Genomic DNA, 144,179 nt, shown 5'->3' on the forward strand with positions numbered 1-144,179 from the left:
ATATGCACTATACTTTATGTTTACACTGTATTACATTCTCTTAAGCGTATAATAACATTATGCTTAAAAAACAATGTACATACCTTATTTAAAATCCTTTATCAAAAAAATTAAAAATTAAAATTAAAATTAAAAAAATTAGCTAAAAATGCTAACCATCATCTGTACTTTCAGCAAATCATAATCATTGATCACAGATAACCATAAATAAATAATAATGAAAAAGTTTGAAATATGGCAAGAATTATAAAAATGTGACATAGAAACATGAAGTGAACAAACGCTGTTGGAAAAATGGTTCCAGTATACTTGTTCAATCCAGGGTTACCAAAAGCCAAATTATAAAAAAATGCAGTATCTGCCAAGCTAAATAAAGTGAAGTGCAATAAAATGAGGTGCTGGGGTCCAACCTCAGCAATCCAGGTATCCCCGAAGGAGGTGTGGTGTTGGTGAGATGAATGGGAGAGCCACACAGCGAGTTCTGCTCAGTAGTCAGGCATCTCATCTTTATTCTGATTTTAGACCTTCTTATACAGGCAGTTTACTTGGGGTAGGGGGTTACATTCGTGCAAAGGACATTAAAGGACTCAAGCACTCATCAGGTAATTTCTCTTTGTTCAGCACATGTTATTCTAGTTAAGCTATAATGGGTACAGATTGGCTCCAGAGATGGGGGACAGGGTCTTGGTTCTTGAGTAATCATGTCCCTCAGAAAGCCATGAGAGGCAGCACAAATATGTGCCTTTTGGTAACTTATTATGGGGTCTGCAGGAAAACAGGATATAGGCTAATGGAAAATGAGAAGCTATGGGGATGAACTAGATAGTAAAGAACTGTAGGAAAACAAGATATAGGTTAACGGAAAACGAGAAACTTTCTGAAGAAACTAAGTATACAGGAGAGAGGTACAAACGAGAAGGCATTACCTTTGCAGTAGAGAGGCTGTATTTTAATGGCTCAGCTTGTGAAAGCCTTAGACAAACATCAACCTAGGGTGGTACACATCTAAAGTTCTCCATAGTCCCAGGTACAGAATAATTTACCTCCTTGGAGTTGCTCCCACCCAAAAGCCTGAGAGATGTTTGCAGCAGATTAGCAAGGGGCTCTTTGATTGAGAGAGATACAGGGATCAGAGGAAAAGGCAAGAAACTAACAGACTGTGCTCATCTATCCTGCCCTCGGCAGGATTAGGCCTGCATTAGTTCAAACCTTAACCTAGTGGGGCAATGCTATCCACCAGGCCTCATGGCTCCCAACAATGAGATATGCCTATATGCCACTTCATAAATGTAGTCTGCACGTAGTAACTTCCTTCCAAAGAGAACAGGGTAATAGGTGGACTGGGGAAGTATAAATTTAAAATAAGGAAATCTAACAAACAAAACTTCAGCCAGGTCATCAAGGTTAACATTGATTGGGATATCATGCTGATAGTATGTAACCATAAGATGACATGATGAAAACAGCACTTCACCCTAATGGTCTTATTTCCCAAAACCCAAACTCCCAGAGAAAAATGTCAGATAAATCACCATTGAGGGGCATTTTACAAAATTCCTGACCAGTACTCCTCAAAACTGTCAAGGCCATCAACAAGGAAAGTCTGAGAAACTGCCACAGCAAGAGAGGGCAACAGAGACAACTAAATGTACATAATGTGGTACCTGGATGACATCCCAGAACGGAAAAAAGACATGAGGGGAAAATTGAAGAAATCCAAATGAAGTACAGACTTCATTTAACAATATATCAATCTTGGTTCATAATTGTGACAAATATGCCATAATAATGTTAGGTGTTAATAATATCAGGGATATTGAGTGGGGGTACAATGGAATGCTCTGCTTCTTCTTTGTAATTTCCCAGAAATCCAAAACTATTCTAAACTTTGAAATATAATTTAAAAATTATTAACCTGATCTAAAAATTTAAATGTAAATAAGCCCAGAAGATACAAAACAATTTAAAAGAGTAGGACAAAATTGAAGGTCTTACCCTCCCTGATTTCAAAACTTACTTTGAAGCTACATTAGTTAAACCAGTGTCATATTGACATAAAGACTGACATAGAGATCACTGGAACAGAGATGAGTTTTGGTAACATTGCTAATTCATTTTAGAAGGGTCTTTTCAGCAATTAGTGTTAAAAAAGTTGGTCATCCATATACCTGCATGCAAAAACAAAGAAAAAGAACTTTGGTAAATCACACCATACAAGCATACAAAATAAATTAACCTTGAAATGGATCAAGGATCTAAATTTAAGAGGTAAAACTATACAAGTGTTGGAAGAATATGTTAGATGTAATTTTTATGATCTTGGGTTGAAGCCAGAATAGGGTATAGGGAAATTCTGGACTAAAAGATATTTTGTGTTTAATAGCTCTTTGTTAATCCAAAGTAGAGACACTCTACCAGCCACTGGTCATATTCAAAATGTGTTGTGAAGGACCCAGCATGAGTACCAGCAGGTTCGGTTGGGTTCTAATCTTTAATCCTAGCATAATATCACTCTAGCCACCATCTGAAACAATGGCTGATATGTCTATTCCAATGTTCATAATTCTGGAAGGTGTAAGCATTTCAATACCCTTTTAGCCACTTCTTGAGTAAAGAGCAGGAGGGTGAGAGAAGAAATAGAACCATATAGTTGACCAGACTTCAAATGTTGACTGAAAGCAAAAGCAAAGGTTTGGGACAAGGATGTGAGGGTTAGGGGAGATGCAAAAGATACCAAAACACCTCCTTTATCCTGCCAAAGTGTGAATTAAATTCATACAATATATCTTAAGTGCTTTTAGATAACACTTCATTCTTTCATTCATTCACATGCTGGTGCTCTGCATAAACAGGAGGGGCAAAATAAATATGAACAAATACATTTAAAGTTGCAAGAAATGTTCTTAAGTCAGAATTCTGATTCTGTCCCTTGGCATGTCCACATTTGTCCCTGTGCTGCCATCCTTCAGTTTTTGGACCCTCTGATATCTCCCGGACCTTTATTCAGAATCTTTTTTTTTTTTTTTTTTTGACTGTATGGTGAATTTCAAACACTGGTACACTTATGGTAGCCAGATTTCATTTTGGAATTGGTTATCGCAATGTTGGTTGTACATTCTGACCACATCTTTAAGTGGGCTCTTCTGCCCAGTGTTGTCCCTAATAAACCTATGTTATACTTGACTACTCCAGTTCCCCTCGTCTAGGATTGCCTGTCCTCTGACTGGGGATTGGTATAGTGTGGATTAATTGACATGACTGATGGTGTATTTATTTTCTAGGAAACCCCAGTGCTGCAGATTAGAAAGCAGATGCTAATTTTCTCTCCTACTTCTATCATATCTCTCTTTTCATCTTCATTTATCTTCTTCTCAGCATGTAAGTTTAGCAGGCATTATCAATGTTAGCAACAGAAAGGTCTCTTGGATAGGTTGATGGATTTGGTAGCAGAGCAGCTTTAATTTTGTACACTCTGAAGACATCTATTCTTTTCTTTTGTTTTTACTGAGATTTTAAAAGTAATGGTGGTTGGGTTTAAGGAAAAGAGATGCTGTTTTGTTTTGTTTTTTTCTTATTAAGAAGTAGATGGGCGATAAAGAGTTGAAATGAAGCTAATAGATTTATTTTTTTAACTTCATTTTCTGATATATTGAAAATTACTCAAAGTGGAAAGAAAGATTGTGAAGCCTGTCCAATCTTATTCTTCTATGCTTTATTTTGTCCCTGCTTGGTAGCTCAGCCTATGCTTAGTACCTTCATTCTATCAATCTTCAGTATCCAAATAACTAAATAACAAACGATTCTGGCATGTATAAGTTCTGGATATTATATTTCAAATGATTTTTTCATAGGATAAGTTTAGTTTGGAAGGTGTTAAAAATCAGTACTTTGAACATTCTTTTCAAAAAAATGAATAGTTACCGTTGTGAGTAGATGGCAAATTTGCTTTTAGATATCCAAATTCTTTCTGTACAAAGCTCTCTTTAATTTTCTACAAAGAAAATTACTAAGAAAGTATTGATACATGACTTAGTGGAGAGCCCTTGATATCACAGACACTCCTAATGGGAGCCTATATTTAATTTTTATTATTAACATACAATATATTATTTGTTTCAGGAATACAAGTATGTGATTCATCACTCTTACACAACACACAGTGCTCACCACCATACATATCCTCCCTGATGTCCATCACCTAGGCATCCCATACCTCCATCTCCCTCCCCTCCAGCAACACTCTGTTTCCTGAGATTAAAAGTCTCTTATGGTTTGTCTTCCACTCTAGTTTCATTTTGTTTTGTTTCTCTCTCTTCTCCTGTGATCCTCTGCCTTGTTTCTTATTTATCTATTTATTTATTTATTTATTTGACAGACAGAGATCACAAGCAGGCAGAGAGGCAGGCAGAGAGAGAGGAGGAAGTAGGCTCTCTGTTAAGCAGAGAGCCTGATGCGGGGCTCAATCCCAGGACCCTGGGATCATGACCTGAGCCAAAGGCGGAGGCTTTATCCCACTGAGCCACCCAGGCACCCCTGCCTTGTTTCTTAAATTCCCCTTATCAGTGAGATCATATGATAATTGTCTTTCTCTGATTGACTTATTTTGCTTAGCATAATACCCTCCAGTTCCATCCATGTCATTGCAAATGGCAAGATTTCATTTTTTTGATGGCTAAGTAGTATTCCATTGTATACACATAATGCATCTTCTTTATCCGTTCATCTGGGGTCTCCCCATAGTTTGACTGTCTGTGGATATTGTTGCTATAAACAGAAATAAAAGGCATCAGAATCAGCAAAAAAGAAGTCAAACTCTCACTCTGCAGATGATATGATACTTTATGTGAAAAATCTAAAAGAGTCTACCCCAAATATTCTAGAACTCATATAGGAATTCAATAAAGTTGCAGGATATAAAATCAATGCCTGGAAATCAATTGCATTTCTATACACCAACAATGAGACAGAGGAAATAGAAGTTAAGATGTTGCTCCCATTTACAACTGCACCCAAAACCATAAGATACCTAAGAATAAATCTAACCAAAGAGGCAAGGGATCTATATTTAGAAAACTATAGAACACTCATGAAAGAAATTGAGGAAGACAAAAAGATATGGAAAAATATACCATGCTCATGAATTGGAAGAAAAAATATTGCTTAAATGTGTATGCTACCTAGAGCAATCTACACAGTCAATGCAATCCCTATCAAAGTACCATCAACTTTTTTCACAGAACTGGAGCAAATAATCTTAAAATTTGCATGGAACCAAAAAAGAACCTGAATAGCCAAAGCAATGTTGAAAACGAAAACCAAAGCTGGTGGCATCATAAATCTGGGCTTCAAGCTCTATTACAAAGCTATCATCATCAAGACAGTATGGTTCTGGCCCAAAAACAGACACATAGATCAATGGAACAAAATAGAGAACTCATAAATGGACTCTCAACTCTATGGTCAACTAATCTTGGACAAATCAGTAAAGAGTATCCAATGGAAAAAAGACAGTCACTTCAACAATGGTGCTAGGAAAATTGGGCAGCCACATGCAGAAGAAAGAAACTGGATCATTTCCTTACACCATACACAAAAATGGACTCAAAATGGATAAAAGACCTAAAAGTGAGACAGGAATCCATCAAAATCCTTGAGGAGAACACAAGCAGCAACCTCTTTGACCTTTGTCCCTTGAATATGATGGTATTAGGAGGTGGGGCCTTTGGGAGGTTATTAGGTCAATGAGGATGGAGCCCTCATGAATGGGATAAGAGCCCTTATATAAAGGCCTGAAAGAGATCCTCCACCCCCCTTTCACCATGTGAGGACACAGGGAAAAGACACCACCTATGCACCTAGAAGTGAGCCTTCAATGGAATGTGACCATGCCAGCCCTTTGATCTTAGACTTTCCTGCTTCCAGAGCTGTGAGAAATAAATTTCCACTGTTCATAACCCAGCCAGTCTATGATATTTTGCTATGATAGTCTGAATGAACTAAGACACCTTCCTTGGAAAAGATTATGATTGAATAGAGAGAACTAAAACATATAACAGCAAAAACAAGTAGAGTAAGACAAGGGCCATAAACAAAGTAGAAATCATATTAAAGAAATGATCATCATATTCATATGACTCAGGAATAGTTTCATTAAAAATAATACATTTGAGACAAATCTTGGATAGATGTTTCAACAGGATGAGTTGAGAAAGAAAGAAAGGATAGCATGTCAAGGTGCTAGACAAAATAAGCAATACAAAAATAAATAATAAAAATTAATACTGGGTAATTATATTGTTATTAAGTGGAGTAACTGGTTTGGTGGTCAGGTTCTCTTACTTAGGGAAAGATTTGCATCATCTACATTAAAATAGTAATTAAAGCTGTAAAATTGGTTGGATTAATCCATGAGGAGAATGTAGAGAATAAGATTGAGAACTAGACTTTCTATGGTACAGAAAAATAACGACAACAAAAAGAACTACTAGACAATGGGAAATTAAAACAAAATAGACCTAAAGGTAGAAATGATTGCAAGAATTTGATTAGTGAAGACTAAATTATTGGGGCACCTGGGTGGCTCAGTGGGTTAAGCCACTGCCTTCGGCTCAGGTCATGATCTCAGGGTCCTGGGATCGAGTCCTGCATCGGGCTCTCTGCTCAGCAGGGAGCCTGCTTCCCTCCCTCTCTCTCTGCCTGCCTCTCAGTCTACTTGTGATTTCTCTCTGTCAAATAAATAAATAAAAAATCTAAAAAAAAAAAAGACTAAATTATTTAGAGAAATCCAGGAAGATGGTACTGAAAATACATAACTATATTATACTACCTAGATACTGTGAAAGCAATTTTAGCACAGTGGTAAAGGTCAATGGTAGATCTAAAGAGTTTAGAATTGAACTGGGAAAGGCGTGAAGACAGCCTTATAGATTATTTTTTTCTACAAAATTGGCATTAAAAAGAGGAAATAGAGTATCTATTGTTGGTATCTACATCATACCAACAATGATTAGCAATAATTGAAGTCCTTAGGATAGTCACACTGTCCTTATACTGCATTAAACAGAAAATAAAATCTTAACAGATGAAGTAAGAGGATAATTTACCACACCTTTCATTTTCATACATCTTCCCAATGGCTAAACACTGGCAAAGAAATAAATGGCTGTGGCAGGATTTAAAGAGAGAAAAAGGCCTAAGGGTGACCCAGTATGTGGATTAGAAAGTAATCAAATATCATAAAGTGTGGGGAGAAAGTCACCAACATAATCACACTACTAAGATAATTCAGTTGGAAAACAGGAAAAGATGGATTTAAATTCAATCATAAAGACAGTGATGAAATTTTAAGAAATTGGAACCTCTAAATATCTTTATTTGATTTGCTATTTTCATGTTGTTTCTACTTTTCATTTAAAAATTTTTATTTATTTATTTATTTGTTTATTTAATTTGACAGAGAGAGAGAGAGAGAGCACATGAACAGGGGAAGGAGCAGAGCGAGAGGGACAAGCAGACTCCATATTAAGCTCAGAGCCTGACAAGGGGCTCAATCCCAGGGTGCCAAGATCATGACCTGAGCTGAAATTAAGAGTCAGTAGCTCAATTCAATCAGCCACCCAGGCACCCCTTCATTTTTTATGGGAAATATACTAAACTAAAATCAAACTTTTTAGCTGTTGCATTTTAAAGTTTAAGATACTTTGTATCTTCCCACACATGCAATACAAATATAATTATTTTAGCAATGCACCATGTAACTAAATTTCCTTAAAATGGAAATAACAATTTCAGTGGAAGATTTCCCCATTAGATCATGATCTTGGAAATATAATTTCAAAACTTTCAATTTACATGCAAATACTTTTAGAGGTTGGTCTCTTCCAAGCTATTGCCTCTGGTAGACATTGTATTTTTCCATATTGACATATATATAAGTTAAAATAATCTCCCTTTTATATGAACATTCTCAAGTGAATATTAAAATTATTCTTGGGCAGTAAATAGCAAATATGTTATCTGCTTTCAAAATTAAAATAATAAGCAAAATATAAATGATTAATTACTCGAACAGATTATGCTGTGTGAAATAGTGAAATAAGTCAAGCAGAGAGAGTCAATTATCATATGGTTTCACTTATTTGTGGAGCATAACAAACAGCATGGAGGGCATGGGGAGTTAGAGAGGAGAAGGAAGTTGGGGTAAATTGGAAGGGGAGGTGAATCATGAGAGACTATGGACTCTGAAAAACAATCTGAGGGGTTTGAAGTGGTGGGGGGGTGGGAGGTCGGGGTACCAGGTGGTGGGTATTATAGAGGGCATGGATTGCATGGAGCACTGGGTGTCGTGAAAAAATAAGGAATACTGTTATGCTGAAATTAATAAATTAATTTTAAAAATTTTAAAATGAAAGTCAATGTCACCAATTCTGCTGACAGAAGGACCTTTTATGGCCTAGAGAGAGAAGAGGAAGTTTAAACTGGTATTGCAACATCGAAGTACAGGGTAAGTGGCAAATAGAAATGCAGAGGGAAAATAGCCTGTTAAGTTTTGGTGATTTAGAAGAAATCTTGTGATAGCATTTTAAATTCAGATGGCTAAGGACTAAAGTGGGCCACAGGCTAGGCTGTTGTCCCTGATTTGTCTGTAGGGAAAAGCATAGCTTCCCGCTCTGTTAAGAACAGAAATAAGAAAAAGAAAAAAGAAAATTCCTGAATGTGCTCAGAAATCCAATCTAAGGACTGGGGGAATTGTTACACCAAACACTTCTTTCTATTCTGCCAGATAAGAGCAACTTAAATGCTCTCGTTCAAAGAAGTAAAGAATTTAAAGTCTACCAAATAATTCTTTCTACTTCATCATAAAAATAGTCTTCTCTTTCTGGATTTTGTTTTGCATATTTCCTTCTAATACTGAAGCACATGTTACATATTTTGATAGGTCATCAGTAATTTGAACAAATAAAATCATAAACTACATTTTAATGTATTCTAAAGATGCTTAAGGACCCATGGTTTGTAGGAGAGCATCAGTTTTTTGTTTTTTGTTTTTTAATGTTCAGCTAGCCACTGTATAGTACCTCATTAGTTTTTTTGGTTTTTTTTCCAATTTATTTATTTTCAGAAAAACAGTATTCATTATTTTTTCACCACACCCAGTGAGATTATGCTGAGTGAAATAAGTCAAGCAGAGAGAGTCAATTATTATATGGTTTCACTTATTTGTGGAGCATAACCAATAGCATGGAGGACAAGGGGCATTAGAGAGGAGTAGGGAATTTGGGTAAATTGGAAGGGGAGGTGAACCATGAGAGACTATGGACTCTGAAAAACAGTCTGAGGGGTTTGAAGTGGTGGGGGGGGTGGGAGGTTGGGGTACCAGGTGGTGGGTATTATAGAGGGTACCTCATTAGTTTTTGATGTAGTGTTCAGTGGTTCATTAATTACATTATAACACCCAATGCTCATCACAACAGGTGCCCTCCTTAATACCTTCACCCTGTTACCTCCTCCCCCCACCCCGCCGCTCTGAAATCCCCAGATTGTTTCCCAGGGTCCATAGTCTCTCATGGTTTTTCTCCTTCTCTGATTTTTCCCCCTTCAGATTCCCCTCCCTTCCCCTATGGTCCTCTGTGCTATTGCTCATGTTCCACATATGAGTGAAACCGTATGATGATTGTCTTTCTTTGCTTAACTTACTTCATTTGGCATAATCCCTTCCAGTTCCACCTATGTCAATGCAAATGGTGGATATTCATCTTTTCTTATAGCTGAATAATATTCCATTGTATATATGGACCACATCTTTATCCATTTGTCTGTGGAAGGACATCACATCTCCTTCCACAGTTTGGCTATTGTGGACATTGCTGCTATGAATATTGGGGTACATGTTTCCCTTCTTTTCACCTCATCTGTATCTTTGGGGTAAATACCTAGTAGTGCAATAACATCAAGGTTTTTGATGGAAATAAGAATACATGTCTGTACCTTGATACTGTCAGCAAATTCACCTTGTTTCCTGATCAAGAAATGTAGGATTTTAAAAATTTTGTTCTTAGTCTATTGGGCCCACGAGATATAGAGTGATGGCTTAATTGTTTGTATATTTGAAAAAGTTGATATTTTTTGATGTGGGACCTTGTGCATTCTCTCAGAAAATTGTAGCTTAATGAAATAGAATGACCAGTAAATATTAAAATTACGTTCATCTATAGCATGGGAAGAAATGGTGAAAGGTAGTTTTATTTTTATTTTTTTTCCAATTTATTTATTTTCAGAAAAACATTATTCATTATTTTTTCACCACACCCAGTGCTCCATGCAAGCCATGCCCTCTATAATACCCACCACCTGGTACCCCAACCTTTCACCCCCCCGCCACTTCAAACCCCTCAGACTGTTTTTCAGAGTCCATAGTCTCTCATGGTTCACCTCTCCTTCCAATTTACCCAAGTTCCCTACTCCTCTCTAACGCCCCTTGTCCTCCATGCTATTTGTTATGCTCCACAAATAAGTGAAACCATATGATAATTGACTCTCTCTGCTTGACTGATTTCACTCAGCATAATCTCTTCCAGTCCCATCCATGTTGCTACAAAAGTTGGGTATTCATCCTTTCTGATGGAGGCATAATACTCCATAGTGTATATGGACCACATCTTCCTTATCCATTCATCCGTTGAAGGGCATCTTGGTTCTTTCCATAGTTTGGCGACTGTGGCCATTGCTGCTATAAACATTGGGGTACAGATGGCCATTCCAATCAAAATTCTACCAGCATTCTTCAAAGAGCTGGAGCAAATAATCCTAAAATTTGTATGGAATCAGAAGAGACCCCGAATCGCTAAGGAAATGTTGAAAAACAAAAATAAAGCTGGCGGCATCACCTTACCTGATTTCAAGCTTTATTACAAAGCTGTGATCACCAAGACAGCATGGTACTGGCATAAAAACAGACACATAGACCAGTGGAACAGAGTACAGAGCCCAGATATGGACCCTCAACTCTATGGTCAATTAATCTTTGACAAAACAGGAAAAAATATACAGTGGAAAAAAGACAGTCTCTTCAATAAATGGTGCTGGGAAAACTGGACAGCTATATGTAGAAGAATGAAACTCGACCATTCTCTTACACTGTACACAAAGATCAACTCAAAATGGATAAAAGACCTCAATGTGAGACAGGAATCCATCAGAATCTTAGAGGAGAACATAGGCAGTAATCTCTTTGATATCAGCCACAGCAACTTCTTTCAAGATACATCTCCAAAGGCAAAGGAAACAAAAGCGAAAATAAACTTCTGGGACTTCATCAAAATCAAAAGCTTCTGCACAGGAAAGGAAACAGTCAAAAAAACAAAGAGGCAACCCACGGAATGGGAGAAGATATTTGCAAATGACAGTACAGACAAAAGGTTGATATCCAGGATCTATAATGAACTCCTCAAACTCAACCCACACGAAACAGACAAACACATCAAAAAATGGGCATAAGATATGAACAGACACTTCTCCAATCAAGAAATACAAATGGCTATCAGACACATGAAAAAATGCTCATCATCATTAGCCCTCAGGGTGATTCAAATTAAAACCACATTGAAATATCACCTTACACCAGTTAGAATGGCCAAAATTAACAAAATAGTAAACAACATGTGTTGGAGAGGATGTGGAGAAAGGGGAACCCTCTTACACTGTTGGTGGGAATGCAAGTTGGTGCAGCCTCTTTGGAGAACAGTGTGGAGATTCCTCAAGAAATTAAAAATAGAGCTTCCCTATGACCCTGCAATTGCACTCCTGGGTATTTACCCCAAAGACACAGATGTCGTGAAAAGAAGGGCCATCTGTACCCCAATGTTTATAGCAGAAAGGTAGTTTTGAATAATCCTTGAAATAGTAAAATTTATAAGAAAAAGAAAAAGACTTTAGCTATTCAATGGAAAATCTAGACTATTTTCAGGGTGTAGGAATAAGAACTTATAACAAGATTCTGTATTTTCAAACATTGGGCAAAAACTATTATGTTTCAATTTATATTACAGGCAAAGAAAGCTAATAGTATCAGAATTCAAAAGGATAGAAAATTGGAATTTTTTTATAGCATGCTGTGGGTGGCTTCCAATTATTTTTCAATAAAGATTTTGTGTAAATTTTATAAACTCTCTTATACATTTCAGCAGATACTTTGCTTTCCAAATATTGTGAAGACATTTTCTTTTTTGCATTGTCTAAAATAATTTAACTTTTTGGTCTGGCAATTTCAAAGGAAGAGGATCCAGAATGGGTTTATTATATGGAAATAACTTTAGTACAATCAATTTTGCCCCACTTTTTATCCAACCAGCTGGATTAATTGAAAGTCCTTTGTTGGTATTACTAAGAGATCAAAAAAATAGATGTAAATAAACATTTTACACTTCACCAACTACTCCCTTTATTTTTTTCCTTTTGAAAAAAATTAATTTAATTTAATTTTTTTTCAGTTTTCCAAAATTCATTGTTTATGCACCACACCCAGTGCTCCATGCAATATGTGTCCTCCATATAACACTATCTTTAGAAGAACTTTAGAAGTCCGATAACAGAGGGGTGGGTAATAGAGATGAAGAAAGAGGATGCTGAACATTATGAACAATATGGTTCCCCAAGACAAAAGATTTGTCTAAAAAGGATCTGCCTGCTGAGAAAAGAGTCTGCTGTGTCTTCTCTCACTTATAACTCTGTGGGGTTTCTTTTTTTTTTTTTTTTTTTTAAGATTTTATTTATTTATTTGACAGAGAGAGATCAAAAATAGGCAGAGAGGCAGGCGGAGAGAGAGAGAGGAGGAAGCAGGCTCCCTGCTGAGCAGAGAGCCCGATGCGGGACTCAATCCCGGGATGCGAGATCATGACCTGAGCCGAAGGCAGCAGCCTAACCCACTGAGCCACCCAGGTGCCTGTGGGGTTTCTTATAGGAATACTCTCCTATATCTAAATTGTCTTAACATGCTAAATGTTTCTCTTTTGTATTACTTTGACATGGTAATATGTAATATTAGCAAGCTTATAATGGTTCACACTATTAACCCCATTGAAAAAAATAGGGGATAGAATTCCATTCCCTCATGAACTTTATTGACAGGTTACTGAAAGCCATTGTGTAATTCAATAATGCACATACATAAGTGTCAGTCACTGTAACACCTAACACATTTTACATTATTCAGAGAAAAAGCATATTCTTGGATCACATAATTGGAAGAGCAAGCTAAGAATTCTATAGAATAGCAATGTCCCTTAGCTTGTCCACTCAGGGAGGAAATGAGCATACTCAATTGTTCTTTACAGGATCCCAGATATAACCCATGGGTGGAGAAGACATTAAGACTTTGATTAAAGATTTATTTTAAAGGTAAAGGAGCTGATCTTGATTAAAAGTTTTTTCAAAGGAATTGTAGTTACTTACTAAAGCAAAAGTTTTCTTGAACTTCCAAATATTGGAGCTATAGGTATTAGAAAGGAGATCAAGGACCATCAACTGCTTTAGTTTGTTTTTGGCATTTCTCCCATGGTCCTCCATAGCAATACATTGACTTTTATCCTGTATGAGACTACTAATGAAATGCTGAAGTCTTGATATAATGTTTTATTTTGCACTTTCATAGGATTATTTTGTTTGGTCAAACAAAAACTCAGCCTGGCTGGCTTCCCCACATCAAATCTTCCAAAACAACAGGCAGTAGGGTGGTTGCTTTGTTTATTCTTTTTAAGAATTTTTTTCTGGTCACATAATACCCTGATGCTCTTTAGACATTCTAAATTATTGTTTTATCTGCATGATGATATATACAGTTCACAGAAAAGAGAAGTGTGCTTGCTTTATTCAGAGGAATATTAAACTCCATGCAGTTTTCTGTGACATCAACCTCATTCATATTTAGAAATTTCTGAAGAATTATACACAATTCAGTTCATGTTGTATGCTCTAATTATTTCTACCCCTAGAAACTGGACGATGCAAAGAAGCCCTCTATAGATATAACTATCCACTGAAAGAAATTATTCCCTTCAGAAAGTATTACCTAATTTACTGGTATAAATTTATATATCCACAGGTATTTGCTGAGCATTTAACATGTCCTTAACATGGTATTACTCAGGGAAGTATAGAAATATAGGACACTATGTCTTAATTATCTAGAGCAAGATCTCCATTTTAAAAATATTTCTGGTTTGTTACAAAAACTATACTTCTGTAAAATCCAATTAAATGAATTACTAGGAAAATGAAATTGAATTAAAAACAAAATACAGTTGACTAAGAGTCAACTGACATTATATTACATTTAACAAATATAATCAGAACAAGCATTACAGAAAAGATTTAAAAACTGTACATATTGCTCATTGAAAGTTTGCATCACTGTGATCATATAAAGAACCACTACTACACTTGAACTTGTTGTAGTTCAATAATAGAAATTAAGAAGTTATGAGTAAAATAGTGATTTTCGACATGGAATCCCTACTTCACAATTTGAAGAGACATCCTACACATCAAAATGTAAAGCTCTAATGTAACAAATGTTTCTTGCTTAACTTATTTAATATAGGTTCTAGTCCATATTCAAAGGGAATAACATATCTAAACTATTTCAATTTTTTATAACTTATCACAGAGCAATCAGTGTCAAAACGATATGTTGACAGCAGTGAAAGAAGTAATTTTAAAGCAATTTCAGCAAAGCTAAAGATACTCATTCTTAATTTTTATCTAGGATAAAGAAAGTGATGCTGTATTTTCAAAACTCATCTTTAATTCTTCATCAGGAGCCAGTGCCAACAGTTTATTCTTTATTTAACTTTAACTTATGATGAAAAAAATTGATCTTGGATTTAATTAATATCTGATAAGTGAATATTCCTTTGATGGAAAAGGACTTTAAATTTAAATCATTCCACCAAATTTATAAGAGCTTGTTGATAACTTTACACAGGTAAATTATTAAGTATACTATGTACCTACTGAATAGTTGTTATTGAATTCTGGATCACGTAACATTCTATAGGAGCTCTCTTATTTCAGAAATCTTGCTTTTGTTTTTGCCTTTAAAAAGCATCCTTCTTTCCTTCTTTTCATGGAGGTGTTAAAGTAATTAGAAATACCAAAGATACCACATAAATAACAAGTCTGGATGCTTCACTCACAACTTAAGAATGTTGAGACCAAACTGGGTTCTTATATTGCATAAATGATGAGATTTTATTCTGCAATCCAAATTTTTCAACAGAAATTCTCTTCTTAATAGCCATTATACTTCAGCATGAAACAAGTTTTTGATAGCTTTCATATTATCTCCACATAAAAAGAATGATCTCAAATTTGACCCTTCAGTTTTTAGAGTCACAATTTGTACTATATCACTAAACACATCATTTAGTACACTTAACTTAAAAAAAAATCAAAACATTTCAGTGAAGTAAGGAATGTGGAGATCAATAATATTCTGGCACCAGCTCCTGATTCGGGTGATGACTCCAGACTGCTTACTTGCCTTTGCAACTGTACCATTAGAGCAAACTTCTACATAGAATTTGAACTCCAAACTGAATTTTTTTTTCAAACTTAATGTTTTTATATATACTTCACGTCTAGCTGTGTTTTTTTTTAGCACTGAAGCTAAAAATCGTTCATGTGCAAATTTCACAGATACTGAAAGGATTGCCATGCGAGGGGTATCTCTGGATGTGTTACCCTGCAATGAAAAACACTTTGCTAACTTCCTTTATTGTATGACTTGGTCTTCCTCCCTATCATTGGTTTGTTTCTGCCGTTGGTGCCTGGTGTCACTGAAGTGTGGTATTTGCATGAGCTTTTTGCCCACTATTTTCAAGCTAATACCTCTGAAATGGTCTCGTGCTAAGAACCCAGTGATTATATATACAGAGATTTCTAGTGTTAGCTCAGAATGTTACTACAGTCACTTGAAAAACACAAATGTCATATAAAAAATATTAAATGTTTACTTCCATCAATTTTTAAATTCAAGACCTTTCCTTTATAAGGTACTTTTGACTTTGAGCATATCTTTATGAGTGAATTTAAAAGCTATTTAAGTTTCATTGGTTCCCTTGCCCTATTAACCAGTGCATTAGTTAGAACACGCTGTAGTTTTGACACTTCATCATCAGTTATAGTTACTAAACAGAACTTAATATAATATAAACTCTTTTGATCTCCCTTTTTTCAAAATCATTTTCATCACCATGAATTAGTTTGTGACTGCTGCTATATTTTGAAAAGATTTATCCTTTCTTAACAAAAGTTGTCCAGTGAATCTTATTTGCATCATCATAATTAAGTTAGCCTTAAAAGTAAATAATAGTGGCGCCTGGGTGGCTCAGTGGATTAAAGCCTCTGCTTTCCGCTCAGGTCATGATCCCAGGGTCCTGGAATCAAGCCCCGCATAGGGCTATCTGCTCAGCAGGGAGCCTGCTTCCTCCTCTTTCTCTGCCTACTTGTAATCTCTGTCTGTCAAATAAATAAAATAAAATCTTTTAAAAAAAAAAAAGAAAAGAAATGGTTCACTGATGTGTAGCAATTTGAGTACAATGCTATGCATTTGCAGTTCCTGAAGTGGTGAACTTAAATCCTAGACCACCTCTGCGATGAGCAGTGTGTTTGTGTATCAGAGAAGTGAGAGTTAATATGAGGGAGAGCAACTCTCGAAAATGGAGAGCCTGGAAATATTAATAGAGGAATCTGGTCTCATAGCCATGTGTGTGGGAGCCATCACAGCTTTTTGAGCAAGGGAATAACATGAGGATAATCACGTTTTAGCAGCCAGTGCTCTGGCAGAAGTTTGGAAAATCATGGTGGTCTTGTGAAGCCTACTCATTTTACAGATAAGAAAACCATGATGTAAATAATTTATCAATAGAGCCAAAGCTAGCCTCCCAAAGCTAGCACCCCAAAATATAAACATATTTATAAAGAAGGTTTTGAAAAAAAAAAAACCTAAATAAAATATACACAGGAAGGGATGCCTGGGTGGCTCAGTTGGTTAAAATATACACAGGAAAGAGCTTGTATGCCTTGCCATATTTAAAGTTAGGTGACACTGGAATGCCAAGAGCAGTTAAATTTGCAAAAACACTGTGGAAGACTTTAACTTGACCCTACCTAAGAAAAATTCTGATATTTAATTGTCTTGGAAAAGATACTCTTAATTCAATGACATGGACAGTTTTCAGGTCACTCCATTCCCAACAGCTATGTGACACGCATTAGCCATGACCATGGAAGCGTGAAGAAATTAAGCAACTACAGAAGACATTAGAGAACTATAAAAAATTCAAGGACTGAAAGTGGCAATGTAAAGTTGCAATTAGCCTATTTTTATTCTTTTTTGGATGACATTTTACTAATTTACATAAACTTACACATAGCACAATAAAATGTAAAAACGCATTCCCTGCATTTTCACAAAAAATGTGCAAACTTATTATTGTAATAGTAGTCTGAATTAATTTAAAACAGTAATTCTTCCAGGGATATACCAGACATTGTGGGTTGACTTAAAACAATCATTTCCCATTTTTAAATTTGGTGTGCATTACTTTACTGTATATGCAAGATCTTTGGGAAAAGTTGACTCCATCCCCAATGGTAGAGGTGGGAGGGGAAAATGGGACATAATAAGGATGGAGATAAAATGCAGCATACCTTACTCCTTATCTTTTCAGTAATAGCATAATTACTTCCTGCTAGACAGTCTCCAGTACCTGGAAAATATTGAGTACATGTTAAGTGTTAAGTTAATAAATGATAATATCTTTTTTACATTTGGAAAGACTAAATAAGGGAGAATCTTGTTATTTGTAGAGGGTCATGTACATATTTGAGGAAGCTGGAAGTCATAGATGAATCTTGTCATTCCTTGAGTTTTGTTATAGTTTGCCTTTCCATAATATACTGTTGATTTATCAGTGTGTTCTCAAGCTTATAAGCAGTTTTGTCATTGATTTCCATTAAATATGAGAATTAACTACTAATTTTATAATAAGCAATGTGAAAATTTTTTACTTGAATTCTGAGTGGACAAGAAAGTGCTGAAGTCTTGCAAAAGAAGAAGGAAACATATGGAACTGAACATTCATGTAGAGGGAAAAAAACCAAACATGACAAAGATCTGTTGCACAAGCTAAAAGCCCTATTTATTTAAATGCACATGATGAGTACTTTTACCACCTAGGTTTTTGTTAGAACAAATTTACAATATTCCTAATGAATTATGGAAGGTGTTTAACTTGGAAAGTAAGTGAAAGCAAGGTAACATTGAATTGTAAAAATATTGAGGTTGAAAATACTCAGATGTATTAAAATACTTTTAGCATAATGTATTTCTGGAAAGGCTACAATTGCTTTCCTTGTTGCAAACTTCCCACCTGGTTAGGTAGAGTTATTTAAAATCCTTGAGATAAGTCGCTGTGCAGAACCTCTTGGCAAACACAGGAAGTGCTTCTTACTGAGTCTGTCATCCTACTACTACAGCAATTTCACATTTGTTACCATAGCAAAATCTAAAATTACTTTTGTGTTCTACCTAAATCTCAGTACATAAATAATAAATATAATAGACTGTTTTGCCTGAAACTTAGATTTAACTTGAAGTAGTGACTTTCTATTTAAAAGAAAATATGCTATACCAGTACAGAAATCTAACTTTCTTAAATCATCTCTCCCTGGTGCATTGTCTTTCTATTGCTTATGTATTTCCCACTTGTAACTATTGACAATATTTGCAATTCATGACTTAAATTACATCCAAGGACCACAACACTTTTAACTTCATGTTTGCTTCATATGGTACTGAAAATAATTTTCATTAAAAATTTTAAAATTTTCTTATATGATATCATATTCTACATGCAAAAGATATAACCTAGAGACCAAATGGTTTATTAACTAGATCTACAATCAGGTAATAGAAATGGAAGAAATTTACTGGGGTTTCTTCCACTGGACTATAAAACCATGAAAGTAGGTACATTCTATATCTTGGTTACAAATTATTATTTAATTCCCCTCAGCTTGCAAAGGCCTTATCTAATTTAGTACGTACTTTGTAACTTTTGTTCAGTGAGTGAATTAACTGATGATAATTGGAAAGGCAAGTTAAAAAAGAGAAATAAGACTTTGAGAGACTTGAAGATGTTGATTAAAAAATAAGTATAATAGGGGCCACTGGGTGGTGCTGTCTTGGTTTTGGCTCAGGTCAGGATCTCAGGTTCCTGAGATCGAGCCATGTGTTAGGCTTGACGCTCAGTGAGGAGTCTGCTTAGGACAGTCTCTCTCTCTTTCTGCCTGCCACCACCCCACTTTCTCTCTCTCCTTCTCTCAACTAAATAAGTCTTACAAAAAATAAGCATAACTGGTTTGGTCTGACAAATAAGGAGCTTAGAAATTGTCACTCCATCCTAACAAGTAAAAAGCTGAATAAACTGAGAAATAAGCAACTCTCAGATATTTCAAAGAGTTCATGGACAAACCACTGCTCCTAAGATTGGTGAGACAGAAAGGCAGAGAGAATTACAACTTTACAGAGCAGACACTTCCACAAAATCAGTCCTGGGCTTGTGAAACCTGTACTGTAATTGTTGAATCGCTTGAAGGTTTAGTGTGGCTATGACTCTGATGAGAACTCTACGTGAGGGAAAACCCCCAAACAAAAACAAACTCCAAGGGGACCCAGCTATAGGGAGTCTCCATACATTTGCTAGTTTTACCTCCAGGAGCTCTACCAGATTCTCATAGTTGATTGTGGAGAAAGATTTCCTCATGCTTCTAGCAGGAGAAAGGGGAAAAGTACCATTTTGAAAAATACCCCTTTTATCTATACAAGAACAATTCAGAGCTCTGATGCAAAGTATCAATGCACAAAAGAAATTGAGAGAGACTCCATAATCATGGACAAAAAGATTCAATATTCTCAAGATGTCAGTTCTTCACAAATTTGTGTATAGATTCAACACAATCCCAATCAAAATCTCATTAAGTTAACTAATGGATATCAACAAACAGATTCTAAATTTACCTGAAGGGTCTGAAGACCAGGAATATCTTACATAGTATTGAAGGAGAAGAACAAAGTTAGAGCACAGATAATACTCTTCTTTGAGATTACTATAAAACTATAGTAATCAAGATAGTGTGGTTATTGGTAAAAGAATAGACAGATCAATGGAATGGAGTAGAGAGCCCATAAATAGACCCACAGAAGTATGTAAACTGAACTTTGACAAAGGAACAAAAGCAATATACTAATGCAAAGAGGGTCTTTTCAACCAGTAGTGCTGGAACTGGACATTTGTAAAAAAAAAAAAACAAAAAAAAAAAAACTGGGGCGCCTGGGTGGCTCAGTGGGTTAAGCCGCTGCCTTCGGCTCAGGTCATGATCTCAGGGTCCTGGGATCGAGGTCCCGCATCGGGCTCTCTGCTCAGCAGGGAGCCTGCTTCCCTCTCTCTCTCTCACTCTCTCTCTCTCTGCATGCCTCTCGATCTACTTGTGATTTCTCTCTGTCAAATAAATAAATAAAATCTTTAAAAAACAAAACAAAACAAAACAACAACAGAGACCATATGTGCTTCATGATAGTTAACTCAAAATGGATCACAGACCTAAATATAAAATCTGAAAGTATAGAACTCTTACAATATAGTTTAGGAGAAAATCCATAACCTTGGGTCTGGTAATGACTTTTTATTTATTTATTTTTTTTTAAAAAGAATTTATTTATTTATTTGACAGAGAGAAATCACAAGTAGATGGAGAGGCAGGCAGAGAGAGAGAGAGAGAGAGGAGGAAGCAGGCTCCCTGCTGAGCAGAGAGCCCGATGTAGGACTCGATCCCAGGACCCTGAGATCATGACCTGAGCTGAAGGCAGCGGCTTAACCCACTGAGCCACCCAGGTGCCCCTGGTAATGACTTTTTAGATACAGTATTAAAGGCACGGTCCATGAAAGAAACAATTAACAAACTGTACCTGACTAAAATTAAAAACTTCTCTGCAAAAGACAATGTCAAGAGAATGAGAAGACAAGCTACAGACTGGAAGAAAGTATTTACAAAAGACATTTGATAAATAGCCGTTATCCAAAGTACACAAAAACTCTTAAAATTCAAACTTGGAAGATGAACAACCCCATTAAGAATTGGACAAAAGACCTGAACAGTTACCTCAATAAAGAAGACATACTGTTGACAAGGAAACAGATGGATAGATGTTCAACTTCCTCTGACATCAGGAAATTGCAAATTAAAATGAGATGCCACCACTCACCTATGAGAATGGACAAAATCCAAAGCAGATGATCCCAAATGCTGGGAAGAATATAGAACAACAGGATCTCTCATTCATCGATGGTGGAAAAGAAATGGTACAGCCACTTTGGAAGACAGTTTGGTGTATTCTTCCAAAACTAAACATACTCTGACCATACTAACAAGCAACTACAGTCTTCATGTTTACCTGATGAGTTGAAAACATGTCAACATACCAACTTGCACATGGATGTTAATGCAGTTTTATTCATAATTTCCAAAAACTTGTAAGCAACTAAGGCATCTTTTAGTGGGTGAACAGATTTAAACAACAACAACAACAACAACAAAACAACTTAAGTACATCAGTGCTACAAAGAAATAGCTATCAAGCCATGAACAGATGTGGAAGAATCTTAAATACTCATTAATAAGTAAAAGAAGACAATATGAAAGGTCTATGTAAGATTCCACTATGACACTCTGTAAAAGTAAGAACTATGAGCGGTGGAAGTATCTGTGTTTGCCCTGGCTTAGAGGGAAGGAAGTGATGAATAGGCAGAGCACAGAGGACTTTTAAGATGTGTTCCATATGGTACTATAATGGTAGATCCACTTGATTATACATTTATCAAGATGCACATAATATATGACATCATTAGTGAACCCTAGTGTAAACTAAGGACTTTGGAAGCTAATGACATGTTAACCTAGGTTCATTGGTCGTAACAAATGTATCCTATCGTGGTGGATATTGATAGTGAGGGAGGTTGTGCATTTGTGGAGATGAGGAATATATGGGAATGCTCTGTAGTTTCTGCTCAATTTTTCTGTAAACATAAAACTTCTCCTAAAAATACAAGGTTGTTTGTTTGTTTGTTTGTTTGTTTTATTTCATATCTTTATATTTTTTTTCCAATTTATTTATTTTCAGAAAAACAGTATTCATTATTTTATCAGGCCAACTTGGGTTTGAATCGTGGCTTCATCTTTCATAAGTTGTGTGACTTTGGGTTTAATTTTTCAAATCTCATTTTCCTTCTCTCTAAAATAGGGTTCATAATTCCTAAATTATATGCTCTTTTTGAGGTTCATGTGAGGTGTTATTTGAAAGGCACCAACTCCCTGTCTTTTCTTCCTTCTCTTCTCTTCCCCCGACCTACTCCCTGCTCCCTCCCCCATAGTCTTTTGGCTGGGAATGAACTGCAATGAAATCAGAAAAGGAAGAAAAAACTACAAAAAGAGCTAGACATCTACCGTGTCAATTATTCAGACTCAGTTCAACTTAGCAATCTGAGATTAATTCTGATTTGAGACCTCTGGGGCTATCCTGGTACCAAGTCCCAACTGATGCTAACCTATCCTCAGCAGATGCCCTGCCTCGTTAACTAGGCTTCTGATTTGCTTCTAGAATGCCAACATTCCCTAAAATTCTCAGCCCCTAGATTGACTCCGTATGTGTGCATTCTTTTTGCTGTGCTGTCTTAATTCATATATCCCATCCTCAGTATTAGATTCTTGCACTGTTCTTACAAGTTTCTTCCAAGGTCCTTAGTCCAGCTTCTGAACTAGGCAAGAGACTGGAATGATTTTGTCTTATTATTAGCATTCTTGATGCGGATTGTCAAATCCAACAGATGGCAATAAATAGATGACAACATTCAAATTTCCAACGTCTGAGTTCTCCTCAGAAATCCTTTCCTTGTGTTTAGTCACTTCCTCCCCTCTTCCTCTAAAAGGCTGTCATAGGGGCACCTGGGTGGCTCAGTGGGTTAAAGCCTCTGCCTTTGGCTCAGGTCATGATCCCAGGACCATCGGATCGAGCCCCGCATCATCGGGCTCTCTGCTCAGCAGGGAGGATGTTTCCCTTTCTCTCTCTCTCTGCCTGCCTCTTTGCCTACTTATGATCTCTGTCAAATAAATAAAATCTTTAAAAAAAATTTTTTTAAAAAGACTATTATATCTTCTATGGAGGACAGGAGGGCTGTAAAGTATACATAATACTTGATTTTTATTTAACAAGTAATCAGACCACCTGGTAAGGATATTCTCAACTTCCTTTTCTCCCTCTGACCTTATTCAAACCTTAATTCATGTTTATCAGTTTCCCAGGGCTGCCATACCAACTTGGGGACTTAAATCAACAGAAATTTATTTTTTCCCAGTTCTGGAGGCCATAATTCCAAAATCAAGTGTCAGCAGGGTCATACACCCTACAGAAGCTCTAGGGAGAATTCCTTCTTTGTATCTTTTTGCTTCTTGTGACCACAACACTCCAGTCTCGGCATCTGACTTCATTTTGCTTTTTTCTCTCTATATCTGTGTCAAATCTCCCCTGCCTTTCTTTAATAAGGAGTCCTGTGATGGCATTTAGAACCTACCTAGATAATCTAGGATTATCTCCTCATCTCAAGAACCTCAGTGTAATCACATCTGCAAAGACTCTTTTTTCAAATAAAGTAGCACTCATATGTTCCAGCAATTTGACATGGACATTTTTTGGAGGGCTATTTTTAATGCTATCATGTCACGTTTTTCTCTCTTTCCTGTGTCAGCGGAAGAGCCATTCTTTACTTGTTGGTCTTTACTCTTGATCTCATCCTGCCTTAGTTCCGTTCCTCTAACGTCAAAGCCTGAGACAAGCATATTATCATTTGGGAGGTGGTCCAAGAAAACAGGAGTGATAAAATGGAAGTGAGGAAAAAATAAGGAGAAAAGGACAATTGCTGTATTACAGCAGCCGCAATAGAGACTCAATTGTTTTGTGAGGTGACTGGTCATATATTTTACCTATTGATTAAAATTGTGCTGTCTACGGCCATACCACCCTGAACATGCCTGATCTTGTCTGATCATAAAATTGTGCTGTTTGTCGTTTGTTATTGATTTTTAAGACTTCTTTATATATTTTGGATACAAACGCTTTGACAGATTTAAGTATTGAAACTACCTTATTTCATTCTGTGGTCTATCTTTTCACTTACTACCAAATGTCTGGGCCAAAATGCTCTCTCCTCAATATTATTTCTTGTCCATATCACTCAATTTTTCTTAACAAAAGTTTCAATTTTGTCCTATAGTATTCACATTACTTTTGTTCTTTCAATAAAGAAATTTAATTTTCCATTTCCCAAAATATATTCTGTTATGAGCATACCTATTTTAAAGCATTAGGTCCACCTACATTGATTTTCCTGGGGAGTTTCATTGGTAACCTCCTCATGTTCATATAGAATACTACACAAAAATAACTCTACGGCTTCTTCTTCTCTTAGTATCCTGAAAATAAGACTTTTTTTTTTTTTGGCCAGGCTTTTGAATTGTATTTCCAGAAAAAATGGCCTCACAACATCAGACCTGTACCCACACAAACATTCAGTTTCATTTAATTTGGTGCAAATATGGACAAGACAGACTGTGTCCTAAAAGGGTTCACCATGCAGGAAAGAGAGTAAAGCAAATAAACAAATCACAGTGAGCCCCAACTTAGGGCAGATTTTTAAAAAGAAAATAAAGGAAAGTACTAACAAAGTTCCCAGCACACAGTGTTTCCTAGAATAGTGCCTGAGCTGAACTGCTGTTGTAATTGAAATGATTTGTTTATATCTCCACGGTAGGTTTTGGAACAGAGCTTTAGAGAAGACGGTTGGAAAAGTCAGCTTAATGGATAAATGTCTTTTCTTGCCCAGGGTTTAGAAAGGGATACAATCAGATAACATGATAATAGGATCAGAGAGGATGGACAGTGGTGGAGTCTTTGAAGGGTCGATGCTGTTTACGAGTATGTTTTAAAATTTCACTGTCATTGGTTACAAATGAGGTCACATGTGCATCACCATTCCAAATCCCAAAAGCTGTAAGTTACTACCTGTTAATTAGCAAAATTCTGGTCTTTCGTGGGTCTTCTCCCCCCAGTATTTCTGAGGTTCTCTGGGAGAATTTTCTGCATTCTTAATTCCAACCGCCTTGTGGATTGATTGTTGCTAAGGTGTTGGGGAACTCAGACATCGTTCTTGACTCTCATCCCTAGTCCCTAAAGCCTAACCTGCTTGTTCCTTTGACTCAAGTGATTATCGTCATGCTACTGATGGTGGGGTTTGACAATCATCTGAAGTTCAAGAGGGTCCCCAGAAATGTACAACTTTCTGAACTACTTATTCAGGTGATCCCAATCACCTTCTCTCGTGTTGCTGGGTTCACTATCATGAACCCTAATTGTCTTCACTGGATCCTTCCCATGCTATAGTTTGAAAAATTATGTTCCACTGCAGATTCAAATTAATACACATAAACACACACAGGCACATACACAGAATGGAGAAGGTTTGCATGGCTTCTGCAGAAAGGATTCCAGTGTCACATAGACCCAGTTTCCTTTTAAACTAGACTGGTTCCAAGTTCAGCTCACTGATTAATATTTCCCACTTTTATGGAGATATCAAGAACTATATATATGTCTATATATATAGATATATCGAGATGTATAGATATATCTATATATCACCCTTTAGGCACCCAATACATATTTTTAAATGACTGCATAAATGAAAGAATTAGATTTTCTTCAGTGATTTCAATGTCATTTTTTAAAATTTGGCCTTTTTAGGGATGAACGCAGTCTTATAATTTAAAAAAATATATTCATAACATTCAGAGTGAGAAAATGTATTTTAGGATCCTGCAGATTTTCCTATATAAAACTCCTTTGGGGCGCCTGGGTGGCTCAGTGGGTTAAAGCCTCTGCTTTCCGCTCAGCTCATGATCCCAGCATCCTGGGATGGAGCCCCGCATTGGACTGTCTGCTCGGCAGGGAGCCTGCTTCCCTTCTTCTCTCTCTGTCTGCCTCTCTGCCTACTTGTGATCTCTTTCTGTCAAATAAATAAATAAAATCTAAAAAAAAAAAAAAAGAACAAAAAAAGAACAAAAAACTCCTTTAAGGGACACCTGTCTGGGTTAGTCAGGTAAGCATCCAACTCTTGATTTCGGCTCAGATCATGATCTCAGGGTCATGAGATCAAGCCATGCATCAGATTCCACCCTGAGCTAGAGCCTGCTTAAAATTCTCTCTATCTCTTCTCCCTCTGCCCCTCCCCCGCAACTTGCATACTCTCTCTCTAAAAAAAAATAAAAATAAAAACTTCTTTAAAATTTTATAGCTAGTAGATACAAAGAGTTGAGTGAAATTGACTACATTACCTGTTTGCAGAGTTGATGTACGTATTAGACACAAATTTGGCCAACTACTTGGCTCAAAACTGGTCATTTCTATGCTAAAACTCCTGCCCTCTGGATATAACTAAATGAACCAAGGTTCAGTTTCTGACCCAGTCTAGGACAGTCAGAGTTTATTTTTCAGGTTTTTGAAAAATTACAAAAAGACACTCAAAAACAGAAGTGCTTGAAATTGAGTCAATATGGTAGAACTAAGAGCTAAGAGCCCTGCAGCTGCCCTAGTGTTTGTCATTATGATCTTAGAGACTCAGTGCTTGTTTTAATTCTAACATTGACCCCAATATCATTCCAATAATTTTCTGTTTTACTTAGGCCAGCCAGTGCCAATGTCTGTTATTTGCAACCTAAAGAATCTTAACAAATAAATGAATTATATAGCCCTAAATACAAATGACAACATATGGAAGAGGGATGTTTTATTCACCTCAGTAAAATTGGAAGCCAAGTCCTAGAATCCAGTTAAGATGACTGGTCAGGGAGTGATGACTCAATATAATTGGGTACTCAGTTTTATTGGAAATCCCAAGGACTTTGGTGTTAGAAAATCTAAATCTGAACCACAGCAATGCCTTTCTATGTGGAATTTGGTCAAATTAATGTTAAATTATAAAAATATAAAGATATGTAAAAAGAGATAGAAAATATAAAGTTAACATATAATTATCAATAATATTAACACTAGTAAATATTATTTTACATTTCTATAAATTGGAAATGTTAATACAGTACCTGATCATGGTGCTATTGTGAGAACTGGATGACAATGAGATTGAAAATAATGGCATAGAGTCAGCATCTATAAGGTTTGTGCAGATATAGTTGAAGATAAGGTCAGAGAGACAAATTGGAGTTACACCTTGGAAAGCCTTACTGCCATCGTGAAAAATTGGAAGTTGATTTATTTGGAAACTGGAAGGCTACGAAGGCCTTTGAGCAAGAAGTGATATGATTGTTGCTGTACTGTTTGGAGATTAATTTGATACCATGATACAAGATGGACAATTGGGGGATGGTAAATAACAAACTTTAAGGAGATATTCGAGGTATCCAGATGATAGCAATGAGATCTTCAACTAGCCAGATAACAAAGGAAACAGAACAGATGGAGGGTATATGAGATGCATAATGTGCAATACGTTGTTTGTGGGGGTAGGTGAGAAGAAATACATAAATCAGAAACTCTTGAGGTACCAAGCCTAAAGGCTTGGGATAAAAACAAATATATCAGGATACCAGAGATATGCATGACATATAATGAAGCAAAATTTAAAAATGGACAGAGAGTGACAGAAACCATACTTTGCATACCAACTATAATATTTTTATATCTTATAAATCTTAGTTTTGAACCATTATTATCTTGTGTGTTAATTTATCAGAACTGGGTTATGAATCATTCACCATGTATGTATTAAGCTGGTTATACTCCTTTGGAATTGTCTTAAAAGAAGTAGTTTGGCTTTTCCTTAGACCTCCCATGCTTTCCTATGTAGAACACACCCTTAAATTGTGGCAAATTTCTACTTTTTACACCACCTACAATTGGTTGAGCAATTCCTTTGTACCTGAAATACTGCCATTATTTCACGTGAATTATCTGACTTAATTTGTTTAATTTTTACAAGTTCACTGTTTGCTGTCAACACTCTTATTCTTGTTTCAAAAATGAGGTGGCTAAAGTTTCAAGAGGTGGCCATAACTCAACCCATGGCCAAACTTACTGCTTGGGATTGCCTTCTGTTCGTTTTCCTGCCACAAGAGTAAATCAACATCATGGACATGCCTTTTGAGACAAATGAAAAATAGTTTTGAATGGTTATTTTCTCCTGAAACTTATATTAGCTTTCCTTGGAAGGTTTACTACTGTTAAAGATATCCTACTAAATGCTAAAGGTGATTACTTTGAAATAAAAACAATTAAATTACAGGTAGGAGTTCTAAAATGTATTTTTATAGTAATGGTTTTCAAACTTCTTTAATGCCACAACACAATAAGTCTAAGTTACAAAGCTCCCAGTGACAATAGCTCCTTAAAGCAATTGATTCTTATTGGTTGGGGTATGGATGGCACAGGCATATCTGAGAGTGTGTAGCAGTGCAAAAATGACCAGGATTTTTTTTCCCCAAGTATTTTTAAGTGGTGTGGTGAGCATATTTCTTAGCCCTACTTGATCTCTATGAATAATAAATATATTCTTCATGTGCTAATTCTGTCCCCAGCTTCATCCTGAATTTGTAACTATATTGATAAATTTTTAAAAGGCTATTGCTTAAAATTCCTACATTGAAAAAAAAAGAAAGAAAAAGCACAAAACAAACGATTCAAACAGTCCTTTTAATTATATACTTTAAAGTTATGTTCTAGCTGTGAATTCTTTTCTTTTTTTTTTTTATTTATTTGACAGATCACAAGTAAGCAGAGAGGCAGGCAGAGAGAGAGAGGAGGAAGCAGGCTCCCCATTGAGAGGAGAGCCCGATGCGGGGCTAGATCCCAGGACCCTGGGATCATGACCTGAGCTGAAGGCAGAGGCTTTAACCCACTGAGCCACCCAGGCGCCCCTGTGAATTATTTTCTTATCCTAGATATCACTTGTCAACAAAACAAGGCAAACGTGGGAAAAAACAAGAAAGAAAAACATGGGTTTAGAGAGTAAAATAGAGATTTATGAGGATGTATCCCTGACAGATAGATATATATACAGTGAGTACTCTGTAAACACTGGTTCCTTCCTACCCTCATGCTCTACTAGCCTCAGCCTCCTGTTCTAAAAGGTTTTCTCAGTTCAAGTTTCTTCCCATCTACCACTGGTGCTACTTTCACTCCTGTTTATTTATTTATTTAATTTTTTTCTTTCCTCTTCTTTTCTTGCCTACATCTGTTGTAGGAAAGATTTTGAAATAATTTAAACTCAATTCTCAAGATATTTGTGGCAACTATTTTTAGTAACTGTGGAATATTAAGTAAATGATAATCTGAAGAAATGAGAGAGGATCCTGAGGGCAGCGTAGACCTTCCTGAATCCAAAACATTTGCCCATGTAAGCCAGTATTGTCCACTGAATGCATTTTTAGTAAGGAGAGATGGATACAGTTAACAGCAATATTTTATTTTATTTTTATTTGTTTATTTGACAGACAGAGATCACAAGTAGACAGAGAGGCAGGCAGAGAGAGAGAGAGAGGGAAGCAGGCTCCCTGCTGAGCAGAGAGCCCAATGCGGGACTCGATCCCAGGACCCTGAGATCATGACCTGAGCCGAAGGCAGTGGCTTAACCCACTGAGCCACCCAGGCGCCCAACAGCAATATCTTAAAATAAAGGTAGGAAACTAGACACTAGACAATGCAGGAACGGCATTGATTAATTTTGTCCGAAGTAGGATGGAAAGGAGGAACACATATGAATGTGTAGGACTGATGCAAGAAAACATCATTTAAGCAGTGTCTTGAAGGATGAATAGGACTTTTCTAGGTATAGGAACAAAATGTCTCAATTAATTTACTTAAAATTATATTACTTTTTTCCAACTCATCTTAACACCTGAAAACTCTGGTCTAGGAATGTTCTGCAGTCTTTATACAGAAATCTTAATTGTCGTCAGTTTATAAAAGCTGACAGTCCACGACCAGCTAATAATTTGAGTCATGTTGCTCTTCCAATCTTTAATAATTCACATAGAAGGAAAAAATGTGACATTAAATTATCTCGAAGTCATTTCGCTGGAATTACTTTATTTCTCAGAATTTGGTAGACCGATATATATCTCAAAGGGAAATCACAAAATATGACTACTTTGGTAACTTGTTATGGGTTACATATTTCTATTTAATTTTTTATGTTAAAAAATACAACGTACTTGGAGTTAAAAGTGATTCAAATTTTAATCAGATAAATAAATGAAAGTTGACAAATTTTGATATTATATTAGTATATTTGTTGACATGGATGGTGACAATGAATGACATGTATAAAATGATTATAAAATGAATTTTTATACATAGCAGCTACATTTACAAATATTACTCTGTATAGTGTACAAAGTACAATCTCTTCTTCTGGAGGCTTTTATATATATTTAAGTGCAAAAATCTTAGATAGAGCATTCAGTGAATTTTACAATGTGACCAACAGATCAATCAAGGACCACCTGATTCAAGATACAGAACATTAACAGCCCAGAAGCAATCCTCATGGTCCTTTATAGTCATTAACGCCCACAAAGAAAATCATAATTTTATTACCAAGACTTCTGTCACCATAAATTAATTGTGTCTGTTTTAGAAATTTTTTTTTAAGATTTTATTTATTTATTTATTTGACAGACAGAGATCACAAGTAGGCAGAGAGGCAGACAGAGAGAAAAGGAGGCAGGCTCCATGCTGAGCAGAGAGCCTGATGCGGAGCTCGATCCCAGGACCCTGGGATCATGACCTGAGCCGAAGGCAGAGGCTGTAACCCACTGAGCCACACAGGCGCCCCTGTTTTAGAAATTTTCAAGAAGATTTTATTTATTTATTTGAAAGAGAGACAGAGAGAGCTGAGCAGGGGGAGGGACAGAGGGACAAGCACTCTCCCTGCTGAGAACAGAGGTGGCCAGTTGCTGAGCTCTGGCTGGATCCCAGAACACTGAGGATCAGTGACCTCAGCTAAAGGCAGACCCTTAACTGACTGAGCCACCCACGTACTCCTGTTTTATAAACTTATGGAAAGGAAATCATACTGTATATATTCTTTTGTTTCTAGTACATTTCGCTCAACATAATGTATGTTGTTGAATATAATAGGGATATACAGATACATATTATAGATAATGTATTTCAATTACATGAATATTCTTTTTGATGACTATGTGCTTTCTTTTTTTTTCCTTTATTTTAGGATTTTATTTATTTATTTGAGAGAGAGTAGGAGAGATTGATCGTGAGCTGGGTGGGTGGGTGGTAAAGGGAGAAGCAGACTCCTGGCTGAGCAGGGTGCTCCATGCAGGGCTTGATCCTGAGCTGAAGGCAGATGCTTAAGTGACTGAGCCACCCAGGTGCCCGATGACTCTATGCTTTCTACAGTTGTGGATGAATATTTGAGATTTTGATCCCCATTTTTGATAATTAAGAATAATGGTTCTGTATACACTCTTGATGTCATTGTTAAAAGAATAGGCTCTGGAGTCCCATGACTTAACTTCAAATCCTAATTTCTAACGTATGAACTGTGTGATCTTGATCAAGTTATTTAGCTATACCTGCCTCCTTTCTTCATCTGTATAATGGGTAATTATACTCACACTATTGGTTAATCTGTTTATTACGTTTAAGAATAAATAGCCCCTGAAACAGGGCCTGGCATGTAGTAAGAACTCAGTATCTATGTTTATTTTACAGTTACTTCTTCTTCTTCTTTTGCTTGATTGCATTATCAATGTTGCCATTTCTATATAGACCATTTTAATATCTGTAGAGCCTTTTTGTCTGCTCCCTTTCTTTCACCAATTCTGTGTTAATCTTTTAAAAGTGTTTCTGGAATATCTGGATGTGAAATTCTTTCAGAAGTTTTATGGACAATAAGCTGTTTGAACTCCTGAGTGTCCAAAAAAATCCCTCCATAGTCAATGCCATCATATTCAAAGGTGGTTTGATTAGATGCACAATTCTAAGTTCTAATGAACATTTTTCTTCAGAACTTTGTTATCCTTTAGTTAATTACCTGGTGTCGTGTCCCAAGTTCACTCTTTCTCCCATAGCCCCCTGCTCTTTACTTAGCACTATTCCAGAGTTGGTCCAGACTCCGCAGGGAAGCCTCTTTCCAGTGCAGGGAACTGCAAATGTGTCTCAGCTCTTTGGGCTTCTGTTTTCAGCTAGGTCCATCCACCAAGTCCCTCGTCGCATGATAACACACTTTTCCACTTCCTGCACTGCTATGGATTTCAATTTATTTATTTATTTATTTATTTATTTATTTTGTTATTTCTGGACAGTTTTGAGAGAAAGGCAGGATAATATCTTGAACAGGAAATAAGATTTTTTTGGACATAGTCCTTAACATTTTACTGATTTTATCCCTTATTTTTTAATATTGGGAACAATGCGGCTTTTTATGCAGAGACCTATGCTCACACTCTTCATTGCCTCCATAACAGCTGTGCTCCCAAGCAAGTAACAGACCCCTCTTTTAGTTCTGGTATCCTCATCTCCAATGCTAACTAGTTATCATGTGGTGGTAGCAAATGTACAGAGAAAAGCAGTCAATTAATTCGACACCAACCATATGCTTCTCTGTAAGCCTTGTGGGAAATGGGGCCAGGGTTGGAAAATGGCGCTCAGGGACTTGAAGGCTTGGGATTCTAATTCTAGGTAACATGCCCTTGTCTTGTTGAGTAAGCTTGGACATGTGATTCCAAGTTTTTGAACCGCAAATTCATTTTTAAAATAGGTGGGTGGGTATTATAATTACAGTCCCACAAAATCTTTAAAATACCTTGTAGGTTTAGAAGTCTATGTTTCTAAGCTTAAATTGAGATGGCACTATTTAGCCACTGCCGAGGTAAGGTATATGTGTATACATAATGTATCTGAGTATCTGAGTGTGTGTGTGTGTGTGTGTGTGTGCGCGCGCGCGCAGGAGCAGGGGGCACGTTGTGTATGTATGTGGGCGTCCTGAAGGGAAATATATCTTTAGAGAAGACATTATTTTTGGCATTGAAGTTGAATGGTTCTTTTGGAATGAATTTAGCTTTGATCTATTTATTTTGGCAGAACTATCAGGAAGTGTACTCAGTGGAGAGAGGGACTGTTGACTGGGTGTTTGAACAGAAGCTGTTTTGCATATTTATCTGTCATCTCTTCTGGCCCTGCGGGAGCCTGAGGCTTCTGCCTTGTCTAATTCCCCTGCTGGGCCAGTCCAGAGGCTGCCCCTTCCCTCTCCTTCCTCCCTTGATATTCTTTCACATTTTGTGAGATTTTTAAAAACTGATTTCAGAGAGATTGAATGAAGTACAGTTATTGTTTATATTCTCACCCATTTTTGTTTCTTAAAGAATTATCGTTGCTTCTTTGAATAGGTAGGTATAGAGATCTCCCTTATACATCTCACTGGAGCTTACTTAAAAGGGTCTCTCCACCTGCACTTTATTGCAAAGGCAAAGAGCACACATCACATCACCACATTCTTTCAGTTAAGGGATGTGCCTGTACTCCCGTGGCTATCCTTTTGGATATTTTTTCATCTTCCCTCCTCCAGGCCACTTTAGAAATATGTACATTTAATTCATATTCTGAGACCACTAATTCTGTCTCTAGGGCCCTTATTTAATTTCTGAGTGTACTTTACAGTGCCATTCATTCCCCCCGAGATCTACTATAGCATTCTTTTGTGGTTTTTTTTTTTTTTATTTAAATTTTTTTTTTTTAAAGATTTTATTTATTTATTTGACAGAGAGAGATCACAAGCAGGCAGAGAGGCAGGCAGAGAGAGAGGAGGAAGCAGGCTCCCTGCCGAGCAGAGAGCCCGATGCGGGGCTCTATCCCAGGACCCTGAGATCATGACCTGAGCCGAAGGCAGCGGCTTAACCCACTGAGCCACCCAGGCGCCCTGTGTTTTTTTTTTTTTAATTAGAAAAATGACACATTTATTAGACACTAGACACTGGGCATAGTTGAAAAGACTGAATGTGTGTTTGCCCCTGCAGAGCTTAGAGATTAATAAAAACATGTGAATAATTAATTAGACATGCCTAGGTATATGTATTTACAGATTTTGATCAAAGAGAGATACGAACTGGCTGCTGGGAAGGAGACTACCTGGGGAATGACTTTGTTGTGTAGTGAGGGGGCCAGGGAAGGCTTCTCTGGGGGTGATACTTAAAAGGGGACCTGGAAGATGAGTAGAGTAAGGTGAAGATTTGGGACAGAGCATTCTGCAGGGGGAGGTGTAACAAATATTTTCTGGGCTGGGGCATAATCCATATCCCGTTCAATTAGCTCTAATATCTAGAAAAATGCTCTGACAAGTCCAGATGGAACTTTTTTCGTTGCATATGGGGGGAATGTGAGGAAGCCACGAATCATACTGGCTCTACATGGCAACATGAAATTTCTGAAATTATGAAATGAGGTGAGGAGAGTGAAGATGAAGGAATAATAGAAGAGAGAAAGATGGGAAGAGGGTCTGAGAAAAAGCACAGAGAACAGCAGATAGAGAAATTCCTAAAGGAGCGAAGAGTCCATAATTTCACAAATACAGTGATGATTGATGTTGATTGTAAGATTGTCTCTTGTCTTTTTTTTTTTTTTCCTGGACAGTTTCTCATTTTACTTATTTTTATTTATTTATTTATTTATTTATTTATTTTTAAAATTTTTTATTTCTTTTCAGCATAACAGTATTCATTGTTTTTGCACCACACCCAGTGCTCCATGCAATCCGTGCTCTCTCTAATACCCACCACCTGGTTCCCCCAACCTCCCACCCCCCACCCCTTCAAAACCCTCAGGTTGTTTTTCAGAGTCCATAGTCTCTCATGGTTCACCTCCCCTTCCAATTTCCCTCAACTCCCTTCTCCTCTCTATCTCCCCATGTCCTCCATGCTATTTGTTATGCTCCACAAAAAAGTGAAGCCACATGATAATTGACTCTCTCTGCTTGAGTTATTTCACTCAGCATAATCTCTTCCAGTCCAGTCCATGTTGCTACAAAAGTTGGGTATTCGTCCTTTCTGATGGAAACATAATACTCCTGTATATGGACCATGTCTTCCTTATCCATTCGTCTGTTGATGGGCATCTTGGTTCTTTCCACAGTTTGGCAACCGGGCCATTGCTGCTATAAACGTTGGGATACAGATGGCCCATTTTTTCACTATATCTGTATCTTTGGGGTAAATACCCAGTAGTGCAATTGTAGGGTCATTGGGAAGCTCTATTTTTAATTCCTTTTTTTTTTTTTTTTAAGATTTTATTTATTTATTTGTCAGAGAGAGAGGAGCAGTGTGAGCATAGGCAGACAGAGTGACAGGCAGAGGCAGAGGGAGAGGTAGAAGCAGGATCCCTGCCAAGCAAGGAGCCCAATGTGGGACTCGATCCCAGGATGCTGGTATCATGACCTGAGCTGAAGGCAGCTGCTTAACCAACTGAGCCACCCAGGCGTCCCTCTATTTTTAATTTCTTGAGGAATCTCCACACTGTTCTCCAAAGTGGCTGTACCAACTTGCATTCCCACCAACAGTGTAAGAGGGTTCCCCTTTCTCCACATCCTCTCCAACACATGTTGTTTCCTGTCTTGCTAATTTTGGCCATTCTAACTGGTATAAGGTGGTATCTCAATGTGGTTTTAATTTGAATCTCCCTGATGGCTAGTGATGATGAACATTTTTTCATGTGTCTGATAGCCATTTGTATGTCTTGATTGGAGAAGTGTCTGTTCATATCTTATGCCCATTTTTTATATGATTGTCTCTTCTGTGTATATTGAGTTCCAGGAGTTCTTTATAGATCCTGTATATCAACCTTTTGTCCGTACTGTCATTTTCAAATATCGTCTCCCATTCCGTGGGTTGCCTCTTTGTTTTGTTGACTGTTTCCTTTGCTGTGCAGAAGCTTTTGATCTTGATGAAGTCCCAAAAGTTTATTTTCGCTTTTGTTTCCTTTGCCTTTGGAAACATATCTTGAAAAAAGTTGCTGTCCCTGATATCAAAGAGGTTTCTGCCTATGTTCTCCTCTAGGATTCTGATGGATTCCTGTCTCACGATGAGGTCTTTTATCCATTTCGAGTTTATCTTTGTGCACAGTGTATGAGAATGGTTGAGTTTCATTCTTCTACATAAAGCTCTTTAGTTTTCCCAGCACCATTTATTGAAGAGACTGTCTTTTTTCCACTGTATATTTTTTCCTGTTTTGTCAAAGATTATTTGACCACAGAGTTGAGGGTCCATATCTGGGCTCTCTACTCTGTTCCACTGGTCTGTGTGTCTGTTTTTATGCCAGTACCATGCTGTCTTGGTGATCACAGCTTTGTAGTAAAGCTTGAAATCAGGTAATGTGATGCCCCCAGGTTTTTTTTTTGTTGTTTTTTTTTTGTTTTTTGCCCCCAGTCTTATTTTTGTTTTTCAACATTTCCTTAGCGATTTGGGGTCTCTTCTGATTCCATACAAATTTTAGGATTATTTGGTCCAGTTCTTTGAAAAATACTGGTGGAATTTTGATCAGAATGGCATTAAAAGTATAGATTGCTCTAGGCAGTATTGACATTTTAACAATTTTTATTCTTCCAGTCCAAGAGCATGGAATGGTCTTCCATCTTTTTGTGTATTCTTCAATTTCTTTCATGAGTGTTCTGTAGTTCCTCGAGTACAGTTCCTTTACCTCTTTGGTTAGGTTTATTCCCAGGTATCTTATGGTTCTTGGTGCTATAGTAAATGGAATCGATTCTCTAATTTCCCTTTCTGTATTTTCATTGTTAGTGTATAAGAAAGCCACTAATTTCTGTATATTGATTTTGTATCCTGCCATGTTACTGAATTGCTGTATGAGTTCTAGTAGTTTGGGGGTGGAGTCTTTTGGGTTTTCCCTATAAAGAATCATGTCATCTGCGAAGAGAGAGAGTTTGACTTCTTCATTGCCAATATGGATACCTTTTATTTCTCTTTGCTGTCTGATTGCTGTTGCTAGGACTTCTAATACTATGTTAAACAAGAGTGGTGAGAGTGGGCATCCTTGTCGTGTTCCTGATCTCAAGGGGAAGGCTGCAAGCTTTTTCCCACTGAGGATGATATTTGCTCTGGGTCTTTCATAGATAGATTTTATGAAGTTCAGGAATGTTCCCTCTATCCCTATACTTTGAAGTATTTTAATCAGGAACGGATGCTGGATTTTGTCAAATGCTTTTTCTGCATCAATTGAGAGGACCATGTGGTTCTTCTCTCTTCTCTTATTGATTTGTGCTATCACATTGATTGATTTGTGAATGTTGAACCATCCTTGTAACCCAGGGATGAATCCCACCTGGTCATGGTGGATAATCTTTTTATTTTTATTTATTTTTAAAGTTTTTATTTACTTATTTAACAGAGATCACAAGGAGGCAGAGAGGCAGGCAGAGAGAGAGGAAGAAGAAGGCTCCCTGCTGAGCAGAGAACCCGATGCGAGACTCGATCCCAGGACCTTGGGATCATGACCTGAGCTGAAAGCAGTGGCTTTAACCCACTGAGCCACCCAGGTGTCCCATGGATAATCTTTTTAATGTGCTGTTGGATCCTGTTTGCTAGGATCTTGTTGAGAATCTTAGCATCCATATTCATCAGTGATATTGGTCTGAAATTCTCCTTTTTGGTACGATCTTTGCCTGGTTTGGGGATCAGGGTAATGCTAGCTTCATAGAAAGAGTCTAGAAGTTTTTCTTCTGCTTCAATTTTTTGAAACAGCTTCAGGAGAATAGGTCTTATTTCTTCTTTGAAAGTTTGGTAGAATTCCCCAGGGAACCCGTCAGGTCCTGGGCTCTTGTTTTTTGGGAGGTTTTTGATCACTGCTTCAATCTTGTTACTAGGTATTAGTCTATTCAGGTTGCCAATTTCCTCCTGGTTCAATTTTGGGAGTTTATAGTTTTCCAGGAATGCATCCATTTCATCTAGGTTGCTTAGGTTATTGGCATATAACTGTTGATAATAACTTCTGATGATTGTTTCTACTTCCTTGGTGTTAGTTGTGATATCTCCCTTTTCATTCATAATTTTATGAATTTGGGCTTTCTCTCTTTTCTTTTGGATTAGTGTGGCCAGTGGTTTATCGATCTTATTGATTCTTTCAAAAAACCACCTTCTAGTTTCATTGATACATTCTACTGTATCTCTGGTTTCTACCTCATTGATTTCTGCTCTAATCTTATTTCTTTTCTTATGTGTGGAGTTGGTTTGATTTGTTGTTGATTCTCCAGTTCTTTAAAGTGTAGAGAGAGCTGGTGTATTTGGATTTTTCAGTTTTTTGAGGGAGACTTGGATGGCTATGTATTTCCCTCTTAGGACTGCCTTTGCTGTATCCCATAGGTTTTGGACCAAAGTGTCTTCATTCTCATTGGTTTCCATGAATTGTTTAAGTTCTTCTTTGATCTCCTGGTTGATCCAAACATTCTTAAGCAAGGTGGTCTTTAGCTTCCAGGTGTTTGAGTTCCTTCCGAACTTTTCCTTGTGATTGAGCTCCAGTTTCAAAGCATTGTGATCTGAGAATATGTGGGGAATAATCTCAGTCTTTTTGTATCAGTTGGGTCCTGATTTGTGACCCAGTATGTGGTCTATTTTTGAGAAAGTTCCATGTACACTTGAGAAGAATGAGTATTCTGTTGTTTTAGGGTGGAATGTTTTGTATATATCTATGAGGTCCATCTGGTCCAATGTGTCATTCAATGCTCTTGTTTCTTTATTGATTTTCTGCTTCAATGATCTGTCTATTTCTGAGAGAGGCATGTTAAGATCTCCTACTAGTAATGTATTCATATCAATATGACTCTTTATCTTGATTAACACTTTTCTTATGTAATTGGCTGCTCCCATATTGGGGGCATAGATATTTACAATTGTTAGATCATCTTGGTGGATAGTCCCTTTAAGATTTATGTAGTGTCCTTCTGTATTTCTGACTAGTCTTTAGTTTAAAATCTACTTTATCTGTTATGAGAATCACTACCCCAGCCTTCTTTTGAGGCCCCTTGGCATGAAAGATGCTTCTCCATCCCTTCACTTTCAGTCTGGGTGTATCTTTAGGTTCAAAATGGGTCTTTTGTAGACAACATATGGATGGGTCCTGTTGTTTTATCCAATCTGCAACCCTGTGTCATTTTATGGGCACATTTAGGCCATTCACATTGAGAGTGATTATTGATAGATACATTTTTATTGACATAGTGTTACCTTTGAAGTCTTTCTTTCTGTAGATTGTCTCTATATTTCAGTTCAATGCTATTCTTAGGATTTTTCCTCTTTTGTAGAACCCCCCCTTAATATTTCCTGCAGTCTCGGCTTGGTGGTTGCACAGTCTTTTAAGCCTTGCTGGTCTTGGAAACTCTTTATCTCTCCATCCATTTTGAATGTCAGTCTTGTTGGATAAAGTATTCTTGGCTGCATGCTCTTCTCATTTAGTGCCCTGAATATATCTTGCCAGCCCTTTCTGGCTTGCCAGGTCTCTGTGGACAGGTCTGATGTTATCTTGATGGGCTTTCCTCTGTATGTAAGGAGCCTCTTTGTCCTAGCGGCTTTCAAGAGATTGTATCTATAGTTATGATTTTTCAATTTTACTATCAGGTGCCTTGATTTTTTTTGGAATCTATAATCTTGGGGGGAGACCGTTCTGCCTCTAGTACATGAACGCTGGTTCCATTTGTGAGATTGGGAAAATTTTCATGAAGAACTTGTTCCACTATATCTTCTAGACTTCTTTCTTTCTCCTCCCCTTCAGGGATTCGAATAATTCTGACGTTGGAACTTTTCATGGCATAATTTATTTCCCTGATTCTGTTTTCGTGGCTTCTAAGCTGTTTGTTCCAGTGTAAGGACCTATTTTACTGTCCCTGCTCTCTTTCCCCCAGGGGACTTGAAAACAAATCCCAAAAATCAGTTCCATGTGTGGAAGGCAAGGAAAGCAAGGCTGTACCCACCTCAAGTCTAGCCATGACACAAGTACAGCCATCTTGGAAAAGCAAAACCTGGCACCTTGCACTGTAAGAGTGGGTTAGCATAAGAATGGCCATCCTGAAGGCTGGGAAGCCATTTTACTGAGTGTCCCTAACCAGCCCACAGGGCGCATATAACTTGAGATAAGAGAAAGTAGCTAAAACCTAAGAAACAACTTAATCATATACCACCAGAGCAGGGCGGTTAGGCGTTGGTGCCACAGGGACCAAATGTTAAAGAAAAACAAAAAGTTAACTTGCAGAGACCACAATTCTGCGAGACAGGAGTCTCCCTTGGTTTGCAAATGTCCTGGTGATTTACAACAAAAAGGGCTATCTCTTCAATGGCCCAATTTCCAGAGACAAAAGGTTCAGTTCCTCAAGGCCTAAAGTCACCCTCCCCACTGTAAAACTGGAGGAGGATGAGGTAGAAGGAACTGTAAATAAAGTTAAATTTCTTATAAACCTAAATCTCACTTAACCGCCAGGATGGCACCAGGGTGATGCCGGGGTGGCAAAAGGTTAAACAAAGTTAAACTGTCAAAATGGGGTGCAAGATATGTATGTAGCTATGGAAAAGTGCCTTGAAAATGCTATATAAACCCTTGGCTTTGAGTGCTCAGGGTCCTTGTTGAAACCCGCTGTGCCGAGTGGATAGTTGGACCCCAGCTAGCTGGAAATAGACCTCGCTGTGTGACTTGCATTATCGAGAGTGTTTTCTGTCTAATTGAGGGGTATCGACTTCGTACCCTAACACCAGGCTTCCTCCTCATCCTTTCTCTCTATCTGTTTGTTCTTCAGATCACTAATTCTGTCTTCTGTCTCAGTTACCCTAGCTTTTAGAGAATTTAGGTTAGATTGGAACTCATTGAGAGCATTGTGAACCTCATCCCTGGTGGCTTTCAGTTCTGCCCTAATCAATTCCGTTTGGTCATCTATGGCTTTCTCCAACCTAGCTATTGCCTGGATAATTGTTAGTCTGAATTCCCTTTCCAAAATATTGTCTGTGTTGATAGACATTAGCTCTGTTGCAGAAGTCCCATCCTCTGTATTTTTCTTCTGTTGCGCATTCCTCCTCCTAGTCATTTTGGTGAGAGATGACTGAATGGATGTAGCATGTATCAACCATGGTGCAGTCAAGGTGCACCTTGGAATGCTTCTGAGCAATCAGGATTCCCCACCCAAATGAGAAAAAAAATAAAAGAAAAAGAAAAAAAAGAGAGAGAGAGAGGAAAAAAAGGGAAGATAAAAGAGAAGGTTCAGCCCAAATGGGCCCCAAGGAAAGATTTATGAAGTATACAAACAAAAACAGACTGATAAAAGTATAAGACAAGAGAAAAAAATATATATATATGCAAATAAAGGAAGAATCTCATCAAAAAGAACCCCAAGTATAAGATTTATATACTATCAGGACAAACACAAAAACACAGAAACACTGGTGGAAGAAAAAGATGGGAGAGTGATTATAAATTCTCAGTGTGAGCAAGGAAGGTTGTTTTGATTCTTCCTGGATGTATCTTGATATTTTTGTTAAAGGACTCAACTTTCCTAAAATAAAGGGAGATTAAAAATTGGCTTACCTATAGGGGTGGCATTGATTGGGGAAAGGGGATTACCTTGAAATTTAACTCTATATGAATATTAGAAAATAAAAATAAAAAAGGAATAAACTAGACTAAACTAAACTAAAATTTAAAAAAAAATTAAAAAATAGAAATGCAAAAGAAAAACAGGTGTATGTATCAAAAAGTTCAGGTTAGGAGGTTATTATGGAATTTGATGTACTGGACATCTCACTGTGATGGTCAATAGGTTAAAAAATTATCTGTATTTAAAAAAAATGAAGCAGAATAGTGGGAGTGAGTTAAAAATAAAAGTTGTAATGGGGCGCCTGGGTGGCTCAGTGGATTAAGCCGCTGCCTTCGGCTCAGGTCATGATCTCAGGGTCCTGGGATCGAGTCCTACATCGGGCTCTCTGCTCAGCGGGTAGCCTGCTTCCCTCTCTCTCTCTCCACCTGCCTCTCTGCCTACTTGTGGTCTCTCTGTCAAATAAATAAATAAAATCTTTAAAAAAAAAAATAAAAATAAAAGTTGTATTTATGAAGTAGTCGTGGTTGTTCTCTTGTAGTCTTTTTTTATTTATTTATTTTTCTTTCCTTGTTGGTTTTCTGGGGGAGGGGCCTGCCACGTGGGTTTTCAGTCAGTTATGTTCTCTGAGTTAAGTGCTCCTGGCCCCCCTCAAGGAGGAGGGCTCTGAGGAAACTGTTTTTTTCAGGCTTTTGTTCTCTGGAGGTTTTTATGTTTGTTCACTTTTTTCTCTCACCTTGACCGCTTTTGATGGTTTTTGGAGGTTTAGAGGAAAGCAAATTGCACCCCGACCCCCTTTCTGAGAGAAGCCTCAGTCTGCTCCCCTGTGGGTGCTGCAGAGTCCATATAAATTCCCCTCGGCTGTTGGTGGAGCAGGTTCTGAGTCGCGGTCCTGGGGGATGCGGGATCTTCTGCTTGTACCCAAAACCATGGCAGTGGCAGTGGTCTGGGCAGTTCCAGACCGCCAGAGAGGTTTCAACCAGCAGTCACACACTGAGATTTTCCCCCTGGCCCGGGCTGTGAGTGTCTGGTCTTTCTGGGTCTAAGAGTGCCGGGCTTGCAGGCACCTCTCTCAGGGAGGGGGTGTGGGTCGTGCCTCTCGGGCTCTGAGAGCAGGGCGCGGGTCCCAGAGCACCAGGCTGGGCCTTCCCGCACCTCTCTCAGGGGAGGGTGAGGAGCGTGCGTGTCTCAGGCTCTGTTAGCACAGCTCAGCGTTATGCCGTTTGGTGAGGCTCCCAGCCCCTCGCAAGAGCCGGACCCCACGCGTTCTTGGGCACCCTGGCGGCTCAGGGACCAAGACCTGGTTTCTCCGCTGCCCTCTCTCTGGCTCAGCACCAGGGGAGGCTGTCCTGGGTCCTGGGTCCTGGGACTTAAGCCCCTGTCCTTATCTGCCCGTGATCCTTTTTGCTCTTTTTGAGTACTTTCGACCAGACTCCAAGTTAATGCTGGTCCCCAGAAGCAGGGCACTCTCATATTGGGGTATTACTTTCCAACTGGTCGCCTCTAGTGGCTCCCTCCCCCTTTTGTTTATCTTTCAATATCAGCCCGACGTTCCCTCTCCACTTTACCTGCCCACTGGCATCTTGTGCCCCTGTAGAGATCCAGACATATATAATTCTGATGTCAGGCTGATTTCATGGGTGATCCGAGTTCTTTGGTAGGTAATCAGCTCACTTTAGGGTACAGGTTGAAACAGCGCCTCCTCCTACTTCCCCACCATCTTGTCTCCCCCCTGTCTCTTGTCTTTTGATGTGATTATTCTCTTATGAATTTCAACGTTCTATGAAAATTGTCAAACACATTAGCCTTAGGTTTAGTGGTACTTTGGGAAGAATGAGCTTGTCCGTATTGACAAGAATAGGGAGCTGGGGTGATCCTAGGGGCTGGGTCATTGTGGAGGCTGAGGCTGCAGCTAGAATCAGGAGCAAGTGGAAACCCCACTGCCAGGTTTTCCCTATAGTTAACTGATGGGATCAGAGGATATATATTTGGATACTCGAGAAGAGGTTGCTCCTGGAGAATCTGGGACTATGTAGTCCAGGAATTCTCAGGTGGAAGTGATTTTTTCCTCCAGGGCACTTTTGGCAATATCTGGAGACATTTTTGGTTATTGCCAACTTGGGAGGTGAGTGCTACTGGCATTTACTGGCTATAGGCCAGGGATGCAGCTAAACCTCCTACAATGCACAGGAAAGCCCACTCTTCTCTCTCCACCCAATGAGGAATTATCTGTCCTGGAACTTCAGTAGTGATGAGATTGAGAAACTCTGATGTAGGCTGAAGGTATTTTGGTCTTACCTATCTCGTAGTTGTTAAAAAAGCTAGTTAAAAAATTTAGTGCCAAGTAATTCATGTGATATGTATGTGAGGTCCCTCTGTGATGCAATTTACTTCCCATAGTAACTAAACAAAATCAAGCAGAAACTCTTTTTTTTTTTTTTCCATTCAAAAGCCTTCCTTGCAGTGAGAGTCAGGGCTATAACAGATATACAGTGTGAATGAACCTAGTGGGTCTAGAACTAGAGATTGAAAATGATTTGTACAATAGGAAATGACTTGGCTGTGGACTAGATAGTTATTTTACTGACTCTCCAGTTCAACTAAAAGAAACTTCAAGTCGACCTGCCAATGCGTTCAGGCACAATGACAAGATAATTTAAATAATCACTTTTGTTTACTATTACCTCAGATGTTTTGAAAAGTATTGAATACAAAAACCATTCTCCTCCTTGGAAGCAGGTTCCTCAGAAATGGCAGCAAACTTGTTATGACAATGCTGCCAATACTCAACATTTTTAGATTTCCTTTTTAGGAAGTATCTAGAAATTTTTTTAAGATGCTCACCTTTTCAGAAGTACATTTAAATACATATGCTTTTTGAAAACTACAAAAGGGGCACTTGGGTGTCTCAGTGGGTTAAAGCCTCTGCCTTCGGCTCAGGTCATGATCTCAGGGTCATGGGATCATGATAGCCCCACATCAGGCTCTCTGCTCAGCAGGGAGCCTGCTTTCCCTGCTCTCTCTGCCTGCCTCTCTGTCAACTTGTGATCTCTCACTCTCTGTCAAATAAATAAACAAAATCTTAAAAAAAAAAGAAAATTACAAAAAAATAGTAACAATAAAAAATAATGTTGATTGAGCACCTACTATGTGTAGTAAGTGTTGCACTTAGGACTTCATGAACACTATCATATTTAGTTTTCATAAATCTTCAGTTTGCTAAGATTTAATATTGCTTTAGCTGAGAAAACAGGCTTAGAGGAGCTAAAATAATTTGCCAGAGACCACAGGATCTGCCTGACTCTCAGAGCAGTCTTTTGAATAGCAGGAATAATAATAGTTTGATCTTAAAATATAAGTGTAGAATAATGAAATTAATTTCTTATGATACCCCTGGAGATCCCCTCCCCTCTCAAAAAACAAAGAAATTCCAAAAGTAACTGAAGTGTATACCTATTAAAAGATTATTTTGGAGAATAATCTCCAATTAGGTTCTATTTTGTGTGATGTTTGGTTAATAATTTAAACTATTTTATAGTCACCCACTTTGTTCTAATCATAGAAGGAAAAGGAAAACTGAATTATGACTCTTCCACTCATTTGAAATTTAATCACAAACCACTTTCATTTTTTCATTTTCCAGATTTATTCCATTTGTCCTGTCTAGATTACATGGTCGTGAGGCAAGTGACTGGGTTTTTAATCCTTTTACACCACAGAATCTTGCACAATATTTTGTATAGAAGAGAATCAGTTAGGACTTGTTAGGGTAGATGAATGAAGTTAAAATATTCAGTATTTTCGAACATTAAAAAAATACATACAAAAGCACACATTCCAGGAAGGAATCCATACATATATCTTTGGTGTACTCTAATCTCATACTATAAATAAATTTTCCAATAGTTACCGAGAAGTTATTTTCAAAGACTGGTGACATTATAAATACCAATTATTAAAGTGAATAGCTTCTAAAAACTGTGATTGTATTACAAAGTGGAGTTACAGAATGTTTTTGACTGATATTGCTATAATCAATATTGATATATTGATTATATATAATATAATATATTGATATTATATTAAGTGATATTAATATCACTTGATATTAAGTGGTAATGTCTTGCTTCTTGCTGGATAAACAAATGGTAGAAAAGAAGGTTCTTCTCTCTTTTTTGTTTTCACCCTGCCTTAGGGAGAGATAGTTATATGTAAAGGGAAGGAAAGAATACCAGTTAAAACAAACAAACAAAAAACAATTCTACCTTTCCAACCAAAAAAACCTGTCTCCCTCCAGTGATAGCTTTCTTGTTAAATTCATGAATGAGGAGACATTTAATATACACATTGCCTAAAGAGTCAAGGTATTTTTTTTTTTTTTAATTCTTGGAACTATCTGAAGGCCATTTCTTTGAGTAATTATCAAGATGTGCATGACCTCTGTTTTTTAGGTGGTTTTCTAGGTGTTTAGGTATGAAGGTAAATAATTGCTGGGAGCTCACCACCGGATATTTATTTTTAGTGAATATATTCATTATTAATCACCTTAGCTTCCTAATGGGCAGAAGCATGATTAAGAATGTTACAGAGTCCGTTTAGGAATTGAGTTGTGCCTAACAAATTGAACATATGACCCAACCCACTTTATTTATCATGGACTCCAGTTTTGTCATGTTTTAGTGATATTACTAAAATTCTGGACTCTGTTTAAGCAAAGGCAACATAAACAATTATTAGAGCATATTAGCAAATATACTGTTGACTTTTTCTATAACCCTGACCACAGGGGCCATTAATTCTGACTGCTTGTATTTAGTGTAATTTAGAGGAATATCAGTTAATCCTGGAGTGAAATATTCATTCTTCTTATTGTTACTGACCTTTCATAACTGGAAACGAGGTTATCTGTGTTTTGTAAAGACTGTTTAATATGTTTATATAATATAAATTATAATTGCAAATTGTTTATATATAATTTCACAAAATATAATTAGATAAAAATATGTACATTAAGTAAATAAAAGTAGCCAGTCATATTGCAAATATGGAACCAACTGTATTTTTTAGGGTTTAGTGCATATTTACAACTTAAAGTGCAATCATGGAACATCAGTAAAACCAGGCAGAGTAACTGGTTAATAAGCCTTAAAATGTGTGTAGTTTCTTAAACACTGTTGAATATATGATTATAGTGCAGTCCTGAGGAGTCAGACAAAGCCAGGATGAGACTCAAAACCCAATAGAAACTAATTTAAAATATACATAAAATCTACGGGGTTGCCAGGCCAGAATAAAGAAGAATGTGGAATTCCATCTACATAGTTCAAATGGTAAAACTCAGAAACATTGCAAAACCTATTCAAGGGAATGTTTTTGTAGTGTCTTCAGAGATAGATGAGAAGACAATACAGTGTCTTAAGAGAGCCAATGAACTGCAAAATCAGAAAATAATTAGTTAAAACTAACTGAAGACTGAAAGATTCAGGTCAGATGGACCAATTAGATTAATGCATAACTTGAATATAGGGAAGGAAGAATGTCAAGACCAAACACCCTTACAAATATGGAGTCTGTTTAGTTAGCATATAGGTTTGAGAATTTTCCAGTTTCTCCTGAGAGAAAAAAAGAAAACAAAGGGAATGGGAGAAGGGGGAAGCGGAGGGGAGGAAATCCACTTCCTGAGTTTCTGACAAACCTTTCTTTAGTCAATATACAACCTCATTTTTCAGACAAGTAAATCTCAGTTTGCTTGGGGAAGTAGAACAGTTTCTTTATTGGGAATATACCTTTTGTTAAAGATAAATGGTTTACTTCGTATGATAAGCAAATCAAATATACAGTATTGGGAATTTTATATTATTTTAAGAAAAAAATTCTGTGTTTTTTTGGTATGTTAAAGTCCTTGTACTGATTATTTCTTTATTTTTATTATATTATAGTATCCCATCTGTAATTTCAATTTAAAATATTTAAAGAATTAATTTTAGGTTGAAGTTTTAATTTGAAAGTAAGAATATCATTCTACTCTTTGGAAACTATGAGAATGATTTAAAAACTTTTAATGTTTACTATATTTAGAAGTCTAACATACTCTGTATAAAAGAATTACTTAAGAATTTGTGAGATTCTTGCTTGTTAGAAGAGCTTTTGCCACTCTTTTCTTATTTTATGCTCTCAAGGACACAAGAGCTTAGATTGTACCCACACATCCTGAGGTGTGAGGAAATAAATTTGGTAATCCCTGCACACCAATATCCTTTACATCTCCATTTAGAATGCTCAGAGTGAGATAGTTAAACTTCATATAAAAGTTGACTATTTAAAATGATAAATGCAGGCATCCCTGGGTGGCCCAGTTGGTTAAGCATCTGACTCTTGATCTCAGCTCATGTCTTGATCTCAGGGTCATGACTTCAGGTCCTGCGTTGGGTTCCTCACTGGGCATGGAACCTACATTAAAACAACAACAAAAAAAAAAAGAAAGAAAGAAAGAAAGAAAAGAAAAGAAAAAAGAAAAAGAAAAAGAAAAATGAAAAGAAAAGTAAAACAATTTAAAAAATGATAAATGTGATTAAATGTTTTGGGGAAGCTAAATATAATTATAAATTGGGCAAAATATTAATCAAAAGCTACCTTTGAAGTGGTTGTTAGATATTTGCTGGATTTATACCTAGGGAATAAGATTGTGAATTGATTTGAAAGGTTTAATGAGTGACTTGGTCTAACAGGGACCAAAAATACTTTCCCACCTGATACAACTGAAAAAGCAGGCAACTATGAAACAACCATTCTCAAGAAATCGGGCACAAGGCAAGGAAGGACAGTGACCACTGAGAGTTGGGAAACAAGTAAGGTGAGCCCTTTGATTACACCGGATTACTTCCAGGAGGAAATTTTGAGGTTGCAGCACAGGAAAACATCCCTGTCATCTCTCCAGGTTAAGGAGACACAGGTGAGAGCCAGGGAGGTCAAAGCAGTGACATTTTGCAGGGCTGATTACCAGAGAGAAGACTGCTGCTGCCCAGAGAAACAGTCAGTGGTCCATGGAGGGACTCCCTGGAGTTTTCAGTGGAGATCTGATCAGCACACATGGATGAGGAAGCTATTCTAGGCAGATGAACAACCATCTAAAAGGATTAGAGGGAGTACTACTCGGAGCTCAAGTAAGGTCCAGAACAGTGCTGTTCCCAAAAACCAGAGTGGAAAACCTCACAATTCACAGGGCAGGAGTAGATTACTAAGAAGGTTCTTGCATCGTTAGTGGGAGGAAATTAACCCTAGACTATACCCTGGTCCTGCCAAACAAACCTTAAAGCAGACCTAAAGGGATTGGATCATTTCCAAGTAACCTAGTGGCTTCCTATAACAAAGGTCAAAAATGGGTCTTGGAGTACAAAGATACTCAGCATCCAAAGGACAGAATTCAGTTTCTGTATCTAATTCGAAATCACCACACATGCAAACACACAGGAAAATACTAACCTTAATGGGACAAAAACTCAAAACTGATCCAGAATAAATAAATAAATAAATAAATTTATCCATAGATAAATGATTAGATGACATTCACAAGAATTAAAACTGATTCCTGATAAAAAACCTCAGAAATTAAAATTGAAGAGAATCTTATCTTGATAAAGGACATGTTTGAGAAATCTATAGTTAATAACCTAATTTAAAAATGTACAGCAGACTTGAACTGATACTTCATCAAAAATGAGATATGGGTAGGCCAAGAACTGCATGAAAGGATCCACATCATTAGTTAGAGGGAAATGCAAGTGGAAACCACAGTGAGAAACTCCTACATGCTTACTGGAATTAGAATTAGTTTAACATTTAAAATATTGACCTACCACGTGCCAGGAGGGATGTGAAGCAGCTGGATCTCATATGTGACTTGTGGTAATATGAAATAGTACAATCACTATAGAAAACAATTTGGCAATTTCACAAAATTTAAACCTTTACATAACCCTGCTGTTACACCTTTAGGAACATACACAAAAGAAATGAAAGCATATGTACATGCAAAGTCTTGTACACAAATGTTTATTTCATCTTTATTTGTTTAGCCAAAATCTGGAAAGAGTCCATCATTAAACGAATGCATAACCAGTTTTGGTATATTCATACAATGTAACACTACTTGGAAATGAAAAGAATGAACTCTTAATACAAAAATAACCTGAACAAATCTCAAAATTATTCTGAATGAAAGACATCAGATACCTCTCCATCTTGAAAATAAAAGAACAATAATATATTGAATCTATATGATTCCATTCATATAATATTTGAGAAATATTGCTAATATTTCATGACTAAAAGGCAAACCAGTGATCGCCTATGAATAGGAGGAAAGGTGCAGAGATGGAGAGAAGGAGTGTTATCTTGGAATGAGGACATTTTGAGGGATAGTGGATATGTTCACCATCTTGACGTGGTGATAGTTTCATGGGTGTGTACAGATGCCAAAACTTCTCTAATAACTGATTTGAATACATACAATCTATTATATGCCAATTATACTTCCAAAAAGCTATTTTTAAAATCTTAAGGGAAATTTGGATTTCTGAATTCATTATCTTAATAAATTAACTGTTAATTTTTAAAATCAAAGAATTAATTGTAAGTCTTCTCTATTAAAAAAAAATCTCTTAAGCGCATCCAGGAGATTGTCACTGTCAGACATACACCAGATTTATAAAAGCTCTTGGAAGTGGGTTTCAGAAATTTCTACAATTTTAATAGTCCCACTTATGTGTAAAATGTTTGAGAATCATACCCTAAGACAGTCAGAAGGCTTACAAATTTTAAATTTTGCAAAAATCAATTGAGGGTCTTAAAATTCCCTTAATAATCTTATAATTTAAGCTTAAAAGTTTTTCAAAGGAAGCATAACACTTGAACTGTTTGGCCAGGAAGATGACAGAATGTACCAAGAATAAATAAGCAAAGAAACTGGCTTGGTATTTTATATATATATTTTTTTATCCTGGAAAAATATTAGAAATACCTACATAAGAAACCCACATTATTAGAACTCTGTGTGGTAAATACCATTCTATTACTTCTGGAGTTTCATTAATACAATAGGGTGTAGTGGGCAGAGAAATGGTTAGTGGCAGAGAAGATACGTCGGCTGATGCCTCAGTATTTTTTACTGACTAACTAAATGCTCTTGAGAAGAATAGGTGACTGAGGTGTTTGAAGAGAGAAGTCTAAGGAGATATTAGTGAGGGATATAAAGAAATGCAAAGAGGAGAGCAATGAGAACAGAATATCACAGTGCCAAAGAAAGGAGTGCTGAATATATGTGGAGGCCCAACACACAGTTATCATAGAATTTATTATTGTACATAGCTGCTTTTTTTCTTCCAAGAAGAATTGAATCATAATTACCACAGTAACTTAAAAAATTCTCACTTTGGGAGTTAATAAAATAATCCTCATCTTTATATACATTTTAATTACTTATTTTTAAAAATGAATCTAGGATAGCAAGAACATACTATTTAATGGGACTCTGATGGGTAGTAATGGTCACTCTGTTCACTCTTTCCCATTGCTGAGGCCTGAATGGAATCTACATCAATTTCTTAAACCACAGAGCTGTCTCTCAAAGTTGTAATTTTAATTCAGAGTTGTAGCTGGCGGGAGGTGGATTGCTTACAGTTTCTCTCTGTTCAATTAGTGTTATTAAATATGGAGTAGGGAACTTGCAATCGGGTTAATTCAAAGAAGGATGTTTCTTCCTTATGAAATGGGAATAAAGCTTGTTGTAAGAATTCATTAATATAATGCATGCAAAGCACTTCACCATAGCTTGGAACAGTGAGCGTCCAATAAATATTAGCTATTAGAGATAGTAAAGAGGGAACATGGCACGGTTGAAAGTCACTAAATTATGAAGCAGAAGATGAAGTTACTAATGCCCTAAGTATAGAAATTTGGGGAAAGCTCTTACCCTACTCAAGGTTCCTTCACTTAATCTACAAAATGGATTTAATACAATCTCTGACTGGGAGCCAGATCAGTTGGATATGTTGAGGTCCTCTCGAGGTCTTAAATTTTATTCTACTGAAAGAGGACTCCGAAAAACAAAATGAAAAGTCCTAAGGGATTACATAGAGACATATTTGGAAAAGCTATGTGAAAAAGAAATTCACAAGGTATATCTTAGATGTGTTGATCCCAATTGTGTTGTTACACGCTGCTTGTCCCCCAAATAGTTCCTTCTGAAACATTCTGTAATAAGGTAGAGTCACAATAAAGGCAGATAGAATGAGTGGCACATACGTGGTGCATGGAACTAAAAGAAGGCAAGTAATGAGTTGAAGAGAACTGCTAAACAGATTGAGTACTGAGGTTGCTGATCCATTTCTGATTCCAATTAACCTTAATTTGTTTAGAGGCTCAGCAGCACCAAATGAATCTAACTGGCCAATTAGCAGACCAGAAACATGAGTTCAGCTCACCAAAAGCTGTTTATCAGCTGGACATGATGAGGGCAAAATTCTGCTAATTCTGTGATAAGTGTCAGGGCATGGCTCTGTCTTGTAGAGCTCCTTAACTTGGGAGATACAGAACGTACACATTCTGAGATACTAAATGTAGAGATTGCCAGAGGAGTGACCTGCCCTTCATTTGGGGATTTTATTAGCAAGTACAATCGCAGCAACTTACAAGCAAATATTAATAAGACTATTGCCTGAACCCATGAGGTTTCAACTATGATTAATTCTTTGCCACGTACAGTTCTTAGCAAGGACTCAGTGTTCAACAAATGCTAATAGAGATGATTCTTTCATTTTTAAACTTTACCAATAATTTCCTTGGTGCATACTCATTGGTCTTGCCAAAAGTCCATTCTACCTATTATGGTAAAAATATGATATGTCCTAATTTAAGAACAGAACTTTTAAACACAGATCTTCTACCTAACTTGTTGAAGATATCATCATTTCCTTCCTGGGCAGCCATCATCTGATCTCTTGTTTAAAAGTGAAATCTTTTGGTCACTCTGAGAACAAGCTGAAATAAAATCTATTTCATGGCATGGCTGGTTACAAAACTTCAATTTGCCCTGTCCAAAATTATTAAATATTCAAATTATATTTGCAACACACTGTTGATCCAATGGAAATTATGTAGAAAGTGGACTTGGGTACTTATTAACACAGGAGAGGACCTGGTGAGGTCTTAAAATGAGAGTGGGAAGCAGAAACTCATTCTAGCTCTGATAATAACTTGATATGTAGCCTCTGGCAACTCATTTAATTTCAGGGAGCCTCCAGTTTTGTCACGATGATAATAATGCATGCCTACTTCCCAAATGTGTTGTGGGGATTAATTATTTAATGTTTACCAAGCGCTTTGAAGATGCAGACAAGACTAGATGTGAAGTTTATTACTTGGAATAGGATGTATCAGGAAACAGCGTTCTTTCTCACCAAGTCATTCTGGTGTGCTGTGAGGGGAGCTTGAAGCAAGAACAGGTGAAAGTGTACGAGAAATGAAGGTGAAACAGCCATTTCTCAATGAATCAGAATTTTGTTTCTGCCCTCTGTTTTAGAAGAAATGTGTTTGACACCTAAGCATGAAAAGAATGCACTTAAAAGCAATGTCTGGAAAATATCTCCAGGGCCAAAGCAATGTCAGTTTGATTTTCTACCATACCTACATCAGCTGCACTATGAGAGTTCATATTCTTAATAATGGCTTTCAGACAACAGGAACTTCCTGATATGAAGAAAGGTTTATGTTTAATCTATTTTTTGAAAGTAATAATCTGGGCAAATTTAAATTGCCGGTTTGAATATAGTTTTAAATTAAGAGATAGAAATAATTAAAGCTTACAATTTCTAATAAGGGGGAAAAAAACAAAAAGATTTTCTAGTTAATGGTAAACAGAAAATCATATTGATAAATTATACTTTTTAATGCTCATCTATTTCCTAAGATAGAAATGTGAAAGGAATTTACTCTAATTAGTAGATTTGAGTGTTATGAAAGCTGTCTATTCTATCAGAAGGATTCTGCAGGAGGCGAAAGTAAAGGTTAGTAACTGTTCATTTGTTTAATTCAGAACTAAAGTGGTACTCTCTTTTAAATACTGTGAGTCAGGGGGTATAGCTCAGGGGTAGAGCATTTGACTGCAAATACTGTGAGTCACTACCCACAGATTGAGTGACCAAAGACCTTCAAAAGTTTGCATTTCCTATACAGATGAATTCTGCACTGCTACCAGAAAAATATCATAAAACTTTGGAAAAATAGTTACTAATTTTAAATTATGCAAGTGAAGAAAACAAAGCCCTGCAGTTGACATGGTTAGACCAAGTTTTCATTTCTAATTGAGAGCTGAACAAATATCCTGTTATGTATCATTTTTCTCCTCCACTCTGAACCCAATTAATTATGTTCTAATGGCTAAAAAAACCAAAAATATAACACAAAGAATTTACCTATACGTGTGTGCCCAGATGATGGTCTTAGTCCAAGGGGAACATAATGAGGTTTTGCCAAACCATTATTCATAGAAAACTGAACTTATTTTTTGCTTCTCCAGAAGCTTCCTGTACCTGAATCCCAAGAACTAAATGTAAAGACACCTTGTAATGTTTATAGAGCTGGGTGGTGCATCTAGGATATTTGTTTCCCAGCTAAGGGCTGAGTCAACCTCAGATGTTATGGCAAATATGGTTTGTCATTTATCTGCCCTTTCCTTCTATCACTTCTCTCTGTTGATCCAATTTTTAGTCCTCACTTTCTACTGACTTGGTTGATCTGTACATTTATCTTTGTTTTCTTCATTCTCTGGCAACATTGTTGAAGATAAATTCTGAACCAATTCAGATAAAGTCCTTTTTTAGTTCTCTCCTTCTTCCTCTGCCTCTCATAGTGATATGAAGTAAAGGATAAAGAACAGGAGGAGACAACAAGATGAAAAGATGAAAATCAAACCAGGGGATGATGTTTTGGAATGATATAAGGTTTCCATATTCTTTCTCTTTGAATTAAGGATCTATTAGTGTAATAAAAATAGCTTATCACTATCCTTTAAGAAATTACACTCACTCTCCTAGACCATTATATAACTTTTAACCTTCTAATACCCACTGGAGTAGTTACTATTTTCCCCAAAATTACTTACTCAAGATCAAAAGCAAGTATGAATTTTTTTTTTTAATTTCTTTTCAGTGTAACAGTATTCATTGTTTTTGCACCACATCCAGTGCTCCATGCAATCCATGCCCTCTATAATACCCACCACCTGGTTCCCCCAACCTCCGACCCCCAGCCCCTTCAAAACCCTAAGATTGTTTTTCAGAGTTCATAGTCTCTCATAGTTCACCTCCCCTTCCAATTTCCCTCAACTCCCTTCTCCTCTCCATCTCCCTATGTCCTCCATGCTATTTGTTATGCTCCACAAATAAGTGAAACCATATGATAATTGACTCTCTCTGCTTGAGTTATTTCACTCAGCATAATCTATTCCAGTCCCATTCATGTTGCTACAAACGTTGGGTATTCATCCTTTCTGATGGAGGCATAATACTCCATAGTGTATATGGACCACGTATTCCTTATCCATTCATCCACTGAAGGGCATCTTGGTTCTTTCCACAGTTTGGTGACTGTGGCCATTGCTGCTATAAACATTGGGGTACAGATGGCCCTTCTTTTCACTACATCTATATCTTTGGGGTAAATACCCAGTAATGCAATTGCAGGGTCATAGGAAAGCTCTATTTTTGATTTCTTGAGGAAACTCCACACTGTTTTCCAAAGTGGCTGCACCAGCTTGCATTCCCACCAACAGTGGAAGAGGGTTCCCCTTTCTCCACATCCTCTCCAACACATGTTGTTTCCTGTCTTGCTAATTTTGCCCATTCTAACTGGTGTAAGGTGGTATCGCAATGTGGTTTTAATTTGAATCTCCCTGATGGCTAGTGATTATGAATATTTTTTCATGTCTCTGATAACAATTTGTATGTCTTCATTGGAGAAGTGTCTGTTCATATCTTCTGCCCATTTTTTGATATGATTGTCTCTTTTGTGTGTGTTGGTTTGAGGAGTTCTTTATAGATCCTGGATATCAACCTTTTGTCCATACTGTCATTTTCAAATATTTTCTCCCATTCTGTGGGTTGCCTCTTTGTTTTGTTGACAGTTTCCTTTGCTGTGCAGAAACTTTTGATCTTGGTGAAGTCCCAAAAGTTCATTTTCGCTTTTGTTTCCTTTGTCTTTGGAGACATATCTTTAAAGAAGGTGCTGCGGCTGATATCAAAGAGGTTACTGCCTATTTTCTCCTCTAGGATTCTGATGGATTCCTGTCTCACATTGAGGTCTTTTATCCATTTTGAGTTTATCTTTGTATATGGTGTAAGAGAATGTTCAAACTCAAATGCCTGGAAGCTAAAGACCACCTTGCTTAAGAATGCTTGAATCAACCAGGAGATCAAAAAAGAACTTAAACAATTCATGGAAACCAATGAGAATGAAGACACTTCAGTCCAAAACCTATGGGATACAGCAAAGGCAGTCCTAAGGGGGAAATACATAGCCATCCAAGCATCCCTCAAAAAATTGAAAAATCCAGAATACACCAGCTCTCTCTACACCTTAAAGAACTGGAGAATCAACAACAAATCAAACCAACTCCACACATAAGAAGGGAAATAATCAAAATTAGATCAGAGATCAATGAGGTAGAAACCAGAGATACAGTAGAACGTATCAATAAAACTAGAAGCTGTTTTTTTGAAAGAATCAATAAGATCAATAAACCATTGGCCACACTAATCCAAAAGAAAAGAGAGAAAGCCCAAATTCATAAAATTATGAATGAAAAGGGAGAGATCATAACTAACACCAAGGAAGTAGGAACAATCATCAGAAGTTATTATCAATAGTTATATGCCAATAAGCTAAGCGACCTAGATGAAATGGATGCATTCCTGGAAAACTATAAACTCCCAAAATTGAACCACGAAGAAATTGACAACCTGAATAGACCGATACTTAGTAACGAGATTGAAGCAGTGATCAAAAACCTCCCAAAAAACAAGAACCCAGGACCTGACGAATTCCCTAGGGAATTCTATCAAACTTTCAAAGAAGAAATAACACGTATTGTCCTGAAGCTGTTTCAAAAAATTGAAGCAGAAGAAAAACTTCCAGAATTTTCTATGAAGCCATCATTACCCTGACCCCCAAACCAGGCAAAGACCACACCAAAAAGGAGAATTTCAGACCAATATCATTGATGAATATGGATGCTAAGATTCTCAACGAGATCCTAGCAAATAGGATCCAACAGCACATTAAAAAGATTATCCACCATGACCAGGTGGGATTCATCCCTGGGCTACAAGGATGGTTCAAACATTCACAAATCAATCAATGTGATAGAACAAACTAATAAGAGAAGAGAGAAGAAGCACATGGTCCTCTCAATTGATGCAGAAAAAGCATTTGACAAAATCCAGCATCCGTTCCTGATTAAAACGCTTCAAAGTATAGGGATAGAGGGAACATTTCTGAACTTCATAAAATCTATCTATGAAATACCCAGAGCAAATATCATCCTCAGTGGGAAAAAGCTTGCAGACTTCCCCTTGAGATCAGGAACACGACAAGGATGCCCACTCTCACCACTCTTGTTTAATATAGTATTAGAAGTCCTAGCAACAGCAATCAGACAACAAAGAGAAATAAAAGATATCCAAATTGGCAATAAAGAAGTCAAACACTCTCTCTTCGCAGATGACATGATTCTTTCTATGGAAAACCCAAAAGACTCTACCCACAAATTACTAGAACTCATACAGCAATTCAGCAATGTGGCAGGATACAAAGTCAATGTACAAAAATAAGTGGATTTCTTATACACTAACAATGAAAATACAGAAAGGGAAATTAGAGAATCGATTCCATTTACTATAGCACCAAGAACCATAAGATACCTGGGAATAAACACAATCAAAGAGGTAAAGGATCTGTATTCAAGGAACTACAGAACACTCATGAAAGAAATTGAAGAATACATAAAAAGATGGAAGACCATTCCATGCTCTTGGATTGGAAGGATAAACATTGTTAAAATGTCTATACTGCCTAGAGCAATCTATACTTTTAATGCCATTCCGATCAAAATTCCACTGGTGTTCTTCAAAAAGCTGGAGCAAATAATCCTAAAATTTGTATGGAATCAGAAGAGACCCCAAATCGCTAAGGAAATGTTGAAAAACAAAAATAAAACTGGGGGCATCATGCTACCTGATTTCAAGCTTTACTACAAAGCTGTGATCACCAAGACAGCATGGTACTGGCATAAAAACAGACACATAGACCAGTAGAACAGAGTAGAGAGCCCAGATATGGACCCTCAACTCTATAGTCAAATAATCTTTGACAAAGCAGGAAAAAATATACAGTGGAAAGAAGACAGTCTCTTCAATAAATGGTGCTGGGAAAACTGGACAGCTATATGTAGAAGAAAGTATGAGAATTTTAATCTTAAATATGACTTACTTGCTATAAATAATTTGGCATAGAATTCACTGAGATTAACTCATTAAAGTTGAATAGTTGAAAGGAATGTTAGCAATTCTGAAAAAGGATATGTGTGAAGGGTAGTATGAGCAATGATAACTAATCACAACATACACTCATTGACTATGTACCCCTAAAATAAATAAAAGCTAAGAAATATTCCAAGTTTATGGATAGAGAGAACAAATATATTGTTAAAATATCTGTATTACTCAAAGCAATCTACAGATTTAATGCAGTCTCTATCAAAATGCCAATAGCATTTTTCACAGAGAACAAATAGTTCTAAAATTTGAATGGAACCACAAAAGACCTCAAATAGCCAAGCAGTCTTGAAAAAGAAAAACAAAACTGGAGATATAATAATCCCAGATTTCAAGATATACTACAAAGTTGTAGTAATTAAGACATTATGGATACAGCACAAAAACAGATAAAAAAAATCAATGGAACAGAATAAAAAACCCAGAAATAAACCCACAATTACATGGTCAGTTGATCTTTGGCAAAAGAGGCAAAAATATGCAACGGGAAAAAGACAATTTTTTTAACAAATGGTGTTGGAAAAACTGCACAGCGACTTGCAAATGAATGAAAAGGGACCACTGTCTTAGGCCATACACAAAAATAAACTCAAAATGGATTAAAGACCTAAATGTGAGACCTAAAACCATAAAAATCTTAAGAGGGAGCACAGACAATAATTTCTCTGATGTTGGTCATGGCAACATTTTTCTAGATATATCCCCTGAGGCAACAGAAACAAAAACTTTGGGACTACATAAAAAAAAAAAAAAAAAAAAAAAAGCTTCTGCACAGTGAAGGAAACAATCAACAAAACTAAAGAGCAACTTACAGAATGGGAGGAGATATTTGCAAATGACACACATGAAAAAGAATTAGTATCCAAAAATATATAAAGAACTTTAGTTCAACACCCCAAACCCAAATAATCCAATTAAAAATGAGCAGAAGACACGAACAGACATTTCTCTAAAGACTTACAGATGGCCAATAGATACATGAAAAGATGTTCATCACCGCTCTTCATTAGGGAACTGCAAATCAAAACTACAATGAGATATCAACTCACACCTGTCAGAATGACTAAAATGACTAAAATCAAAAACACGAGAAACAACAAAGTGCTGGTAAGAATGTGGGAAAAAAGGAACCCTTGTGGACTGTTGCTGGAAATGCAAACTGGTGCAGACACTGTGAAAAATAGCATGGAGTTTTTTCAAAAAGTTAAAAATAGAACTACCTTATGATCCAGCAATGACACTACTGGGTATTTATCCAAAGAATACAAAAACACTAATTCAAAGTGATACATGTACCCCCATGTTGATAGCAGCATTATTTACAATGATCCAAGGTAAAGAAGCAGCCCAAGTGTCCATTAATTGATGAATGAATAAAGAAGACATTGCAGGGGCACCTGCGTGACTCAGTGGGTTAAATCCTCTGCCTTCGGCTCAGGTCAGGATCCCAGGGTCCTGGGATGGAGCCCCACATGGCCCTCTGCTCAGCGGGGAGCCTGCTTCCCTTCCTCTCTCTCTGCCTGCTTGTGATCTCTGTCTGTCAAATAAATAAATAATAATCTTTTTTTAAAATATTTTATTTATTTGAGAGACAGAGATCACAAGTAGGTGGAGAGGCAGACAGAGAGAGAGGAGGAGGCAGGCTTTGCATGGAGCAGAGAACCTGATGTGGGGCTCAATCCCAGGACACTAGGATCATGACATGAGCTGAAGGCAGAGGCTTTAACCCACTGAGCCACGCAGGTGCCCCATAAATAAATAAAATCTCAAAAAAAGAGAAGACATTGCATATATAGATAGTCAATGGAAAATTACTCTGCCATAAGAAAGAATGAAATCTTGCCATCACAACAACACAGATGGAACCAGAGGGTATAATGCTAATCAAAATAAGTCAGAGAAAGACAAATACTATATGATTTCACTCATGTGTGGAATTTAGAAAAAAACAACAAATAAACAAATTTTTAAAAAGAGAGACAAACAAAAACAATAGACTCTAAAATGTAGAGCACAAACTGATAATTACTAGAGGGAAGGTGGTGGGGCGATGGATGATATAGGTGAAGGAGATTAAGAGGACACTTACTATGATGAGCACTGAGTAATGTACAGAATTATGGAATCACTATATTGCACACTTGAAACTAATAAAACATTGTATATTAACTATAGTGGAAAAAAGAGAACATTTCATAATACTTATGATATTTCCTTAAAGTTTAAGGTATGCAAAATAATATATGTTGTTCATGGGGACATGTATAGTAAAAGACTACATGAATGGAAATGAAAAACATCACATGCTGGGGAGGAATTTCCTCAGGGGAGAAAAGTTGAAATGTCATGCCTTAAACTGGGTGATTGGAAAATAGGTATTGATTATAATATAGTCTATCCCTTTTTATGCCCAAGTATTTCATGATAATATTAAAAGATGAACCTTAAAATGACATGTATGGTGCAAAGGCAAAATGCATCTCTGGCCACATTTTGTATTCCAATCAATCTCACAATCTCACAATCACATCATTTCACCCAATCCATGGACTTGGAATGCAAACTGCACTGCCCACTATCCTATCTGTCTGGAAACTCAGGAAAAAAAAAAAAAATAAGGAAAAGTTATTTTTTGAAAATCCACAGGACTTTGTTTCCATTTTACTCTCATGACCTCCAAAGCATCTTTTCAGGTACCCTTAAGTATAGACATTAACACAGAAAGGTGCCTGTGTGGCTCAGTGGGTTAAGCCTCTGCTTTCGGCTCAGATCATGATCTCAGGGTCCAGGAATATAGGTCCTGCTTCAAAGCAGAATCAGCTTGTCCCTCTCCCTCTGCTCCTCCCCATGTGCTCTCTCTCTCTCTCTCTCTCAAATAAATGAAATCTTTGAGATTATAATTAAAACACCAAATTATAATTAATATATATCCTAACTATACTTTGCACTTTGACTAAACTGGACACTCAACATTCACTTGCTCAGCTCCTATTTGGACTCTCTTTTCCACCTCCTGGTTCTACATTGCTCTCTTTTGTGATGGTGTGAGTTTGCATGCAGGTGTGGCTTTAAATGATTCCATGATTATATTCCATGCTTCTACTCTAATTCACATGCTCAGCCTCTTTGTCTGAATCTACTCAAAGTTCAGTCTTGGAAGAAATTTCAGCTTTTTGTCTGTGTCTTTTCTATTTCTTTTTAGCTAACACACAGTCTTTATGAAATTGGTTCTTGTAGATGTGCATTTTCATATTTACTTTCCACTAAGAGAGAGGAGTTTTCTGAAAATTACGTGATGAGAGGAAGGGTCATATAGCCCCTTTTGGCTTTTGTCCAAAAGAGAAAATCTCTCTGTGTGAGGATCACTTCTGAAAGTATCTCCCTCCTTTCATGTTTGCTGCCAGTAGTTTCCTGCATATATTCCCCTGGATGTTGCAATCTCAGATTTGGACATTTTCTGTTTCATATGCAATTATGTATTCTTAAAAAAGAATACAAAGAAAGAATAGAGCAGAAAAATGAAAACATTTAAGAGAACAGTTCTTTGAGTCATTTATCAGCTCAATCACTTTTTTAAAAAATTACTTACTTTTTTTAATATGTGCTCAATCACTTTTCAGTGAGAAATACTTTTAGATAAAGACACAGCTGTGCCATCTATGGGCTATTTCCACCCTGATTCACAGCAATGACAGTAATATTTCCAATAAGTAATGTGTACTCTTTTAAGTTAACTAAATATTTCAACATATGTTGTAGCATTTCCTTTTCACAATAATCCTTTGGCTTTAGTATTTCCCACAATTAATGGCAAGATATGAAGAAGCAAGTCTCAAAAACCAAAACTGCTTCATTTTTTCTTTTCTTACCCCCCAAACTCCCCATGTTGCATCTCCACTTCCTCATATCAGGGAGATCATATGATAGTTCTCTTTCTCCGATTGACTTATTTCACGAAGCATAATACCCTCTAGTTCCATCCACATCGTCACAAATGGCAAGCTTCCATTTCTTTTGATGGCTGCATAGTATTCCATTATATATATATATATATATATATATATGACATATTCTTTATCCATTCTGTTGATGGACATCTAGGTTCTTTCCATAGTTTGGCTATTGTGAACATTGCTGCTATAAACATTCGGGTGCATGTGCCCCTTCAGAGCACCACGTTTGTATCTTTAGGGTATATACCCAGTAGTGCAATCACTGGGTCATAGGGTAGCTCTATTTTCAGTTTTTTGAGGAACCTCCACACTGTGTTCCTGAGTGGTTGCACCAGTTGCATTCCCACCAACAGTGTAGGAGGGTGCCCCTTTCTCCACATCCTCGCCAGCATCTGTCATTTCCTGATTCACTAATTTTAGCCATTCTGACTGGTGTGAGGTAGTATCTCATTGTGGTTTTGTGTATTTCCCTGATGCCGAGTGATGTGGAGCATTTTTTCATGTGTCTGTTGGCCATCTGGATGTCTTCTTTGCAGAAATGTCTGTTCATGTCTTCTGCCCATTTCTTGATTGGATTATTTGTTCTTTGGGTGTTGAGTTTGCTAAGTTCTTATAGATTTTGGACACTAGCCCTTTATCTGATATGTCATTTGCAAATATCTTCTCCCATTCTGTCAGTTGTCTTTTGATTTTGTTAACTGTTTCCTTTGCTGTGCAAAAGCTTTTGATCTTGATGAAATCCCAGTAGTTCATTTTTTCCCTTGCTTCTGTTGCCTTTGGCGATGTTCCTAGGAAGAAGTAGCTGTAGCTGAGATCAAAGAGGTTGCTGCCTGTGTTCTCCTCAAGGATTTTGATGGATTCCTTTCTCACATTGAGGTCCTTCATCCATTTTGAGTTTATTTTCAAGTGCGGTGTAAGGAAATGGTCCAGTTTCATTTTTCTGCATGTGGCTGTCCAATTTTCCCAGCACCATTTGTTGAAGAGACTGTCTTTTTTTCATTGGACATTCCTTCCTGCTTTGTCGAAGATTAGTTGACCGTAGAGTTGAGGGTCTGTTTCTGGGCTCTCTATTCTGTTCCATTGATCTATGTGTCTGTTTTTGTGCCAGTACCATATTGTCTTGATGATGACAGCTTTGTAATAGAGCTTGAAGTCTGGAATTGTGATGCCACCAACTTTGGCTTTCTTTTTCAATATTCCTTTGACTATTCGAGGTCTTTTCTGGTTCCATATAAATTTTAGAATTATTTGTTCTAGGAGGGAGACAAACCACAAAAGACTCAATCTCATAAAACAGACTGAGGGTTGCTGGGCGGAGGGGGGTTGGGAGAGGGTGGTAGGGATATGGACATTGGGGAGGGTATGTGCTATGGTGAGTGCTGTGAAATGTGTAAACCTGGTGATTCACAGACCTGTACCCCTGGGGTAAAAATACATTATATGTTTATTTTAAAAAATTAAAAATTAATTAAAAAAATCTTGGCAAAAAAAAAAGATAAAAGAGGTTAAATAACTTGTCCAAAGTCACCCAAGTAATGTTAGTAGCATAACTTAATGAAGGTAGAAAATGTCTTTCAATCCCTATTTTTTACCTAGAAAATAAACTCCAGAAAGACAAAGGTAAAAACAAAAAAAATCAAAACTGTTGATATAATAATAATGATAATGTTACAACAGCAGCAATGATTATGATAATAATAATTTACTGAAGTGCTTACTATGTGACAGTCCTACAACTCAGTTAATCCTAAAAATGATAACAACAGTTTATTATTGTTAATATTTTATGGCAGGGTAGATGAAGGTCTGTAAGTCAAAGATGACACAGCTGTTAATTCCCAGAGCTGGATTGAAACACAGGTCTTTCTGAAATGGTATAGAAATCTCTCAAACGTAAGTTCCAGAACTGCAAATTGTCATGCGTGCTGACGTACTGGGCTGTATTCTGTTTATACTACAGACATTACATGACTTCCTGACTCCACTGTGAGTCACCCTTTGTGTGTATTCATCTCTTCTTCCAAGTAAGACTTCAGGCCTCTGAAGGCAGAAACTGTGCCATTCTCCTTGTCTCTTTACAGTTTCTAAGTTGCTATCATCACTCGTTTTAATAGGTAGATCTAGGCACTTTGAGGAGATCCAGTGGAAGCAGTGAAGATTATTATCCTGTGGTAAAAATAAACTATTCTATACTTAGCCAAAATCAAGTTGTATGGATAAAGATATGATAGTATTAACTGAAGTCACTGTCATTATAAATATGCAATTCATTCTGTGATGGTTCATTTAATGTGTCAACTTGATTGGGCCATGGAGTACCCAGATGTTTGGTCAAACACTATTCTGGATGTCTCTGTGAGGGTGCTTGTGTATGGCATTAACATTTGGATCTGTAGACTGAGTAGAGCAGTCTACAGATCCATGGTGGGGGCCCATCTGAACAGTTGAAAGCCTGAATAGAACAAAAAGGCTGACCTTCCCACAAGTAGAAAGAAATTCCTGACAGACTGAGTTATCAGTCTTTTCCTGCTTTTGGACTTGAACTGAAAATTCTAGTTTTTTTGAGTCTTGAGTATGCTGGCTGTCAGATTGGAATTTATACCATGAGCTCTCCTGGGTTTTAGGCCTTCAGACTCAAACTGGAACCTCACATTGACCCTCTTGGGTTGCCAGGTTTACCAACTACAGATCTTAGTAATTTTCAGCCTCCGTAATCATATGAGCCAATCCCTTATAATAAATATCTTTGTGTGTATGTGTGTGTGTGTGTGTATACATATACACACACATAAAGACATATATATGTATATATATACATTTTAATTTGACATATACACACATATATGTTTATAAGCATATAAACATATATGTTATCAATATATGAGCAGGTATAAGCATGTATATATTGCAGAAACTATTGGCTCCGTGTCTCCTAAGAACCCTAAAACAGATTCCTTCAGCAAACATAAATTAAATATTAGTTCTGTTCAAGCACTGCCTTAAACTCATCTACTGAGTGCATCCTATATGTAAGGTTTGTGTTAGGATCTGGAGAAATATGCAAGTGAAAACCATCCTCTCTCCTCTCAAAAGATAATATAAACCCAATCAAGTCCGCAGAACACACATAAAATAGAAGTAACACCCAGTTGCATATGCTGAATGTCAAGTAAGTAAAACCTGCAGTAAATCCCATTAGATCCTGAGGTATAGTGTTCACTTCATGGATAGGGGAGCCATCCATCCCCGTTTAGCAAGGGACAGTGCAGTTTATGCCTGTTGTCCCAACCCTATTATTTATAGCCCCATTTCACTCTTAACAGTGTTCCAGTTAGACAATAAACTATAAGGTCACCTTTCTCACAGATGGGAATAGAAGGAAAGGTTTCTTTAAAAGGTGAATTGTGGGCCACATCTTAAAAGAAGTAACAGACATGAATCACAGATCTGGCACTTTGAAATGTGTCTTTTATCATTTCCTTAAATTTGCAGCCATGAATTGCTTCAATCCCTACTGTCTGCCTTCATTCTAGGGAGTCCTGGGAGAAAACAAGATGTATTTTACACGAAGGGAGCAGAATGTTTCATTGATGTCTCAGCTCTCCTTCTCCCGGAGGATGGCAGTTCAAGTTTGGCATCGCTGTGGCAGTGAGTGTTGTAGGAAGGCACATGGGGCCATAAACTCCTTCATGTTTACAGTTGCTAAAGCAATTCCTTGCCGGGAATTAATATTAACCAGGGTAAATTAGCTCAAAAGTCACGTATTTAACTTCCATTCACTCAAAATAATTGCCTGCTGAATTAAAATTGGCTCACATTTGAGAAAATAATGTAAAAATGTCTTTAGTGGACATATTTGAATGCTTATCAACACAGATGGAAAGGGGAAGCATTTGAGGAATGCTAATATAACATTTAAGTATGTTTTGCATGAAAATCACATTCAACTTTTCAAAGCAGTGTAAAGAATGTGACCCTTGGCAACGAACGCCACACCCTCTGATAGAACTGGCATCAGGATGAGTCTTCAATCATGGCAGGATTTTTCAAATAAAAAAGAAGCAGTGGTCATAGCTCTGTTTCATGAGGGAAATCAGTGTACTGTAGTCTTCATGACTACGTCTATATAAATTAAAAATTTAAATTATGATTTCACAGGAAAAGTTCCACACTAGCTCTCAGATCTAGGGGTGTCTATTTTTGAATGTGGACATTTTCGAGAAAAAAATGCCATAACTTATTCACCTTGGTATCTCTTCATAGAATAGAGTGCCTGGTATATTTGAGGCAGTTGAAAACCGTTGAAATTAATTTGACTAACTATGTGTTTTTTTGATGACTAAATTATGCACAAAAGTAGATGGAAGTGATGATTGATACCTAAAATGGCTTCTCGGGAATTTTCTGTGCATGTATTTGACTTCTGGAGATGTAAATTATACTTTTGAGTCATATATTTACTTGTCATATACTCACAATCACCAAATGCATACCCAGAAGCTAGTTAGGAAATACTGAGGCAGAATATTACTCAGCCTTCTGAAGGATGAAGCCTCACTATTTGCACTGACATGGATGGAAATGGAGGGGATTATACCAAGTGAAATAAGGCACGCAGAGAAAGACAATTATATATTTTCACTCATGCAGAACATAAGCAATAGCATGGAGGACTGTAGGGGAAGGGAGGGACATCTGAAGGGGGAGAAATCAGAGAGGGAGACGAACCATAAGAGACTATGGACCCCAGGAAACAGTCTGAGGGTTTCAGAGGGATGGGTTGGGGGGAGGGGGTGAGCGGGTGATGGGTATTAAGGAGGGCATGTGTTTTAATGAACACTGGGTGTTATATGCAAATAATGAATCATGGACCCGTCCATAAAAAAGAAAAAAAAAGAATTCTTAAAGAACAATAAATAGAGAGTGGGTCACAGGGAAACTTCTTAGGACTCTAAACATTCTGGATCTCAAACCCTCATATATTCGGATCTTAAGTTTTGGGAAGGGCCTATTAAGAATGACAAAATTCCTGAATGTTCACAAATTCTGCTTACCTACTAAAAGCTCATGTCTGTCTGGAGGCTATTTATTCACGCTCTTTTAAATCACAGCATGTTCTAGTAGCAGTGAGTAGATTAAGAGTACAAATCATAGACTAACGTCTGAGTTCTGATTTTGACATGCTATGAGAACTTAGTTACATCTTTAACCTCTCTGAACCTCAGTGTGGTCATCCACAACATGTCACTGAAGTTGAGGGTTGCTTGATGAATCTGTATATCTTGCAAATTACAGGAGTCCAGGAATTTCAAGAATCTGGGCATTGAGTGATTGAACAAGAGATAAGTAGTATGTGTGACATCTTTCAGGAATACATAGTTGAAGATAAAACATGTATTATTCAAATATTTAAATGATAATTCCTGTTTTAAAATACCTGGAGAAGATTGGGATGCGATTTTTATAATAACAGTTTTCTAGTTCTTAACCTTTGTCAATTAGAAATCCAGAATGTAAAAAAGATTTTAGCAGGGAATAAATAAGACTTTGATGAAGAAGTTAGAGGCTAAAACAGTAGAATAATTTACTTTCCTACATTGTGAGGATAAACTAAATAATAAGCGTGATTAATGCAAAAATCCTTTCCTAGGATGAACCTGTAGGAAAATCTTTTCCCAGGAGGAACCAAGCTTATCTAGCTTGGCAGCATATCATGAAGAAATATAGCAGAGAATTGCTAAATATCCACATCATTTTGTGCTGTCATGGCACATTATATAACACTAATTCTTGACCCTTTCTGGGGATAACAAACCTCTCTGGAGACTATGATCAAAGTTACTGGCTAGTTCATTAATCACCTGATGCTAGATTATGCTATGTAACCAACAACTCCCAGATTTTAGGGGCTATAGCACAAAAAATGTATTTCTTTCTGTAGTGTCATAAAGTCTGTAGGGCTACTGTGACTGTGATCCAGGCTTTTGACCAGTGGTAAGTCTGGTCCAAAATGTCTTTTTATCTTAGGTCCTGGGCTGAAGAATCTACCCCTGTCTGGGACATGGTATTCTCATAGCATGGGACAGTAACACAAGACACTGTCAAGAGTATATTACCTGGTCAAGCCTAAAATGAACGAGGCAGGGATTAATGATTCATTATGCATTGGGCAGGTATTATCACACTATTAAGGGAGGTGTGGGGTTGCAAAAGTTGAGAACAATAATTCAGTGTACTACCATTTCCACAGGAAACGGTAACTACAAGCCTATATTAGAAATTTCGAGGGGTTTCAAGCCAAGGTTATGTCTCTTGGGCAAACAGCCAAATGACAAGGTAATAATTTTCTTCTAAAATAGTTCAACATAGGGGTGCCTGGGTGGCTCAGTGGGTTAAAGCCCCTGCCTTCAGCTCAGGTCATGATCCCGGGGTTCTGGGATAGAGCCCCGCATCTGGCTCTCTCCTCGGTGGGGAGCCTGCTTCCTCCTCTCTCGCTGCCTGCCTCTCTGCCTACTTGTGATCTCTGTCTGTCAAATAAATAAAATCTTTTAAAAAATAAAATAAAATAGTTCAATATATTTGGTAAATAGCCTTGAATAAATTATATCAGGCAGGACTTTTCAAAAGACATTTTTTTTTCTTCCACTACTGCTTGACTTACTAAATTTCACATTCATGAACATTTCCATGGAAAAGGTTTGTTTTTTGAATGAGATCTCTAGATGTACAGTAGAGAAAGGATGGATATTTGGGTCTACCTGAAAAATTCTTAAGTAACAATAGTACCTTAATTTAATGTTTGAAAATGAGTTGTGAATATTTGATTCACATTGTTTTTCTAGTAAAGGGTAGTGAAAGGTGGTGCACTAATTAGCTGGTTAGTATGATCTAATGAACTTGGATTAACTATAGGTTTTACTCACTTTAAAACTTGCAAAACAATTTTTTCACATTTTCTCTGAAGGAAATAGTGAAATGATTCTATGCAGAGATTGGGGGGGTGATAGATAAAAATAAATAAAGAAATAAGTAAAACAAATAAAAAATAGTTGAATAATTTGGAAACTCAATAGCAGTGATTCCTGTTAACAGGAGCATAGTTAGAGATAATGTCTTAACATTTCCAGAAGACAAAGTGCCTGAAAGATACAGGCCATACCTCCAACACAGCTGACTTACTCCAACAGTAAGCAAACCAGAATTACTACACTCTTTGATGTTATGTCTACACCATGAAGTGCAAATTGAAAAATTACTAATTTTACAGATAAAAAGATCAAAATAGGGCTGACCTGTACAAACAGAAGAAAGGAAGATTTTGGTTTAATGTTAACATTTATTAATTTATTAACCTATATAACAGTTGTATGTTATTCCTCATTAGGAATGGCCTTACCATTTTCCAGAAAGCATTCTTTTATTAAGTGGGTAGGTGGTTGAGTGTGATGATTTCTCAGGTCACTTTTACCACTGAGATTCTGTTTCATAATTTCTCTTTTTGTTTCTTCCTTCCTTCCTTCCTTCCTTCCTCCTTCCCTCCCTTCCTCCCTCTCACTTCCTCTCTGTCTCTGCCTCATTGTTTGCTTGTTTCTTTCTTTCTTCCTTTCTTTTTTTTTCTCTCTCTCTTTCTTTCTTTCTCTTCCTTCCTTTCTTTCTTCTATTTAAAAAGTAAAGCATGGTTTAAAATATATTTTTCTCTCTGAATTTGTTATTTTAGTATATTTTAATCAGATTTTCAAATATTCTTTTAAGTATTAAACTTTTCTCATTTCCTCAAAACTATCTATATAAAGTGCTATTTCAACTTTTAGAAATCTCTTTTAAGTTTCCAGTTTCTTATATATTTAGTCTTAACTATTACACTCTAAAAATTTAGCTGTAAGATAATAAGTTCATTTAAGTTTTTAATGAAAAAAACATAATATTGAGAGACTCTCCAAATCTTATTTTATTGACAATACTAGATGGGTCTTCACTTGAAGGCTAAAGATATCAGTCAGTGCCTTAGCAAAATGGCTTTCACCTTCACATAATGTTGTCCAATGGATTTGGTAATATTACAGAGTTGATCACTATATTCTAACCACAGCAAGATACACGTTAATACTTCTCCCCCGATACATTTAAAGAACTATTATATAAGCAACTCATATAAGCCACTTAGGAAAATAATAACTTAAAGATTTTTAAGAACTGTGTAAACCATTCTAAACTATATTCATTGTACACAAATCATTAAAGGAATCATTTTTTTCTAGTTAAATGAATATTCTACTCAATGATAAGTTGTGCCTAAATGGGAAGTGACCTGCTCAATTCCATCTGACCATCACCATGTAGGGAAGTTGACCTTTGTTCTAAGATACACTATTTTTCAAATGAAGACACAGATATAGAATTTTATTCAAAATCTTCAAATAATAATTAGTGCCTACTAATAGTTCTTTTATGTTAGTTGTACCAACTAAAAGAAAAACATGTAAGACAAAAGTTAACTGCCAGTGCGAGACATCTATTTTACACCCACAGGAATATTTACTTGCTCAAAGTTCTATTATCTTAGGATATTTTTATGATGACATTTAGGTAATGAGATGAAATAAGCAGATATAGATATAATAACCTCAGATATAATAATATAATAACCTAGATATAATAACCTCAATCAATTACAGTATATAGAGCTCAATAAAAATTAGTGCACTTATATTCAACTCACTATTTAACATAAATGCTCTAAGTCTTAATAATACTAATTTAGAAATTATTGGAACTAACTTAGTCACATCACATTCTTAGAAATTTCTCAGTCTCCAAGAATTAATGTAAATCAATTCTTCATTTTGATTGACTATGTTTAACTATTTTTTTTTTGATTTACAAGATTAGGGATACTAAGGTCACAGGAACTTTCAAGAATCTTAAAAATAATATTTTAACATTAATCCTATGCCTCCAAATCATTTAAGTCATTAACAATAATACAGGCAATAACATAAGATTAAAATAACTGAAAATAAGGATTTTGGACTTCTAATGAATGACCAGCTACTTGAATTTTCCAAGTATATTTTATCAAAAATAAAAAAAATATTTATTTTTGATAAAAATAATTGAAGTGTTGGGTGAACCTTAAAATTTTAAAATTTATTAATTTTTTCTTTTAATGCACCCATGAGTTGTCAAAATTCAAAGCATACACAGGCCAGGAACTTGAAATCTCAAGAAAGCAGGTAAGCAGGGATTCACACTGAAATAATTTTGTAGAGTGGTTGAACATGATTGCTCACCTTCTTGGCCTATAGTGCTTAGTGCACTGGGAATGGTTTAGGTTCCTCATAATAGTTCTTTTATATTTCCAGAGCATGTGATAATAAATATTCCTGAATGTACATTTGCAATGAAATATATAGTTCCCATAGGCCCAGGATTAATTATAGATGTGTGAATTAGTAAGTGGGACAAGTTGTCTCCCATTTGTATTCCATAAACTGGTTTATGTGTCATATTTGGCCAAAATAGAACTTTTACTAAGGGGGGGAAACACTTTAGATATGACTCTGGATATTCTTAAAAATATATGAAAAGAGGGGTGCTTGGGTAGCTCAGTGGGGTAAAGCCTCTGCCTTCGGCTCAGGTCATGATCCCAGGGTCCTGGGATCGAGCCCGAATCAGATTCTCTGCTCAGGAGGGAGCCTGCTTCCTCCTCTCTCTCTGCCTACCTCTCTGCCTACCTATCTGCCTACTTGTGATCTCTGTCTGTCAAATAAATAAATAAAATCTTAAAAAATATATATATGTATGAAAAGAGAAGTTATAGATTTGAAAAACATAAAATATCATTATGAATTTTCATAAACTCCTTTCTTTTATAAAGCCAACAACCTATATTTATTCCATTTATGAATAACTTTCTTCCTTGAAGTTGAACATTTTTCTAAAGAGGCTAGATTACTGGACAATGAGAAAATCTTAAAGCATTAGGAGTCACCAGAAATCCAGTCACCCAGTCAAAAATGAGGTCTTCAAGGTGGGCCTTAATCAAATATGACTGGTGTCTTAATAATAAGAGGTGATTAGAACATAGACACACATGAAACACTGTGTGAAAACATCAGAATAAGATGACCATCTACAAGCCAAGGAGAGAGACTTCAGAACCAACTCTGTAGATCCCGGATCTTAGACTTGAGGAAATACATTTCTGTTCTTTAAACCATCCAGTCTTGGTAATTTGTTATGGCAGCCCAAGCAAACTAATACAGCAGGCAACTAGAAACACAGTCAAAAGAGACCTGACACGGGTGGTCTATTGACTATTAATGAATATTTATTATAAAGAGAACTGCATGGAGGAGATGAAGTGAAAGAAGAAAAAGGGTAGGTATACGGCGTTCACATCAATTTAAGAGAGTATCTAATGTTGAAACAAGTGAAATTGCATTCAATTTTATTCTATAGAGGAATTGAATAATCCAGATGGGTTCCGTCCATATTTATTGAATTGAATGCTTTGTTCACTTCCATTTGTGTGTGTGTATGTGCTAATGAAAGCCCTTAAGGCATTGTTTGTTTATGTTTTTGTTTTGAAATCGAGCATTGGCTGAATTTCCTACATTTAGAAGTATATATAAGTAATTGGTTTTGCTTCTTCTAAGATTCAGATCCTCATAGGTTCTTTTTTTTTTTTCAATTTATTTATTTTCAGAAAAACATTATTCATTATTTTTTCACCACACCCAGTGCTCCATGAAAGCCGTGCCCTCTATAATACCCACCACCTGGTACCCCAACCTCCCACCCCCCCGCCAGTTCAAACCCCTCAGATTGTTTTTCAGAGTCCATAGTCTCTCATGGTTCACCTCCCCTTCCAATTTACCCAAATTCCCTTCTCCTCTCTAACGCCCCTTGTCCTCCATGCTATTTGTTATGCTCCACAAATAAGTGAAACCATATGATAATTGACTCTCTCTGCTTGACTTATTTCACTCAGCATAATCTCTTCCAGTCCCATCCATGTTGCTACAAAAGTTGGGTATTCATCCTTTCTGATGGAGGCATAATACTCCATAGTGTATATGGACCACATCTTCCTTATCCATTCATCCGTTGAAGGGCATCTTGGTTCTTTCCATAGTTTGGCGACTGTGGCCATTGCTGCTATAAACATTGGGGTACAGATGGCCCTTCTTTTCACGACATCTGTATCTTTGGGGTAAATACCCAGGAGTGCAATTGCAGGGTCATAGGGAAGCTCTATTTTTAATTTCTTGAGGAATCTCCACACTGTTCTCCAAAGAGGCTGCACCAACTTGCATTCCCACCAACAGTGTAAGAGGGTTCCCCTTTCTCCACATCCTCTCCAACACATGTTGTTTCCTGGTTCTTTAAAGTAATTCATGAGGTGAGATCGGACTGAAGAGAGTTGAGTGGCTGCTTATGGTGCTGCAAATACAAACTGGGCTTTGCTTTGGCAAAACATTGCTTTGGCAGCATAGACTAGGACTGTGATCCTGGACTTGACTTTTCCAATGAAATATTCTAAGATTCGATAAAAAGTATAACAAAGAACCTAACTCACTGAAAGATAAAGTAGACAAATGGTTATTCTTAAGTTATCTTACAGTTATGCGTTATAATTTGTGCCTTTATTTTGACATTTTTTTACAATGCAGAGATTACAGGAAAAAAATTAAGTTTATTTCCTGATTTATTAATATTTTAAGGTACTTGGTTATTTGAAGCTTTGCCATTGAGTAAAACTATGGTACTTCTTAATGAAATATAATGTTCTATTACCTTTAATTTTTTATTTAGTATTGAAATAATTCCATTTATAACAAAACCAGAGAAAAATGCATTAAAATGGCATCTAAGATATCCAAGTTTCTTCTCGATATAGGAATCTTTTTAGCTGTATAACTGACAGGTCATTATTTAACCTCCTACAGGAAACTGGCAAGGGTGGGTTTTCACCTTATTACAATTAAGCCTTTTGAAAGTTTTCTAAATGCTGAAATTTTTATCATCAACAGATGGTAAGTTGGCCATGAGATATGCTATGATTTATTTGTTCTTACATCTCCAGACCCATAAAGGGAGCTCAGTAAAAATGTGTGTGATTAAATTGAGTTGAATAGCCCAAGATAATCTGTCAACAAGTCAATCAAGTTTTATCATTTTTGTTTTAATCCTGGAACAAAGCTGAACATTTCTTCATTTTCTGCAAGAGCTACAAAGATGTGTGAATGACTTTAAGTTTCTGCTCAGTTCTTAAATGTCCTTGGGATTATAGTCTATTTCTATCTGATGCCAAGTTAGAACATTTACTGATCAAGTGTTAAAGTCAGTAAGTCTTGAGCAGTTGAGGTATTGCTTTGTTCTGTTCATTTTGGATACACTGTTTGGGAGCCTTTGTGTCTTCTAATTCCTGCTGTTCTGTCTTCCCTCTCTCTCGGAGTTAGAGCAGACATGAACTTATATGGTTAATGGCAAAAAGTTTATAAATAGATATCAGAACACAGTCCAGGGGAACTGTTAATGGAAATATTTCCACCTAATTTTAATCATCAACGTAACTATTCTTATGCCAATTAAAAAAAAATCCTTCTCTTTGAAAAAGGTAAATACTTTTTACAAAGTTATTTTCAATGCTGAGAGACTCATGGCTCAAATTTTTGTATATTTCCTAAAGAAGGAAAATAACAGGTTCGTAAGAATATTTCGAATGAGGCCTTTGAAGAAAATCCTTAACAGATTACAATTCTACATCTGGGCCAAGTGAATGAAATACTAATAAATTGATGTATAGATTAGAACATTCACAAATTAATATTTAGGACAAGAATTTAGGTCAGAGTGAAAAGGACGTCTCATATACAATTTTCAAAACATTAAAAAAAGCAATTGTGCTTAAGCCTATATTTGTTCCAGTGCTAGAGATGTTATTCAAACAGCTTTGGAAATTATGCTATACAAAAAAATGTGTACTAGATGGCAGTCTAAGTACCCTTTTCATTTACGTCTCAGTCTGATTTTTGTATTCCAATCCATCAGTGGAGGAGGAAAGAAAGTATAGTTCATTAACTCATCAAATAAATGTTTCTATTATTACATAAGAGCATAGTGTTTAAATAATTAAACAAATGAGTTGCAATTCAAGTTTAAAAAGCCATAATGCATCTTTTACTAGTACATCATATGGAATTATAATTGCATCCAGATGCAAAAATATCCTTTGAGACACCTTGACACAGTTTACATTTGTGTTTCTTAGATCCTCGGCACCCTTTCCTTTATATAGTTCCTTGTTGCTTATCCTCAGGGTCTTATTTTAAGTAAAGCAATGATAAATGGAAATTAGAAGCAAAACACAGATATTTTAGATTTTTTTTTTTTTTTTTTTTTTTTAGATACTTCAGGATTCTGAGGATGCAAGTACAACCAAATTATGGTCACATCTTATATTATTAGTGTTTCAATGATCTGTGTAAATTTATGCTGTACTTATAGTTAGAAGACTTTATGTTTATTCTTAAAATTTTATGTTTAGGGGCACCTGGGTGGCTCAGTAGGTTAAGCCTCTGCCTTAGGCTCAGGTCATGATCTCAGGGTCCTGGGATCCAGCCCCTCATCATGTTCCCTGCTCAGCTTCCCCCGCTTTGCCTGCCTTTCTGCCTCCTTGTGATCTCTCTGTCAAATAAATAAATAAAATCTTTAAAAAAAATTTATGTTTATTCTCATGTTCTTTTTCCATATTGGTGCAGAATTTTTTATTCCCACTTTCTTTGTATGTTTACCTTCTGTTCAGGTTTGTGTCTTTCTGAATGTTATACAGGACCAAAACATATTTAAATAAAAAGCCGAAGTCATACCTTTGGAATTTTATTTTGCTTTCAGTATATTTGATCATGGTCTTGTCTTTTTGTTATTTTTATAGAAGGTGTTTATAAGTGTTGGAATCATTTCCTCATATGTAATCCAAGCTGGCTGTTTAAATCCAATTTGCATACTTGTTTTGAAGATGTCTGGAAAGCCACAGACAGCCCCTCTAGTTTCATTTACATAACAACTTCAAAGCTCCATGTTGCCAGGTAGTTGGAAGCACTGGCAACCAAGTGTCCCAGACTATTGAAGAATCTGTGTTCAAGGGAAATGATCGACCTTTGGGTTTGGAGCTGAGAAGATAATAGACACAATAGCTAACTTTTCTTTTGAACTTACTAAATGCCAAGCAACTACAATAAACTCATTACATGGATTTAATTTAACATTTAATCCAATGGGGTAGGTGGTACTCTTTTTTTTTTTTTAAAGATTTTATTTATTTATTTGACAGAGATCACAAGTAGACGGAGAGGCAGGCAGAGAGAGAGAGAGAGAGAGAGAGATAGGGAAGCAGGCTCCCTGCTGAGCAGAGAGCCCAATGTGGGACTCGATCCCAGGATCCTGAGATCCTGACCTGAGCTGAAGGCAGCGGCTTAACCCACTGAGCCACCCAGGCGCCCCAGGGTAGGTGGTACTCTTAATCCCACTTTATAAATCAATAAACCGACTAAGCAACTGCCTAATGTTATAGAAGTAGTTAGCTCTTATCCAAGCAGTCTACTGGCAGACTCTCAACCACTACAAAGATTTTATGCCACCATAGTCCAAATTACAGGTTTCAAAGAACTAAGAAGTTCTAGGTAGGGATGATACTTGAAATCAGTTTAAGTAGCATTATTGTGGCCCAGGTTCAAATGGGGCCAAAGATGTCTGTGGATTGGGGGTCCAGGGCCTACTTCAGAGACTGGGGCTGGTAAGAATTAGGCAAAATGACTGACCAGCCAGTCAACAATTTTCAGCAGGATATAAGTGCTTATCAAGAATTGAGGAAGCCACTCATGCACATCTATACAGCTACCATAAATCCTGATGCTAGTTGTACAACAAATAGTTAAATTAGAAGATCCCATAATAGCTGTAGTGCAGATTTTCCTACATTCTTTGTAGTTAAAAATTTTCCCTTTTACATGTTTGCTTAGTTTTCTAAACATGTATCACTTATTATCCCTGGTTTGTTTCCTAATTTTGTAATCTCCTTTTATTTCATTTAGTTACATTAGTTCTTCTGTAAATTTCATGTGTTTGAAGAAATGCTTTCCAGAAGTTTCTTGTTCTGATCTAGACTTGCTCATTCTTAGGTCTGATTTTTTATATTGGTATTTTCCCATATCATTACACTAAGAATTCTGTTTTCGTTCTTAATTTGGATCTCCAGTTTTCTGAATCTCATAATTTCCATATATCTGTTTTCCTTACTGATTTTGCTGGATCAGATGCCTAGGGGCTTTCCCAGCAAACTGGGAGGTACATTTGTTGATAGCTTGACTATATGAAAATATCTTTGTTTTATGTTCCCAATATTTTGATTTCTTATAAGATTCTAATTGGGAAAGCATTTTTCTAAAAGAGGTGTTTTGTTGTTGTTGTTGTTTTAAGATTTTACATATTTATCTGAGAGTGTAAGTGAGAGAGCACAGCTGGGGGAGGGAAAATGAAGGAGCAGACGTCCCGCTGAGCTGGGACCCTGATGTGGGACTAGACCCCAGGCCCCTGGGATCATGACCTGAGCTGAAAGCGGATGCTTAACTGACTGAGATACCCAGGTGCCCCATAAAAGAGTTTTTAAGATTTTTCTCCATTGTTTTCTAGCTTCCAGTATTGTTATTGAGAATGTGATGCCTTTATATGAAGCCTCTTTCTCTCAGAAATTTCATGGAATTTTCTCTTTATCCTGCTTCCTAAAATTTCACAATGGCATACATACATTGCTGAGAAGGATGTCTTCACTGCAAAAATCCATCTCCCCATTACAGAAGGCGCATGTGAAAGGAAGTTCATTCACATTGTCAATTACTATGTTACCCTTAAAGTTGTATATTTTCAGCCTGTGTGGCTATTTTATACAATGTTACTGGGTGGAATTATTTTTACCCACTGGATGCCAGGTGAATATTTAAATGTGGAATTTTACCAATCTAAGCTCTAGAATATGTTCTTGAATTGTTTTGCTGTTCTTTCTTCCTCCACCTCCATTTTTCTGGTGTTTGTTTTTGAAACACCTATTATTAGGATGTTAGGAAGGCTAGCTTGGTCCTCTAGCCTATGTCATTTTATTTCTTTTCTTTTCTTTAATCTCCCTGTTCTACTTTTTAGGAGATTTTCTCAACTTTATCTTCCATTTCTTAATAATGTTTTCATTTCCAATATTGTATATTTGGTTTCTAAGAGCTCACTTCTTTGTTCTCTGAATGTCTCCTTTATTTATTTATTTATTTTTAGTATATTCTTATTTCTTTTATTTCTCTGAAAATATTTAAGAGTGTGTGTGTGCACGTGTGCGTGCAATTTTTTTCTCTCTTTGTGGCTTCTTTTCTCTATTACTTGTCTCTGCTTTTCTTGGCTTTTGTATTTCATAATAGTAATGTGCCTTAAATGTCTATTCATTTTTGACCACCAATTAGTACTTTAAAAAGGGTACTAAAAACTGATTGGATGCTCTATGCACGTAGAAAGACCATTGGCTTTTCCTGAGTAATCTAGTAGTGCTGATTATTAGAGAAGTTCTTGATGTTATTACCTGAAGGACTTTTCTCTTGGGCTGGCCAGACTCCCAGGACAACTCTTTCAAGGGACTCATGGGACATAAATTATGGCTTTCACTTCTGGGATCCTGGTAAGATAATATATTTAGTGGTTTTTTTTTTTTTTTAAGGTTTTATTTATTCATTTGAGAGAGAGGAATGAGAGAGAGAGCATGAGAGGGGGAAGGTCAGAGGGAGAAGCAGACCCCGCACTGAGCCCGATTGCGGGACCCAATCCCGAGACTCCAGGATCATGACCTGTGCTGAAGGCAGTTGTTCAACCAAATGAGCCACCCAGGCGCCCTTATATTTAGTGTTTAAATTTCCCTTGATTTCTTTGTTTTTAGTATAGTACTCTGGTCTTCAAATCAGATCAGAGATATTCTAACTGTTCCTCCCCTTTTAATAAACAACCAATTATCTCCTTAGTTGAGGTGTTCATGTGTGCATGTGTGTGTGTATGTGTGTGTGTAATGTAGTGGATCCTTAGCTATGCAGAGGAAGACAGGTGATCTGGGAGGTCCAAACCAAATTTCAACTGACCTTCCTGATATTATTCTGCCACATTTATTCCAAATTCCATAAGTACTTGGTACTGCCAACTTCTGAGTCATTGATTCTTTGGTGTACATTGGGTCATCCAAGAGATTCTCAGGTTTCATTATTGCATTATTTGCATTATTGCAAATTTATTTCATTATTTCTTAGATCTATTTAATCAATTACTACTTTTCTATCTGATTTCAGCTTCCAGAATTTTTCTTTGTTCTTTGAGCTTATTTGTCTTTCAAATTAGTTTTTTTTTTTTTTTTAAATAAGATTTCAAGAAAGAGTGGAGGCTATTGCTTAGGTTAAAATTGTCATCTTTAACCAGGTGTCACATAGTTATTTTTTAGATTTATTGTATTTGAATAAAAGTTAAAGATAAATCATGGCAATGTTCCTTATTTTATCTTTTATTAGGGATATATTTTAAATTATATTTTAATAACATTAAAGTATTATAAGGTTTACTTACATAAGTCTCATGATATATTTATCATATATATCACTCCTTTTTTATGGCTTCCATATATCTCTTCCAATTTTCCATTTCTCATTCATGCTGTACACTTTTTCCATTAGAATTTTTGGACTTTTATGACATTTAATTTAACATCCATCTGGGCTATTTCTGTGTCTGCTTTCATTGACTGTTTTCTCTCTATCAGAAATCACATTTTCTTGACTTTAATTTTTTTGTTGCTCTTTGTTTTATTTAGTTAAGGATAAAATGGATATAAATTGTTTCTCTCATATTAAAGAATGAATACTTTTTGAAGTTTATTTCAATTAGAGGTTCATGTATTGCCAGCTCTTCAATTATTTTTTTAAGTTACAAGTTTATAGCAATTTTCTTTTGAAACTCTTATATTCAAATGGGAGCACAAATCTTGTAAATTATTCTGAAAAAAGTGAATTTTGAATGCAATATGTATTACCTACACATAGGTAAATGTATTTTCACACTGAAAACTGGTAATATCTATAGCTTCTGTAACTTTTGAGGTTGGATGGAATGATCAGTGCGGGATTAGCATCTGTCCCAATGTAAAAACATGAATGCCCACTGCAATTTGAAAGAATAATATTATACTGATGGTACAGATTGTAAAACAGCTTGACAGAGGATTTGCCACTAGAGATGCAAACAGTTTGTGCTTCTGTTCATAACAGTTCATGTTCATAAAGGTTTACTTCAGCTTTTCAATATTACAAACAGCAGTTGGGAGATCTCAATTGCATGCAGTTCTTAAGTATCAAAGAACTGATGTATATTTGAATCATATAGGGGTAATTTTTAATCGATGAAAAAAATCCATGCATAAATACTTATTTTGTAAAAATAACACTCTCGATATTAAAAAATCTGAGTCAGAAAAAATTGAAGCATTTGTGAATCATGTGTATATGATTCTTTTATCACAACCCAAATAATGGCCTTCTAAGCTCTTTCCAAATGCATCAGTGATATATGTGAAATTGGAATTAAAATAAGGGAACTTAACATAATTACATACTTCAGCTAGTTCAGTGAGCAGAAATCGTTGGCACCCTCTTGCTAGATTTTCCCAAACTGAAGCTGCCATGTTTTGTATTATGGGCAGTTCAGCAGCTTTGTGCATCTGTCCCTCCCCTCCAATTTAATTAGACTGTCTGTTGCAGACAAATCAGACTGTGGCTTTTTTTTTTTTTAACCCAACTGCTATAAATGCCAAGTCAAAATATGAATAAGAGGAAAACAAGATGTTCTGCAAACACATGCCACTTTATTGGGTAAAAACATGATAGGTGGGTCTGCTCACACTCTCTATGAGAGATGAGGGAAGTGAGGCTTGCAGAATGAGGTTATAAAAGGGTCAGATTGATGCTACTGTCTTTGTCGGCTCCAGTAGAGCAGGGACTTGATTCTTCCCCCAGTGTAATCTTGCTTTGACACTACAGCCAACACAGATTTATGATTACACATTCTCCTATCATGAAGGGAGTGAGAATCATAGCAAAGGAAACACAAGAAACAAATAAGCTAGAGATTATTGTAGAAACTTACCGTCTTATGTGCTTTGCATTCCTGCGGATAAGTTTGAGCTGATATGCCCTAATAGGTCACTATAACGTTACATTTTATCACTTTAATAATATTGTAATAAGGTTGAAAAATAGTTGCTGTTATAGGAGAATGTTATCTGTAGTCGACCATTAATTATAGACCATAGAGGATAATAGATTAATTCTATGGAACACCTTTCTCTACATGATTGTCCAAGTTAACAGTGGTCTGTAGAAGAAACTGGGTCTTAAAGTTAAGAGCTATCTCTGGAGTAATGCAAAGGTAAGGCAATAAAATGAAAAAAAACTCTCAACAGGCAAGTAAACATGTAGTGGTATGTGTTAGGTAGGTAGGTGAGTGGGAACAGGCACTTAGATACAACTATGAGTGTAGAATAAGTGAAGTCAGGTAAATGAAGTCCAAGACGCAGGCTGTCATGGAAAGCAAGAGGAGATTAATTCCTAGTGAATAGATACATGCAAGTTGTAAACACAGTTCTTCAATAAGTCTGGAGAAAATATTCACTTTTTTTTGAACTTTATTTAGAAACCCTGAAAAAGTGGATTCTCCTTTTTAAGAACATAAAGCTATACTTGACTATCAAATTATCCCACCTGTCTCCTGAAATTACCTTTTTTTCCTAATAAGTGTAATGTGCTATATGAAACTATCCAAATGTTTCTTAGTTTCCTATGAAATGGAATGTTAATTAAGAAATTTATTAAAATTGTTGTTTCAGTTTGCATTCATGGGGGAAAAGGTAGAAAATTTGTTCATCTTGAAACTTATGAAGTCTCATTTGGCTTTAGTGTGTGTTTAATGCACTTAGCAGATGTGTTCTTCAGACCTGAAATATGCCTCACCACTGTTTCTTCTCGGTAAGCTTCTCATCACCAAACAATATGGTACTTTCTCTTTTGAGCCTTTTTAATCCCTAAAGAATCAATTACTCCATAGCAACTTTTGCACTTATCTTTATTAGAGGCATTATTATTTCCAAGAGGCCACTTTAAGAGTTATGATGCCAGTATGGTTCTGAGTATGTGAAGAAGATAAATATCTGAAAGGCTAGTGGCATTTTGGAGACTGATAATTGCACACCCTAAGCCCAACTTATAGGAGTAGATCTTTTATCCAATTACATAGGCTGTGCTCTTGTGCACAGAAAATATCTTCTATATTACCTCCCGATCTTATACCTCCTCTAGTTACCATGAAAATTAGGGTGAAGGTTAATAGAGGGAGAAAGGAAGAACTTTTGACATTTCTCTTTTGGAATGCCATCCTATTTTCTATTTTTTTTTTTTTAATTCTGTGGGAACTTGGCTTCTTATTACACATAACACTTGAACTTACACTTCAGATGTTCCCAGGAGACCATATAATACCAAATCCTGGAAACAAGTATCAAATTGAAATGCATTTGTGTCTAATATACACCTATCAAAATTCAAGCCTTCATAGCTAATTGAACAAAGGTAAAAATTTATAGCTCAAACAATTATACATATTTGATTTACATCATAATAGAAAGTTATCAAAATTCTCTGAGTCAAAGGAAAATGCAGAGCACCACCAAAGGTCCTTCCCTAACATAAGGAAATGAAGGTATTTGAGAAGAAATTTCCTAAAGGCACCTGAAAGACAGAAGAGAGTAAAGTTAGTCTGACTACCCTCCTTTTTAAATTTGCCTTGCAATTTCTCTTAGTGTGGCTAACTGAAATAATATTTGTAGGCATATGTACTGGGAATGTAGTAGTTTTTAAAGATTTTTTTTTTTTAATTTGACAGAGAGAGATCACAAGTAGACAGAGAGGCAGGCAGAGAGAGAGGTAGAGGGAAGCAGACTCCCTGCTGAGCAAAGAGCCCGATGCGGGACTCGATCCCAGGACCCTGAGATCATGACCTGAGCCGAAGGCAGCGGCTTAACCCACTGAGCCACCCAGGCGCCCCTGTAGTAGTTTTTAAATAAATCAATGTGGGATGAGGAAATTGATAAATCCAGACAAGAAGGAAAGTTAGGAAACTTGAGACCTGTTATTTATATCAGGGATGTAAGCAGTCCTGTTATTCTCAATTCATAGGTGGAGGACTTCATGAATTATAAAGCGGTTGACCTAAGACCAATTGAAAGGAAAACAAAGATTCTATCATTTAAACTATCATAATAAATGTCAATCTCTTTAACAGACCAAAATAAATTCTGAATTAATTAAATCTAAATATTAATAGTTCCATACTTGAGATAAAGGACTTAATTCTGCTAGGTCCATGGACTTGCTCAGTAAAATCATGTGCTGAAATATTTGAGATAATTATATTATCAGGATTCTGGCACTTGTTCTTGAACAAGAAAAACAAGGCACATATGTTAGGCAATGTGCTAAAATTCTGAAGTTTTGTGGCTAACTTTTGCATTTTAAGTATATACCACACATTCTTCATATACCACCTATCCCACAAAATTTATCTGTAGAATCATAAATGAATGGAGACTTTGTCACTCTTCAGATAATTCAGATTTGTCTTGAAATCCAAATTTTTAAGAAGCTGTTTCCCTTACATGGGGGAAGTTTCCTACAAAATCGTATACAACAGTGTGAACGATCTCTCCTTGAGTGATTAGTGTTGCTGTATTTGCACCATGTCATAAAAACTCTTAAAAAAAATAAAGATATTACCTAGTACTTTTAGAAGACATAAATAACTTTTTGTGGATGTTGAAAGCTTAATTCTGTCTTCAGGAAAACCCTAAGAAAAAAAGAGGACAATATTGGAGGATGAACCTTACCTTATTTGCTTTTAAAATGTTTCTTTCATGTGTTTGTTTTAAAGACAAGAAACTTCTTTTAACAATGACATTAGAACATTGCACAAGTGATAATACCTCAGTATGTTTCTTCTCAATCTTTTGATAAATATTAAATAAGACTTATTTTCTTTTTGATGAAAGAATCCCAAACTTTGACTTCCCATCTCTCTTGATACAAGATCCTTCTATATGGCTTGCTTTGACACATAACTTCTCTAACTAAACTCCTACCATTTCACTAAACTCCATTGCATTTTCAAATATTTTTTTTTCCTGGATAGCCTCGTATAATTCTCTAGATTCACATTTATTTCCTTGCGTACTTCTGAAATGAAACTGTGTGGGTGTTTCAATTCTGAATTCAACTTTCTATAATGGGCCACCCAACTTAAAAATATTTTCCTTGGTGACTAACTACATGGACCTTTTGTCTCCCAACTCCTCCTCCCTCCCTCCCAACACATGGTTAACCAGATTTACTCATTATCTTGCATTGTTAGGTCTATAATGTATTTACACATGGAAACAAAATATGGTGTAGGTATTTGGATGAGAAAATGGAAAGATATGAGAATTTAGTATTATACCTGTTACTCTGAAAGTTACATTATAAAAATGGAGCATATGTCTTATGCATTTTTATATGTATTACATTCTTCATAATTTTTTATAATACTGCTTTTTCTGTTCAAGTTCTATTTCCTTTCTTTCATTTTCAAGAACAGCCCTGACGACTTTCCACACAAGTGAGCGTGAGATCTAGGATGCCCTTATCTGAAAAACCCAAGTGCAGCACACATGCTTCGAGGAGGTCAAAGTAGAACATATTGTCGAGACTGACATTAGCTATATGGTAAGAAATGTTCTTCTAAAACAGAAGTGCTGGGACCATTTAAGCCACAAGTTTCCGGGAGACAACTTTGCTACCACGTGGACAGAATCAAACATAGAATGAGGCCAAAAAGAAAGTAGAAATGAGAGATGGGGAGAAAATTGCAAGGCCTTTGCTGATAGACTTTGAATCTCTGGATTCAGCTTTATTTGAAAACCATATTTGAACTTTACAGTTATATAAGCCAAGTACTTACCTCCTGTTACTGTTTAAATAGATTGCTGATATGTTTCTGTCACTTGCAACTAATATTTTAATAATCAAGACTGCTTTAATTGATAATGATGAGGATGCTGATGATAAAAGCAACAAAATAATAAAGATTTGCTTAAGGAATAATTTTTCTTCCCTTGCCATGAAAATAAGATTTACAGAAATCTTTTCACTTTTGTTATATTAAAATAATTTTTCCCTAAGCTGGTTTTCACAGACATTGCTAATGAGTCCCCATACCAAGTAAACATTGTACTGAGTAAGTATTGTACATCATGCACTGTTTTCCCACAGCAGATTATCTGTAGCACAAATAAATATTTATATTTATTTTGACTACTGTAGCATTATAAAATGTATGATTATTCATTTTTAGCTCAAATTGGTGTATAACATATTAGTTTTAGGTGTTCAACCTAATAATTTGGTATTTGTATACACTACAAAGTGATCACCACAGTAAGTCTAATTATCATCCATCACCATATGATTGAACCCCTACATCCTTTTCATCCAACTCCTGATCCCCTTTCCCTTTGATATCCATCAATCCATTCTCAATATCTATAAAGTTTTTTGGTTTATTAATTCTGTTTTTATATGTTACATATAACTAAAATCATATGATTTCTGGCACGCATAGGGACATAATGGAATACACACACACACACACACACACACACACTTTCTTTATCCATTCATCTGATAGACATGCAGGTTGTTTCTGTATTTGGCTATTAAATAACACTGCAATGAAAACAAGGTGCATGTATCTTTTCAAGCTTATGTTTTTGTATTCTTTTAATTTTTTGAGGAATCTCCACGCTGCTTTTCACTGTCCCATCAGTAGTATACAAGAGTTCTCTTTCTCTACATCCATTTTCTTTTTTAAGATTTTATTCATTTATTTGACAGAGAGACACAGTGAGAGACGAAACACAAACAGGGGGGATGGGAGAGGGAGAAACAGGCTTCCTGCTGAGCAGCGAGCTCTATGTGGGTCTTGATCCCAGGACCCTGGAATCCTGATCTGAGCTGAAGGCAGAGGCTTAAAGACTGAGCCACTCAGGGGCCTCACTACATCCTTTCAACATGTTATTTCTCATCTTTTTGATAAGAGCCATTCTAACAGGTGTGATGGGATATCTCATTGTTTTGATTTACATTTTCCTGATAATTAGCGTGTTGTCTTTTCATGTCTGCTGATCGTCTGTATGTCTTTTTTTTTTTAAATGTATATTTAGATCCTCTACCTATTTTTTAATTAGATTGTTTTTTGTTTTGTTTTGTTTTGTTTGCTATTGGGTTGAATTCTTTATATATTTTGGATATAAACTCCTTATTAGATATATGATTTGCAAGTATTTTCTCCCATCCAGTACATTGCCTTTTCACTTTGTTGACAGTTTCCTTTGCTCTGCAGATTTTTAGTTTGATGTAGTCCCACTTGTTTATCTTTGCTTTTGTTGACTTTGCTTTTGGAGTCAGATTCAAAAAGCCAGTGGTAAGACTCTTGTTCTCAAGGAGCTTACTACCCTGTTTTCTTCTAGAAGTTTTATGGCATGAGGTCTTAAATTCGTGTCTTTAAGTCCATTTCTAGTTGATTTTTGTAAATGATGAAAGATAGTGATCTAATTTTATTTTTTTGCCCATAGCTACCCAGTCTTTCCAATGCCATTTATTGAAGAGATCATCCTTTCCCCATTGCACATTCTTGGTTTCTTTTTTTACATCAATTGACCAAATATGTGTGGGTGTATTTCTAGACTGTGCCTCTATCCTGTGCCATTGATCTATGCATCTGTTTTTCTGCCAAAACCATACCATTTTTTTAAAAGATTTTGTTTATTTATTTGACAGAGAGATCACAAGTAGGTAGAGAGGCAGGCAGAGAGAGAGAGGAGGAGGAACAGGCTTCCTGCTGAGCAGAGAGCCCGAAGTGGGACTCGATTCCAGGACCCTGAGATCATGACCTGAGCCGAAGGCAGAGGTTTAATCCATTGAGCCACCCAGGCACCTAATACCATACCATTTTGATTATTATAGTTTTGTAAAATAGTTTGAAATCAGGAAGCTTGATGTTTACAGCTTTGTTCTTCTTTCTCAAGATTGCTTTGGCTATCTAAAGTTGTTTGTTCTATTTCTGTGAAAAAATGTCATTGAAACCTTGATACAGATTGCATTGAATCTTCAGACTGCTTTAGGTACTGTGAACATTTTAACAGTATTAATTCTTTCAATCTGTTAAGCATGGAATATCTTTCCATTATTTGTGTCTTCAAATTCTTCCATGAATGTCTTATAGATTTTGGTGCACAGGTTTGTCACTTCTTTTTTTTTTTTTTAAAGATTTTATTTATTTATTTCACAGAGAGAGATCACAAGCAGACAGAGAGGCAGGCAGAGAGAGAGAGAGAGAGAGGGAAGCAGGCTCCCTGCCGAGCAGAGAGCCCGATGCGGGACTCGATCCCAGGACCCTGAGATCATGACCTGAGCCGAAGGCAGCGGCTTAACCCACTGAGCCACCCAGGCACCCAGGTCTGTCACTTCTATAGTTAAATTTATTCTTGGGTATTTTATCTTGTTGATGCCATTATAAATAGGATTGTTCTCTTAATTTCTCTTTCTGATGTTCTTTCATCTATTCTATCTTCCTTTTGTGTTCTTTCTACTCATTTTTATTAGTTTATAGAAACACAACATATTTTTATATATTGATTTTATATCCTCTAACTTCACTTAATTCATTTATTAGTTCTAACAGTCTTTTGATGGAGTCTTTAGGATATTCTATATATAGTATTATATCAACTGCAAACAGTGACAGATTTGCTTTCTTCTTTCCAATTTGGATGCTTTTAATTATCTTTTTCTTTCTCTTAATTGTCATGGCTAGGACTTTCAATACCCTGTTGTATAAATAAAATAAATACGGTGAGAGCAGGCCTCCTTGTCCTGTTCCTGACCTTCGAGAAAAGCTTTCAGCTTTTCATCTGTTGAGTGTGATACTAGCTTTACTAGTATCTAGTACTAGTACATTGAAGTGTGTTCCTTTTATAACTACTTTACTGAGTGTTTTTTTTAATCATAAATAGATGCTGAATTTTATCAAATGCTTTTCCTACATCTATTAAGATGATTAAATGATTTTTAACCTTCATTTTGTTAATATGTTGTATAACATTGATTTGTAGATATTGATCCATTCTTGCATCCCTGGAATAAATGCCACTTGATCGTGATGTGATGTATGATCCTTTTAATGTATTTTTGAATTTGGTTAACTAATATTTTGTTGAGTTTTTGCAGCTATGTTCATCAGGGATATTGGTCTGTAATTTTCTTTCTTTTTTTTTTTTTCTTTTTTTTTTTTGTATTACCTTTGGTTTTGGTATTAGGGTAATTCTGGCCCCATAAAATTAGTTTAGAAGAATTTCTTCTTCAGTTTTTTAGGAGAATCTGAGAGGGATGGTTATGAAATATTATAATATTTGATAGAATTCACCAGTGAAGTTGTCTGGTCCTGGACTTTTGCTTGTTGAGAAATATTTGATTATTGATTCAGTCTTACTGGTAATCAGTCTTTTCGGATTTCTATTTCTTTATGATTCAGTTTTGAAAAATGTTGTTTCTAAGTATCTACCCATTTCTTCTGTGTTATTCAGTTTGTTGCATTTTGATTGTTCATAGTAATCTCATGATCCTTTGTATTTCTGTTGAGCTAGCTGTAACTTCTCTTTCATTTCTGACTTCACTTATTTGAGACACCTTTCTTTTTTTCTTGGTGAGTCTAACTAAAGGTTTGTAAATTTTGTTTATCCTTTGAAAAAACTAGGTATTCGTTTCAATGATCTTTTCTATTATTTTTGTTTTGATTTTAGTCTCTCTATTTTTTTTCCCAGCTAAGATCTTTATTTCCTTCCTTCTACAAACTTTGGGCTTCGTGCTTCTTTTTCTAATTCCTTTAGGTGAGAATTTAGTTTGTTTATCTGAGATTTTTCTTGTTTCTTGGGATAGGCTAGTATCACTATGAACTCCCCTCTTAGAATTGCTTTTTCTGCATTTCAAAGACTTGTATTGGATTGGTATATTTCCAGTTTCACTTCTTTTAACGTATTTTCTGATATCTCCTATGATTTCATCATTGAGCCATTATTTGTTAATAGTATGTTGTTTATTTTTTACATTTTTTTCCGAGTGGTGAGTTTTTTTTTTAAAGTAGCATATTGTTTAATCTCCACATATTTGTGATTTTTCCCAGTTTTCTTATTGTAATTGATTTCTAGTTTCATATCATTGTGCTCAGAAAAGATGCCTGATATAATTTCAGACTTCTTAAATTAAGAATTGTTTTGTGGCTTAGTATGTGATCTGTCCTAGAGAATGTTCCATATGCAATTGAGAAAAATGTGTATTTTGTTGCTTTTGTATGGTATGTTCTGTAAATACCTATTAAGTCCATTTCGTCTAGTGTGTTGTTCAAGGCTAATGTTTTATTTACTAACTTCCTGTCTGGATAATCTATCCATTGATATAAGTGAGGTAAGTATTAAAGTCTCCTATTATTGTTGTTTTACTACCAGTTTCTCCTTTAGGTCTTAATAAAGGAGAAGTGAGTTTTTCCTTTCATATATTTTTTTGTTATTAGATAATGAATTTATTTCTGCTTAAAAATTAACTTTAACATTTCCTCCAAGACCAGTTTAGTGAATGGTGAATTCCTTTAGCTTTCTCTTCTCTGGAAAACTCTTTATCTTTCTTCCAATTCTGAGTGAATGCCTGGCTAGGTATTCACTGGAAAATTTTACCTCTCAGCTCTTTGGATATATCATGCCATCCTCCTCTGACCTGCAAAGTTTCTGCTGAAAAATCAGCTGACCATCTCATAGGGCTTCTCTTGTATGTAGCAAGTTATTTTTCTTTTGCTATTTTTAAGATACCCTCTTTAACTTTTGATATTTTAGGTGTAATGTCTTGATGTTGATCTCTTTACCTATTTGGAACTCTCTTTGCTTCCTGGACTTGAATGTCTGTTTTCTTTCCAGACTAGGAAAGTTATCAACCATTATTTCTTCAAATAAATCTCCTGCCCCTTGCTCTCTCCCTCATTTCCTTCTGGAGCCCTTATAATGGGAATATTATTTCACCTGATACTGTCCCTTAAGTCTCTTAAAATATCTACACTATTTTTTTTTTTAAAGATTTTATTTATTTATTTGACAGAGAGAGATCACAAGTAGGCAGAGAGGCAGGCAGAGAGAGAGGAGGAAGCAGGCTCCCTGCCAAGCAGAGAGCCCGATGCGGGACTCGATCCCAGGACCCTGAGATCATGACCTGGGCCGAAGGCAGCGGCTTAACCCACTGAGCCACCCAGGCGCCCCAATATCTCCACTTTTAAAAGTGCTATTTTCTGTTTATTGTTCTGTTTGGGTGAATCCCACTGCCCTGTTGTTGAGGTTGTTGATCAGTTGGCTTCATCCAGTCTTTAGTTGAACCTTTCTAATGCACTTTTTAGTTTAGTTATTGTATTCTTCCGATTTCTGATTGGTAATTTCTTATATTTTATTTCTCTTTGTCAAAGTTCTCATAGTGTTCAGCCTGTGAGTTTCTCCTGAATCTGGTGAGAATCTTTATGACTGTTACTTTGAACTTTTTATCAAGTAGGTTAGTTATGTCCATTAATTTTTTTTTCCTAAGGCTTTGTCTTGTTCTCTCATTTGGAACATATTCATTTCTCTGTTTCTTTATTTTAGTTGACTCTCTATGTTTGTTTCTATGTATCATGTGAAATAGGTATCTCTCACAGATGTGAAGGAGTGGCCTTGTGTAGTTGATAAAATATCATTCAAGCTTGCCTAGTGCTTGGTTGTCTCTTGAACCTTTGTGATTTTCTCAGTAGCTTCATTTATTCTTCCTAGGTATTAACTATTGAGCGTGTGTGCCAAGACATGTAGTGTTCCAAAGGGAAGAATCTCAGTCAACACTTAGTTTCAGGCTGACTGGAAGCCAGATCCTTAGGCAACTGCTTTTAGCCTATGTAAACACATACAGCCCTCTGGGACCACAATTGTTGACTCTGCTGATCTTTAGACCAAGAGATCTGGAGGTGTCTTCTGCACCTACTTGCAAGACTTGGTGTTTCAGATGAGTGTATAAGTTCCTTTCTGGCACGTACATATTTGCTGTGGTGAGGCCAAGGGAGGACACAAAGATGGTGGCTCTTTGCCCACATTCCCTGAGAGCATCTCTATAGCCTCTAGATGTGTGGCATACTTGAAGTTTATATCTTCAAACTGAAGCTACAGCAAAACTAAATGGGCTTTTTTATAGGCAGACTAAGGGTACATTTCCATCTGCTTTGTGCAGTGCACTCATGTGATAGCCTGTTCTGAACTATCTTTCTTATTGTAACAGTTGCATGGGGCCCAGGAACACAAGTCCCTCTGACTTCCAGAGCCAGATAATCAAGAGGCATCACCTATGTGGACTGCATTTGCCCACTAGTTTTAGCAAGACTTTGGGAAAGTGATAATGATGGGGCATGTTTGAGGCTTGAGTGATAAAGCGTGCTAGAATGGGGGACACCTACTACAAAGATGAGTACTGAGCTAGGCATGCCTGCAGCTTTATCAAGGCTGTTTCTTAGGTACCAGCACTAGCAAGGTAGAGGGAGAGAGCAAAAATGGCACTCACCAGTACCTTCATTTTCAGAATTCTACTGGTCCCACCCTTCAAAATTAGTAAATGTAACTCCTTCACTTATAATCTTGTTACTTCTCAGACTATTGCCTTTGTGCTGAATTCCAGGACAAAGGAGTCCATGCACAAGTCCCTCAAAAGGAATATCTTGGGGACACCTGGGTGGCCTACTCAGTTAGGCATCTGCCTTGGGATCATCTGCCTTAGGCTCAGGTCATTATTCTGGGGTCCTGGATCCAGCCAGGTTGTACTCCCTGCTTAGTGGGGAGTCTGCCTATCTTTCTCCATATACCCCTGTCCTCCACTACCATGCTCTCTCTCTCTCTCTCTCAAATAAATGGATAAAATATTAAAAAAAAAAAAAAAAGAATATCTCCAATCTCCAAAGCCCCTCAGACCTTGTGGACGTAAACCTGTTTGTTTCCAAAGCCAGACTTGTCTCTCTGATGCATGTCTCAAAGGTTGGGATGCCTGATGTGGGGGCACAAACCTCTCACTTCTTGGAGAGAAGCTTCATAACTGTGAGTTCCCTCTTTATTGTGTGACCATGAGCTGGATTGGGGTTTTAGGCAAGACCTTATCTGTATCTTTCCTACTCATCTCAATGTGGTCTTTTTATCCCTACTTGTAGAAGAAGCCGTTCAGCTTTTTTTCAGTGGAAATTATTCCACATGGAGTTATAAATTTGGTATGTCCTTGTGAGGAGGTGAGTTCAGGCTCTTCTTTTGCATCCATGTTCGATTCCCTCCCATGGTTATTTGTAAAGTTCAAGAAGAGAGTGTCAAAAGAACACTACCTTTTTTTAGATGTCTCAGTGGACTGCAAATCAATTTTTATGAAAAAGACAACCAGACGGATTTACTCTTGGTTGATTTCTGCAAATCTTTATGTAAAATACTCTGATTCTGTGTTTTATCATAGGTAAACTGGGTTATAACAGGACGTTAGTACATATTAAACAAAACAACACATGTGGAAGCAGTTATGCATATGATACATAGTAAGCCCTCATATTTCAATTCTTGTCGCTATTTGATATTAGATCCAATCTGAAGCAAAATTATAGAATAAAAAAGCAAGTTGGGTTTTTTAAATATATAGCTAATGTCCTGGTGATAGTTTGTAATAAAAAGATGGTTTTATTTTTCCTTTATATGATCTTTATTCTCAACTACAGACAGAAAGTGCTACACTGAAAAATGATCAACACATTGTTCTTAATGCCAGCTATGGTGTTGCCCCTATAGGTTAACATGTAAGTTTCAAAATTATTTCTCCATTAAGACTTTGCACATAGTTAAGAAGAAGCAAAACAGGGAAGTAAGGTACTTGTTATACCCCAAAATGTGCTAGATTAAATGCACATCGAATTTATAAATTTTAAAAATGCTTAGAGAACAGTGAGTAAATTTCTTCCTCACTTCCCAGTCCCTATTACTATAATGAATCCTATCTATTAAAACATTAAAAAATGTATCCAGTGCCCTGACTTCTGAAGAAATGGAATAGCATCCTAAATAAATTAGACTATAATGTGAATTTTTAATACATTGGGCCATTAAAACCCAAAGAAAAAAACCTCAATACCACCTGTAAACGGTTTCCCAGGATTTTCAAAAAGTCTCATCAAAAGTAAAACAGATTCTACTTTCTTTTACTACCTCTGAGAAAATGCACAGGGAATGAGATGGTATTAATGAAACCAAGGCAGATCATTCAGGTTATAGGTTCACCTTATGTGAGCTTGTACGTCCCTTGAAGTCAAATATATAAATGTAAACCTTGGCTCAGGGCTTTTCTTACAGGAGCTGGATAAACATAGATCTTTACCAAAAGAGAGTTGGTCTTCTTGAGAATGTTAACAATGCCCCTTCCCTGATTCCTCACCCATCAGAGTTTGCCTGAACACATAGAAATGTAAAACTATCTTATTTTTTCCTACAGACAGAACAGTGATTTAGCACTTTACCAGTGTGTGTGTCATATGTACTGTAAATCACTATTTTATATTGCTCTGACCTTGCAATATATAAAGTAATGTTAAGGTCAAAAATAACATTTACATAAGTAGTTTCTAATCTGCAAAGAGTGTTCAGATGTGTTACCTCACTTATCTATAAATATATCACAACTAGTCAAAAACCTCCACAAAGTTCTCCAGATTTTTAAAAATAAAAGGCAGCTAGTTATTGATGTCTCACTATTGTATTAGTTCCATTCAAATAATATTGATATGAACTTACTCAATGCTGGGAATTATATAATGGGAGGTTGTGTTGTGATGATGATAATGGTAGCTGGCATCATACAATGATGTTTGTGATTATCTTAAAGATGGTAATGCTGATTGTAACATTTTAAGAGCAATTTCCATATGCTATATTCTCATATATACGAGGATATATTTCTGCAACCTCGAGTTTGTTTTCACTGCTTTACTTTCCATTTCAATGCCAAGATGTCTTCTACAGTCTTTATAATGTGTTGTGATATCTGATAAGAAAGTTTTTGTTCACTCTTCTGTTCCAAAATTATCTCGGTGATTCTTAAGTACTTATTTATTTATTTATTTATTTGACAGACAGATCACAAGTAAGCAGAGAGCCCGATGCAGGACTCGATCCCAGGACCCTGAGATCATGACCTGAGCCGAAGGCAGAGGCTTTAACCACTGAGCCACTCAGGCGCCCAAGTATTTATTTTTTAATATAAAATATAAGGTGTTGTCAGTTCCTTTCAAACTCCTTTTCTTCCCCAGAAGTTCAGCTCAATTGGGATTCTATGAGAAAAGTATTAACATGCACTCATTAATTTTGGAACAACTGGCATATTAATGGTACTAAAGTTTCCTATTCAAGACTATGATATGGTTTTAATTGGTTCATTGTTTTATGTTTTTCAATGATATACATGTAGATCCCGTGCCTTTACTATTTGCATTCACATACATTTTATAATTTTTGTAGCTAATATGAATGGAAGATGTTTTCTCTTCTTTTTTTCTCTAAATGTTTACTGCTAAATCAGAAACATCATTGAGTTGCTGATTTTTGTTTGTCAAATGTGCAGGAACTTTATGTCTTATTTTTCTATCAGTTTATTTTTTAACAAGGGAGCTTTGTTTTTATTTTAAAAAATCAAATAACCTATGAGTCTTATTACTTACATTTTATAAGTATTATATTTTATAAATATCACTTTATTTCATTGCATGATTGCATTTTCTGGAAACTTTGAGGCAACACTGAAAAATAATGGTGATGGTGCCTATCCCCACATGAGTCTTGGATTTAAATGAAATGGTTTTGGTGTCTATCTATGGTAATATTTAATTCTGATGAAAACTTTACTATATTTGAGTAATTTTGTTCCATCCCAATTTGTAATTTTTTTCCATCCCAATTTATAATTTTATTAGAACTTCTTAAAGAGGCGCACCTGGGTGGCTCAATGGTTAAGCCTCTGCCTTCAGCTCAGGTCATGATCTCAGAGTCCTGGGATCAAGCTCCACGTCGGGCTCTCTGTTTGGCAGAGAGCCTGCTTCCTCCTTTCTCTCTGCCTGCCTCTCTGCCTACTTGTAATCCCTCTCTCTCTCTCTGTCAAGTAAATAAATAAACAAAAATATTTAAAAAAAAAGTTCTTAAAGATTAACATATGTGTATTACATGGTGTATTAATTGTATCCTTAAATGCACTGATGTAGTGAACTATATTGATAGATTTTATGATAACATTACTGAAATTATCCTGGTTTGGTTATGCTATAATGGTCTTTTGATATTTTAGTAGTATCTTTTTGCTAGTGTTAATTTGAGGGGCCTGGAAGGAAGCTGTGGTAGTCTTACTAGGAGAACTTACCAGGAATACCAGAGCATCTTACCAGAATCTCACCAGGCTCTGCAGACCACTCTTCATCTTGCCAGTGGTGGTGTGAAGACCATCATACTTGCCTGTCAAAACACCCGTCCTTGGGGCACCTGGGTGGCTCAGTTGGTTAAGCGTCTGCCTTCAGCTCAGGTCATGATCCTAGGGTCCTGGGATCGAGCCCCTCATCAGGCTCCCTGCTCAGTGGGGAGCCTGCTTCTCCCTCTCCTACTCCCCCTGCTTTTGTTCCCTGTCTCACTATATCTCTTTCTGTCAAATAAATAAGAAAATCTTTGAAAAAACAAAAGGCGAAACAAAACAAACAAAAAAAACACTTGTCCTGGATAAATGTAATTCTTCGTCTAGTCTCACCTCCCCTGAGCCTTGTTATCACTTTCTGTTCGTGACCACTAGTCTCAAGTAGGTCATTAATGTTATCTGGAAGTTTTACTGGAATTCCCTAATCCATTGTCTCTACCAATCTCCTGGCTATCTATTTCATACCTGCTCCTATAACCCAGATCTAGAATTTTCTCCTAAATATTCATCTCAGATAATTTTGATTTGGTAATAAAGGGAAGGATAGTTATATTAAAGTCTCAATATTCCCAGAATTTCCTGTTCACAAATGTTCTTGAATAATTTATATGTTGCTCATTCTCATGTTCAGATAACGAACAAGGGGACATACTAAGTCACGGTTTAATGAGAATTGTTGACATATAAACAGTGAGAAAAAAATAGTCTCCCTCTTATTTAAGTCATTTTTTAAAAATTTTATTTTATTTTTTTCAGCATTTTAAAATTCGTTGTTTATGCACCACACACAAACAAGCAGAGCAATCTTCAAAATTTAAACAAGTATAATTCAAAGAAAATTGAAGACAAATTTTTTTAAAGATTTTATTTATTTGACAGAGAACACAAGTAGGCAGAGAGGCAGAAAGAGAGGAAGGGAAGCAGGCTCCCTGCTGAGCAGAGAGCCTGATACAGGGCTCGATCCCAGTACCCTGGGATCATGACCTGAGCTGAAAGCAGAGGCTTTAACCCACTGAGCCACCCAGGCACCCCTGAAGACAGATTTGACAAATAATAGCTAATACTAAAACAGTGCTTTGTGTGGACAGACATTGTTTAACCACTTTACATATAGTATTTGGTTCAATCCACACAGTAACCTCAAAAATCAGAAATCATTAGTGTCTGCATTGTAGAAGTGAGAAATGGGAGGCACAGGGAGGTTAATAAATTTGTCTGATGTCACATAGTTATTAGGAGGTGTTGGCAAGATTTGAACACAGGTAGCATGATTGTTACTACTTTTCTCTGGGGAGTAATGAAGGGGAGGAGAAAGTGAAAGAGGTGAAAAATGTCAAAGAAATTCTTTTATCATAGAAATCAAGAATGGAGGAAAGAGTTGCCCCACCTTTTTATTCCTATAAATGTATGAAGTTTAGCAAAATGGGAGTTTGGCCCTTGTCTCTCAAGTGAAGTGATCAGTAGTGTATTTGGATAGTCTTCTATATTTTAAGATGTCACTCACACATACTAACCATTTCTCTTTTGAGCATTTTCTTTGGATCAAATGTGGATAATATAAAATTTGCCTCCAAAGTTATAGAATGGATCAAAATCATGTATTAATTAAACCCAATCCAAGGGCACTCAGTCCCCAAAGCCTGAGTCACACTCTGTTCTCTTTCTTACCCAATAGCATTATGCCCAGCCACACAACATAATTTATTAGAGACTGCAGTGAGATTAAATGCCATTAAGATATTCCAAAGATGCCAACATCAGAATGCTAACATTTGAATACACAGTCCTTGTGAATTTTGCAGAAAGAAATTTAAGTCTATGTAAAATCCACTTTCTTTTTTTTCTTTTCTTTTTTTTTTTACTTTCTTACTCAAGAAATCAAGTTATTCTTACCCTTTTAATCAAAATTTTGAGAAATGGAAGTGCATCCTTTCCAACTGCTTTAGTCTGAAGTGGAATGATTCTTCATGCTTGAGTAAATCTGGGTTCTATCAGCAACTACAGCTTGCACTGTTTCTGTCTGGAATAAGTAGAATTCCTTTAATGGTCTGAGAAGTTGTATTAGCTCAATTGCAGTTTGTAGGACTTCACTTTTTAAACAATTCAAAAAAATTAATAAGACATAAAAATCATCGTGTTCCTCAAATTAAGGGAACAAGTCAATCCTTACTTCTAGAAACAGTTCTTCAAAAGAAAGAAAGAAGAAGAAGAAAAAAAGGTCCCAGAACCCAATATTTAATGATGCCAAAGACCAGAGAAGATGCTCCTTTTGAATAAATGAGCAAATTTTCTTGGTTGTAGCCTTGCTAGGATACCAGTCAGTCTATTCCAGGTGTTCTAAATCCATGACATGTGAATTTAAATTCAACTGGGAGAATTCTTCCAGCAAGAAGTGAATTTTGGTGATGTGCAATCACATTTCTGAGGGCATAATCCATTTAAGCACCCAGGCTCCTGTCTCTGAGAGAGACACTTAGCCTGCTTACAAAGTTGAGAAGTCTGCAAAGGTGGCAGCTCAGATGCCAGGTGCATACTTTCTTGTAAATATTCATTCTCACTCCTCTGCCATAGTGGACTTTTCCAGTGCCTCTTGCCAAGAAACCTGCCTCCTAGCAAAGTTTTCTGCCCCCAACCTGGAGTTAACCAATTTAGTGTCAGCCTGAAACTGTGAAGTAGGGAACGATTTTGAGTTTGTGGACGATTGTCATGATTTGTCTTTCTATACTTATTTTCTTCGTCCTATGCGCAGAAGAGGAGGGGGTTCATCTGATCCAGAGATATCTGGCATTAACAATTTAAAGCTAAAAACTTGGTAGTGCTTAGAGACACATGCAGAACGGCACTACCTGATAATTTAGAAGCAGCAAATACTGTATTTCTCACTAATACCTGTACTAATAAGAGGTCTGTACTCTTCCTTGCGATGGAACATTTGCCTCAGCCAGAAAAGAAAAAGAGGAGGAGGCTGCAGCTTCATGAATCTGGAACTCTGCCCTTTCTAAGCCCTGGAGCTTTGTGTCTTTGCCAGACTCTGCACCTCTGCTGAGAACTGAGTGGCTCCGTCCCAGTTTGCTGAGGTGCACACATTCTAGCTCTGATTGCATCTTTCACCATCCCCTCTCACTGCCATCCCTTCTTAAATATCTCTCCTGAGGCCCAGGGACCTTTGTCTAAATGTCTGTCTCCAGGAAAACAATGCCATTTATTTTTGGACAAAAAAACCCAAACCAAACCAAAACCAGCAAGCAAAAGAAAAAAACCACCTGCAAGCTACAATCATCTACCACAGTCAAAATACCATGAAGTTGGGTTAAAATATTTCAATTTAGTCAGTCACAGAACGTAAAAACTCATGTGAACCTAAAACTGACCTCTATAAATCACCGCAGTCAGAGCACCAAGGCCCAAATTACATATCCTTAAACCACCAAGGCTTTCCATGTGTATACTTTGCTCTCCCAAATTCCATTCTTCCAGTTTTAATTTTCAGTATTTCTGGCTGATAGATTTAATGTTGGGGTCTTAACAAAGCCACCACAAAATTATTACTGTTCCTCCTTACCCTGGTGCAATCAGAAGAAGCTGAGGGGGTGGGAGAAGTCAGGCCTAAAATGGAGGTTAAAATAATACTGGAGACCTGGTTGAAAAGACGGGGTCTCAATAGGTAAGCCAAGTGCTCCTGCTAATCCTGAACCTCCGAGCTAGCAGATTTGCCCTCCCGATTATGGGCAACATACAGGAATGGAGGAGAATGTATGCTTTTTGAGGACAACATTAATAACAAAAGAGAAAAGAGTGACATTAAACCAGGTGTGTAGTTGTTCTCCCCCAAATAACCTATTCGTTATGTCAAATTCACTATGGTGGAAGGAATGAAGAAGTGGAGAAAGGCCAGAGTATGCAAAGGGAAGATACCACCTCATGGAAGCCTGGAGTGGGAAATGGCATTCCCCTCCAGACAAAAAGGTCAAAAACATGCCCAATGTTAAATAACTCACATATGGAAACTGTGGATGTCTGGTTCTAAGACTCCTGCTGTTTTCACAACACACTGCTGTCTTTGTAACTTAACAACTCAGTCTGATATCCTTATTAGGATTATTAGTTGTCATCACTGTGGTGATGAGATTACATTTGAAGTATGGAATTCTATGTGTCTATTTATATGTCAAGCAAAGCCTTGCTAACATTGCTTCATTTCCTGTAATAGTGTGCTTCAAGGCCACTGGCATGTTTTTAACTCAAAGGCAGAATTATCCATTTAATTTTTTTATCATTTTTTTTTTGCTCATTTCATTGACTAATAATTAAAATCAATTTACGGGGGTTTGGGCAACATACTAGAGCTTCTTAAAATGATTAAAATTATTTGCAATCACAGTATTCCTTATTTAAGAGTTTTTTTAGGAGTCACCAATTCTAAGTATTTTGAAATGTATCAACTATAATTTTTTAAAAATATGATTAATGTATTAATCTTATAATAACAACACCTAAAACTATAAAAAATTGTGTCCATACACATCCATTTCACTTAAACTTCACGTCATTCTAAGACATAAGTATGATCATTCTCTTTGTCAGGGATGGAAACTGGAGTTAAAAGGTGGTGAATGGCTCTCCAGGGTCATATACTTAAGAAATGGCATAAGGCTTGACCCTAGACTGTTAAGACTTCTAGGTTAGTGTTTGTTTCATGACACAGGCTTCCTTTATGCCACAGGGAGAGGAACTCACACGTTATGATTATTGCAGAAAAATATAATGGCCACTCATTCTCTCAAGGATCATTGAAAACAAGATGAAATAATGGTATGGGCTTTCAATTATTCATGTGAAAAAAATACCAGATATGGAAATCTGTATTCTCTATACCACTGTACTAGTAACATTAGAGACAGAAAGATTGCATCCCTTCATGAGAGAGCAAGACCCTCTTGAAAAGGACTCATCATTCCTGATGGTATTGAATCTGCTTCTCTTGCCATTTTCTTTGTTTATGTAAGGGGATAACATTTTCCTTGGGATATGATTGGTAGTTTCTTTGTTCAACAAACTTATTTTCTGGACGTCTCTGCAGAAAGCACGAGGCTTTTAAAATTTCTAGAGCCCAAAGGAAAGGGTTTAGAGGGATATTTTTCTTTCTTTCTCCTGGATCTGTTCTCTTCTCTCTTGATAAGGTCTCTCACTTTCCTCATTGAATGAATAATGAACGAGTCAATGAATAAATGAGACTATCGAATGGAATGGGGAGAAAACATGTGGGAAAAAAGTTATCCTAGAAATGGAGATGGAAGGCTAAGAATAAGGAAGAAGGAAAATCTGTACACATGAAAGTTATAAAGCAGATAGATCAATGCAAAGTGCTATCAAGTCCCCATGAAAAATAATAGCACCAGCAGCCCTGGTTGCCATATATCTATATCCAAAAAATAACTAGAAATGACAATGTAGGCAAGCATATCATTTCATATTTATACTTGCAATGACAATGACATCAATAAACACCTACTTAGGCTAAACACTTAGCCTTCACATCATTGTTAAACACAAAAAGGCAAGAGAAGGGTGATTATTTTCTTCCCAGTGTTGGCTGTTCTCACTCAGTCTTATTCAGCATGTTGTTATCCTCTCAGGAGAGAGGTTATACACCTGACCTGCATTAGAAAAGTTAGCAAGTGAAATGAGATTTCCCCTAAGCCCCTAACAGTGTTCTTTGGAATATATTTGAAAGCTTATCCTTTAATATAGTAATATTCCTTTCTCTACACTTTTATTACTTTGCAACTGAATCCAATCCCCACAGTCAGCACAGAGGCGCACAATGAAACAGTATCCCACTACCTTATGGAGAAACTTATTGGTGTTCACACACACACACACACATACATATTCTCCATACCCTGCCATTCTCCGTACCCCCCCTCCCATAGAAGGGAGGAATCAGATCCAGACCCAGATTTTGATGGAACTAGACCTCAGCTGCGCACACACTACTATTTTTAGTGGAGCTCCACTTATAATACATTTATGCACCCATCATTAATCACAGATTGTTCTCTTCCAGAACAACCTTCCCAATCATTTTCACTTTTTAAATCCTATCTATCTTCAGAAACTAACTAAGGTTATTTGCAATCTATGAGACAGTTCTGGATCAATCCAGACACAGACATGTCTTTCTTTATTAAACTTATGGTACTTCTAGTTATTATCAAAATCAATCATTTTCAAATGCACTAGGCACATTATTATGATAACATGGAATTTTCTTTCAAATACTGTTCTATTTCATTTTATTTTGTTTAAATTGAAGCTTACTGGTTTCTTCCTATGTATATTAATCTTTGCATAAGATGCACTGCTAAAAGCCAACTGTCACGTCATAAGTAATAGTTCCAGTAAGGTGTTTTCTAAAGCTTCATGTGGTATTGAACTTCATATTTTTCACTAGGGCTACAAAGGGGAAAGGAAAAAAGAAAATATTAACAATGTAGAACAAGAGACTGAAGCAAAAGAATAAAAGTATGCTCTAGATAAGATTCAAACTTCATATAAAGGTAGCCTCAGGAGAGTAGGGCATGGAGCTAAGAATGTATGAATGGAATGGAGTCAATAATGGGTCCCAGAGAGGCAAGAATTGAGACTCAGTGAGAATATAGCAGGATAATAGGGACACAAGTGTCCTAACAGCTATAGAAGTAAAGCTAAGCTGAATGAACCTCTGCTCCTCAGAAACTGTAAGTGGTAAAAACATGGAGATTTCGCTAAATTTCAGTTTGCACATGTAATTTCTTAAATTAATTTCTGAATTTTTTTCTCCTACCTTTTTTTCTATCTTGAGTTATAACATTTGCAAAAAGGGATTATTTTCTACTCAATGTGGCATATTTCCCAGACACAATGAATGCCGTAGGCCCAGGCTTATGCAGTAGGATTTTCCTCAAGGAACTCAAGGATTATGGTTCCAGAGTTATGCCTTAATTATCTATAACTCAGTAGTGAAGTCCTTGAGATCAACAACTATTTTTAGTCATCTGTTATAGACCATATTTGTGTCTCTCAAAAATTCATATATTAAAATCCTAATCACAATAAGATGGTATTTGGAGGTGGGGCCTTTGGAGATAATTAGGTCACAAGGGTGGAGCCCTTATGTATAGGTTTGGTGTCCTTATAGGAAGCGGTCAGAGAGCTAGTTAGCTCTCTTTTACCACCTGAGGTTATAATGCGCAGTTAGCAATCTGAAATATGGAAGAGGGCTCTAACCAGAACCTGACCATGCTGATTTCTGACTTACAGCCTCCAGAATGATACACATTTCTATTGTTGATTAGCTACTCAGTTTATGTTATTTTGTTCAGCAGCTCAAGATGATGAAGACATTCTCCTTATATTCCCGTAAAATATACCATAAAGTTTTTCTTATAGTAGATTTTCCATGAATGCGATTAACTTGTCTTCAATTCCACATGCTTAACATTTAACTATCAGGAATATTCAAAAATCTTTTTTCCAAAAGATGTAACCCTGTCCAATTAAAAAAAATCATTAAACATCCAATCACACCATTAATGTATCTTTAGTGCAATGAAAAGTCGGGTGCGTGGAACAGATAATACACCAAAGGATTCTTTTTTATCATTATTTCACAGTTTTCAGCTATGATTGGAGTTGCCTTTGAAAACATTTGTGCTTCTCATTTAGATGAGCTCTGTGACATGCAGAGAAAGATGAAAAACAATCTCTGTGTGAAGTCACATATGAGGGTTTAGTTCTAAATTTACCAGCCACTAATTCCTTTGAGTGATCATATTTGTTCTTTGATTACACATAACCTTACTGATTTCAAAGAAAAAGAGCAGGAGGAGATAAAAATGCTTGAATCACACAATGGCCTCAGGTGGTGCCATTGGCAGTGAAGAGCTAACGTTCCAAGTCTTAAAATATATGAGACATAACTAGACTTTGGGCAAATCTGATGCAGTAGCAATAACCTGTAGACATACAAGGCTAAACCAAGCAGAAGGGAGTATGTTTCATGTGTATAGGAGCCCAGGCAGCCCGGACAAGGAGCATGAAGGGATGAACTAGGAATTCCCTGACTTATGGTTGGTTTCCTGGGGAAAGTTTAATGGCATCACACAGAGAGTACCTTGGTGGGAATGCCTCTGAAACATGGGCAGGGTCTTTGCCAAGCAAGAAGGGATTCTTTCTTCAGAAGGGAATTAAAACTCTTGCTTGTTGTTGATTGAATAAAATACTATATTCTCATAAAGTGGCTGGTGATGACCTAGAGAAATCTGGTGAAAGAAAGAAAATTGCAGAATATATTAGAAAAAATAAAGTCTCCCTTAGGAATAAAAGGTCAAATAGTAAAGTCTTATGTTGAGGAAACACATAAAATTATATATTACATCATTTTATTCTATAAATATGTAATTATTCATTTCTGCTTTTTGTAATATTTCACATTTCTTAAGTGATTAGTATATGCTAAGTACTGAATTGAATAGTTCACATGTTGATGCTTTTAAGCCTCATTGACAATCAGGAAATATGTACAATTATCAACTCCATTTTTTAAAATAGGGAACTAGACCTTAGAGAAATGATATAAACAATTAATAATTTCAATAACAGAACTTGAAGCCAGTTCTGACTCACTCCAAATCCCATGTTCATAATTTCTAACATGGACCATCCCTGAAGCAGGAAACAGACATTTTAACATGAACTGTGAAGATCTATAGCAAAACTATGCACTAGAGAGAGCATTCAGATGGGACAAAATTTATTTCTAAATAATGTGGCACTGGAGACCTCCATAAGAAACCAGGGATGACTGTATATCCCCCTTCCATTAATTATATGTGTGTGTGTGTGTGTGTGTGTGTGTGTGTGTGTGTGTATATACATATATATATATACATATATATATAGTGGGTAAATTAGACATATATGATTATAGTGTGCCTCAATTTATGTTGTCATTCTAAAAATTGCTATTTTTATTGATTCCTGACTTGAAAGAGACCTAACAGATATGATCATATGAGGACACTGCACTGCGATGCTTAATTTTGTGTGTCAAATTGATTGGTCACGGGATGCCCAGATTAACCATTATTTCTCAGTATGGTTGTGAGAGTGTTTCTGGATAAGAATAGCATTTAATGAATAAACTCACTAAATAGCCTTCCCCAATGTAGGTGAACATCATTCAATACTTGATGGCCTGAATAGAACAAAAGATGGAAGAAGAAGGAATTCGCCCCTTATTTTTTCTGCCTCACTCCTGGGATGGGACATTTCATTGTATCTTTTATTGCTTTCAGACTATAAACTATGATTTACATATTGCCCCCCCCCCACTTATCAGGCTGTTGGACACCAACTGGAATATACCACCAGCTTTCCTAGGGCTTCAGTTTGCAGATGACAGATCATGAAACTTCTAGGCTACTGTAATAATGTGAGCCAATTGTTCATTATCTATCTACCATCTATCATCTATCATTTGTCTACCTTCTATCTGTATATTATTGACATCTTCTGTCTATACATTTTATAAATAGACTATAGTCTCTCTCTCTCACACACACACACACATGCGCGCGAGTGCGCGCGCACACTCGAGTGCGCGTGCTTTTTTTCTTAGTTCTAGTTCTCTGGAGAACTCTGAGTATTATGGACACTTAGGTTAGGGGGTAAAGATCTTGGTACTCAGAAAAGATAAAGTTAAATAACAACTGTGCAGAATCCTATCTCAGCAAGATTTGTGTGTGTGGTGGGGGGGAGTTGCTGGGAGCTGTTCTTATAAATGTGAGCAGTTAGTAAGCCTTTGTTGTAAACAAAGGCTGCTGTGTTTTGTAGTTCATAGAAATTCAGTTAGAAATAAATTTAATATCTTTTCCCCCTTGTGAAAACAAATTGCTTATACTTTACTAAACTTGATACTGGTGATCCTAGGGTGTACAAGTGTCTTGATTCTGGTAAGTTGTACTAAAGTCTTCAAATCTTCTTGCAACTCTTTGCAGAATACAATGAACTCATGTACAACATCTGTTGATTCATTTAGGCATTCACAACAACATGTGGAATGTCTACTCCATGCCAGGCATGGTTTTCAGGTTAACAAGGAAATGATGAGCAATGGGTAAATTCCTTGTGCTAGTTAACATCTAAACAAACAAACAAGTAACATAATACCAGTTATAAGTGTTAAGAGAATGAATGTATAACACTGGAAAAGGAAAGAGAGGGTATCTAAGAGTTTGGAGTGCTATTTAAAATAAAGTTTTCAAAGATGACCTTGCAGAGGAAGTAGCACTTGAGTGACATCACGAAAAGACAAAGGAACAAGGGAAAGGACCTCAAGCAGAAACATGACAGGCTAAACAAAAAAGTACTAACACCCTTAAATAGAAGTCGACTAAGTGCATTTGAGGTTTGGTGAGGAATCTAGAGTTTTGTCAGAGCAAAATGAGAAGTAAGAAACAAAGTTAGAGTAATAAGCAGAGACCACATCAATTACAGCCTTGTACATTATGGATTTGACAAGATGATCATTGGGAGTTTTGAGTAGGGTATGGCAAGATCTTATTTGTGTTTAACAAGTAAGACTTTAATCACATAGATAGATAACACACCGTATAGATAAAGACTCTAAAAGTATAGAAAAACAAAGACTCATCAGTTGGTCTTTAGAAGAACACTGATGTCATTTTTTTTAACATTTTATTTATTTATTTGACAGAGAAAGAGATCACAAGTCACCATAGAGGCAGGCAGAGAGAAAGGGGGAAGCAGGCTCCCTGCTGAGCAGAGAGCCCGATGCGCTCAATCCCAGGACCCTGAGATCATGACCTGAGCCGAAGGCAGAGGCTTTAACCCACTGAGCCACGCAGGTTCCCCCATTAATGTCATTTTTAAGTAAAATGATATCATTGCCAATTGCTCTATTAAAGTTTTATTTTCCTTTCAATTTGTTTGAAAACATATATACAGAACAACTGAATGAATCATAAATGTACAACTTAAGGACTTATTAAAAAGGTAAGTAGAACTGCAAAGGTATTGTTAGGTAAGAAAATAAGAGTATTTCCATTATTTTCAGTAACTCCACTTGCGACCCTCCTGCCAAAGGTATTATTATCCTGACTTCTAAAAGTATAGATTATGGGTGCCTCGGTGATTCAGTCAGTGAAGCCTCTGCCTTTGGCTTAGATCATGATCTTGGGATCCTGGGATCGAGTCCTGCATCAGGCTTCCTGTTCAGTAGAGAGCCGCCTTTTCCTTCTCCTCCTTACTCATGTTCTCTGACACCATCTTTGTCTCTCTCAAATAAATAAACAAAATCTTTATAAAAAAATGAAAGTATAGATTACTTAAATCTGTCTATTTTAAAAATACATAGAGATGGAATCATCAATTGCATGCTATTTGGGACTTGGCTTCTTTTGTTCAACATTGTATTTGTAGCATTCAGCATTGTAGATCCATCTCCAATGTATCAATTTATTATTTGATACTTTTTTCTTTATTGTGTTTCTTTTACATTCTTTTGTCTTCATTTTTCTTTTTAATGACAGAAATTTTATTTCCCTTTTTCTCTTAGACATAAAATGTAGACCTTTTGGGTCATGAACCAAATATGGAGGTGTTTACCTCCCATCCTTAGTGGCCTTTGGACTCCCTTTTTGTCTTTGTTGTACATGGATCTCTCCAGTGCTCTGCTGGAATTCTCAGTCCCCAGTGATCTTTTCTATAGTTGGCTTTTGCTGTCTGGAGAAAATATGGTCCCTTATTCTGGACTTATCTTCCTGGGATTTCTTTCTTTCCCAGATCTTGGCCTTAGAATTCCCTGCCTTGGGAATGCTTTACTATCATCAAACACATTAGTTTTTGCTCAGATTTTTCTCATTCTTCTTAGTGAGAATGTAGATATGAACAAATAAGTTCACTTCTACCATAACATTTTGATAAACTTTTAGTCATTCTTTAAGATAACTAATAATCTGAATGCCTTGGATTTACTATAAATGTTGTCATCAATTTAGAATTTTACTGATTATTTTAAATGGAAACCTGTTCATTCACAAATGGAGTAGCTTTCCAAAACAGTTAAAAACTGAAAGAAAGGGGGCACTTGGGTAGCTCAGTAGGTTAAAGCCTCTGCCTTCGGCTCAGGTCATGATCCCAGGGTTCTGGGATCAAGCCCCGCATTGGGCTCTCTGCTCAGCAGGGAGCCTGCTTCCTCCTCTCTCTTTGCCTGCTTCTCTACCTACTTGTGATCTCTGTCTGTCAAATAAATAAAATCTTAAAAAAAAAAAAACTGAAAGAAAGGACAACTTATAAAAGCTTATTTTTACTAATTCTGTTCTGGAAAAGCTCTAGGAAATCACATATAGGACTTCTAAGTGCTGAATTTAAACTTCTGTTTCCTTGGGAAAAAAAAAAGCAGACTTGTTTTTGCCATTAAGAAATAAATTTAATACTGATTATAAACCACTGTAACTTGAAGAACAGAAAATTTTGTATACTAACTTGACACCTAACAAAAGACCTTGGAGAGAACAATCATATTTAGATGCAATGTGTTTATAAGGTTTTTCCATTCCATTATGAAATTTTTTTCTAGCTTCATAGATGAGGGAAAATAAGTAACTTCTCTATGTCACACAGTACATAAGTAACAGAGATTGACCTCAAACACTCCTAACTCCTATAAATATTCTCAGATGACTCATAGTGTCACCAAAACTTCTTTAAATCTTAGTCCTTGTCTAGTTGCTATGCTCTTCCCCAAATTTCCTAATAAAATTTTTTGAAAATGAAAGAGCAATGCCTTCTTTGTGAACTTCCTCACTTCCTCTCTTTGCAGTTTGAATTAGTAAGGAGCATTTATATTCTCAAGTTTTTGGAATTTTACAAAACTAAATAAACAGACAAATAATAACCTAAACCAATGGGTAAAGATATTAAAGAATAGACTGTTGCTTTAGCTGAAAGGTTGGACAAAATTATTTCAAGATCACCTGCCAAGTTCAATAGTATACATTGTTATAACTAACTTCAGGTTGTTTTGTTATTTAAAATAAATAATTTTAAATATTTTGAAAATAACTGTAAAGCATTTTATCATAGTGATATATTTCAAATATATGTAATGTTAATGTGCAAATTACCTTAAACCTTTTGAAATTTATATAAAGGTCCCATAAAGCTCTAGAACTATTTTCTCTTCTATTCACCACTTACATTTCCCTTTCTAAATGTATATAATTTGTTTTGCAATTAATAGTCTATCTTTTGAGCCCAGCCAATGTGGTATCTGATAATGACTGTCTGACATCAATCAGCAGTGCCTTTCTCTCCAGAAAATGATGTAGTCTACATGTCATGTGTATTGTCTTTGTGGTACATAAGTATCTATGTGGTAATTAAAGCAAGCAGCTAAAGCAATCATATGCTATTAGGGAGAAATGCTTGTGATTAGAATAAAAGATGATTATTATATTAATATTTCAGGTGGCAGAGTCTGTCTGAGGGGAAGCTATTTCTAGAAGGACTCTGGGACTTTGTCCTTCAGGTGCATATGCTAGTCCCAAATTCCATAACTAAAAACCTAACTACATTTATCTAATATGACCCTGCATGACTTTTCCCACAGACTACTAGAGTTCATTGGATATAGAGAGAAGAAGAACAGAGGGTAGAGAATGGTACTATATGGGGAGCATCAAATCAGATAAATACCAAGCACTTTCATGTATTCTCAAACAACAGGCAGGATGCTAAAAGTTATTGACAGAAATGTTGAACACTCTGCCTCAGAAAGCCTGTATTAGCAAGAAGTCAAGGCTATGTGCATGCTTTTTATTTTTATTTATTTGAAAATATTTCATTTATTTGACAGAGAGAGTGAAAGAGCACAGCAGGGGGAGCAGGAAAAGGACAGGGAGAAGGAGGCTCCCCACCAAGCAGGCAGGGAGCCCAATGCAGAGCTCATTCCCAGGACCCTGGGATCATGACCTGAGCAGAAGGCAGACACTTAACCACCTGAGCCACCAAGGTGCCCCTATGTGCATGCTTTTTAATTGAACATCACAATATAAGTGTATTATTATATTGTGAACATCACAATATAAGTGTATCACAATATAAGTGTATAGTTTTTTTTATATTGCTGCTGTGACAAATTATCACCAACTATGGATGAAAACAACACAAATTTATTATCTTACAGTTCTGTAGCTTTGAAGTCTCAGCAGGCAAAATAAAGATGTCTCTCAGCGTTTATTCCTTTCTGGAAGTTCTAAGTGGAGAATTGATTTCTTTGGCTTTTCCAGTTTCCAGAATCTGTCCACATGCATCCTGTTGGGGTTCCATTATTCTATCTTCAAAGTCAGTAACATCAGATTTCTTTCTGACCCTTCTTCTGTCATTGCATCACCATCTGACATCAGAAAAGAAAGGTTCTCCACTTTTAAGGACTCACATGGTTAAATTGCTTTCACCTAGATAATCCAAGGTAACATATTTCAATATTCTTAACCCTTATCGTAGCTCCAAGTTTCCTTTTGCTGTGTAAGGTCACACATTCATAGATTTTGAGAATTTAAGTGTGGACACTTTGAGGGGCCATTATTCTGCCTACTGCAGTTACTGTAAAGGTAGTTTAAAAATGAAACTTAAGTTACAGTTTAGAGAAAAAAAAGAGAGAGCTATGTGGGCAAGATAAAAGGGAAGAGTTTATCAAAGAGGTAGAGGATAAATTGATCCTTGAAAAGTAGATTATTTGCTTTTTGATTTTTTTTCTGCCTCTTGAATCATCTTTACTTCAGAAAAATCCATTATTTTGTCAAGGTTTTCTAAGGTATTAGCATAGATTATAACATTATTTATGTTTTCTCAATTTACCCTCAAAACAACCATACTAGAGAGGGATTATTATTAATCCCTGTTATGTAGCTAAAAAAAAATTAGATAAAGTAAATTACCCCAAATCACACATCTTGTGTGTATTGAAACTGAATGCAAACCTACTTGATTGGCACCTGTGACCACAGTTAACCACCATACTCCACACTCCTTATTTACATTTTCCTTTGAAAATCTAATATTTTTTGTGGTACTTTCCCTTTTAAAACACATTTTTATTTGCTTTTTAAAACATAAAATATTACATTCCATGTTCCTTAAATAAATGTATGTTATTTTTAAATGTATTGATTCGTCCTTTTATGTGTATAATTTTCTTACTCCTTTTTTCTTCTAATTTATTTTTTCTTCAAACATCTGGTGTTGAATGTTTAATTATATTTTCTTCAAAAAGAGTAAGGTATGAAATTAACTTCTGAGTATGAATTTTACCATATCTTGAAAATATTGAAAGACAGTATTTTTACTTTAATTATTTTAAGAAATTGTAATTGCATTGTTGAAGTTTTTCTCTCATGGCAATTCATGATTATTACAGACAAATAAAAATCAAGAAAGCAAAAGAGGGAAGTAGATAAACTATCTTATCACCAAGAGCCCTAGAGATCTCAAGAATAATCTTGGTTAGTCATTTGGTGAGGAATCTTCAAGGACTCTTTTTATGTTGTTTCTAATTTTTATATATACTAACAAAATAAGATAATAATACTGTTTATAATGTTTGACTCTTTTTGTTTTGTTTTTCATTTTTGTATATACTTACAAAAACAAGATAATATATACTGTTTATAATGTTTTACTTCTGTAGAAATATATGAAAGAGATGTTATCAGGTCAGCAAATCTGTCACTCATCATCATTTTTGCTGATTGCATAGTGGGCCTTCAGTGAAGATCTCATAATGTATTTAACTAATCCTCCCTAATTTTCCCAATTTTGCATTAGTGTAGACAATACAGCAATGAACATCTATTCACTTTTGGCTCTATCTACCCTCTCTGTAGATGGTATTTGCCTCTCTGACTATATGCTTTGTATATAATAGTACATAGTATATTGCTAAGTATGTGAGTTCTCCTCTCAGTTTTCTTGGAGTTGAATCTCTTTACCAAAATGGAGTTTGGGCTAGTCATTTAGGTCCTCTGTGACTCAGTTTTCTCATGCATGGCTAAGTAATAATATTCACCTCATGGGATTGTGGTGAGAATTAATAGGACAGTTCATGTAAACAGTTTATAAAAGTGCCTGACATATATTGTCAATAAATGTTAGTTCATATAATTTGGATTTATTCCTAGGAATGATATTCAAAACCTCAGAAGGAATTCACTTTTTATGGTGATGTAAGGCTGCTAACATACCATTTGAACTCCGAGGATATTTAAAAGATAGTGTTTCCTATAGTAAACAGGCCCCTTTAGAAAAAAATCATTGAAACATAAGCTGCTTTTCCTTTCCTGATTTTAGACCTTGAATTCAAAAAGCAATTTTAACACTAGCCATCAGGGAGATTCAAATTAAAACTACATTGAGATATCACCTTACACCAGTTAGAATGGCCAAAATTAGCAAGACAGGAAACAACATGTGTTGGAGAGGATGTGGAGAAAGGGAAACCCTCTTCCACTGTTGGTGGGAATGCAAGTTGGTGCAGCCTCTTTGGAGAACAGTGTGGAAATTCCTCAAGAAATTAAAAATAGAACTTCCCTATGACCCTGCAATTGCACTCCTGGGTATTTACCCCAAAGATACAGATGTCGTGAAAAGAAGGGCCATCTGTACCCCAATGTTTATAGCAGCAATGGCCACGGTCGCCAAACTGTGGAAAGAACCAAGATGCCCTTCAACGGATGAATGGATAAGGAAGATGTGGTTCATATACACTATGGAGTATTATGCCTCCATCAGAAAGGATGAATACCCAACTTTTGTAGCAACATGGATGGGACTGGAAGAGATTATGCTGAGTGAAATAAGTCAAGCAGAGAGAGTCAATTATCATATGGTTTCACTTATTTGTGGAGCATAACAAATAGCATGGAGGACAAGGGGCATTAGAGAGGAGTAGGGAATTTGGGTAAATTGGAAGGGGAGGTGAACCATGAGAGACTATGGACTCTGAAAAACAGTCTGAGGGGTTTGAAGTGGCGGGGGGATGGGAGGTTGGGGTACCAGGTGGTGGGTATTATAGAGGGCACAGCTTGCAATGAGCACTGGGTGTGGTGAAAAAATAATGAATACTGTTTTTCTGAAAATAAATAAATTGGAAAAAAAATGCAACTGGTTTGCATTTCATTTACTTTGGATATCTAAAGTAAAACAAGCAAAAACAAGAGAAAAACAAAACAAAACAAAAAACCTTGTACCATGCCAGAAATTTCATCCAATATCTGTAGGAGATGGAGGTTTGGGGGGAGGGGGTAGACCTCTTGATTCCTCTTGTTACTGGAACCATGCTTCCTTGCCTGTGTATTTCACTAGCACAGTATCAGTGCAAAGAAACATGTAATCAGCTTTCATTTATTGGTGGCAAGCAAGAAAAAATAGCCTTAGGCAAGTTAAATGAAAAGATGATTTATTAGGAGTCTATGAGATGAGAAAAAGCTAAAAACCTGGCTTTAGAATTAAAACAAACAAACAAACAAATAAACAAACAAACAAAAAAAAATGGCAGCAGTCCTGGTGATCCAGGCAGCCAGTGGAGACAATCACTTAACAGCACCCCATTTGAACTGAATGGACTCCATCCATGTGCTGATTATTACACCATCATAAAAAAATTATGCCAATACCCTGCAGCTTAAAGCAGCCATTTTATCATGCTTATGGAGTCTGGATGTCAGAAATCCAGAAATCCAGACAAGGCCCCTCATATGGAGGCCTTAGCTAGAAAGACCCAACCACAGGTGAAGGCACTGTATTGCTGGATGCTGAAATGGTTTCTGGGCATCTTCATTCTTAGTTGACAGGTGTTGCTAGCTGTCAGTTAGGGCCCTCAACTGGAGCACTTTCAAAAAGTCTTTCCATATGGCATGGATTTCCTCCCAGCATACTGGGCACCATAAAAAATGTCCAAATACAAGGCAAAATTTTCACTGCTTTTTAGAACCTAGTTTTAGAAGTTATATAATGTCATTTCTGCCATATTCTACTGGTTGAGTTAGTTATAAGCTGACTCAGATTCAAGGGGAAAACATAGATCCCACTTTTCAAAGGGAGTGTGGTAACATCACCTATTAATGTAGAAGACCATGCTTGTTGGGAGATATTGTGGTCACTTTTGGAAAATATTATCCTTCAATACCTCTTTTCTATTTATATACAAGCACATATTTGATTCCAGTGGGTATCTGAATGGACAGATTTTATGAACAGGTTTCTATTTCTGTCTAGAATCTCACCTTCTTTACCAAGAAGAAGGTACTTTGTTTTTCAGAGTCCATAGTCTCTGAAAAACAATCTGAGGGGTTTGAAATGGCGGAGGGGTGGGAGGTTGGGGTTCCAGGTGGTGGGTATTATAGAGGCCATGGCTTGCATGGAGCACTGGGTGTGGTGAAAAAATAATGAATACTGTTTTTCTGAAAATAAATAAATTGGGAAAAAAAAGAGAAGAAGGTACTTTGTGGAGAAGAAGGTCTTCTGATTTAGAGAAAGGGAAATATCTAAGGGAAATGGAGGCTGGAAGAAATATCAAAGAAGAGAGTTAGAGTCCGGTGTGCCTTTGGTATCATAAATGTCACAGCAGCTGGTGAAATAGACCAGGGGCAGTGACTCTATGAAATTCATAAGATTTCTTAAAACTTTGAATTTCCCTTTGTTTGTTCTTCTGTTTCCCCAAAGGGATTCGAAGTAAAAACCTTCATACCAAAAAGCATGTATTTGTCTTTGAGCATACCAAGAAAATGTTGAGCTGGAGTAAAGATAAACCACTAAGGAGGCAAATGAGAAAGGGTGTTTAATGTTAACAGTTAGAGAGGAAGGAAAAGCAGGCTGGGTCCATGGGGATCAAACAGGGAAAAAAAAAAGAACAGAACAGGAAACTGGCCTTCACCTTAAACACAGCCCTTGGGATTTTATAGCCTGAAATCCCTAGAAAAGGGCTACAATGGCTTAAAACAAGCCGGATGTTAACTATGCCAGCTGAATCAAACTAGAACCAAATATTTAAACCTGACAAATATCTGGTTGTAAACCAGGAGCGGTTTTCAATGGCTAATGCAGAATTATGATTATTTTCTTCTAGGCTCTTTCATTGGTTCTACCTGTTAAATCATTTTTAGTGTTTTCTCTCCTTTTACAATTAGTGAAGGTAGAAGGAGAAATGAAAATATTAAAAATCATATAATTCAACAGTCTCATTTTAACAAAAAAGAAAGCAGCCTCAGAGAAGTAACATGCTCAGAGTCAAGGTGGATTCTTGGGAATAGCAGTGTTGTGGATGAATGTTGCTGTACCACTCACGTGGTTCCTAGGATATGAGACTGCCTTTCTAGCCTGGCTTGAGGCTGAAGTCCCAGAGAAGGAAAATCGTAAAACTATCAAAAGGTCCTTATGTCAGTTTGAGCTCTGTGGGGAAGCTGACGGCAAGACAGAACTAGAAAGGCCTGGGATTTTGGGGGCGAGGCACCTATGAAGAATAAAGAAAAAATAAAAGAGACAGAGAGAGGCTTCAGATCACAATGTTCGTCTGACACTCTGAAGGAGAAAGTAAAAGAAGGAAGAGACTCTGATTCCTATATTTTTCTGAGAAAGTGTCAGCAAAGTTGATGGAGTGTCCAGAGTGAAAATTCATCATTAGAGGAGTCCCACATTGGGCAGCAATGTCTCAGCTCTAAAATCACTAGTCATTGTTCAGCCATTGGCCAAGAGCAGCCTGGAAGGAGGGGAGGAGTGAGAACACTGCAGTGGATCCCCAAAATGTGGTAGCTGCAGACTTTGGTGATCTATACTCCTTGGAGCAGATTCTCTTTCTCTCTCTCTTTTTTAAAATTAGCATATAATGCATTACTTGTTTCAAGGGTACAGGTCTGTGATTCATCAGTCTTACACAATTCACTGCACTCATCATAGCACATACCTTCCCCAATGTCCATCACCCAGCCACCCCATCCCTCCCCCCCCAGCAACCCTCAGTTTGTTTTCTGAGATTAGGAGTCTCTTATGGTTTGTTTCCATCTTGTTTCATTTTTCCCTCCCTTCCCCTATGATCCTCTGCCTTGTATCTCGAATTCCTCATATCGGTGAGATCATATGATAAAAGTCTTTCTCTGACTGATTTATTTCACTTAGCATAACACCCTCTAGTTCCATCCATGTCATTGCTAATGGCAAGATTTGGGGGGTCTTGATGCCTGCATAGTATTCCATTGTGTGTATGTGTGTGTGTGCGTGTGTGTGTGTGTGTGTGTGTGTGTGTGACATCTTCTTTATCCATTCATCTATTGATGGACATCTAGGTTCTTTCCATAGTTCGGCTATTGTGGACATGGCTGCTATAAACATTTGGGTGCACGTGCCCTTTTGGAAGCATGTTCTCTCTAGAAGCTGTTCTGAGTCATACAATGACTGCCTCAGTTTGCTTCTGTATGACTTATTTCAAATGGGTCTGTAGTAAAGTGGACAAGTGAATTAGATGTCTTCTGCTATGTAACAAATTACCATAAACATAGTGGCTTAAAATATCTCACAGTTTCTGTAGTCTGAGTAAAGCTTATCTGGGGCATCTACAAGGCTACAATTCAAGTGTCAGCCAGGGCTGGGTTCTCATCTGAGCCTCAGCTGTGGAGGGTAGGATTTCCCAAGCTCATATGGTTGTTGACAGTATCCAAGTCCTCACAGCTTGTATTGCAAGCTTCAGTTTCTTTTTGGCCATTGACCGGAGACTATCCTCAGTTCCTTGTTATGTGGCTTTCTCAGTAAGGCAGCCTGCTTTTTAAAGCCAGCAGGGGAGAGATTAGTAAGATGGACATTATAATCTTATATAATGTTATCATGTACATGTAATCATGTATATTCCATAATTTTTGTTGTATTCTCTTGGTCAGAAGCAAGCCACAAGCCCCACCCACACACAAAGGAAAGGGAATACAGATTGGCATGAGTACCAGGAGGTGTGGATAATTGAGGGCATCTTAGACTATCGGCTACAGTGAGAGGCAGTGTTTATTGGAAGCAAAGGGCTGCTGAGCCCCTGTACGCATGATCGTTTGAGTTCTCCCCTCTGAGACCAAACCTTGAGAGATTCAAATATAAGCATGTTCATGATCTCAAATCATTTTGAATATTCATGAGTGGAACAGGTTTATTCATTTGTTATAGGTTATATACATTATCAGAATGTGTTTGATGGGAAAGTTGGGAGACACTAAGTATGTTAGTGTCCTCATGACTGAAAATATTCTCCCCACGCTATCCATTATACTCCACACTGCCAAAACACCCTTTCATTTAGATTCATCCAAACTGGATCAAGTCACTTAATATTCTTAAGCATCGGTTTCCATACTCATTAATCTCCTGCTCCCATCTTAGGAGCCTTTGGCACCTGAAATTATTCCCTCAGCTATGAATGCTCTCCTAGACTTTGCAATCACATTCTGTAGGTCATTGCTCAAAAGGCATTTTCTCAGTGAAATCTATCCCACCAATTTCTTTTAAACTGCAACCTACCCCTTCCTTCAGAGCTCTTGATTCTTTTTAACCTGCTTGACTTTTATTCTTTCCCACAGTATTTATGGCTTGCAAGTACACTATATATCATTACTCATTTATTTGATTTCTTTTTTATTGTCTGTGCCTTTTAGAATGTAACTTTTATGATGGAGATATTTACCACTTTTGTTCATTCATGTAGCTCAAGTATCTAGAGAAATAATGTAGATAGTAGGCACTCTACAAAAAAATACTAATAGAATGAATTAGTATCTTTAAAGAACTCTCTGTGACAGGTATTATTATTATCACCTTCAGGTTAAAAATGAGCAAACAGATGCACAAAGTGGTGAGCAAATTTCCCTGATTGTTCAAATGATAATTGACAGAACCCAGAATCAAATACAGGTAGTATAACTATGGAATTTGACCTCAAAAACGATATATTGCTTTGCAAGAAGAGAGAGGAAATACAACATGCAAAAATGAAACTTTCATATTGTCTGTAAATACATATAACCCTTCTTAACAGTTTTGCTTCTCTGTCCCATTACTATGTCTCCAGAAGTTTAAGCACATATTTGCAAAATTTTCAGAAAAATATAACAAGAAATGAGTTCATCGCACAGATGCAAACTTTACATTCAAGTATTGTTAAATTTCCCCCTCAAATAATATAAGTAATATTCCCCCTCCCAGAATTCTAACATTTTTCCTTAGTGGTTGAAAATCTCAACAATAGAAAGGACACAAGTACTATTAATAAGGTTCCTTTCAGTTCATCTTTCTAGATAAATCCTTAACAAGAATGAGTAGATTTAAATTAATGACTGTTCAGAGGTTTCAAGCACTTTATAGATCTCAATATTTGGTCTAGTTCATTATTCTTCATGGATCTAACTCTCACTAAAATACACATTTACAGTCAAGTTTCACTTCAAAATCTGGGTCAAAATTATCTAAGCTTGACCTTGAAGTAAACTATAGAAATAAGATGATAATTGCATGATATAATCAGGAAATTCCTGAACAAGTTCACTGTCAGGTCACTATGAATGCTTTTTTTTTTTTTTAAGATTTTATTTATTTATTTGACAGAGAGAGATCAGGAAAGCACAGCGAGGGGAGTGGTAGAAGGAAAAGCAGGCTGCCCACTGAGCAGACAGCCTGATGTGGGCCTGGGTCCCAGGACACTGGGATCATGATCTGAGTCAAAGGCAGTTGCTTAACCAACTGAGCCACCCAGGCACCCCACCACTATGAATGCTTTTAATAAAAATCGTTCACAGATAGTTTTCCTAATTGTCAAATACATTGTGAGAATCATAACAGAAGAGTGTAGGTTAGGAGGAGGAGACCTATGGTCTGACCCTAGTGCTGTCATTGTCTTACAGTATGGCCTCATGTAAATAATTTTTTCTCTCTGGGTCTCAAATATTTCCTCAATTGGAGAGCGTTATGGTGTGGCTTCTATGTGACTTCCAGCCCTAATAAGACCGATGAATCCATGAAAAGTGAGAAATCCATATTTAAAGGTAAGGTTACATGAAACAGAGTTTCCAAACTGTGACTATGATTTAAAGTCTCTTAAACTGAAATCTAGGATCTGAGTGTATCTAAGGAACTGGTGAACAGATGGCCCCCCCATTGTCTATTGGCTTCATTTATTTTATATGATGATGGATGGAATTTCTAGAAGGACAGCTGTTGTACACTTTCCCTGGATACTATATCAGACAGGTATTATTAACAATAAAACCATAACAAAGCACCCTAAAATACAGTGGCTTCCAATAATATACATTTATTCACATGCACACAGGTCAGGAGGTTGAATGGCTTGTTGATCTAAGCTGGCTCCACTAGGCAGGCTATATTTGGCTGTGTATAAGCTAAGCCTGGTTCTAGGTTATCAGTGGGGTTCAGGGCTCATATTTACTTCACGTAGTTTGTTCTAGGGACCAAGTTGATGGGACATCAGCTATTATAAAAAATCATCATGGAAGATTTATGAACCATAAGCAATAAGACAAACCGTGCAAGGCTTTTATTTCTATTACATATGTCAATATCATATAGGCCAAGGCACGTCATATGGTCAAGCCTAATATCAAGAAGTAAGAAAGTATACTTTTTTTTAAAAGATTTTATCAATTTATTTGACATACAGAGATCACAAGTAGGTAGAGAGGCAGGCAGAGAGAGAGGAGGAAGCAGGCTCCTCGTGGAGCAGAGAGCCTGATGCAGGGCTCGATTCCAGGACTCCAGGATCACGACCTGAGCTGAAGGCTTAGGCCTTCACCACTAGCTTAGCGGTGAGTTAGTTTAAGGCTTAGGCCTTAAACCACTAAGCCACCCAGGCGCCCCATGGAAGTATATTTTTTTGAGGTGTAGCATAGACGTAGATGTAGGATAATGAAGAATTATCAATAAAAGTTTAATCTATCACAAAGGCAAGGTGAAGGGAGCCACATGTGTTCCTGAGACTAGCTTCATGGACTCGTTTGAACCCTATCAAGAGAAAAAAAAAAGATTTCTCAATTTGGACAAATGTCACAGGACTTATCAGGATTCAGTCCCCAGCAGGGACTGAGGAACGTAGTGTTGTTTTGTCATGGGAGATCATTACAGTATTTTATTTAGGGTGGAGATATCTGGATGGCATCACTGTGGGCTGGGAAGCAGTGGAGAACAGCAACATCAATGATACTGGGTGTCTGTGACTCTCAAGTGCCTCTTTACGTGATAGCCTCATTGAAGACTATGAGGATTTGAGCAGATTTGTTTGTAAACAGATACCTCATTGTCCTGGGAGGGTCTCAAAATTAAATGAAGAAAATAGCAGGTGTTAGGACTGAATCATGTACTCTGCAATTTCATATGTTGAAGTCCTAATCCTCAGTACACCCTAAAATATGACTGCTTAGAGATAAAGCATATAAAGAAACAATTAGGTTAAATTAAATCATAAGATAAGGCCCTAATCCAATAAGTCTGGTGTACTTGTAAGAATGGGAAGAGAGACAAAGAATGGACATGCATAGGGAAAGACTATGTGAGGACACAGCGAGAAGGTGCTGTCTCCAAGCCAGGAAGAGAAGTTTCAGGAGAAATCGAATCTGCTGACACCTTGATCTTGGACTCCCAGCTTCCAGAATTCTGGAAAAAGAAATTTCTGTTGTTTAAGCCATCCAGTCTGGTGGCTGGTATTTTGTTAACACAGCCCATGCAGATTTTGGTATTGAAAGGAAGGGAGATCTTGTAACAACTACCTACAAATATGGAAGTGACTTTGTGGAGGTAGGATGGGGAAAGGCTGGAAAAGTTATAAGGTGCATGTTGGAAAGGCCTAGATTGACTTGAAACTGTTGGTAGAAGAAATTGTTGTTCATAGAAGTATGAAATCTTACCAGTGATGTTCATGTGGTCTCAGATGGGAATGAGGAACGTTACAAGGAACTGGAGGAAAGGTGATCCTTGTTATAAAGTGGCAAAGTACTTGGCTGAATTGTGCTTAGTGTTTTTTTTTTGGAAAATAGGACCTATTTGTGATCAATTTAAATAATTAACTAAGGAGATTTCTAAGACAAAATGTCAAAGGTGCAAACTGGATTTTTCTTACTGTTTATAGTACAGTGCAAGAGCATAGAGATGATTTTACAAGGAATTGTTAAGCAAAAAGGGAACAGACTTTGGATATTTAGAAAATTCTCAGCTTATCCACACTGAAAAATGCAAAAAAAGCATGCTCTGGAGAGAACACCAAGGGTTGCTGGCTGGAAGAATACTTCGTTAAAGACATTATGGGTGTGACTCCTGGCCAGCAAGATAGGAAAGAGTAATGCTGGAATTTGAACCAGGGATCCAGTTGTAGAACCTGAGTTTTTAACTCCAAGGCTCTCAACTTTCACACTTTGTTATTCACAGAATCTATTTATCTATACTGTAAACTCTGTGTGTGTGTGTGTGTGTGTCGTATATATTCATTTCATAGGATACAAATTTCTCCATCTCCCTGTGGAACAGATTTTTAAAAGACAGGACATGTGAAGTTTTAGAGGAATGACAGTACTATAAAAATAATAGTACCATATGATTTCATTTATATGTGAATCTGAAAAACAAACAAGAACTAAACAAGCTCTTAAATACAGAGAACAAACTGGTGGTAGTCAAAGGGGAAGTGGGTAAGAGGATGGACAAAATAGATAAAGGGGATTAAGAGGTAAAAATTTTCAGTTAGAGGAGGCGCCTGGGTGGCTCAGTGGGTTAAAGCCTCTGCCTTTGGCTCAGGTCATGATCTCGGGGTTCTGGGATCGAGTCCCGCATTGGGCTCTCTGCTCAGCACGGAGTCTGCTTCCCTTCCTCTCTCTCTGCCTACTTGTGATCTCTGTCTGTCAAATGAATAAATAAAATCTTTAAAAAAAATTTTAGTTACAAAATAAATAATTTATAGATATGAAAAGTACAGCATAGGGAATATAGTCAATACTATTGTAATAATGTTGTATGGTGACAGATGGTGACTGTTTATCACGTTAAGCATTGAGTAATGTGCAGAATTATCAAATCACTATATTGGACACCTGAAACTAATATAGCATTGCATGGTAATCATACTACAGTAAGTTTTAAAAAAATTTTAAAAATAAAAAGAACAGTACCAGTGCTAAGGGTGACTGGAATGTGGAAGGGACATTTTTCAGACTGAAGGTTTTGTGTCTATAAACATGATGTGGAAAGGTTTGGGATCTTGTCCTTTTTTTGGAGTGAGTTGAGCAGTAACCTATATTTGCTAGAAAGAGAGGGGGATCTCCCCATCCCATTGTCAATATTTCATCAGTTTTAATATGTGAGGGCTAGGTATCATTGGAAAATGCTGCAGATGTTTGAAATTAATTGAGCACTGGGAAGAAACATGTTGTCTGTAGTAAGCTCATTGGCAGCTTCTAAGAAAGGCATTTATTCCAGTTGAATGATAAGAAGGCTCCAGATGACTAGAGTCATGTGTTAAAAGACTCTTGTCATACTTTCTTTCCCTCTCTCTCTTTCTTTCTTTCTTTCCTTTATTTATTTATTTTTTTCAAAAAACGTGTTTTGTGTGGCACCTGGGTGGCTTAGTTGGTTGAGCATCTGACTCTTGGTTCTGGCTCAGGTCATGATCTCAAGGTTGTGAGATCAAGCCTTATGTAGGGCTCCCTGCCCAGCACGGGATCTGTTTAAGATTCTGTTCCTCTCCCTGTGCCCCTCCCAGCACTCATGCAGGGGCATGACCTCTCTTTCTTTCTAGAAAATAAATAAATAAATAACATTTAAAAAAATGTGTTTTGTTTTTTGTTTTTGAGATTTTATACATCTGGATTTTTTTTTCAATTTATTTATTTTCAGAAAAACATTATTCATTATTTTTTCACCACACCCAGTGCTCCATGCAAGCCGTGCCCTCTATAATACCCACCACCTGGTACCCCAACCTCCCACCCCCCCGCCACTTCCAACCCCTCAGATTGTTTTTCAGAGTCCATAGTCTCTCATGATTCACCTCCCCTTCCAATTTACCCAAATTCCCTACTCCTCTCTAACGCCCCTTGTCCTCCATGCTATTGGTTATGCTCCACAAATAAGTGAAACCATATAATTTTTATGTAAAATTGGCATTTTTAAATGTTGGAAAGTAGGTAAAATTAAGTAAGTGAAGGCAAAGAAAAGTATCTATGCACAGAGACTCAAGACCTCATTTGTAATCTCTGGCCTGCACAAAGTGATGAAGAAGAAAAGAATGAGCAAGTCTCATTGCAGACCAGCTAGGTTAGATAACAAAAATGTTTAGTACAGCCAGTACGCTTGGTCACAATTAGCAGTATGGGATTGGAGGAAAGGAAATAGGTAGTTCTACCTAACATGGAAGTTTTGTTATGTGAATCTGGCAGACAGTGAGCAAATGGAAAGAAATCTATGTATGAAGGGAGGGGCGTTTATGGACCTTCGGTTGGCAAGCTGAAGTAGCCTGGAGATGTGCTCTTTTTTCTTTCAAGGATAAGTTTATAGAAAGAATAAATAATAGATAAATTAACAGAGACACCAGAATGAGACAAGTGAGGCCCCTAGGGTACAAAACTTAAGAAGTCACTCACCTACAGGTTCATAAAGGCTCAGGGTTGAGGCCTGCACGAACCTAGGCATAAATGTCTCCTGTCACATTGGGCCCTGGATGCCTCAACTGCCTCACCTTAGTGCTGGTTCTGGTGCCTACATTATGTCAAAAACAATTATTTATTCTTTTCTCATATGATATGCCTATATTTCAGTTTTGGGAGAAGGAAATCTCAGTGAAAAATAGTAACAAAAGAGTATTAAGAAGAAAAAAGTCTGGGGTGCCTGGGTGGCTCAGTGGGTTAAGTCATTGCCTTCGGCTTGGGTCATGATCTCAGGGTCCTGGGATTGAGTCCCGCATTGGGCTCTCTGCTCAGCGGGGAGCCTGCTTCCCTCTCTCTCTCTGCCTGCCTTTCCGTCTACTTATGATTTCTCTCTGTCAAATAAAATCTCTAAAAAAAAAAAAAGAAAAAAGTCTGGACACTAATGGCCCATTTTGTGATGATAAATTTGCAACCATTTGCTCCAGAAAATCAATTTTTATTGTATACTTATAGATTTTCAATTATACTTCCAAACTCTGTTATAATTTTACTTTGCTGGTTTACATATTTATTCATTCAAAGGTATTTATTGAATTCCTACCTGATGTGTCATTGTGCTAGGCAATTGATTATATTTGATGAATAAAACAGAAAAGGTAATTCCCCTTTTGGAGTTGATGATAAGGGAGAGAAAAAGAGACATTTAACATGTACATAACTAAGTTAATAAGTACTTATCATTGTGGTAAGGGCAATAAAAGAAAAAAATGATGCAAGAATGTCTACTATTATTGTTTCATATTAGATAAAACAGTCAAGGATCACCTCCAAGACCTAAATTATGGTGGGGGATCAGGCATATATAAAAACTTTGGGTATACAATATGGTTGAGGAGAATTCCTGCCAGAAGTCCTAAGACATTTGAAAAAGTAAACTATATAACATCTTTTGTTTAATATTAAAGATAAAGTTGAAATAATTCATGCATGCCTTAAAAAATAGGAAGATATTTTTTCAAGTATATAGAATAAAAACAAAACACATTTGGTCATACTGCAAAGATACTACTGATGAAGTTATTTATTTCTTTCTAGCTTTGTCTCATGCCACATTTTAGTAAAATTCATATTTTATTATTTATTCATATTATTTGAATATGAATTTCATATTTGAATTTGAATTCAATTCAAATTTGAATATGAGTTTGAATATTATTTGAATACTATTCATTATTTATTCATTTTATTATTTATTATTTATTCAGATTCTCTTTCTTCTTTCTCTTCCTTCTCCTATTCTTCCTTTTTATTCTTACATAGTGAGGATTGATCTAATTTTACTTTATTCTTACTTAAAGCTACTCTTGGAGGGGCACCTGGGTGGCTCAGTTGAGTTTCAAATCAGATCATGATCTTTTGGGCCCTGGGATGGAGCCCAGAGTTGGACTCTGTGCTCAGCAGGGTACCTCAAGCAGCTTGAAGCTTCTTTGCCTCTGTCCAACCCACCACTCACACACACATACACACTCTCTTTCTTTCTAAAATAAATAAATCTTTAAAAAAATAAAACTACTCTTAGATATATTAAGTTTTTGTTGCTGTTGTGAATCAAATCTGGTCTCTATATTATCTTTTCATAATTTTTATAATCTAAATAGTCTTAATGTTTCACTGTAGAGAAATTTTAAAAATAAAGAAAATTCCAAAGAATAAATAAAAATCACCCACAATGTGTAATCTGTAATGTTTGCAGGATAATCTTTCAGGTATATATTTATACTTATAAAATCAAACATTTTTGTTGGTCATATGTAATGATTACAATTTGTAACTATCATTTTTCTTATGTAAAAGAAAGTATTGAATTTTTCTATAATGGGTTTGCATATGCCATTATCCCATTGTACCTAATTACTAAGACTTTTACTCAAATACTTTATCTTTATCCATTGAAGTAATTATTTTCGTATCCCACCAATTGGTGAGTAACAGGGTAGATTTATAGATTTTTTTTGAACACTAATGTCCTTGTGTTCCTGGGATAGAATTTATCTATTCATGATATGTTATTTCCACTTATTTTGCGTGAATTTACATACATACAGTACAAAAGTTACTACAATTGCTCCTTCCACATGCTTCGTATATCAAAATTGTTCCTCTTTACTTATGACAGAATCATCTGGTAGAAAATAATTCTTCCATTTTCATCACGTTCTTTCAAAGATTGTTATTTCTTTGACATTACTATATCACACTTAGAGTCTACTTATGTGACATTAGAAAAATAATTTATACTTTCAGCCATTTTAATAGTGGAATTGTATAAAATTCATTATTACAAAGAGTCTTATGCTAGAAAATGTTTATCAATTGACTCTTCAGAAAAAAAAAAAAAAAACAAGAAGAAACCATAATTTGTAATGTTTGTTTGTCTCCATGGTGCAAATACTCCAACCATGGCTTTTTTCAGGCTACCAATGTGATGACATTGAACACGGATTTGAGACATTGAATAACTTGTAAAATCCAGCTCTAGCACACGACTGAAACTGATGGTGCAGGAATTAGTCATTGAGATGGCTGAATGTAAGAAAGTCTTTATAGTCCTAATATCTATAAATGAAAATGGCCTTATGCAATATGATAGGATTGTTCGTATTTTATATGAATAACTCAAGAAGGTTTTGAAGGCTTGCTCCTTCAATATATTGCAATTAAAAAGTACTAGAACAAGAGCAGAAGACCTAGACATAAAACATATTCATTCCTCCATAAACTGTACAAATTAACCATTTCCCAGCTGCTGTAGAGATTAATACTGCCTTTCAAGATCATATTCAGGTCCCTAAGACCTTTATCAAACCTTTTCTGATGATATTAAATTTTCATCTTTATTCATTTTCTTCTTTTTAATGCCTATATTCATTCTCCCTATTACACAATGCGACCTATGTGTATGTGTAATTTGCATTATTCACAGCTTCATTATGTCCTGATCTTTCCTTTTCACATAGATTTAAACCCCTTAATGCTTGAATCATAAAGCCCCCATGTATTTATCATATTGTCACGCATATAGCAGCGTCCAATCAATAACTGTTCACTAAATATGAAAATAAAATATAACTCTAAAAAAAAAGCAAGAAAATAAAAACAAATTCTTATGCAAGGTTAACTTAGACCTGTGATAGTATTTTTGAACTTGAATTATTATCCTATTTTATTGTTGATTGCTTAATGTAGCAGTGTCTGACAAATTATTATACTTATCATTTGTTAAAGGCTTCCTACATGGCCAAGAACCTTACTAGGAGCTTTTACTATCTTTTTAATCCTTACAATAATTCCAATAAGATAGGTCATTTCATCTCTTATTTTTGAAACAAGGAAATTATGCTTTAGAGATATTAGCATGTTCAAGGTTATAAAGATTAAATGATGGATCCAGGAATCAAATCTAGGTGTGTCTGACTCAAAAGCCCATGTTGTAAAGTATTGCATCAAAAGTGCAAAAACTATGTTCCACAAGTTCACATTGAAATTAAGAATACATTTAAATTTATGGAAAAGAGAAACGAAATGCTGGGTTTAAATAATACTTACGGTTGGCCATATAGGAAATCATAAGAGAGCTACTTGAATTTAACCTTACCCTAGAAAGTACTCTAATTCTAGCCACCAAACTGGATCAGCCATTAATAATGCAAGGTGATGTGCAGAGAAAGACGCTTAGCGCATAAAAGTGATTCATGCACCCTCTTTCCAGAAACAACATTCCATTGGGGCAAATCAAAGCCACGAGCTGTTACTGAGGACACTCTACATGAGCCAAAAACCACTAAGGTTCACTTTTATTTTTTGATTCTAGTTCTGAAAGGTACTTGGCAAATGTTGCAGGATGTTCTGTACAAGAAGGCAAACGATAATAATTGGGGAAAACTGGGTATCGTACATGAATGGACTTCTGAAGGCTCTCTGGCATTACTTTTCCTTTTAGTCCCTTTTGTAAGTTTTAACTGAGGGTTAGCAATAAAACAATTTTCTGAAAAAGGTTTGTGTTACTTCAAATTCTAACCAAAAATACTTGGAAGAAAGATAAAAATAAATACTGTAATAAGATACACACATAAAACAAAAACTTCAAACCCCTAGGATTATATTATACTTAGTTCCTTTTCACAAATGAAGATTTCTGTTACACATAAAATTAGCACTGAGATTTATTGGTCCCCAATTTTTGATAGTTTGAGCTAACAGGAAAGATGGAGCTAGGTTCACATTTGTAAGTTGCTCAACTTGCCTACGCACATTAGTTATTCAAGAAGTATTTGTTATATGAATAAAGAAAACTCCTTGAATATATGCCTCTGTATGCTTATGTACACACATTCATGCACATATATTCATGCTGCTAGTGTTTTACCCCAGCAATAGTTATAAGCACATATTTACAGTCATTCAGGTGTATGTATGTGTGTGTGCCTTATTGAAATATAGGGCTTGAGTAAGAAATGGTCTAAGCCCAGACTATTGTGTACTCTGTGTTATAGAATACCAGGTTTTAGAAGCAAAGTTGGATTTGCTTCCAAATTGGATACAACTGGATTTGAACCCTTATTCTACCATTAACCAATCTCTAACCCTGGGCAATCTCTCGGATGATTCTAAGTTCCAGTTGTCATATGCTAGTTCACAGTAATGCCACTTTTTCAGATTTTTCTGATTTGTTGGGTAAGGATTTAAAATATGAAATATTAAAAAATCCATATGACCCCAACATTTTAGTGTTATGTGGTGCTAAGTTTTAGATTCACTTCTGAAATATTTCAACATTTCAACATAGCTATGTGGGGTTTTAGTTTCCAAATAAGCTGCATCTGTCAAGAAAGATATAATGTTTGTGATTCCTTCTATAATGATGTTTTTAATGCAATAGATACATGATTATGAGAAGAAAAAGGCATATCTGAAGCTATGGATCAGTATAACCAAAGTATTTTCATTTCAGAATTTTAACATAGATTATCGTCTATGGGCTCGATTATATTGTTTGTGTGAAAATATGTAAGTTCACTTGCTTGGTTCTTTGGTTAGGTGCAACCTAATAAGTTCAGATATAATTTCCTTTTTAAAAAAAATATTCATGAGCTAATTAAGTTGTTTTCCTGATATACTTTAGGCTGCTTTTATTTTATCTTATAATAGAGTGTAATTCCTGACATTCTACCAAATTAAGTAGACTTGGAGAGAAACCAAATGCATAATTCAATGAGAAAACAAATCTTAACAAAAATCTAATAAGCTCTTAGAATTTTACAAATAAGTAGCAGAAGTTTGAAACCAATAAGCACATACCATGATTCTGCATTTATAGAAAATTGGAAATAATATGATTGAAAAACTTACTCACCAAATGAGTGGACAATAATAATTTTAATTTTTAATGAGATAATAACTTTAACTGGGCAATGTTTTCCTTAATTAATCTTTTATTTTGAATATAAGTGGCACTGACAAAACTCTAGTTCTCATCATATTTAATGAATCACTTCTAGGTATATGTATACTTTTCTTAAAGATTTCTAATTTCAAAATAATATACCATAGTCATACTTTGTCTTCTCCATATCTGTCAAGCTCAGAAACAATAGAAACTTTATTAAAATAAATAAGCATATATCATGCTGGAAAGTAAGAAAGGGAACTATCAACAAACAAGAAACTGAAATGAATTCCCCACCAAAAAAAAAAAAAAAAAGAAGTAGGAGGGAAGTAGCACCTGTAATTCCTGACTACCATTAGAAATAGAGCTAAAATTAGGAGAAGGAAGGGAAAAATGAAGGGAGGGATATCAGAGGGTGAAGATCAACCATGAGAGACTGTGGACTCAGAGAAACAAACTGGGGTTTTTAGAGGGGAGGGGGATGGGGAATGGGTAGCCTGGTGGTGGGTATTAAGGAGGGCAAGTATTGCATGGAGCATGGGGTGTGGTGCATAAACAATGAATCTTGGAACACTACATCAAAAACTAATGACGTACTATATGGTAACTAAAATAACATAATACAAAATAATAATTAAAAAAAAAAAAGAAATAGAGCTAACATAGTTGAGTTCACCTGGTGAGGCCCATGGCTGCTTCAGGAAGCTGTAGTTCAAAAACTGTAGACAGTGCTGCAAATATGTGTTACAATAAATTTAATCACCATATATTTAAGGAAATCCAAGCTAATGAAACATTAACAAACTCAACAAATAGAACTTTCACTCAAAGAAACAGAATTAATAGAAACTTAGATCCTGTCTGTATAATAAACACATTTGGTGTGTCAGAGAAATAAAGCAAGGACTTACACCCCTGGAAATAAAAACAGGAGTTTGTAAAAGATAGTGATGCTGGGAAAGAAGTCAATTCAAGGCATGTGTGTAATTGTTGAAATGTACTTTTTCATTAATCTGAAGGTCAAGTCAGAGAAAATGTAGTCACTGGGCTTCATTCTTTTCCCACTTCTTCTCCTTCTCCTTCCCCTTCTCCTAAATTTCAATCTCCTTTTTTTGTTTTTTGTTTGTTTGTTTATTTGCCTGAAACTGAAATCCTCTTTATTCACATTAGGAAAGTCCATCAATTTGCCTGATTACTTTGCTTCTGTGAGCAATATAGATTTTGGCTCTGTTATCCTATACTCTGCATGTATAAATAAACAAATGCTAAATATAGCAAATTAGACCCAAATGCTTTAGATTGAACATTCTTCTACTACCTATGCAGCACAATCCTCTAACTCTTTGATGTCAGCCTCAATTTTAAGTAGTTACTCCATTTCCCTATTTCCTCTAACTTGTTCTCTTGAAGACACTGCTTCCTCTACAGTAAGTACTTAAAGTACTTAAGCAAGTACTTTACAAAACACAGATTCCACTTCAGACTAATTCTCAACTATGAGCTTGTGAAATCCCTTTTCATTTCCCCATCTATATTGCCCTCTGCTCATTTCTGGATAGTATTAGCTCATCTTGTGAAATCCACACTCAGGGAAGACTTTGGTGTGTGGTCCCCCAACTCCTCCATTCCCACTGCATCTCAATGTGAATAACATCTTCTCCAGTATCACTCATCCATCTAATCATACCCTCTTGCAGTCACCCTAATGCCCCCTAACTCCTCCTCCACTTCCATTGGAAACATCCCATCCTCCAGCCCCAACAACTATCTTCCAGACTGCTTGTTTAACTAGTTGTTTTTTTTTTTTCTTTCTTTCTTTGGCCTCACTGAGATTCTCAACTCACTGACTTTTCATTTTTCTCATTACCCATCACGACTCCCTTCCTTCACTTCCTTCTGTGTTTTGCTTAGACTCCCTAGTCCCTTATTTCAATCACTGTCTCCCAAACCTGTAACTCTTTGCCTCTATCACAATGAGCCCAACTGTTCTCTGCGTGTCCACCTGGGCAGGTGACCATTGCTGAAGGAGACTACACAACCAAACTGGAATGAGACTATCCACAATTTTTGTTCACCAAAATAAACACTGTTTAAATCTTAAATGACATTTGGCTATTTGGCTAATTGTCCTACTTTCCACAATAACAATTTCAGTTCCTTGCCTTCTATCCAGACTCCCAGTCTCTCCTACTTCACCATACTAAGCAGTTTCAGAACTCTCTTACTTCCTGTAGAAAGTAAAAGCCAGCGTTCTGGAACTCCTTCAACCTCCCACCACTAAACATAAATACCTCTCTGAATCCTCAGCCATCCTCCTTTTTCCCATGCTTAAAATAGAGAAAACATTCTTTCTCAAGAGCTGCCTAGTACTTCCATTTTCTTTACATTTACTCTTTAACCCACTCCAATCCAATTTATTGAATTGAAAGTGGCAGAACCACTTCAATAAAACTATATTGGCTAAGGAAATTTTTGGAATCTTAATTTAATATATTACTTAATTTTTCAGTAATATGATCCTGTGTTCCATAATACACCCCTATTTGTTTTCTTCTTATCATGTCTTTACTACTCAGCCTTATCTCTTGGCTGTTTTTATCCATAAGATCCTTAAATATCATAGTTCCTGAGTATTTTCCTACTTTCTTCTCTTAGCCTAACCTCCCCACACACAACCACTTCCAGAACGTCAATCAATATCCATAAACTGAATGTTTTTATGTTTATATATTGAGCCAAGAATTTTTTCTGAGTTATAGATCTATACAATTACTTGCCTACTTGACATTTACACTTGGATTTTTTTAGAAGCATTTCAAATTTTATACAGACCGAACTGAACTCATGATTACTTGCTCCCCTAAGTCTTCTTGCTTTCCATAATCTCCCACACAGGAGGACTCCAGACAGGTCCTCAAGTCAGAAATATGGAAGTCCTTCTTGGTACTGTTTCCCCAAATAATATTATTATATCTTGTCTATTTTACTTCCCTATCACTGAAAGTTACCATTTTTCCCCTCCTCTACCCTAATCACCTATTTCCTGAACTACTGCAATAACTTTGTAAGAAGTTTGCTTTTATTCAAATATTTGTTTCATCAATGACATAACAATTGAAAGAATGTATTAGTTATTCCAATTATCACTGTTGAAATAATTTACATCCTACCTAGAAATTAATTATTACTCTCAAATCTGGGAACATTTTGTTTCCTTGGATACTTATTGTAGCTCTAGGCCCTCCTTTTCATGATATTATGTAACTGTAGGGATGACTATTAAATTAATTCATGAAGGGGCACCTGGGTGGCTCAGTAGGTTAAAGCCTCTGCCTCCGGCTCAGGTCATGATCCAAGTGTCCTGGGATCAAGACCCGCATCGGGCTCTCTATTCAGCAGGGAGCCTGCTTCCCCCTCTGCCTGCCTCTCAGCCTACTTGTGATCTCTGTCAAATAAATAAATAAATCTTTAAAAAAATTAATTCATGAAGTTCTTCCCTCTCACATCTTCACACACTCTGCATAGTGAGAAACAGACCTGGCCATCTATGCAGTGTCAGGATGGAGATTTGGGATTTGCCAAGGTCCATTGCTCTGTGTTTTAGGATAACCTCCTCTTGTATTAGAGAAATAAGAGTTCTAAGATCAAGATTAGTGAATTGGTTTAGTAGAAATTGTGCAAGTGAAACAAATAATATAAAGTTCCAGCTCTGCTTCCCACCACCAGGGTATATATAGGTGTACGGAACTGATGGTTACTTGTCATTTCTGTAGAGATCCTAATATTCTCAGCTGGAGCAGGATTTAGCAGTTTGACAATTTTTGAAATTTGGCTATCTCTAACTTGGTATCCTGAGATAATTCCTGGGATGTTGGTGCTGTTTTATCTAGTCCTCACTCCCCTTGAATAGTGGAGTCATCTCTGAGATCCATGCTTTGTGCTTGTGTCCTTGATTCCTGCTGATACTTTTGGTACTAAGTTCTTGCTAGTCTGGTTTTATATTCCATGGTACCACCTAATTTCTCTGTCTTTATTTCTGGAAGCTTGCTCAGAACTTTTTCTGATCCTGGAGTGGCTAGCTTTATTCATTTTATCATGGAGCATGTGTTCCAACATGCTGGGCACATGGAATTATGTGTCTGCTTGTTTTGATCTGATTAAGATGATACTTACACAGTAGAGAATATTTGGAAGTTCTCCTAAAACATTTAGTCATAAGTCATACAGCACTAATATATATTCACAGTCGCATAGAACTAACATTGAATTGAGGTCAAAATGTTAAAATCTTGGATTTTAGGAAGATTTTGAAATCACTTGATGCTTTCATAAATAAATATAAAATCTGATACAAAATCTGATATCTCATTATTACTGCTACTTTTTGACCAAGTGAAATAAATACAAATTTAATCTGCTAAATTTGAGAAAAGACTCACTTGATAACCTAATCAATATTTAGGTTATAAAATCATAATAAATATTGTTCATATTTTATCCAAAGATTTTTCAAAATTAATTAGTTAATTATCTATCTTCCAAATTTTTATTTAAATTCCACTTAGTATACAGTGTAATATTAGTTTCAAGGGTAGAATTTAGTGATTCATTACTTACATACAACACCTGGTGCTCATCACAATTGCCCTCCTTAACCCCCATCATCTATTTACCTGTCCCCCCATCCACCACCTTTCTGGTAACCATCAGTTTCTTCTTTATAGTTAAGAGTATATTTCTTGGTTTTCTTTCTTTATCTTTTTATGGAATAAACAGGCTACGCGTTACAAAAATGGGCTCTGTATATAAATAGAGTCTAAAATTCAAAATACACATAAAATGGAATAACAGAATCCAAAGCAAAATAATCTAACCCAATGCATAAAATCAAATTCAAAAAATACAAAAGTAAGTGAACGAAGCTAGACAACAAATTTGATATTACGTTTTTATTAAAGAATGAAAGAATATGTTAACTGAATCCTACAGTGACATTTTAGGAAGAACTTTAGGTTAACATGCAATATTTGTTATTGGGAAAACTTATATAAAGCCAAGGCTTATTTATTGAAAGAATGTTGATCCCCCTGTCAAATACTGTCACATCCCTTAACTGACATGGCATAAAGTTACTGGATTTATTCCATGCATTTTCTTATAGAATTAAAAAGTGCTCTCTTTTTTTTTCCCCCCACAAGGCCAGATCCCAAGCAGGTATTAGAATCCAAGTATTGAAGTAATTCGGCTTTTGATGGAATTAGCACAGATTTTAGTCATCTCCCTCTATTATAAGTTTTCTTCCAAGATCTGCTTCCTCAATACATTTTCTGGAACACTTAACTATATATCTGTTTTGCTAAAAAAAAAAAAAAAAAAAAAAAAAAAAAAAAAAAAGACTCACCTATTTCTTGAGGTAAATTATGGATCTCTCCTACTTCACAACTTGGATTAACTGAACATTGAACAAAATATCCTAAAATGGAGCTTTCAATGTGAACATGGCTTTGGAATTATGCCAGCTTTTCCTGAGTATTAACTGCTCTACTAATGGTTATCTAATTCTTCAAACTGCAGTTTGAATTATGGCTATTTTAGACCTAGAAAAATTCAGATGTTTCACACAGGGATTTGGAGAATTAATTTTCCAAGCTAATAAGATTTACCATGTCCTAGAAGAGGAAATAAGTTCAATATTTTGTATGGTTTAATAAGACTCAAAGAGAGGAAATAGGGTCAATATCTTCTCAAAGAAATGTCTTTAAAATAGTCTTAAAAATTATGGTTTGATTTCTAATTTCCCCAGTAGTTTAATTTGCTTTATCTTTCACCTACTTATCAAAAAAAGGCAATATCTAATTCACTCATTGGACTTTGTCTTTGGGTCCAGTGGTGGGGAGAAAATACTCACCCTGTCATCTTTCTTGTGAATTTCAGAGCAGCTTCATTGGAATTCAGTAATGGTTCCAAGTTCATTTTACTTCTTTAAGGCACAAAGTAGGATACAAAATGGGGCCATGCCTCCCTCTCAAAGGAATTTTTAATGAATTGTTTAAGTACAACACTAATTTGTGTTTTCTTTCTGCCCTTGGAGCAATGACCTAAGAACAGGAAAGAATCTGTAACTTGATCTTATTAAACCCTGGAGGAGAGCTCTCTATGATTGACCCCATCTTCCTTTTTTGTTGTTGTTGTTTTTATTTGTTCATTTGTTTTTGGCTCTCTGTTGATGCTCTATGGAATAGGAATAGAGAGGTGCCAGTGCTAAATATGGTTTTAGACTTCATTTTCATTAATGGTTTCATTTCTCTATTTAAAGAAAGTAACTAAATTGCTGGGGGGGAAAAGTGCTGACCAAGATTTGTAGCATGTTCAGCAAACTTTTAATTGATGTATGATAGTGTATTAAAGACACTGAGTGCATAACCTTGCACATTTGCTTTTTTGAAACTATAAGATTAAACTTCAGACTGACACAGCATTCTCTTCCAAGAGAACTCAGCATGAACCTCACCTTTTTCTCACAACTCCATCAGGAGAAATCTGTTCTTCTACCCGTATCTGTCAGGATTTGTATGTAAGTAGGGTGACCGAGTGATTAGTGCTCAAAAAGAGACACTTTGAAGAGGAAAACAGAATGCTATTAATAATTAAATAAGGCATAAATAAAGATGTTCCAAGAAAATCTAGACATAAAATGACAGTAGAAATCAGAATAAAGTAGGCCAAATAAGTCACTGAACTTGAATTCCAACTTGAATTGAAACCTGAGTTTCATGATCACCAGATCTCTCTAGAGATCCTCTGTTTAAATATATGTAAATATATTTCAGAATTACTTCAGCAAAGCCCCAGTTTACCATTTCACATTTCCAACAATGAGAAATATGCTCCAAAGTCGTCAAGGAACATACCATGCTTTTGCTTGACTCTCGGGGGTTTTCCCACACTCTTTTCCAGTAAGGGTCTTCATTTTGTTTGCTTGTTTTAAATCAAGAACATGGGATGCCTGAGTGGCTCAGTTGGTTAAGTGTCTGCCTTAAGTGTCTGCCTTAAGTGTGAGCCAAAGGCAGACACTTAACCAACTGAGTCCTGGGACTGAGTCCCGTGTCAGGTTCCTTGCTAAGTGGGAAACCTTCTTCTCCCTCTGCCTGCTGCTCCCCCTGCTGATACTTTCTCTCTCTGGCAAATAAATAAATAAAATCTTTACAAATAAATGAATCAATCAAGAACATGGAGGTATACTTACAGTAAAATATACTCTTAGGTATACAGCTGCATGAATATCTCCACCATATCATCAAGACACAGCATATATCTACCACATGCCAAATTTCTAATTTTCTGTCGTAGTCACTTTCCTCTGCCCAAAGTCAGAAACTGGCAACTACTTATCTATACTTTTTCTAGACTGTCATGGAAATGAAATAATATAGTATGTAACTTTTAGAGTGTGGCTTCTTTCACTTTGCATAATGCATTTGAGATTTGTCTATGTTATTGCATGGATCAGTAGTTGGTTGTGTTTTTATTGATCTTTCTACTGAGAGGTATTCTACTGGATAGCAGTATCACAGATAATTCATTCACTAGTTGAAGGGCATTTCTGTTTTAGGTAATTGTGATTATAACCACTATATCTCTGCCATCCAGATTTTTGAGTGAACATTGTTTTTATTGTTTCGGGGGACAGGATTGTTGGGTTGGATGGTAAATACATGCTTAATTTTATAAGATACTACCAATTTGCTTTCCATGGTGATTGGTTTTCATTTTCACCAGCAATATATGAGAACTGTAGGTTAGCACTCTTACCTACAACTGATACTGTCGTTGCATCATTTTTATCTATTCCTAGAGACATGTGATGCTATCTCATCATAGGTCTAACTGGCATTCCTCTGTTAGTAGTAATGTTGAACATCTTTGCATGTGTTTATGGATCATCCATTTATCTTCTTTTGTGAAGCAGCTCTCCAAACCCTATTTTATTTTTTATTAACATATAATGTATTATTAGCCCCAGGGGTACAGGTCTGTGAATCATCAGGTTTACACACTTCACAGCACTCACCATAGCACATACCCTCCCCAATGTCCATAACCCCACCACCTTCTCCCTACCCTCCTCCCCCTGGCCACCCTCAGTTTGTTTTGTGAGATCAAGCGTCTCTTGTGGTTTGTCTCCCTCCTGATCCTGTCTTGTTTCATTTATTCTTTTCCTACTCCCCAAACCCCCCACATTGCTTCTCGACTTCCTCATATCAGGGAGAGCATATGATAGTTCCAAACCCTATTTTTAATTGTGACCTTATTTTCTTATCGTTATGAGTGTCTTCCCAAGGGGGGGGGGTAGAAAGAAAGAAAGAAAAAAGAAAAAGAAAAAAAAAGAAAAGGCATCTGGGTGGCTCAATCAGTTAAGCAACCCACCCTTAATTCTGGCTTAGGTCATGACCTCAGGGTCATGAGACCAAACCCTGCTTCAGGTTCTGTGCCGGCCATGGACCCTGCTTGGGAATCTCTCGCACTTTCCCTCTGCCCCTCCTCACTTACATTCTCTCTCTCTCTAAACAAACAAACAAGCAAAACCACAAAACTTTATGTATTTTGGGCATCATTTCTTTGTACAAGGTGTTGTTTCACATTTTCTTCCAGTAGTTAATTTGTCCTTTCCTTTTCAAACACATTTTGAAGAAAGAAATGTTAACTTGGATGAAGAATAATTTACCATGTTTTCCTTTATGATTCATATTTTTGGTGTCCTATCCAGGAAATCTTTGTTAATCCAAGGTTGCAAAAAAAATATTTTTTCTAAATTTTCCTCAAAAAATCTTATATTTTTGCATTTTACTTCTATGTCTATTATCTACTTTATGTTAATTTTTGTATGTGATACAAGGTATGACTTGAGGTGGGTTTTTGTTTTATTTTGTTTTGTGTTTTGCTTATGGATGTTGAATAGCTCCAGCACTATTTGTTGAAATGCCTTCTTTTCTCTATTTGATTGCCTTGATTCTTTAACTGATTATATACATGGGTAACAATTTTTGGATTTTTTCATTCTCTTGACCTAGGAGTCTATGTTTTTGCCAATATCATACTCACTCAGTTACAGTTAATTCTAAAATTAGGTAGTGTGATTCCTCCTATAACACTGTTTTTCTCTTTCTTCTCTTTCTTTTTCTTTTTCTAATGGCTGCTCTAGTTCCTTTGCTTCTCTATACACATTTTAATATCAGCTTCTTGATCTCTACAAAGCAAAAAGCAAATAAACAAATACCTTGTTTGGCCTTTTAAAAATTATTTATTATTATGTTCAATTAACCAACATATAGGGCATCATTAGTTTTTGATGTAGTGTTCAACGATTCATTAGTTGTGTATAATACCCAGTGCTCATCACCACATGTGCCCTCCTTAATACCCATCACCTGTTGACCCCCTTCTCCCTGCCTTCTGTAACCCTCAGTTTGTTTCCCAGAGTCCAGAGTCTCTCAGGTTTGTCTCCCTCTGATTTCTTCATATTCAGTTTTCCTTCCCTTCTCCTATGGTCTTCTGTGCTGTTGCTTATGTTCCACATATGAGTGAAACCATATGATAATTGTCTTTCTCTGCTTGACTTATTTCACTTACCTTTCTAGAATTTTAATTAGAAGTGAACTGAATGTGAAAATAAACTTGGGGAGGATAGAAATAGTAACAGTTTTGACTCAATTTATGAGCAGAATACATTTCTCCATTTGTCTTTGATTTTAGTGTTTTATTATATATATTATATATTTTATTATTTATTATATATAATATTTATTATATGATTTAGTGTTTTATTATATATATTATCATATGTTTTATTTTATACATATAATAGTGTTTTATTTTATATATATAATATATATTTTATTTATTTAGTGTTTTTATATATTATATATATAATATATATTTTTATTTATTTAGTGTTTTATTATATTTAGTGTTTTATTATTATATATTTTATTATATATTTATTATAACACTATATATATTTAGTGTTTTGATTTTAGTGATTTAGTGTGTGATTATATATTATATATACTATCTATATTATATATTGTGAAAATGTATTTAAATGTGAAAAATACTTCTGAATATTTTTGCAACAATTATACTTGGTAATAACTATTTCAATTTCTAATTATACTTAAATGTGAAATAAGATTGATTTTTTCATATTGTTATTATACCTCATTATATCTGAATTTATTTATGCCACTAGTAACTTTTCTTGTAGACTTTTTAAGCTATTTCTATGTAGAAAATCAAGTTGTACATGAGTTGAGTTTTTCTTCTTTCATTCTTTCTTCCTTTTCTTTCTCTCTTCTTTCTTTTTTTTTTTTTTTTTTTGCCTTATTACACTAGGACCATTTTTGTGATATTAAGAACAGTGAGAGAAGAACATTTGCTTTGATCCTGATATAAAAGGGGAAGCATTTACTCAGTTATCATGTTTTGTTTTAATTTTGCTTTTGTAGATGCTCATTATCAGGTTGAGAAATTTCCCTTCTATTATTAGTTTGTGAAGATTTTTTGTCATAAAGGAATTATTGAATTATATCAGAGGTATTGTCTGTTTGTATTGAGGTGGTTTTATGTTTTCCTTCTTCGCTTTATTAAATGGTAAATTAAATTGATTTGTTTTAATATGTGAAAATGCATTCCTGTATTCCTGAGATAATGCCCTGATGTATTATACATTTCTGGATTTGATTTGTTGTATTTTGTTTTTTGAAGACTTTAATGTCTATATTCCTGACGGATGTTGCTGTGTAGCTTTCTTTTCTTACAATATTTTTGTCTGGTTTCTGTATCAGTGTAAGCCTGGAGTTGTAAAGTGCATTGGGAAGTGTTCTTTACCCTCTACTTTCTGGAGGCTTTCTATACTGTTGATGTTATCTTCTTTATATGCTTGGTAAAATTCACTAGTGACATATCTGGACATAAATTTTTTTTAAAGGTTTTTATTTATTTATTTGATAGACAGAGATTTCAAGTAGTCAGAGAGGCAGGCAGAGAGAGAGGAGGAAGCACGCTCCCCCCGAGCAGAGAGCCCAATGTGGGGCTCAATCCCAGGACCCTGAGACCATGACCTGAGCCGAAGGCAGAGGCTTTAACCCACTGAACCAACCAGGAGCCCCATAAAATTGTTTTTGTTGCTTGTTTTTGTTTATTGGTTGTTGGTGGTAGAAAGTTATTAACTTACAATTCAATTTCTTTAATAAGTATAGAATTACAATAAACATAATAAATAAAGAATTATATTCTACATATAGAAAAACATCTTATTCTAGTAATATATGCCTTCTTGAGTAATATTTGGTACATTGTGCCATTTAAGAAATTTGTGCATTTTATCTAGATTTCAGAATTTATGAACATCAAGTTATTTATAACATTCCCTCACTAACCTATAAATATTAAGGTGACCTGCTGGTGTATTCCCTTCTTTCTTAATAATATCGTTTGTTTTTACATTCTTTTTTTCTCAAATATTGCTAAAGCTTAGTGATTATATTGATTTTTTTTAGTAATTAACATTTGATTTCATTTATTTTATTGGTTGCCTTTCTGCTTTCAAGTTTGTTGTTTCTACCTTTGCTTTATTATTTCTTCCTTTTGTTTAACTTGAGTTTCATTTGCTCTTCTCATTCTAGTTTCTTAAGATGAAAATTAATATAATTTTGAGACATATTATAAATCAGCATTTAGTATTATTTTCCTGTTGATTAGCCACATCACACAAATTTTTGTATGTTATTTTTATTTTATTTATTTAAGGATTTATTTATTTACTTGGGCGGGGCGGGGGAGAGAGAGTATGAACAGGGGAGAGGGGCAGGAGAAGAGAGAGAAGCAGGCTCCCTGCTGAGCAGAGAGCCAGACATGGGGCTCAAACCCAGTTGGGGCAAACAATAGACTAACCAAAAATTTGGAAGGAGAGTGTGGGTTTGGACTTGATAAACTCTGACATATTCCTGGAAATCTAGAAGACCAGGTATATGCCCATGGCAATGTTATTATTTTATGATTGGAGATCATAAATATGAATGAATGGTAGAAGGCTTCCCTCAAAGTTTGTTTTCTGTTCTGTTTTAGCCATCCTATAAGCCTGTGATACAGTGGTGTTCTCTTAAGCTACTCTTGCTCCTCTCCCAAGGTTAGACTCTTATGGCTTGTACTTCATGCTTGCTTTTATGTGGTGTAGTTCATTGTAAGTCAAGTAAGCTCCATCTGGCATCAGAAGTAGTTTTCTCTCAATGTACCTACTTCTCCTTCCCATGGTAGACAGTCAAACTGTGAGTTGTATTTGTGGTGCGGCTTACACATCAGAAAGCTTTTTGCCATTCCCCAGATGTAGACGACCTCTCCATTAGTATTGGTGTAAGATGCTGTGCTTGGAACTGTTAGCTGCCACTACCCCTGGGGTAGAGGGCTTTTCCTAGTGTCTGGGAGTGATAGACCTAAGGCTTTTGAGAAAAAAAAAAAAAGATGGGGTTTTGTGACTTTCTTAGGCAGAGACAATACCTTTCTTCATGCCTGCCAGTTAGAAAGGAGACCCTATCTTGTATCTCCACCTGTCCCCAATCTTTTTATTAGCCCCCAGTGGAAGTCCATTGATGGATAAAGGCCTCCCAGCAGGTATAAATTTCCTTGTTTTAACAGTTCCAAGGGTTCTTTGGAGTGATTTGAACCTATACCCAGCCTTTATAAATTGGTGAATAATTTAGCTGATTTCTTTTTCCTTGCTTGTGTAGTGGTGCTATCTGTTCTGATACTCTGACAATCTGTGATAAGCCAGTGCTTTTTTTTTTCCCTTGGGGGAACCCATCTCTCTTTGGATTTCAGGTTTCTTGTCTGATTTGGGAATTAAGCTCCCTGATGTGTTGAAGAAGAGTTAATCTATGGTTTATCTGTTTAGCTGTTTCTCATTGTTATCAGGATAGTGGCAATGCTTTCTCCAGAGCTCCACATCCTAGGCTTAACGGGAACCTCCAGTGAATTTTTGAATCTTAAAAATATATGAAACGATTAAATGAGGGAATGGTGAAGCTAACTCTTCTACATCATAGTTTCTGTTTTTCAACTGTGGAAATCTATGGAGGAAGTCTCTTCATGCTTTAATGATATATTTTTCTACAATATTTTTCATGGACAAGACATCTATGACAGCCATTTCTTCCCTGTGAGTCAAGTCACTGCTAAATTGATTAAAATATAGTTACCCTTTAGCACAGAGTATTTTTATTTTTATTATTTTATCAAATTTTAAAGCTTGCCTTAGGTATTGTTCTTAAAATGTTTGTTCCGTGCATATAAAAGACATTTGAGGAGTAGAGGGAGGACCTGTGTCACTGTATACATTTTTAATTTAATATAAAAATACTAAACTATTAAAATAATAGACTTTCACACATTGAACCGTCTTGTTTACATTCCTCTCACTTGATGACTGTGGACAATTTTCACCTCCAACCAAACAGAAACTTTTATCATGAAACAGCAAGGCTTTTCAAAATTATATGTCAGACTCCATGTGTATAATACTCATATCATCACCCTCAATTACTTTCCTTATTATTAAGTTATCACTTGTTGAATTATTTCTTGATTCGTGTTCTTTATTCCATCTAAGCATTTGTTTGAATATTCACCTTTACAGAAGGCTATTCCTGCCTTATTCAATCTAAAATAATAGCCACTATCCTCAATATCACCATCCATTCTGCTACATTGTTCTTCAGTTTTCCTCAAAGAATGCTACATGACTATAGATAGATAGATAGATAGATAGATACTTTTTTAACCAAGGAATAGGGAACTTTTTTTTTTTTTAAGATTTTTATTTATTTATTTGACAGAGATCACAACTAGTCAGAGAGGCTGCAGAGAGAGGGGAAGGGAAGCAGGCTTCCTGCTGAGCAGAGAGCCCAATGCAGGGTTCGATCCCAGGACCCCAGGATCATGACCTGGGCTGAAGGCAGAGGCTTTAACCCACTGAGCCACCAGGTGCCCGGGAACCTTTATTTTTAACATAATTACTCTATGTTAGGAATATGAGAACATAAATTTTACAAATGGAAATGATTGCTAAAAGAAACAATGACAAAAACAATTGGTATTTTATTTGAATCCACGTGAACTTAAGTTTCAATACCAGCCCAAAAAAAAAAAAAAATGGTTACGACGTCTTTCAGTATTGCATCTGACTGTTCTGAGATCTTTCTTCCAGTTTTGATGTTGCCCAACCAAGCTTGGCAATGGCAGACAACATGAGCTAAGAAAGCATCCTCAAACACTTATTTTGCCAGATTCAAATTTATGAAGTGTATCCAGTTTATATCAGCATAGATGCCACTTGTTCATCACCAGCCATGAGAGAACGCTGTACTTTTTTCAAAACTCAGTCAGACATACACAAGACTCAAGAATTGTGAGTGGCATTATTGAGGTCAGAACTGAACTGGGCAAAAGTGGAGACCTCAGGATAATGAGGCAATTTGTCATAACTGTTACCTGGTTGAGAGCCATGGGTGGAGTAGCAGACCTAATGTAATGTGTCAAATAGAAAAACTAACATTAATGAAAGGCGGATCCCTTTGAAGAAGAATTCTCACTCCCTGGTAAAATTACCAGAGGGCTGGGATTTGTTGTGCACATGGAGTATCTTGATACTGCAAGAGTGCCTGGTAGACAGATTTTTTGAGTGGGTGCTTAAAAAGTACTCATTGAATGAATGAATGAAACAATGTACAAATTCTTAGGCACACTCATTTTCTTCTGTGTATCCTGATATGAAAATGCTGAGAGGCATCACATCATTCTGCATTTCCAACAAATTTTTAAAGTAGTTATAGTAGGGGCACCTGGGTGGCTCAGTGGGTTAAAGCTTCTGCCTTC

This window comes from Neovison vison, chromosome 11 (assembly GCF_020171115.1).
Source record: "Neovison vison isolate M4711 chromosome 11, ASM_NN_V1, whole genome shotgun sequence".
Taxonomy (NCBI): Eukaryota; Metazoa; Chordata; class Mammalia; order Carnivora; family Mustelidae; genus Neogale; species Neogale vison.